Genomic DNA, 144,179 nt, shown 5'->3' with positions numbered 1-144,179 from the left:
ATGTGTACAGAGTTTATGACGTTAGACTCGTGACCTTAGTCTGTCCCTATGTTGTGAGGCTGAGATGAGTTCCCTACCAAACATTCAAGTGGACATTTCGTTCGCACCAATCTAACTGCTAATGGAATATGTTCATCTGAAATGTATACCTACAGTTCTAGTACAAAATTTTGTGACACTAATGATTCTTATTAACTCTAGAAAATAACTTAAAAACTAGTTGAGTCCAGTGTCCACCTTGGGCTACGTTGTAGTATTACGGTAATCACTGCTGTTCTAAGTGAAACATGAAATGTAGCGTTCGTGTTACACATATATTTCAATGTGTTGTTGTATGTACCTCAAAAGCCAAGAGTAGATTACACTCTAGCGGGACTCTTACGCGCTAAGCTTAATTGGGAGCAAACGGTTCAGTGGGATTTTGAAAATGAAATAGTTTAACGTCCTATGACTTATGCTCCTTAAATTAAGGGAGACGGATAATTAAATCAAATGAGTAATAATGAAAGAATCGGAGGAATGGGAATGTAGGAGAAAACGGGAGTATACACCGAGAAATCCCACGGACACCATGTTATTCACCACAAACTTATTTGGCCGGGAATCGAACCAGCCCCCCCGCGCATCAGAGGTAAGCGCTCCACCATTAAGTTAATGTGCCCCCTACAGTCGGATTTTATTATTATACATATCTGTATGTAATTATTTTCGTTTAATGTTGGGGCCCCTTTTGCGGATCCTTGTTTAGCTGTACCTTCTGCACTATGGACAACAGAAAATTCACTATGGAAAATGTGACTGGTGCCCTCTTCTGTTGATGCCCTAAATACGCGTTTATTTTTCTTTATGGTTAATCCACCTCAGCATACATGGTGTTGAATATAGATTCCATGTCTTTCTCCCTTGTCTCGCTCTATAGTGGCTAACGCCCCGAAATTACTAAACGTCTAGTGGATCTAAAGAAAACCTCTATAATTTATGTCTCCCATATTGAATACGTGCATATTAATAAGTATTTCAAAAACTAAAAAAAAAAAAAAAAAAAAAAAAAAAAACACAACAAGAAAATTTCATCCCTTTATATCCGGCAGTTCAAACGAAATGCATTACAACCTGATGTCCTCATCTTCTCTGTTTTCATGGACAAGTAGGCATGCGCAAACTTTTTTTGTGCCTGGTCTCGGATTAGATTTCTCACCCTTAATCAGAGGTTCCCGTCTCAAATAGCACCGATGCTGAAAAGAGATGTTAAAACTTTTTTTATTTTTTTTAAGGAAAAACTATTTGTGCCAACCTTCCTAAGTCTATCAATCAATTTTACATGACGTTCCACTAAACAAACGCCCGGAAGTATAATAATTAGGGGTTATTGTTAAACATCATTAGGGGCGCTTCACCTTTAGTTTCCAGTAACATCATGAGAAATAATACGCCTCCACGAAAATGCGTAATGAGTGAATCCATTATCATTTGGGTTATGTTTAGTTGTAGGGGGCCAAAATAAGTATATAATAAAGAAACAAGATTTACAGGAGAAATGAATTGATGTTACTTAAAGATAATTGATTCCTCTGTAATTTAAGAGAATGAAATAAAAATACACTGTATGGAAGTTGAATATGCGAAAGACTATAGGGACTATTGTTAGTTACCAGAAGTGTACGTAAGGATGTATGAATACAGTGATGCTAGTACTGGCTAAAGCTAACCTAACCTAACCCGAAGACAACCTGAAATAAGCGTAATTTTGACATAAAAGGCTTGCCTCTCAAGATAAACATATGCCCATCATTTATTGAACTTCTGTTCAAGAGCCTTCAGGACTGCAGTTTCTGATATCCTTTCTCGCCGCACTCAGTCAAAGGGGTTTCCGAAAAATAATCCCTCAGTTAGTAGTGTTTCGCATTTCTAAATATACACTGTCATCTTGAAATTCGAGAGAAAATGAAACTTCCAGGTTTACGTCTCACACCTATGTCCTGGGCTATAATTATGGAAGTGAGCAATTGGGAAATAAAAGGTGGAATGAGAATGTGGGAGGTAACGGGAGAATCCCGAGAAAACTATGGACACGATGTTGTCCATCACAAAATCACATGGCCTGAGATTGAACAAGGGATCCCCTCGTATTAGAGGTGATCGTTTTACCACTAATCCCTCCCCCCCCTGCGCCTTTGGGCTCTTGATAATCATACGACGCATTAAGCAACCATTATTTCTCTTAATCGTAACAGAATTGTACGTACTCAGTAACCATAATCATGCATGAAGTGGATGTCTGTAGAAGATTCGTATAGGTACTTAATATTATGGTTGGCTGGTTTAAACCAAGGATTAAACCAGCTGTAAAAATAAATAAATAAATAATAAACGTTCAAACCAAACAAAAAAAAAATCGAAAAATGCTTTAAAGTTAAGATAAAGGGACAAATTTTGCCGATAGATGTCACAACAGTCTTCGTATCTCTCATGTATTTTTCACCTTTCACGAAAATTTACAATTTCTCTTACAATTTTCACCCAAGAGACTTTACATTTTTAGAGAAGGAACTTCATAACCTATTGAAGGGAACAATACGTGCCGATTTTTTATTTAGAATTTTCTTCATTGTTGAAACAGTTCCATTGTTAAAGGTTTGGATATCAATTTCAACAATCAAGCCATTTCAACAATGAAGAAAATTCTAAATAAAAAATCGACACGGATTATTGCCTTCGATAGATATGAAGTTCCTTTTCTAAAACCTTGAAGTCTGTAGGTTTAAATTTGTAAGAGAAATCGTGAATTTTTGTGAATGGTAAAAAATACATGGGAGAGATACGAAGACTATAGTGCCATCTATCGGAAAAACTTGTCCCTTTAAACCAACCTTAAATCGTGTGAACTGCGTGGTAACGCTTCCACATATCAAACCATCTGCATTAGTTTTATCTCCTTTCCACCTTTTAATCAAAGCGTCCCATGTTCAATTCTCGGTTGAACCACAATCTTTCTTTCAAGTTTAAACCAAGTAGCAGTTCGAATGTCAATTTAAGCGAAAGTCTTCTTTATAACCTCGGTATTACAGAAGAATGTTAAGACTAAACATACGAAACGAAACCAAATCGTATATTTCTGCTTGCCTGAATGTCTGTTGTTTTATAAAGAAGCCAAGGTTGCTTACACATATTGATAGAAATTGGCAAAATTTATCGACTGCCTACGTAGCTTCCAACATTAGCTTGGATCGGACTTTCAGTTTTAATTTTATTGAATAATATCTACATACTAAGTCTGTCATTTAATACTTCCGTTTTAGCGTACTGATTATGATACGTTGACCGTAAAAAATTACATTGAAAACAATAACGGGATTTTCCCGGTGGCTAAGGCGGGAGTTTCGCGATTTAAGAAACTTAAAGATCGGACCACCCAACTTTATACTGAAACGGGACAGTTCTGATTTCCGATTAGGCGAATATACTATTAGTGTTCGAGTGAAGTGGGTGGAACTTCCATTCTGCCGTTCCAAGTCCAAAAGGAGGGCAGTTTCTCTCGGATGTAAGCAGAGAAGCGGTTTGGATTCTGCTTTAAGCTTATTGATCCCTTCCAGCATAACACCACCATTATTTCTGTCCATATGTAACATAAATACATAGAGCAAATTATTTAAATAAAAAAACCTAATTTAACCCCCCCCCCCCCCAAAAAAAAAAGAAACATGGTTTTCGCCAACCCTGCCTAATATGCTCAACGGTTGTCACGAAACTAACGCACGTACTTTGTCTGCGCTGGTCCCGTTTTGCCGTGGAGTACTTATTTTGGTAAGAATGCATTTTGAGCAGAACAAGTGATTTCGTTACAGGATATGGCATTGTTCACATAAGGTAAGGTAGGGTAGGGTCGGGTTAGCTTCGAGTTAGGGAAGTTTGGACACATTTTGTTAAAAAAAAAAAAAAGTAATTCCTCGCATTACTATTTATTGTGAATCCGTTCTTACGAATGTTCTCCTCAAAATGCACTCTCGCCCTTATTTCATCCAAAAATATGCCTCATTTAAGTCTGGCTCTAAACTTAAGATCCAGAGACGAACTTCACGAAAACAAATCAAACCCTAGGGCATCTAACACTGACAAATTCTAACAACACTAGAACTGTATTTCTCAAATATAAGAATGGTAGAGTCAGTTTATTATCACAAACGTAAGTGTAAATAACACCTAGTTCAAACGAAGTGCGAAGGTTCTAGATTACTGGTCCCCCTGTATTTTTCATAAATAGAAGTATTTGCTTACCTGATACATACTCCTTTTTCCGGGTTCACTCGAGCAGACGGCTCTACCAAAAACAAAATTTATAGGTAAAACACGATGTCAAACACTTTTCGTAAAAGAAGTACTGTGCGAATATAAGTAATTTCTGTCATTAGATATATTGAAATACAATTTGAATGGGAGTGAACGTATTCTAAGTGTAACTATTTACTGAAGCGGAAGAATACAAGAATGCGAAAAAAGTGGAAATAAACGGTGGGAATGTTCTGTTCGTGTTAGCAATGGACATTTGCTATGGATATAATTCAAACATACGATTTTATTAGAAAGAATTGTGTGATAAAGAGCGTCATATTATAAAGTTTTTGCAGCGTCATCGTATGTTGAAACGTAAAATCAACTATCCGAAGTGTGGAAAAGAAGTAAAAATACAAAACAGACGAATTTCTCCTCGCAGAGGGCTATTTGTACCCGGGAAACCAGTGAAGCCATTTTGAAAGTAAGAGTTATTTCGATTATTTAAGTATTTTTGAAGGTGAAAAATATTGCGGATATCTTATGTATTTTACACTATCCTTGTTTATGCGTATGCCTCCCGTCGCTGACGCGCCTGCTCCCTGCGGACGCACCCCCTCGCTACGCTCCTGCCCTGGCTCGGTTAGATAGCATTCGTGCTTTTAGTGGCCACCTAGCACAAGCTGGTTCGTGGTTTATGCAATAGCTTCTCATTTAGTACATACTCTGCAAGAAGAAATCGGAAAATGCAATAACTGTGTGAAAATTTGGTAGAGCCGTCTGCTCGAGTAATGCCCTTTTTCCTTATGCTTGCGATGATGATGTTTCTTTAGTTCCTGTGAACACTATTTATTATAAATTATATTAACCGTTTTGACAAGTCATTACGTTTTTCAAATAAGAATATGTTAGCTTTTGGGTTAGAGGGGTTTGCGCCATACGTGTGTAGAAATGTTTATTGCTGTCAGGGGGTTAGGGGGGGCTTCCTGCTTTGAAGAAGTATTTACCTTTTTGTAAAATAACAATATTTTAGGTTTTTTGAAATAGTCGGTTTCCTGCTATATAGTTGTATACAAAATTGTGTTGTTGTCGTTGGGAGGGGGGGTAGGGACATGCGGGTTAGTGGTAAAGATGACCCGGAAGATCCGAAAACGTGTATTATTTTCTTCTGGTCAACAAATAATACAGTTTTTCGACTCTTCTGGGTCATCTATATCAGCAACCCGCATTCAGGGAAGGGGGACCAGTAATTTAGAATCTTGCCTAACGAAGTTGGGTTCTAAAGATGATACATAGAGTAGGGCACAAAATTTCAATGTCAGACGCACTCGCCAATCAAAAAAAAAAAAAAAGAAAGAAAGAAAAAACGTACAAATGAGGAAAACCACTTCGATTGAGGGTGGGAAAAGGATCCCACCCGTTACAACATTATGAAGACTTCGAATTCCGTGTTGTCTCTCACTCAGCGACAATTATTTTCGTGCGAAACAGACATTGTGCAGCCCTGTGTGTTTAGGCAGAAACCATTCCTACTGAACATTGAATGTTCAGCTCTAAATTTCTAATCGCCAATGGCGACCTGGCGACCGCAAATTTTGAGCCCTGACAGGGAATGATACAAAACTACGATAACTCATAGAAGATTGAATAGTGTATATTGTGAAATCTTATATAAACATAACTAGCCTATCTTATTCAACTCGAAGATTTTTCGTACGCAATCTGCGTACGATCCGCAAATAATCGTTAACCTATAATCTTCATTTGACAGGTCGATACCTTGGTTTGATACCTGTACTACTAGCGCTTTCAACTTCTCCATAAATTAAAAGAAATACATAAACAAGACATCAGATTATCAGACGAATTATAACTCGTGACTGACAACAGCTTATATAATATTGCCATAACAGAATCAAAGTATCAACAACCAATACATGCAGTTCAAATAAACGAAAGCAGTCACTGTAATTCATACTAACCACAATTTACTTTCAATTTTCTATCATAGAATATCACAAAGCAATTTGGCTAATTAATTCATTCTAATAAATTTCAATAACAACATGCCAGCCCATAATTTGAATTTTTCACATTTTGCAGACGAAATATAATTCTCAGCTGACCATGACGTGCTCACCTACTGACATCTGTTGTTAAAATTTAAGTGAACAAATGAAGGTCAAAATCATAGTTGCAAACTCAGAGAAATAACGTGGTTTAGTTTGAAATATATTTTTTAAATTATAGTTTCTCATTTTATATTTTTGCAACTTAAGAAATTAATTATAAAAATTAAATATAATAATATAATTTTCTTAGTACAAATTAAATTTAAACTAGTTAAATGCCATTTTGTAGAAACAGACTTCAATACATTTGAATTAAATATAGGGAGAACAAGGTTTTGAAAATCAGTTGGGGTTCTCTATTTCACAGAGCACAACCGGGGTTATCCTGAGCCTTAATGGGGCTTTCGGGCCGTGTCCCAGGAATATGTCCGTTCTGAAAATACAGTTTCATATATTTTAGAATGAAAATGGAAATATTATTTAAAGAGAGTATGTCGTCGTAAGCAGCAAGCTTCTAGAATTCTAACTCCTGTCTTAGAATTCGACACATCATTTTGAACGTTAATCTTTGAATGTACAAATTTTATAAGGAAAGAAAGCAAATGAAGTTAGTTAAGTAGGACAAAATTTGGTGTATTTTTATATAATTAATGTATACTAACTGAATGGCCTATAGAACCCGGAGGTTCAATGCCGCGCTCACAAAAGCTCTTCATTGACTTCTGTTCTTAGCTTACTTTGTATACTTATTTCTGCTAGATTCATCAAACCTCTACCTGGGGGTCTTCCTAATGGTCTGTTTCCGATTGTATTTCCAGTTAAAACTTTGAAAGCGTTTTGGCTACATCACTTGCCCACCTGAGCCACCTAAACTTGATGACCCTAACATCTTTAATAAACGATATAATTGAATCGATTTCTGTTAAAAGGGCGTATGTAACATTTAGTATTTCCATTTTATTTATTTATTTATTTATTTTTAAACAAAACAGTAGAGGCAACGATTTGTGTTAAAATGAAGTGTATTCCTTGAAATGTGTTGAAAATATAGGCAATGAAATCTGCGTTTTCTATTAAAAGGGCGTAATTCCACAAATATGCCGTTTTAACTGAAAATCAGACAAGCAGGAGTATAGAAATGAAGAGAGTTACACAAGGAAACATGTCCTAAAATTCTTGCCTGGTCGCGATTCCAGCGACCTTCCATATGATGGGGGCTTTGACATCATCAAACGAACTCTTAGGAAACGTAAACGCCTTTAGACTGTGCATGAATTGATGGAGTCGATTATTCACAGTAGCAGGTCTGATAACTTCACTGTTGTTCAATTCAGTGGTGAAGATATTTTAGATTTCTGGTCATGGTGGCCACAATATTGTAAGAAAAAAAATCTAGTTTCTCTGGAGACAAAAAACAAACAGGAGAGGATAAATAAAATAACTTTTGGGATCAGCAGCCATCACCACTTTATCTATTCTGCGAACAATCCATGTGCATGAACAGATTTTTCCAAGTGTTAATGGATTAATGAAATATTCTTTCACCATGTCATGTGACACTACGAAAAAATGTATTACTATACTTCCTAAGACTAAAATGAACGATCATGAGATGTCCCTTTAAAGATGAACGAGATCAGACTTGGAAAAGTGCATGGATTAAATACTGGATGAACATAAAATTTTATGTGGCTCAATTAAGCCATCCTGCTGTCCAATCAGTGGCATTAGGGAGAGTGACTCATATAAAAAAACACATTATGTTATATGGTGTTGGCACTTTCAGAATACTGCATTGTCTGTTCTTCCTAAAATATTGTATTCTGCTTATTCACTAATACTACATCTTTCTGAAAAGCACAGTTCTAAGTGTAATGATAATATTAATTTATAATATACTAGCATATATTACCCGCTTCGCTGGCTTGAAATGAAAATTTAAATGCACAACTCCGTATCTCATGTGTTTAGTACCCGTGAAATATGCTGTTTTCGTTTCTAATGGCATCGATTTAAACGGCATCGGAAAGATCATTGATCATCTCGGCAACGCCGAAAACCATGGATTCGACAGTAATATTGGTCATTTTCGATCATTTTATTATCTTCCCCTCTCCCAATTTTTGGGGCTGAAATTGGTTTTAAACGGGATCGGAAGTGTCACCGGTCATCTCGGCGAGCCCGAAAACTATAGATTCGACCCAAATATGGGATATTTTTGATCACTTTTATGTATTTCCCTTTCCTCCACCCCCAAGATGCGGGGTTGAATTTGGATTTAAACAGCAGCATCAGAAATGTCACTTTTCATCTCGGCGACCCCAAGAACTATAGATTCAACACTAATATCGGTTATTTTCGACCATATATATATGTACGGGTATATATATACAATATGTATATTCCCCTCCCCCAAGTGGCGGGGTTGATTTTGGATTTAAACCGGATCGGAAATGTCACTGTTCACCTGAATGATCCAGGAAACTACTGATTAGACACTAATATTGGTCATTTTTGATTATTATTATATATAGCTCCCCTCCTTCCTCCATACTGCGGCACACCGCATCAGAATTGTCACTGTTAATCTCAGCTACTCCTAAAACTGTGTATTCGACACTAATATTACTCATTTTCGATCATTTTTAAATGTTTATCCCCCTCCCCTTCGTTGTACCCTCCCCCTCCCCAACTATTAGAACTTGGATTGAAACATGATCAGAAATATCACTGTTTCTCTCTTCGACCCCGAAAACTATGGATTCAACACTATTATCGGTCATTTCTGATCATTTTTTAAAATGTCTCTCCCCCTCCCCCTCCCCTAGGTTGCATCGTCAAAATCAATAGCCTAAAATAATCCCTGCCCCTAAACTCATGTAGGTTGAAAATTTGTTTGAGATCGGTCAGGTGGTTCAAGACTGATGAATCACAAAGGCAGTCATTTTAAGTTTATTTTTTTAAACATATTTCTCTACCCTTCCCCTCCCCTAGGTTGGCTCGTCAAAGTGAAACGGCAAAAAAACACCCAAGGCCCGACCCTCATATATGTTGAAAATTTGATCGAGATTGGTTGGGTGTTCCAAAGCTATTAGGTTTTATTAGTTTTTTTATTTATACGTCCCTGCCCCTCCCCCTCCCCTAGGATCTACCGTTAAAGTGATATTACAAAAATGTTTCCAGATCCGAACCCCATGTATCTTGAAAATTTGATTGAGATCGGTCGGATAGTTCAAGAGTTATTTAGTTACAAAAATAGTCCCTTTCAGTCTTATATAAATTGATTTTTATATATCTCCCCTTCTTTCTCCTCCCCGAAGTTGATCAAATTTTCAACATAGATGAGGTTCAGGATTGGGATCGTTTTTATGATTTAAATTTGGCGGAGCAAGATCGGTCGAGTGGTTCAGGAGTTATTAAGTTTTATTAATATTTGATACCCCCTCCTCCTCCCCAACCCCTCAGTTCTACAATCAAAGTGAATAGCCTAAAACCAGCCCAGCCTCGAACCACATCCATGTTACAAATTTGATCGATATCTCTCGGGCGGTTCAGGAGATTTACAGTCACAAACATAGTGATTTTCAATTATATATATGACTAGCAGCGTTCACCCCGCTTCGCTGGGGTCACCCCGGAACGCAATAAACTTTGTTACTTAGATAACTTTTACTTTTTCGCTTTCAAGTGATATGATAAAAACCATAGAAGATTGCAGTAAATGTTAACATTATATCGCCTGTCATTTATGTTAACCCGCCGAGTGACACGGTCATGTGGGTTGCATATAAATACGGTTAGATTTAGCTATGATGAGCTAACAAAGGATTTCTACGTTATGGACACTTGAATGGTCAATTATCTCAAGACACTGGTAATTGAAAATTAAAGTGATATGATAAAAACCATCTAGGGTCCAAATCTTAATAACCCCCCAAAAATGAAAGAAATTGGTTCAGCCGTATTAGCGTGATGAGCTAACAAAGGATTTGTACGTTCTCTTTTATATATATAGATATATAGATTAATGTGCCCTGTTGGTTGGTCTATGAGCTGTACTGGAATCTGAACATATGCTCAGGAATTTGGGGAATAAAGCTTAAAGAAAACTCACTTGGCTTAAAAATAATAATAATAAAAAAAATCCTACATTAAAATAATATTTTCTTATACAATGCTAGTTACTTGGATTCCCAATTATGTCTCGTTCCAAAACAAGAAGTAAAAACACTTAAATTTATAATTGCCTGCTTTGGCGTTAGACCAGCTGAAGATCAGTCTCTGCTTTGTCGCCATAGTTACCCTGAGAATATTACACCTTTCATACTGGCACAATATTAAGGTTTGCAGTAATTTTATTTAGCATGTAGGTGGTCAAGGTATATTCCAGCATTAACCTCAGCAAATCACGATATCGGTAAACATGTAACTCAAAGTACTTTACAAGTCGGAGTAAAGCAGACAATGACGATAAGTGTTAATTCAGAATTTATCATGACAGATTAAATATTTTTAAAAATATATGTTTGGGAGACAAAATGATTGCTTTCAAATTATTATTATTATTAATTACTATTATTGCTTTCAAATTATTATTATTATAATTAATTACTATTATTAGTACCTCTGTCTTTCATTAATATACTGTCAATGTAAGTGTCTAAAATTTTAGATATATTTAAGAAAAACCCTGGTTTCACATTTTATGTCATAACGTTTTCTGTTGAAAGAGCGTATGTGTCCAAACTTTTATGTTTTTTGTAGATTAAGCAATAATTCCCAGTTACATCCTATATAGATTATAAACAATTTGTAACCATGTACTTTACACATATTTTTCTTTTTTTTTCATCAACCAAACCTACTCGTGAGGAAACAGTTTTTTTTCTTTGTCATTTCTCGAAAATTTTGTTTATTGCACATACGCCTTTTTAACAGGAAGCGATTCAATTATTTAAGTCCTCATTGTGAAGTTTCCTCCCTTCCCTATTCCCGTTCCTCTTTGGTCCAAGTATTCGTCTCACAAGTAAACCTTACGTTTGGGTGAATCGAGTTGCTGACTGAGACACATATGAGAAAGTAGTACTAAATGTGATCAGTATTTCAGTGAAGTTGTAGGTGCGAAGCTCCAGGGGTTTAGGAGATACAGGTACCAGAACATCAAGTGGAAGTACAGAATAGTCTTCATACGGTTGGAGGTAAAAGCTCTGTAAGACATCTTTTAACGACAAAAGGTGAATAACAAATATATGGGTACATATTAGGACTAGGGGGAAGTCATATAGTAAGGGTATACCTGACGGCGGCCATCTTGAAATCCGCCATTTTGAATTAAGGTTAAGTTTTTAAAATAGGAATAGGGTCATGTGATACATGATTTAAGGTGCAAATTTAATCAGAAGAACAATGGTGGCGTTAATTTTGATTTACGCGCAATTGGTAAAAAATTACAGGGAAATTAAATATTGTTGCAGCATATGTATTAGTCCTTTACCCCACCTTGTAAATTTTGTGTTAATGATAATAATTAAATAAAAAACACGTGGATAAATATTAGGTTTATGGTAAGAGTTGCCTTGATGGCGGCCATGTTAAAATCCGCCATTTTGAATCAGACAAAAATTTTAAACAAAACGCATAACATTGACACCTTATTAATAGCAAATTTTACCATAACTCCAACGGTATAACCATTTTTGCTTTATCATTAACCAGCACAAAATTAAATGGATCGCTCCTTACGACTCCTGCTTTGACGGAATTAACGACAAATGTATCAAGTGTAACTCGATTGCCTTTGTCAGGTGTGTTCACTGTGAGCAGAGCATTTGTGCAAGTCATGCACTCTTTTCTGAACTACATATTGATTGTACTAATTGAGGACTTTTCTGGAAGAAAGACCCAAGTTCAATTATGACTCAATTCCACTTTGGTCATTTTTCCTTAAATTAGTAACTTGTTTATGCGATAACAAATGCTGGTTATACCGTTGGATTTATGGTAAAATTTGCTATTAATAAGGCGTCAATGTTATGCGTTTTTTTAAAAACTTTTGTCTGATTCAAAATGGCGGATTTTAACATGGCCGCCATCAAGGCAACTCTTACCATAAACCTAATATTTATCCACGTGTTTTTTATTTAATTATTATCATTAACACAAAATTTACAAGGTGGGGTAAAGGACTAATACATATGCTGCAACAATATTTAATTTCCCTGTAATTTTTTACCAATTGCGCGTAAATCAAAATTAACGCCACCATTGTTCTTCTGATTAAATTTGCGCCTTAAATCATGTATCACATGACCCTATTCCTATTTTAAAAACTTAACCTTAATTCAAAATGGCGGATTTAAAGATGGCCGCCGTCAGGTATACCCTTACTATATGACTTCCCCCTAGTCCTAATATGTACCCATATATTTGTTATTCACCTTTTGTCGTTAAAAGAGGTTTTACAGAGCTTTTACCTCCAACTGTATGAAGACTATTCTGTACTTCCACTTGATGTTCTGGTACTTGTATCTCCTAAACCCCTGGAGCTTCGCACCTACAACTTCACTGAAATACTGATCACATTTAGTACTACTTTCTCATATGTGTCTCAGTCAGCAACTCGATTCACCCAAACGTAAGGTTTACTTGTCAGAATTTTATTCTCAAATTCTTTCAGTTTGCGTTCTTCACTCAGAGGTAAGCGATCATGTTTCGCAACCATACAGCACAACAGGAATGAATATCGTTTTATATGTTTTACACTTAAGGATGATTTAAAGGGACAAGTTTTGCCTATAGATGACACTACAGTCTTCGTATCTTTCGCATGCATTTTTTTACCTTTCACGAAAATTTACAATTTCTCTTACAAATTTCAACCTAGAGACTTCAAATTTTTAGAAAAGGAACTTCATAACCTATTAAAGGGAACAATCCGTGACGATTTTTTATTTAGAATTTTCTTCATTGTTGAAATGGCTTGATTGTTGAAATGGATACCTAAACCTTTAACAATACAACTGTTTCAACTGTGAAAAAAAATTCTAAATAAAAAATCGGCACGGATTGTTCCCTTTAATAGGTTATGAAGTTCCTTCTCTAAAAATTTGAAGTCTCTAGGTTGACATTTGTAAGAGAAATTGTAGATTTTCGTGAAAGGTAAAAAATACATGGGAGAGATACGAAGACTGTAGCGACATCTATCGGCAAAACTTGTCCCTTTACACTAACCTTAAGTTCCTCAACAGAATTGCGACGACAAAAGATATCTGAACTGAATAATAACACGAATTTCCTGCTTTCAGTCGACATTTGATAATATATAGAATGCAGCAAATTGAAATGAAAGGATCGTCTTTAATTCAAAAATTAAATCGTTTTATCTCCCTTTCTGTGTTATGAAAAAGTGGGTCCTACTATCATTTGCGAAATATTAGATTTTTCTTTCTTTTCTCTTTCCTTATTTTCCTCCTCTGTGTTGTGTGTGGCTTCTGAAGATTCCCCCAAAAAGTCTGACGGAACATTTCCGGGAATCGACACTATATATATAAATTGATATTAATTGATTGATTAGAGTATAGCTTCCCTTTCAGCAGCGAGGCAGTATGAGACGTGAGAGTAATGCTTAACTTGAGGGCAGTGTTGAATTCAGACATTTTCACCCGGGGGGGGGGGGAATGTGAACTCCTCGGAGGGGTCTATTTTTGCAAGAAAGCAGCATATTTAACAATTCCATTCACATGCACATCTTACCTAATATTGAGACTAATTGCCGATAAATATCCAATGTGAGATTATATTAAAAAAAAAACAATCGTTTAATTTTATCTAAAACAATAAATAAAGACTGGCAAAAATATTTTAGACTAAACTTTAACTGCTATTTACAGTAGCTATTTTTGTTATTATTTCCTATATTCAGTAGTTACTGTTTGTTACTAATGTAGAAGTTTTTTAAAAAATATTTAAATTAACTTTATTTTTTGTCCTAAAACAAACATACATTGGAATATCTTAACAAAAAGTTATCATTCTTTCTCACACTTCTGATTCTAAATCAAGCATATTAGCTTTGGTTTCTTCACTGCATACATACCAATAGTTAGGTTACGAAATCTTTAGTAGGGTTAGTGCCGTATCGTGGAAAATCAGAGCTTGGGGCGAGAGTATACGACGGCACCCCTCTACATATGAGTGAGGTCGACAGACCAGCCCCGAAAGGTGAGAAAATTTTAAAAAGTAAACCCTGCTTTTCCTTGATTTTGAGCACTTTTTATTACTTTTTCCTTTCATTTTATATATGTGCACATGTGTTTCATTCCTCTCTTTTTCCTTTTCTTTTTCCCTCCCGAATCTTGCGCCCCTTACTTCGGTGCCCGGGGCCGTCGCCTTGCTTGCCCCTCCTTCGTCACCTTCAATAGCAATCTTTCACTTATATACTACTATTATATTGATAAATTCTACATAAATCTGTAACTCAGGAGGGATAACTGTTCCTCCCTGACCCCTCTAAATGACGCCCTCGCAATCTCACCATTTAACTGACTTATTTTTGTTAAAGAAAGGTGTGTTTACTTTAACCATCGTAAAACACATTTACGTCTGTTACTTCGATGCTAGAAATGGGATTTAGGCGCTCTATTTCAAATAATACAAGAACTACATTTTCAAGAACTGAAGTCTGCTGACATCAGAGATATATGGAATGATCGAAAGATCTTCCCTATCTTTCCTTTCCTATCTCAATCTGTGCTAGTGCTACCTACTAATATGTAATATAGGGTGAGAGTGTTGTACCTACTAAAATACAAACCTTTCTTCAACAGTTGACAATTTCATGTTCTGCCAAACTGGGTCATAGCGTTAAGAAATACAAGTTTTATTGACTATTTGGTATTCTATCTTAGATGTTACATGTTTAATATTTATATAGAATGGATCTGCGTCATTTATATGTATATTGAGAGATCGGATTTCGTCTGCACGTGCACGGAAAGAAAAGCAAATAATCGGGTGGAGTAATTTCTACATTTTGTGACTGAAATTTTGGAAGTTTCTCCGGGATTGGTTGCTGTACAACAACCTTGAATCTGAATGTCAGCGTTCAGATTGTATTGCGCGGCAGTTGTCTGATCCATCAATAGTGTATTTAGATACATGAAAATACAGCGACTGGAACACAATTCGAAATTGCTGCTTACCACGAGTCTTCTTTCCTTTCCAAACGCAAGTTTATTATTATTATTATTATTATTATTATTATTATTATTATTATTATTATTATTATTATTATTATTATTATTATTATTATTATTATTATTATTATTATTATTATTTTAAATAGTCTAATCGAATGCATGCCACAGTAGAACTCTAGGAATTACACGCATAAAAATTAAATACGTTCATATCGTTACTACTCAAAATAACACAACGAATATTTATCGAACCTTGTATATGTTTCTTTACAATTTCCGAAATCTCAAACGGGAAAATATTGTATTTCAGTCATTAAAAAGATATTTCATTTAATTAATTACTTACAAGTAAATAATTTCATTTCAGTGAATTTTGAACTCACGAGAGAGAAAAACAGTGAAATATTTAGTTTAATGTCCTGTTGTAACCGGACAATACAGTAGACTCTCAATTATCCGGCTCGCGACTACCCGACCTAGTCTTCTTTTATCGTAATTAAATGAGGAGGGCAAGGTGTTATATTGGAAACATTGGCAAAGGTATTGGAATCGGGCGTCTACTACTACCCTCCTACGTTTCGTGTGCAAAATACAAGTTGTGACAGGAAAAGAGCAGCGTTTTACTTGTTCATTGTTTCGTCAGTGTGTAGTGGACCTCAGTACAGTACGTTTGCCGTTGTTCCTGATTATAACTGTATAGTACGTAACAGTACTGTATTCGTAAATTATTCTTGGGGTATGTTTAATGTTCATAGAGAAACGAGTTCACAGAACTTCGGCCTCTCCGGCTTTTTGTTATCTGGCCTGCCCTTCCGCCTCATTAGGCCGATACTCGGAGTCTGCTGTATAGGCTTTAGTTTCTTGTATTTTTATTTCAAATTGAATACGGTTGTCAAGAAGATGCAGAAACAAAAGAAAGATCTGTGCGCATAATTAGAAATCACTGCAAAATGTTAACAAGTACTTCAACAGAATTAGAATTACAAACTTCAACAATGCTTTACATATCTCCGGAATGGTTTGAGATATCGAATTGCTGTAGATGTCAAAATGATTTGTTTGTCAATTGCAAACCATACAACTAACTAGAAATGATACTTATCTAAGCATGTTTTCGAAATAAAACCTTTCGAAAAAAAATTTTCAAATTCTTATAACTTCGCTCCTGTTCAGGCAAAACAAGTCATACCATGACCATAATATCCAACGCTAGTATCCACCATAATACTTTCGACGTGTATTATAATGTCCATTCTCCGTTGTGTTCTATGGGTGATAGAGGCTTCCAAACTTTGGATGTTGGTGATACTATAACATCCTTAGTTCGCAATACTGAATAATAAATCTGGCATTTTAAGTTTTCGTTTGAGATGTTGATATAATCTGACGTAGTGCCATTTGAAAAAAAACATAACTTTATATTGGGTTGGAAACACTGTTTATTGGGTGCTTCTGTTTAATACGTGCAAAGATGTCCCCCTCCTTATAGTTGCTTCGTGAAAAGTTTCGCTTTTCTCCCTCTTTTAGTTTTTCCGTTATCAAGGTTGGACATTAAAAATGATGCACTCTGTCAAGGGCGCCCATGTTGTGGTTTCCAAGGGGGGCAAGTACAAGCGACGTTTCAAATAAAGTTTCAAATTTTGCTGTAATTAATGTAAAAATTCTTTTGGGTTTTCAATATTCCCAAGTACAATTTTCTTTTAGGGGGCGATTGCCCCACCTTGCCCCCACTGATGGGCGCCCTTGCACTCTGTATATCATAAGAGCATAGCAAATTAAAGGTATTAGAAAAGGGATTCAAATAACCACTCGCCCCGGGCGAGTGGTTCATTGGTGCGGGCGAGTATTTAATATCATATCGAAGGTAAGTAAATGGTTTATATTGTGGGATGTGGGCTAGTAACGTTATTCTTGGGCGAGTAAAATTTTGTTGCTTATCCCTTTGGGGATAGCATGGTACAATCTGTACCATACGGGGTGTTTCATGGTACATTGCGTACAACGACTCACCAAAGGTAGTCATCAACCTGGTTCGGCTAATAATATAAGTAGATCTTGAGTGGTAGTATTTGTTTACATATTAAAATATCTTCCGTGATTACGTTTACTAGTATTCTCACCTTTTATATTGAAATTACAAAACGATGATACGTTTTAAACAATTTTATTCGTTGATTCTCTTTGAACGAATATGTACATAGACTGTATTGCAATCGTACATGTTTGTTAGGTAACTATCAACAACTACATAGCAACTAATTATATTATAATGTATGTTTCTTACATATTTTGAAAACATTCTTCTTTTGTTATTTTTAAATTAACATTATATTTGGTATATTGCTTGAGTATGAGCACTTTCTGCCCAAGGTACAGGTAATTATCAAACGATACAAAGTATCTCGTTGTATAAAAATGTCGCCCGACGATGCGACTGAATATAAAAGTTACAAGCGAGCTTGGCTTTTATATTTAAGAACCACTGGTCCGTTTACAATAATGATGTTACATTACTTATGTCCTTTACATTTTGATCGCCCCTCGTATATATATATCTTCATTAAGCTTCATATACATAAATACATTTATAATAAATCTTTTATTCCATTATCATTTATCTTTTATTACACAAACGTCGTCGCTTAATAATATAATTACTGAAGGGTGCGCAGTCAAAATCGTAAGAGGCAAATTACTTTTTTAAAAACATAAGTCACAATGATTAGCAGTTTCAATCATTATTAAAACGGTTATGTTATGGAAATAATATTTGATCTCTCCAGGGCGCATTATATAATAACTACGTTAGATGATGTTTTAAAATATACATTGTATCCATAAGGCATCAGAATATAGAAGGATCTTATTCAGGTAATATATAAAGTAGCGCATAAAGACAGTCGTCGGATAAATAGCTTAATAGAATGAACCTTATTCTTAACATAATCTTTGACAACAAATTCTCAACACGAATCCATATAATATAAATAACCTTTGCTTTTAATCAATTATAAATCGAATTATAATTCTTCACATTAACAAGAGAAAATTAAAATCATTTGAAAATTATCATTGGTTAATGAGAATTAAAGAAAATTAAATTAAGTAAAAATCAAAAATTAAACGTAACTTACGTTTAGACGAACAAAAGGAAGAAAATAAATCTATTTTTACACAAACAGAAAACACTCTTTTATTTTTTTCTTTTAGTCTCCCTCATTCTTATTAATTTGAGCAAGAAAGTCAGGCGCAACTAATCTTTTCACTAGACGCATCAATTTGGTAGCCAAGGAATTCTATAGCTGCTATGGGTTTGACATTATCGCATAAATTTGAAGATAAATGTTCATGAGAATCAATAGCTGATATGAGTTTAACTCTTACTTCATCAACTGCAGTCAGTTTACATTCGTACTAGCATATGATTCTAATAAAGTACATTGTACTGCACTATCATGATTAGGTTCCGCAATATTTTGTACATGTATTGCGTCGTGATTCTGATTTTGATACGACATGCCATCTCTTGAATAACGATTATGTCTATACATAGAATTTGTAGCATTTCTAGAATTTCGCCATGTATTTCGATTGTTTTTGTGTCTACTTCGGTTGAATGATCTGACATAATTATTGTCACGATTGTTTAGGTTAGGTTGATTACCAACATAGCTTTGCCTATTTTGATCGTTCTGATTGCTTGAATTTATTCGGTTTAGGTTGTGTTCCGTATCGTTCACACTACGGATATTTAGATTCCGAACAGGTACAAAATGATCTGAATTATTTTTACTTTTGCCTATTCCTGCTTGTTGATTCAGAGCATGGTATTGAGTTTCATAACATTGAACAAGCATTAATAAATGGTTAAAACTCATACACTGGGTAGAAAACAGGATCTGTTGTAGTTTAAACGGTAGCAAATTTCGAATTGAGGCTATGATTCTAGATTCCGATTGTAATGGATTTACGACTTTTAATTCGTTGTATGTATTTACAACAAACTCGACAACAGATTTGTGCAAACGAGGATTGAAATGTTGGTTTCTAATCGTGGCATCTCTATTTGCAAGCAAAAAGTCATTTTCGTAATTTGCGATTAGCGCTGCTTTGAATTCCTCATACGTACTAACGTGATCTCGTACTGCTTTAAACCATAAAGAACATGGTGGGAGTAATAAATGAGGGATTAGTTTCATATATTGTGATCTATGTATACACATTATATTGCACTCGTCCTGAAATTTTTCTAGGAAAGAAGTAGCATTCTCATTACATTTACCACTGAACTTACTCATAGCACGTATTTCACTCATCTTTACGCTTAACTTTACCTTCCTTTTATCATTCCGTGTTCTTGTTGAGTGACAATTCCTACCTATGGCGTGATGTGTAGTTGCACCATCTCTTTTCCGCTCATCTGTACTCCTCGGATGAATTTCTTCCAAAATAATGTCCTCATCAGATACGGGTGAAGGCGAAGTCATCTCTTGTGAACAAGGGAATTCTACACGATCATTATCCATGCTGTTGTGGTATGTGTTGTCCTTGATCTGTAGTGTCCTGATTTTCTCTTGTAAGGTAGCTATCAACTGTGTATTCACACGTATCTGGTTGGAGTTATCCGTGACCTGAATCTTTTGTTGCTGTACAGAAGATTCTATTACTTCCAAATCCCTTTTTACACCACTGACTTCTTGGATTAGATGGTTTTGATTATCCTGGCAATCCTCAGATATTCTTTTTAACTTTTCATCAAACTGCGAGGTGATGTCATTCATTGCCTGAATAATAAATTGTTTCGTCTCTCCTGACTTCTGCTCCAATCGTCTGTTGGATTCCTCGGACTTCTGCTCCATCGTCTGCTTTAATTCTTCATATTGTCTGTTGGATTCCTCGGACTTCTGCTCCATCGTCTGCTTTAATTCTTCATATTGTCTGTTGGATTCCTCGGACTTCTGCTCCATCGTCTGCTTTAATTCCTGCTTCATGGCTTCCATATCGTCTTTTCGGCTTTGTTCTTGCCGCTGTAAGACTAATAAAATTCGGTCTTCTAATGTCATTCCTGGTGCTGCACTTCGTTCACCGTTATCACTGGTTCCTTTCTCCATTGTCTCACCGTTCATTTTTCTCGTGATTATTCTACCACTTCTAAGTCTTGTCTAGTTTGTAGTCATTAACCTTATTACAGAAGTAAATTCACCCTTACTTTACTTCGGGATATGAATTTACAAGAGTCCCGGGTGAGGTAAACCAAAATTTTTACAACGACTCACCAAAGGTTAAAACATGGGGGTACAGAGGGGCTAAACGTTGAAAAAGGGAAATTTTACCAGAAAATCCCTTTCAGGGTATTTTCCCACCTTAGATACATGATGGGGAAAAGTGAATGGTACCGCCTGAAAGGCAGTTCTATTTTGAAGAGAATGATAGACGAAACATGACCCTAGGGTAATTAGGTATGTCTCAGGGAATGTTTAAAAATTTCCCTCTGTATACGGGAATATGGGACATTGTCGGTATATATATATATATATATATATATATATATATATATATATGTATGTATGTATTTGGCGGGCTTACTTTTGCACCTGGAAATTTGGAATTGTGCATAAATATTCAGCCTACCGAGTAGTATTTACCAGATTTTTTCAGATCTCTGCGATAAAACAGGGGGTCCAGGGGGGCTTAAAGTTGAAAAAAGGATATTTTTACCCCAAAAATCCCGTTTTTCCTCATTTTCCCGCCTCAGATACATGATGGAGACTTGTGAGTCATACCGCCTGAAAGGTAGTTCTATTCTGATGAGAATGATGGGCAAAACATGACCCTAGGGTAATTAGGGATGTCTCAGGAAATTTTTTACCTGAGATCATGGTGTTTTACGGTAATTTGGGGCATGGTGGGTATTCCTGATAAAATTTCTCCCGCCCTTGGTATTCAGGATAGAAACTTGAAATTTGGCACACACATTCAGTATACCAAGTACTATTTATTAGATTTATTTCGATGGCGACGTTCACACCGGGCCGCTCCAGAGGGGCCCAAAGTGCGAGGAAAAAATTTCCCTCCGAAAGTTTCCCTTTGACATAATTTTTCCCGCTCCTGGTATACGGTATGAGCATGCAAGTGGTACCATTTGAAAGCCAGCTCTATTCTGAAGAGAATGAGGTATGAACCATGATCCTAGGATAAATAGTGACGATGCAGTAGCTGCTTGACTGAAAGTCTAAAAAATAGCTCAAAAACCCCGGATCCGGAGAGTGTTATTTGCATCCCTGTATTAGAAGTATCTAAAAAGACTTCTATTGTTATTCTAGTATTTCTACTTCAGGATACTTTAGTGATGATTAATAATAATAATAATATATTTTATTGCAGAAACATCTGAGAACATCAGATGTATTACAATCGTCAGAAATAAATAATTAAAAGTTAAAAATTGTGGGCTATAGCTATATGTAACATACCATAATGTAAACGAAGATCACTGTATAATAGACGAAAATATTTTAACTATCAATTTTGAGATCGAAAAATTCGTCAACAGTATATATATACAATTATTAATAAGTAATTTCTGAACTTGCTTTTTAAAGGCCAGAAATAGAAGTTCTCTTTACAATATAGAAAGAAAATTGTAAAATTTAACTGACATATAGTGAAAGGTCTTTTGTGTTTTACTATATTCACATCTAAATAATCTTAAACGGTTTCTGTTTCTAGTTATATATGTATGAGAATACCCTAATTCGTTGTAAATCTGATTGTTTTTCTTCATATAAAGCAAACATTGATAAATGAAAATTGCAGGAACTGTCATAATTCGTAATTTAACAAAGCTTGACCTACAATGTGCACGACTAGGGAGACCAAGCATCAATTTTGCACATAAACATTTTGTATTTTCAATAGGCTTTTGATGGAGGACTGATGACCCCAAAGTATCGTGCCATAACTTAAATGACCATGAATTTGCGCATAATAGTTTTAAGTACCTTTAAACTTACGTACAATCTTAATCTAAGTATTAAATAAACCCTTTACTAGCTCTAGATTCCACTTTAAGGATATGGTAAGGATATGGTCGTCCCGCTCCAACCCTCAAAAAGGAACGAAATAGTTTTTAAGTTCTGCATTAAAATTTTTATCATTGTAGATAACCACCAAGTCTTTGATCTTGTCAGAGTTAATACAAAACAAGATGCAAGTACACCAGTCTTTAATAATATGTGAGGTGATATTTACTATAGACTCAACTGAGTCTTTTTGTCGTGAGCTGACACGGATATTGAGATCATCAACAAATAAATAACTACTAACGAAGGGTGAAGCGACATCGTAAGGAAGATCATTAATATAAATAATAAAAAGAATCGGACCAAGAATAGATCCCTGAGGCACTCCGTGTCTAACAAGCAACAGGTTAGACTCTTTTCCTTCATAAACAACTCTCTCCCATTTAAATACTAATGAAGTAGTAACACAGCTGCATTGTCAAAACCATTGAATTCTAGTTATTTTTTAACAAAATTAAATGAGATGCAGTATCAAATGCTTTTGATAGATCATATAGTTTTACAAGAACAAAGTTTTTACTGTCCAACCCAGTAATACAATTTACCAAAATTGAGACAGCAGCTTTAACAGTACCTAGTCCGAATCTATAGCCAAATTGATAATTACTAAATAAATTATTATGTTCTAAATAGTCAACAATGAGTACATTCAAAACTATCTCAAAAACTTTAGATATAACTGGCACCAATGATGTCGATCTGTAGTTATCAAGAGAAGACTTATTTCCTATTTTTTCATTATGGATCTACTTTCACCAATTTAAAGCATTCAGGAAAATAAGTCTAGTATACAAGAGTTTATAAGGTGAGTTAAAGATTCCTTTACGAAATTTACTTACTATATTTTAACATAATAGATTATAAATATCCTCACATCTACTACTACACATTTTAATAATCACTTTCTCAATATTTTTTACTTCAACTAGATAAAAATTTAACATAGTAGTAGGTTTGGACAATTTATTTAAATAAAAACCTGAAATATTATTATGAGGGTATGATGAAACTTCCCCCAGTATCTCTTCAATTTTGTTAACAAAGAAATTATTAAATTCAGAAACATTCAGCTGGTTATGAAAGTTGTTTATGTTATTGCATATAGGATAACTTTCTATTTTAACAATATTCTGCCTTGCTTTAGACTTATTACTAGAGTTGTTAATGGTATTATCATTAACCTTAATCCTAGTTTCTCTCACTAGTTTACAGTGGCGGCCGGTGGATTGTGGTATCGGGTGTTGCAGTATGAACGATCGGAGACAGATGATATAAAGTGGACTAATCTGCATAATTTTAGATGCAAGTGCTATGTGACATATGAAATTAAATAAAATTCTGTTTTTAAAAAATAAAAAATGCAGAACATTTTACCTGATTAATCAGCTTGGGACATTCATTTCCTTGCAAGTGTCAATTCTTTTTGATGTGGAAAAAAAAAAATTCGTCTTTTGCTGATGCCATAGGTACAGTTAATATTAATTTCAGAAGCTTTGTAGATTCACTAAATATTTTTTCTAGATTATTGCCAACGATTCATTCTAGCAAACTCAGTCCCTGACAGTGTTCCGAATTCCTCTTCAGCATTGACTGAAGAGAGTTCGTAGCAGATATTAGTGTTATAAAAAATGTACATTGAACACACTTTATTCACAGTTTATCTAGGGAAATTTAAAATAAATTGAGGAAATGTATCTAGTGCAAACAACATTACTGCCATAAGATACCTGTAAATTCAAACTGGATTTTTTTCGAATACTCTCTTGAATTGCCGTTTGCTTGTTTTGTCTAAGCCTTAATTGCAAGTTTTTCCTCAGTTGAAAGATTCCTTCATTTTTTTTATTTTGTAAGTTATTTACAGAATTAGAGCACACAAATACAATTAAATCCAATAATTAAAAACCAAAATAGCTGATACAAAAGACGTACTGGTATATATGAATTCCGAATGTCACATATTCATACATCAACACACACACACATGTGCGTAAAAGAAAAAAAAACTACATTCCCAATTATCCGTCTTAGTTGTTACGCAATGCACGATGAACACAATATACTTCCACATGATGCGAAACAATGCTTATCAATGTCATACGTTCTGGAAAGGAAACCTTCTAACCCGCCAGATGTAGTATCAGCATGTAACAGAAGCCAAAAATCAAAGAACATCAAAACAAACAGCACTGCCAGTTCTACACCCAAAACTGTTAACTGGGAGGGGTCCAAAGTATTTGAGGGAGGTCCAATACGTCTACGTAACACCGAACCTGTCTTATACTGCACCCGAAAAGACGATAAGTAATTCTTGATTCCTGTCATCTATATTTTTAGAAAAATGAAGGAACGATTATTTTTATAAGAAAAGAAGAGTTCATGATGAGGCGTAAAATAAAATATTTAGCCTACATCAATCGTTTCTCTGTTAAACAAGTACAGTTCGTTAGGAAAGTCTACAAATGTTAGTCGTTTCAAAATTTTTGGGAGGTCCGGAGCCGGTGGACCCCCGTCGTGCCTACGCCCCTTGACATTGCTAACTAGTCCCAAATTCAAAGTGGCGTTCCCCATCATACAGTATTATGTGGAAATTATCAAGAGTGGAAAATATATTATAAAAGAAATATGTATATACTAAAATACTATCCACAGGGGGGTGAGGATTCTACATACTGACTTATTAATATTCGATTCACAAATTACTGTAGAAGAAGCCTTCATTATCAATATAAGCTAAGAATTAACTTATAAATGCGGGTCTACTTTGATTTGTTTCCTTCTCTACTACATATTTTCTTTCTTATTTTGTAATTCTGCAATCATTGTTTTTAATTGTCATTATATTGATTTGCTTCAGTATGATCCCGTAATTTAAAAATATGAAAGCATAAAAACAAATTCCATTTGTTAATTGTTAGTGAAATAAAATTCAGAAATCATATTTAACGTGAAAAACCTTCTCGTTCACTGGAAACCGTGCTGTGTTGCAGAAGCACTGCAACGACCAGTCCCTTTAACTTCTGAGATAGGGGAAAGAAAACTAAATACATGGAAGTGCGTCGGGACCGTAATACGGCAAATTGTGGAGGCGTTAAAATATTAAATAATGCTTTTGATAAAGTGGATACTTTCAAATATTTAGGATCAATATTAACAGACGAAAATCATATTCACGAAGAAATTAAATGTCGACTAAAAGCAGGGAATTCGTGTTACTATTCGGTTCAAAATCTCTTGTCGTCGCGAATTCTGTCGAGGAATTTGAAGCGTAAAATATATAAAACGATAATCATGCCTGTTGTTCTGTATGGGTGTGAAACATGGTCGCTTACTCTGAGGGAAGAACATAGACTGAAAGTATTTGAGAACAGGATCCTGAGAAGAATATTCGGACCCAAGAGGAACAAGAATGGGGAATGGCGGAAGCTTCATAACGAGGAACTACATAGTTTATACGGTTTACCCAACATTGTTAGGGTCGTCAAGTCTAGGAGGCTTAGGTGGGCAGGTCATGTAGCTAGAATGGAAGAAAGTAGAAACGCTTTCAAAGTCTTGACTGGTAGACCCATAGGAAAACGACCATTAGGAAGACCCAGGCGCAGATGGGAGGACAATATTAAGATGGATCTCGCAGAGATTGGAATACAAAGTAGAAACTGGATGCAGTTAGCTAAGGATAGAAGTCAGTGGAGAGCTTTTGTGAACGCGGCACTGAACCTCCGGGTTCCATAGGCCATAGAATTAGTTAGTTAGTTAGTTAGATAGGGGAAAGAAGACTTAATATTTGCTCCAATTCCCGCGCTGAAGGAATCTGGTCGTTGTATGCTCGCTGCAACACAATATAAATTAGAGACTATGTGACGGATTATTTTTCGCTTTTTAAAACGGATTAACGGAACGGACAGTTAGAGAAGCAAAAAAATATGTTATTTAAAGTGTATATATGGGAGTATTAGAAAGTATTTTTTTCTGTTCTTTGCCACTATTGATAATAACATTTCTTTTCTTGAAATACTTTGGTCGTTGCGCAACGCTGCAACACTAACATTAGCCTCCACTGCTAGTTTATATAACTTTTCTTACTAATTTTATATAAATTCTTTATGACACTTGAGCCGGTACTACTGTAATAATCTTAATAAAATTCACATTTTGCTTTGAATCTATCAATTTCTTTACTATTAACTCTAGTAAGTTTCAGTTTAGCTCGCTTGCCAACAGAACAGGATTAATGAAGGGGCTTAGGGGGGATGTAGCCCCGGGTCTCAAGGTGGACAGTGACCTCTACTCTAATCAATACCTGGGGTCCCGCGTTCGATCCCAGCCCCCGCCAAGTGAACTTTGTGGTGGACAAACACCGTGTGCGTGGGTTTTCTCGGGGTTCTCCCGTTTCCTCCCACTTTCTTCATTCCACCATTTTCATTCATTACTCATCATCACCGTCTCCTTTAGCCTAACCGGCATAACCGTTGGACGTAAAACTCACAGATTTCATTTCATTGTTTCTAATCAAAATCTGGGGCCGCAGTGGCTCAGTGGTAAAGCGTTCACTTCTGGTCCCGGGTTCAAACCCTGCTCCCGCCAAGTGAACTTTGTGATGGACAAACACCGTGTGCGTGGGTTTTCTCGGGATTCTCCCACTTTCTTCATTCCACCATTTCATTCATTTCTCACAATCACCGTCTCCTTATCCTTAGGGATGCGCACGAGACAAGATTTGTGGCTGTCTCGTCTCGAAAATGTGCTGTAAAAGTGATGTCTCGACTCGAAAAATGTATATTATTCTATTGGAAGAGCCGTGTCTCGACTCGGATTTTGCCTGGAAAATCCTGTCTCGACTCGTCTCGTGCGCATCCCTATTTAGCCTAACCGGCATGCTGTGGGACGTTAAACTCAAAGATTTCATTTCATTTCTAATCAAAATCTCACCTGGCTATCTAAAAGGAATCATAAAGATACAATCATCATCATAAAATAAAATATAACCAAGAATATGAAACATACTTCCTTAACTTTCCTATTGTACTTCCCAGAAAAGTATTAGGCGAAGTCAGCAGGAGACACATTTTATCTCTAGCCCCGAGCCTCCAGATGGGATAATCCGGTCCTGCTTGTCAATAACATTCAGTAGTTGTCCTTGGGGAAGTCTCCCCGGATAATTTCTCTAATCGTATATAACGTGAATTACCAACATTTTCCACGTACTACTTTCACTCACGTGTTTTCCAAGTTCCTTGGAGAAAATACTCTGAAAGCACCACTGATATCAATCTCATCTTTCAGCCTTTCCATTCCACATAATGTTGCAAAAGAGCATCTTGATAATTTCAAAATTCTCAGTTGGCAAAACTGGCCGGAGATATCATGGGCGCATGAGAAAGTGATCGCAAGTGAGAGTGTGTTGTGTGAATGAATGGGTGTATTTACATCTTTTTCCCTGTAAAGTACTGAAGGAAACAATGCAGAGAACTACCCATCAAAAGATCTCTGTTATTGACAACAAAATGACTTGATCGTTAATGTTAAAATATGAAGTGGCGCTGAGTTGTGACCAAGTCTTGAACCTCTTTGAGGTGTAATTAGTGGGTGCTATGGCGTATGTGAATGTAGCAGAATGGAGTCCCGAACAAGTAGTAGAATGGATAAAAGGTTAATAAATTGTATGATATTTCATTATTTAAGGTTGGGAAATGATATTTGGTGTTAAGATTGTTGGTACATCCGCTTGGAAATATGCAGGCATTTCCTTCCTCTAAACGGGCCTTGGCCTACTGCCACATAGCTTAGAGCTGGGATGGTCGTCAAAACCTAATTAGTGTGCTAAATTGATTTAATTTTATATTCGAAGTAATTTGGAACCCACTTCATAAATATTTAACGTGATTAATCTTTATAGTTTGTGTCTTAAGATTTCAAAGTAGAATGCTGACACGGAAGAAAGCGGAAACGAAAACCGGTATGAAATCGTTCACAAATTTATCTGTTAATGTTGACAATAGTAGAAGAGAAAGAAGAAATATTATTAAGGTACCGGAAAGACGTTTGAATAAAAGAAATGGAAGATAAACAGATAATTAAAAATTCATACTCTTGTCCATCTACACAAAACTTCAAATTTAATGAAACACAGACCTTAGAAGAATAATAAATGTCATTGCAAAGTTCTAGTTTAGAAGCAATCTAGTTCCATGTGTGAAGAAGAGAGAGGTACCTGACCTGTCGTGACAAATAGAGTAGTTGACGTATCGAATGTGTACGTTTTAGCCATTAGAAATGACATTCCGCGCGATTACATTGAATCTTCCAAACCTTTTCGTATATGTATTACAAGACTACTACCGGTATGTTTACCTTCCTTTAAAAAAAAAAAAAAATGCATTCTTACTATACGGATCCACAGATTATAAAATGTACAGAAAAATTTGGGCAAGTAATTTGCCCATTTTATGTCGAGAACAGAACCCAACCAATCCCTGCGGGGCTTCTAACCTGTCACTACTACTACTAATACTATGGACCCGTATAATAAAACTGCACAAAATTTCAATGAATCTCCGCATTTTGTGGCTCCTCCAAGTGGCATCAGTAGTGTCTCAATTCGCGGGGGTAGACGAGATGCGTGGGCGAAATAAAACGGCTCATAAAGAGTTGCTTGAAAGTTTGATTTTTTTTTTTTTGTAGAATTTTGACTATGAAATTAATTAAAGTCCTACAAACGACAGGTTTATATTTTATTATATTTTTTACTTCTCAATTTGTACTAATACACAATAACACACTGAGCAAAGCTATGTTTGCTCAGTGTGTTATTGTGTATTAGTACAAAATGGGAACAAGGCCTAATAGAATAGTTCTCAATTTGATACGTAATCGTGAAACATGAAAGTACAAGAGTTACTAATGCACAATTCAAGAATTTGTAATACTTCCATTTATGCCCGGATTTCACAAAAGGCTTCATAGACTTTGTTCGCAGGTTTCCGTAAGAAATTTTCGCTCGACTGACACAAAATTTTCCCTTACCAATTTTCACTGCTTTGTTGAGTATTCGTTCGGTTTTTGCTCCAATTTTTTCTTACTCACTTTTTTATACAAAAAAAGAAAGAAAACTCAGCCAACTCAGGTGCAAATAATGCTACTTTGAACACACACACAAATTATTGCTATTGCATTGGTTTATTTCTGAAGAAAAAAAATAAAATAAAATAAAATAAATTACATTGGTCACTCAGTGCGAAAATTTCCCTGGATTTTCACGTTTTATCAAAAAAAAAGGTCAATGTTCCATTAAGGGGGTGCAGTATCTGTGACACCTATTCTTCTATTGATTTTCGTTTGATTACATAATAGAACGTTATATTAGGTTAGGTTAGGTCAAGTCAGGTTAGGTTAGGTTAGCTTAGCTTATGTCAGGTTAGGTTAGCTTAGCTTAAGAGGGTCCAGTGTAGTTTTGGACCCCCTTAACGGAACATGGACCAAAAAAAATTCCTTTTCCCCTTTTGTTACCTATAAAAATTCCCGAGGGAAATTCTCAAAGTAGGAACACTGTTCATAGAGCTAAGCCTAAAAGAACATTTCCATCTTTTATCCGTCCCATAAGTATTAGCGAATAAGTTTTAAGATATCTATTTTACTTCGGGACAGTTTTAACTGTTAAAGGATCACTGGTACTTCTTTTTCGATTTTCAAATAGGTCCTGCGATACAGCAGTAATGCCTAGACAAGTCTTAAGAAAGAGCATAAAGCTCAACACTCGTCTGTATTAGTTCATGATGATAAGTAAAACTTTCCATCTCTTTCCCCGTGGTTAGATTTATTCATCTATCGCCCATAGGCCCAAAAAGCCTCATGACTTTTGTTTTAAAATAGGCCCTACTAAAACTACTATTCATGTTTTCAAAATCCCAACGATATCAATGCAGTACTACTGGTATACCGTATTAATTAATTAAAAATGATTACATAAACAAATCTGGGGAGTTTAGTCGAACGGTAACGCACTACTGTATTTGAAAGTTACAAAGTGTACTGCATTCGGTTATATTTGGTTGGATTACATTAAGTTACGTTAGATTACATTACATTAGGCGTGGAATTTTACTATACGGATCCATAGTATAAGTAATAGTAGTAGTAGGAGGAAGAGAAGGAGGAATGAGTTAAAACGGTCACAGGGGTTGATTGGGTTCTATTCTCGACATGAAATGGACAAATTAAAGACTTGTCCAATTTTTTTCTGTACATTTTACAATCTATGGGTCCGTATACAAAGTGTGTATTGGTCACGAAAGTCATTGAAAAAGTTACGAATCAGAACATGGTCATGAAAGTCAAGAAATTTAGCTTTTGGGTCACGATCTTTTTAGAATCTGTCCAATTGAAAGCGTAGACTGAAAAATTTTGTTCTATAAAAGGTCAAAATTCACCACCAAACATGTCTATGGTCGGCTTGGGATGCTGCCAAATCGGGAGCAAAGCACGCTTCTATTGCATGCATGAAAATTCGGCCCAATCTGCACTCAAAGTCGGTCTTGAGGATTTTATTAAATTTTTATGATATAGGAAAGAAAAGTTCACGAAATTTCATTTTGGAATTTTTGTAGAGACCCTGGTATTGTAAAACAAGTGTACCTCGCCGTGAAATAGTCCATCCGCCTCCACATACAATGCCGCTTAGAACATCAAAAACAACCAACAAATACAATCATTTTCTTAACTTTTACTATTCCCCGCACCTGACTCACTCATTCTTCTTCACAAACTTAAATAAATTCTCCAGTTGACCCACTAAATTTCCTAAAATTGGTCCGGCGATGCAGCAGTTAACCCCTTCTCTAGATGATCTCCATGGAGTTACACATTTCTCCGATTTTTTTTTTCCCCTGTCGAAGGCCGTCATTGTAGAATATTCTAGTTTGATGGAAAACTATTATTCCTCCTCCATTATGGCATCGTCTGTTGTCATATTGTCAAGATCACGAGAACATAGCAGGCACGACAGTATTTAAAAACTGAATCTAGTGTACGTTTGTTTTAGCTTGGCACACTTTCCGCCAGTGCACTTGGTTGGCCTTTATAAAGTATTTTCTGTTAGCACTCATGTGAACGTTTTAATCCAATAGACGTCTTATTGGTTTTGTCGTGTAGGTGACGTTACTTGTCATCCAGCCCATCAAATGAGGTCATTGTTATTTGGCGGGTAGTTGAAGTGCTTAGTTTCCACACGCGAACAAGTGTGTTGTGACAAGTGATGTCGCGTTTTACTGTGTTTCCTAGCGTATTGTAACCGTCAACTTAACCATGGCGTGGCAACAATGCGTGTTTCAGACAGATCCATTCTTTAGGCGAGATACGTGCCAAGAAAGAAAGAAAGAAAGAAAAAAAAAGTACTCGAGCAACTTTCACTGACGCTGCTTAGGTAACATGAAATAAAATTAAATGAAATTTTTGAGTTTTACGTTCCACGTTATGCCGGTTAGGCTAAACGAGACGGTGATTATGAGAAATGGATGAAATGGTGGAATGAAGAAAGTGGGAGGAAACGGGAGAACCCCGAGAAAACCCACGCACACGGTGTTTGTCCACTTAGGTAACATGAGCAGGTGCATTGTTCGCAAGGAAGCGGATCCCTTGGCTGGAATTTAGGACGTGTCGGATGTACTGAGGTTTGCCTGTAAAGGGTGTTGAGGATTTATTTCGCCGTATTTGCATGATGTGTGTATTGACTAATGGGGGACCCCCGTAGTCTAGTGGTTAGAGCGTTGGATTCATGTCCGCGTTTTCGCGGGTTCGATTCCCGGCCGGTGCTTCCCCAACTTTCGGCGTCCACCCAGCGTCGTGAGGCAAACTGGGGAGTCACGTGAATAAAACACGTGACGGCTACTAGGTCTAGAAAGCTCCCGATACGCCGGTTCGTCGCTAGGCTGGACGTAGTTCCACCAATCGCTAACAGATGGCGTGGAGTGGCTCAGGCCCAGAAATTTGGGCTGTTACGCAAGTAGTTTAGTTAGTATATTGACTAATCTAACACGAAGAATGTAGGTTAAATGTTTTTTTTTTTTTTAATTTATTTTTCTTTTAAATCTCGGAAACGGGTTAAATGTTTTTCATAAAATTTGGTGCAAACCAGTTTTCGGGTATGAGAAAGCAATTTACGTGGGTTTCATCTTTGGGAAAATTCGTAAACAAGCTGCTCATATAATGTATATATGGCCTATATGTATTAATATATTGGAAGAATTTTTTTTTCTTTTAAATAATATCTTAAAAACGTGACTGGTATTATTATAGTATATGAAATCTCTGATTACGTTTGACAACAAGTAAAAGCCCATTAATTGTATAGGCTACTCGTAATGAAATCATGAAATGAAGAAAAAGGGAGAAGTAATTCACATAGAATATATAAAATAAAACGAATTCTTAAAAAAGAAAGAAAAAAACATATAGTTATCTGAATTTCGCGACCTGACACTCGTAGTACCATTAGTGAAGTTACTACGCTATAGCGTAAACGGGTTAACATTGTTGTTGAGGTAATTACATAATGATTATGTAATGGGTTCATGATAGTATCTTCGATTTACGACGGAGTTATATGTAAATCACATATAATGAATAATACTCAAATTTAATTTTAAAAAAACTAATTTAATTTCCAGTCTCATAGTATAGTTACGGGGAGTACAATTTATGAATTGTAGAAAACATGGAAAATGGTCAACTTAGGAGCCCACCATTCAGCTATGTAGACAGGTAGAGTTATAATTATTGTTGTGGTATGTACATAGGAATATAAATAAACTATATTTTATTATAGTTTGGTTTGCGCGTGCGTATCTTTTTGTACATAAATTAACAAATGGACGTCAGTTTATCTGAAAAGTCGAAGTTCGCGATTTTTTTTTTTCGAGCACTTCCGATTCGAGTTTTAAAACTCTGTTTTCACGGTTGGTAAGACCTAATTACACGTTTTCCGAAAAAAAATGTATCGCTTCTGCGTGCGTTTCGTCGAAAAAAATCGAGAAATTGTCGAATTTTCAAAAATCGCCATTTTTCGGCGCATTTTCTCGAAAACACCATGTTTTAAAATTCTGAAATTTTGTCAGATGGTTCAAATTTAATAAACTTATCAAACATCATTCTCGACCAATACTTCATGGATTAACTACAGCCTTTTGAAGTTAGTGAAGTTTCGTTATCTTTGATGTCACAGTTGGAAACACTGGAAACAATAATAGTGCAGCGATTTGATTATGTTTGTGGTTCACTTCATTAAATGTAGAACAAAAGTTTTTTTCCTGACTGACTGCTTTTTGTTATTTTGAACAGAAAGGCTTTCTGAAATAGTAAAATGAGCCTCCACTCACCTCCGTTTCCTTAAATCAAAGTAATCTGAGATGGAAATTACGAAGCACACAAATTTTAAGTTCACTTACTTAAAATGGTCTTCGGAAACAAAATTTCAGTGTTTTTTTTTTTTTTTTTCTTCTCACTGAAGCAATCATTTGCTTCCTTGGTGTCTTTGTCAACAGTATGTAACTGTGTAGATGCTCCAATAGGTGTTGGTGCACTCACAACTCGTAGCACATTGTCGATAGCCACAAAACACAATTTTCACTTCTCTTATACCCTTCTATAAGGCAGTCGCTGTCGACAATTTGAGAAACCTTACCATAATATGTGCATAGACATAAAATGCATTGTAATATATAGTTCTATTTTAAAGAATTTATGTGGATGCTTATAACTCTTTCAGAAATGTTCTGAACTCAAATTCGACGAAAAAATGGTATCTAACAAAGCTTTTTGTTATTACTTAATGAAATGAGAGGTTGATATCAAATAGTAAAAGATGTATATTAAAGGGGATTAACTATCTGCCTCTGGTTTATCGAGACGGAATACTGGTCACATGGTGAAAGACGTTAAGGTTTTACATAGTACAGAACAGTCGTCGAATCTTACTTTGTAACAATTGAAAATCCTGTATTAAAATAAAGTAAATAATGATTTAAAAAATGATGAAAATGCTATTTAGATGTTTTAGTAAGTACTGACACTGGAGGGTCCCACAAGTTGTCGCTGAAATCTAATTGCCATATAGCACATCTGATAGAGCATCTTGAAAAATAAAATGAGCTAAATTTAGGGTGTTATGGACCAGAAGAATAGGCACTACGGAGCTTCAAAATTTTAATAATAATAATTAGAGACCGGATGTTAGGCAAAATGCCTATTTTTTAATATTAAAGATAGGATCAAAAATAACGTTTTAAAGTTTATATGGCGGGTTATAGTTTCGATTTAAGCCAATTTTATTTTGCCTATTTTGCCTATTTCGACCTTTACTGCCTAAATAATTGCTTTAGTGCCTAATATTGCCTATTCTATGCATTTTCTTCAAAATAAGCCTTCATTGGGAAAATATATAATTTACGTAACATAATACACACATATTTACTTATATTATGTGTTTGTAAACACAAGCTCGTGGTACGTTACAATATATATATACAGGATGAACTTCAAAGATGTTCACATACTTCGGGAGGTGATTCGTGACATGAAAAGAAGATAAAAGTCCTCTTGAATTTCACGAATCATCATCTGAAGTATGTGCGCACCTTTATGTCCCGTCCAATTGTCAGGATTCAATTTCGATTCCAATTTGGCACGCCTGTCACTCGAACACGACGCAGAATTCGACAACATGCAACAGCACTTTTTGTCTTCTTTTCATGCCACGAATTACCTCCCGAAGTATGTGCACATCTTTCAGATTCACCCAGTACGTGCAATGCATAACATGCCTCGTTTTTGTACATACAGTAAAAGAAGATATTATTAACAAACAAGTATGTTTCTATATTCTTTGAACCTTATCTATGACTTGAATCTATTTTTTAATGGTATTGAGTATTTATCTTCATTATTTCGAGTTACATTTTAGTGCCTATTTTACTGCCTATTTTTTAAATTTTAAGTGCCTATTTGCCTGCCTATTTTCCAGGTTTTTAGTGCCTAAACATCCGGTCTCTAATAATAATAATAATAAAAAAAATCATGGAATTATGCACGTTTGAACTAAATATCTTGAAAACCATTAAAGCAATCAAAACAGAAGTTGCACAATATAATGAGAACAAAATACCCTATCGAAAACCATAAACAGTGTTGCCAACTCAGCATAAAATATTTTGTTTCAAATAGCACCACATACAAGTGTGCACAGATTTAAGACACACGATTATCACTAAACGTAACAGTGAAGTGTAGTGGTACAGTGTGGCACACTGTTGGAGCTACGTGTGCTGAAAATGTACAATGAAGTCTGATATGTGACAAGAGATTGCAATAAAGGAATCTGGGTCTCATACTATGAATTTAGTTCAAATGCATAACACCGATAGTATAACATAGCAAAATGTCAGCAGTGTCACAAAAGGTTCATGCATTTGAAAAACGAAATTGAGTGATGCCATTTTTATGCCCTGTGTCAGCTCCGAAGCTATATAGGGCAGGACCTATAGTGTAAAGGAGGATCCGAACCAGTATGACAAAGGAAGATAACAATGACTTGTAAGGTAGAAAGTTCAACAAAAACATGTCCGAGACGGGATTGGAACACGCATCCCTAATATGTCGGTTGTCTATCCTTCTAGACCATACGGCTATTCAGGCCGACTAAAAACGGAATAAGGTAGCAATAAAATAATTATATTAATTATACAAACATAATCGTAAGGTATGTAGGAAAGAAAGTAAAAGAATATGCCACTTAACACGAAAGACATAAACCAAGAAAGTACTCTTTCAAATATTGATAAGATAATTTGGAGAACCGGTTTACAGAATTAGAAAACACCTGTTTCTTTCCTCGCGTGTATCATTTCGTTTTCGCAAGGGTTGTCTGCTTATTCACCGAGGCTACGGAAGTGTAATGAAGATCCGCCACTTTTTCCTAATGTATTCCTCTGTTGCCACATATCAGACCTCCCCACTGTACATTTTCAGCATACGTAGCTCAAACAGTGTCCAACACTGTACCACTACACTTCACTGTTATGTGTAGTGATAATAGTGCGTTTTAAATCTGTGCACAGTTGTATATGGTGCTATTTGAAACAATATTTTTATGCTGAGTTGGCAACACTGCTTCACTTTTGGCAACACTGTTTGTGGTTTTCGATAGAGTATTTTGTTCTCATTATATTGTGCAACTTCTGTTTTGATTGCTTTAACGGTTTTCAAGATATTTAGTTTTCAGTTCGATTTCGCGCGTGGTACTGTGTAGTTGAGTGATCACATAATCGCGAGTGAAGTGCTGAGTGTTATTAATTGACGTGTTTCATTAATTTGTTCTACTTGTGACAGTGATTCATATAATTCATATTACGCATTATATGATATAGGGAAGTGTTAATCATGGCTGAACAATCGGGAGGAGACCCTCCTCCGGCACATTCCATGGTCACGGACCCTCCCACAGACACTACATTTGCTGATTCTGCAATCCCTATAGCGTCAGAGGTCACCGTTGAAACTATACCACCGGTGAATCTTTACCAAAACCATCACTTTCCTGATTTCGTAGTGCACGTGACATCCGATCCTTCTTCTAATACCAATCCAAATATTGGGCGTAAACACCCCTTAAGTCTTGGTAGATTACTATTTCACAATAAGGTTCCAGGAATAAAATCTTTTCAACCTACGGGAAGAATTCTAATTAAAGTGCTTTTTTATACCGGACAGCAAGCTAATAACTTTCTGACTAACCCGATTCTACGAGACAACGGATGGAAAGCATACATACCAACCTACGCCACACATTCCGTTGGCGTAATCACAGGTGTGGACACTGACATAACGGATGCCGAACTAAAAACAGATATAGAAAGTAGGGCAGAAATAACGCATATCCGCCGCATTCATCGCCGGCACGATAATGAGTTCGTCCCCACCACCACAGTGGTACTTACTTTTGCTTCTCAAAATCTGCCAGAGGAATGCTCGCTCTACTATTCGAAATTCCGAGTAGCAACGTATATTCCCTCAGTCAAACAGTGCTGGGGGGGATGTTTCCGCCTGGGACACCGTAAAGTTGGGTGCCGCTCCAAACAAACAATATGCGCTAAATGTGGAGATTCACATGATACTAACACTTGCATCAAGCCACTTAGCTGCATCAATTGTCGCGGACCGCATGCAGCCACTGAACGCACCTGCCCGGCCCGGAAACGACATGAGCGAATTAATCAACTCATGGTATTGGAAAAATTATCTTATAACGAAGCGCAAAAACGAGTGCCTCCTTTGCAGCGCTCATCTCCTAACCCTTCCTCGGGTATACCTACCTCTAATTTCTACTCCCCACTCCTTGCACTACCTCAGCAGCTCACGCCCGAGCACCCGCCAATTCCGTCCTCTTCCACGAAAGCTAACACCCTCTCTTACCACTATTCTCCGAAACCCCAACGACCTCCCTATCGTAAAGAAATAGAACTCCACGATGAACATCGCCACGTTCTTTCTCCAAAACGACGACGACCTACTGGACATGATTCTATCCAATCGGCTTCACAGAAACAATCGTTTATTCCAACCTCGACAAATTATTCTTCTTCAGAAGAACGTGCCTTAATAGGTTCTCCAGGATCCCCTCCGGTTAGACGGACTCGCACGTTCAGAGGAGATACCTTGTACACCGGCTCTTCGAAGCCAGTTTGGAACCAAGAAAGTGATACTAGTCATGCCAAGAAACAGGAACTATTACAGGAATTGCATCAGTTAACTCCCAAACTTCAGTCCGACACCCAGCCACTTAACGCATTAGATTTACAGGCGCTACTACTACGAATTATTCGCTTTCTGGAACATATCCAAGAATGACTCAGTTGCAGCAGTTAAGAATACTACAATGGAATCTCCAACAATTTCGTGGCAAGGAGGTGTTTTTATCGCAAATATGCCGCTTTTTTACTCCGGCTATCATACTGTTACAAGAAACCTGGACCCGCCTCGAAGACAACTTAAGAATTCCTGGATACCAAGTTTATCACCGTCCTCGGGATGACCACTACGGAGGGATCGCCTTGGGTATCCACACTTCCTTACCGGCTAGTGTTATCTCAACACTTCCACCAACTGGCTCAACAAAAATACAAGTGCTCGGAGTGCTGTGTGCTGGACTCACTTTTATCAACATCTACGCCCCACCAGACAGCCCTCCTACAACTCATTACTGGCAACAATTATTTACTTCAATCCAAGGTCACTGTGTGATTGGGGGTGATCCGAACTGTAAAAGTGTAAAATGGGGCAATCGTTACACCAACGTAGCTGCTCGGAACCTTCTCGCTGCAATGGACCATACAACTCACCTCATTGCAAATGATGGGACTGCTACTCGCCTCCCGAACCTCAATGGTTATCCCAGTGCGCCTGATATCACCATCCTCAGTTCTGCTCTGTATGCCAACCATAGTTGGAGTGTATATGGATATACAGGTGGCAGCGATCATTTCCCTATTATAACTACACTTGAAGGAGTTACTTTTCCGAGACCGCCCAAGGCTCACCTTTCGCCATATGCTCCAACCGTTTCTCGCATTCCTCAATCATACAATCGTACAACATACCAGAATGCGACCGACGAACTTTTCCGGTATTCTTCAGTACAAGTCACTCCTATCAACACCTCTTCTTTCATACATATTATAGAAGCAGCATCATCAGAAGCCTCCACATCTACTTCTCAAATTCCTGGCCAGACTCGAACCCAAACATCCCGTTCCCATTTTCCTTGGTGGAACAGACGTTGCCAACAACTCTTAAATGATAGTAAACAGAAGCAAAAGGCATTTTTTAAAGAAAAAAGTCAACAAACATATGTACTCTATCGCCAGTCCCAAGCGATGTATAAACGATACATCCAGCAATGTCGCAAACAACACTGGCAACAATTTTGTGCCACGCTCCACCCACAGGCTACTTCGTCTTCTATCTGGACGTTTATACGGAACCAAATTAGAGGATCTACTCCACGCGCAGTTCCTACTGACAGTCTACCGCCTTGGATTGATGAATTTCATCGCCTTCTCACGCCTCCAGAACCACTGAATGACAGACGAACTATACAACATCTTCTTGATCCGGCGTGTGATTCACCAATCTACAAGAATATCACCATCCAAGAATTGAATCTGGTGTTAACTGCTCGGCGATCCACAGCTCCTGGGAGAGATCAGATTAGATATCGACACTTGTACGATCTATCTCCATATGGTCGATCCGTACTTCTTCAAATCTACTCCCAGATATGGAGGACAGGACACATTCCATCTTCATGGAAAGATTTAGCGGTAGTCCCTATACTTAAACCACACAAACCTATCGGGTTGGCTCAGAGTTATCGTCCGATTACTCTTATTTCATGCGTCGTGAAAGTTTTTGAGAAGATCATCCTCTCTAAATTGAACTGGCACTTGGAATATTTTTCAGTCTTCCCACCCACATTAACTGGTTACCGGAAAGGCATATCATCTTTGGACTCGGTTGCTGCTCTTCTTCTTGATATCTGGAACACATTCCAACATCGACAGTATTTGATTGCTGTTAAACTGGATCTGGAACATGCATATGACTCCATCCTTCTCGATCGCCTCATCACTCACATGGCACAACTCCAACTTCCTACACCTTTTCTCCGATATACTCATAATTGGTTGGTACAACGTCGTATCTGCATCAAATACTTTAACAGATATTCTTCTTATCGTTCAACATCATTGGGTATTCCTCAAGGCTCTAGTCTCTGTCCCACTTTATTTAATATATACACACTCTCTCTCCATCAACGACTTAGAAAACTGGTTCGTATTCAACAATACTGTGATGATATGTTGTTATATGTCAAAACTTCCAATATAGTGGATGGGATACGCATTTTGCACGACGCTCTCCTAGAACTTCACTCCTGGACCTCTGAAAACGGCATGTCAGTCAACTGGGCGAAATCTTCTTGCACTCTCTTCACCCGGAAACGTTTTCAACCTCCCATCCACCTCACGGTAAATAACACTCCTTTACCAGTTACACCTACTTTACAATATCTTGGTTTTCATCTCGATTCTAAACTAAATTGGAAGCATCATCTCAAAACAATAGCACTTAAAGCCCAACCTTATTTTAAGTTGTTGTCTTGCATCAGCCACAAGGGGTGGGGAACAGATATATCCTCCCTGCAACAAGTCAGTACTCAATGTGTGGATGCAAAACTTCAATATGGCGGAGTATTACTCTCTCCACTACCCAAACGGATCAGCGAACATCACATCCGTCTTCAAGCCACAACACAGCGAATTATATTCCGACAACCAAAGACGGCACCTTCCTCAGCACTTTTAGAAGAAGCTGGAATCATTCCTTTCCCAGTGAAAACATATTTTGTGGCTAAAAAATTCCTCCTCCAACGCATATGCTGCACCTCATCCCTATTACTACCGAAATTACAATTCCTATACAATAGCAACCTTCATACCCGACTTCCATATTATAAACAGCTACCTTGGATTTATCGAGCATTCGTTAGTATTCATAACTGGCTCAATCAATTGCATCGAGGACCGAAATTACCATGTTATACTGCACAATATAATACTCTTCTACATTCTCCCACACTTGAGCAACCGGTGGTCTCTTTTAAACGTCTTCGCTCCACTCAGCCTCAGATAGTGCGCCATCTCTGGGAACACCACATTCAATCTCATCACTCCAATACCATTTTAATTTACACGGATGCTTCTAAACAGCATACCGAACATGGATCTGTGGTTGGAGCAGGAATTTATATACCAGCGCTTAATTACGCAGAGACTCACAGACTTCCACCGAATACATCCATCTATTTAGCAGAAAGCTGGGCAATTCGCACGGCATTGAAAGTCGCCCTACAACGACAACTACCTATCGTGGGGATTTGTAGTGATAGCCTTGGTGCGTTACAAGGAATATGTAGAACCCCATGGACATCCGCTAATACATGGTTACAAATCAATATTCGCCAACAGCTTCGAATATTACATAACAATCATCAAGTGGTTACTTTAATTCATACACCCTCACACTGCGACATTCCCGGGAACGAAGTTAGCGATATCCTGAGCAGATATGCAACACAACATGACACACCGATTGATCTCCGGCTTCCAGCATCTTCTTTCGCCGAGATGCTGCTCCAGAAACGACAAACCGAATGGCGAACATACCAACAACAACAACGATCAGGACCAGGGATTTATTATTGGCAACTAGAACAGATTCCCACCACGAAAAAATGGGAGGCCCCTCACAATTGGACAAGAAAACATCATTGTTTATATTCTCGCCTGCGTCTTAATACTGCTCAGACTCCCATCCAGCAATATAAACAACAGCAGCGCCCCTCACGTTTGTGTTATTGTGGCATAAATGAGGGTTCTATTGACCACCTGACCTTTCAGTGCTCTCTAACGCCTGGTTACCGTCCGATACTCAACACAGTCATTCATTCTGTTTATTTCACAAGCCCCGTAACAGTGTCTTTCTTACTAGCCAACAAAAACCACCTTGTTCTGTATCATCTGCTTCAATATTACATAGTGAACAACTACGACTTGTAATGGTGTCAAAGTGATCAACAGTGCAGTGCTCATGTTATTCATCGCAGTTTGTAATATATAGTTTCTTCGACATAGTTAGTGTTCCACATGAAGTGACTGTTTCTATTGTTTTTGTTTATTTTGTTCCCAAATTGATCCTGGACCATTCATCTCTACAAGTATAGATACCCATTTAACCGTCTGTATTGCTCAGCGGACGAGTTCCTGGAGCATCAAAACATTGAGAGAGAGAGAGAGAGATATTTAGTTTAAATGTGCATAATTCCATGATATAATTTTTGGATACTCAAATTTTGAAGCTCTGTAGCTCCTATCCTTCTGGTCCATAGCACCTTAAATTTTACTCATTTTCACTTCTCATGATGTTCTATCAGATGTACTATATGGCAATCAGATTTTAGCGACAACTTGTGGAACCCTTCCGTGTGAGCTTTTGTTATTAAAGGCTTGTGCTTTGTACATTTTTTTTAAAACCTTGGGTACAAGCCTCGTTGTGAATATGATTGTAAAATGGCGTGTGCAAGGGAGGTTCGAAGATTTAGTTTCCCTTTCTCTCTTCTTGAGCAAGATATGATGAAATAAACATTTACCATATTAAAATATGTATACAAACACGTGACCTAAAATTATATGAACTTTGTACTTGAGCCCCACCCCCGCCCCTGGACGAATTTCTGCGTACGCCACTGTGGTTATAAGTAGATGGACTTTAAAAAGAAATGTGAATGACATGTACACAAGATTGTCACGTACTAAAGTAGTATATTTTTAACGGGAGTAAAATATTGAAAAGTTTTTAAAATTTATATAAAAAGATTTACTGAATTTTGAAGGATCTAGTTCCACTGGCGCAAATCCTGGCGGGGATGAGGCGGACATGTCCCCTCCAAACTTGGAACTGGGGGACTGTCCCCTCCAATAATCCAATTTGAAATGTGTTTTTTGAGGAGAAGTGTGATGATTTGTGTCCGATTGCCACAAAGGAAAGTGAGATGAAATTGATGTCCCCCCAGAATAAAATGAAATGAAAATGAAATCTTTGTTTTACGTCCCACGGTTATGCCGGTTAGGCTAAAGATGATCGTGATGATGAGTAATGAATGAAATGGTGGAATGAAGAAAGTGGGAGGAAACGGGAGAACCCCGAGAAAACCCTTGCACACGGTGTTTGTCCACCACAAAGTTCATGTGGCGGGGGCTGGGATCAAACCCGGGACCCCAAACACCAGAGGTGAACGCTCTACCACTGAGCCGTCGCGGCCCCTCCCCCCAGAATAAGCCTCAAATCTGCCCACCTCTTAAAGTTGAGGAAAACTCTGCTCCCCCTGATCCTCCACCGCACTGTTTTTCTACTTTATAAATATTTTGAACATCGCTTTAAAAAAATATGGGAATGGTCTTACCCGTCTCCTCGCTGTAGTTTCACATATATATCCACACACGTGCAGACATAGTTATTGTGCTGAAACACGTAACGTAATTGTGCGTTACGTAATTGTGTGTTTTATATATATTATCACAGCCTTGCTCAGTGTGTTGTGTTTAGTTTTGAAAATTTAAATAAAAAGACTTATTCAGTGAATTCAGAAGATCTGAAGGATCTAGTTCCAAATATATAACTTTTTTTTTTTTTTTTTTTTTTTTTTTTAAAGCAGGAGTAAAATATTGAAAAGTTTCTAAAATTTCAATCAAGAGATCAACTGAATTCTGAAGGATGAAGTTCCACACAAATTACAATATTTTACTATTGGTTTTGAAAACTTATACGAAAATAAATAAATATAAATATTCAGATAATATAGAAAGATGATCTATCAAAGCTATGGCTGACCAAATAGTGCATATTCAACTGACCGATGTGTGGTGAGGCATTGACTTCAGCCTCATTATTCTTTTATTTATTTATTTATTTATTTATTTATTTTCTTTTAAAAGGGTTTTATAACAATTTGACGCATATGTTTCAACGATTAACTGTCATCATCTTCCTTAGGACATCACACTGCTTGTGAAACTACATGCTGTGATGAGTTTTCCCTTTGTAGAAATAGTACTAATGGATCTTGCATTACTGCCTTTAAAATTCGGTGTCCGGTAAAAGATGCCTGTGAATTATATCTGTATATACTCCTTGCTAATATCGCTTTACTTAATATGAAGAATCTGTATAGATATCCGACTGAATCGCCATTGTTGCCATTTAAACCTACATTGTATTTTGCATTGTAAGCAAGGTCGGAGCTGGGAATTGTCTGCTAGGAGGCAGACCTTGTGGTCGATCTCGGACCTGTGGAATACATTCCTAGACAGGTCTTGGTAGGTGGCCATCTTACAGGTGGCATTTTAATTTTTTGTCAAAAAGTTGGGGGGTTGAGGCGGTGCCCCTCATATTTCCGGCCATGATTGTAAGTGAATTCAAAATTTCTTGTTAGATTTAACGCAGTCCTGTAACTTATGTAAGTATACCCAGCATACTGGTATATTCAATTAAATTACTGGGGGAGCTCCTCCGTGGCTAAGCGGTTAGCGTACGCGCCTTTGGCGTGGGAGACCCGGGTTCGATTCCCGGCGGGAGCTCATGTGGTTCGGATTCCACGTTAATCAGTAGGTCCACGTCTCATATAGCCTCGCTGCTGAAAGGGACGCTAAACTAAAAATCAATCAATCTAAATTACTGGGACAAACCTGCACAAGTATACAAATTAATCATTTTGACGAAGTCGGTATTGCTTTCTACCTTACCGGTACTCAACTAATATTCCGTCAATGTAGACAAGATATTATATATTATATGTACTTCGCTCTTAAGAAGTCGACTTAACAAACTATAAATATTCGAACAGTAACTTTATTTTTTAATTGGTTGCTGGGTCTAAACTTTGTTTTAATGCATGAATATCGGGACACGTTAGTAATGTTGATTTCTGAATTTAATATCAGCTTTTACCTTTATTATGATAAATAAAAACATGGATCCTGTAAAATCACATTTACATTCTAAATACTTCATAGTTTTAGATATATATTAATGAAAGGTGGAAACAACCGAATTTTTATCACACACCAGATCCTCTATAGATGCGAATTCTAGTGTAGATGCGAACCGAGTAAAGTAGCTCAAGTGGTAGAGCGCTGGCTTCGTGTTCGGGAGGTCGTGGGTTTGATTCCCGTTGCCAACCATCCTGACTGAGGTTTTCCAGGGTTTCCCTCAGTCCTACCAGGCAAATGTTGGGATGGTACCTACTAAACAGGCCCTGGCCGATACCTTCCCAAATCCTTTCCATTGTTGTTGTTGTTAGATATCCAGTATAAAATGGCCTCTGATCTGTATCTGGTGATAGTTAAAATAAATAAAAAAAATTAAATAAATAAAAAAATCCAATAACACACAAAGAGTGAAAAAATTAATGACGACAAGAACTCGAACCCGGGATCTTCGGCTTACCGTGCCCTTAATTAATCACAACGTTACACGGTCCGCTTTCCAAAAGCAACTTTGAAGTGAGAGGGTGTATGGCTGTTCTGGGAAGCGGACTGGATAGTGTAGTGGTTAACGCATTGCCACTGTATGCCGAAGATACCATGTTCAAACCTCGGTCCAGTCATTCACTTTTTTACTCTTTGTTACTTCATAGTTTTGTTCACTCGTATTTTGTTAATTTTAGTTGAACTCATTGCATGAGTGCAAGGTTCCAAAACTAGCACTGACGTTCGAATTTCATTCTGAATTTTCTTATCGATTAATTTATCTAACACTAGAATTAACTAACACTATTCTGAAGCAACATATAAACGTCTTTATCCGTACGGGATAAAACACAAACCATGCGTAGTTCCCATTTATCTAAATATACAGAACATGTTTAAAATGTTTTGTGCTGTCGTGAGCACGTTGACGCACTTTTAAATCTTCGTGTCGAATTCTAACGATTCCAAATTCGATCTTTTGTTAGATCAAAATATAATATTTTTATTAGTATAGGATTCTTTTATGTTAATAGCAGGGTTGGCAAAAACCATGGTTTTTATTGAAAAAAAAACAGTTTTTTTTTGGTTTAAACCCTTTTTTTTTTGTTTGTTTAAACCAGATTTTTTGGTTTAAATAATTTACTCTATGTATTTATATTAGATATGGACAGAAAGTAGTTTGTTTCGCCTTGGCGTTATTATGCAACAACAAGGTTATGCTGGAAGAGGTCACACAAGCTTAAAGCGGAATCCAAATCGCTTCTCGGTTTCATCCAAGAAAAATTGTCCATTTCGACACGAAACCGGGGCTAATTGGTCACAAATGCGGTTACTGACTCACTCACTAAAGACTCCTGATAAAAATACGTTGTACTGATCTTTACATAGGCCTAGTTGTTAATATAATTGTCAAGAGTCATTTCAGAAGGACAAAAAAATTAACAGTTACACAAGTAAAAACATTATACAATTATATATAAATCGGGAAACTTCTGCCTTATCCATTAGGAAAATCCTGTTATTACTTTAAATGTATTTGTATATAAAATTTTAAAGTCAACGTATCATAATCACTACGCTAAAACTGAGGTATTAAATTGCAAATTTGGTATGTAGATATCATTCAATAAAATTAAAACAAAGTCAAATCCAAGCTGATGTTGGAAGCTACGTAGGCAGTTGATAAATTTTGCCAATTTCTATCAATATATTTAAGCAACCTTGGCTTCTTTATAAAACAACAGGCATTCAGGCAGGTAGAAATATATAATTTGGTTTCGTTTCGTATGTTTAGCCTTAGCATCCTTATGAAATACAAAGGCTATCACGGAGAAGGCTTTCGCTTAAAGGGACACCTCGAATCGCTACTTGGTTTACACTTGAAAGATGGGTTGTGGTTCGACCGAGAATTGAACACGGGGCTCCATGATTAAAAGGTGAAAAGTAGATAAACGTAATGCAGATGGTTTCATATGTGGAGACGTCACTATGAAGTATACACTATTTAAAGCATTTTTCGTTCTTTTTTTGTTTGGTTTAAACCACCTTGGTTTAAACCAGCCAACCTTGGTTAAAAGTAATAGATGCATTGTGGTTCTGAAATTTTGGACATTCAATTGTTATCATTTTACAAGCATCTTTACATGTATTCTTTTTTCTTCTAATAGGCTTGGATAATGTCCTTTTGCCTTATATCCATTCGTTCTTGAACAATGAAGTGGATGGCAAACAACTTTTAAATTTAAGACCTGACGACTTGGACCATTTGGGGGTTAATAAGCTTGGACACCAGGAACTTATTTTGGAAGCAGTTGACCATCTTCGAAATTTTGTAAGTAGTTTATTATTATTATTATTATTATTATTATTATTATTATTATTATTATTATTATTATTATTATTATTATTATTATTATTTGAATGTCTTTTACAGTCGGTGTCTTATTAATACAAATATCAGGTCATCAAAAGTATTGAACCTTTTATCCACGAAATGGTGTTAGTGTACCTAATCTCAGGCTGAGTCGCAGCGAGTCAGGCTAAACGTCATTTGACAGTTGCCAGTTGAAGCTAGTGGGTGTGCAATGTTTATCGACAAAATAGGGTATTAAAAGCAAGAACCAAAAGGTAATTTAGTCGCTTTCCTTCGAGAAATTTTGAAGTCGAAGATGCTCCTTGAAGTAGGCGATCAATCACAGCAAAAGTGAATGATATTCTGGCAAAAGTCAAGCAACACCGTTATGTAAGTAGTTAGACATAGCCAGTGACCTAAACACCATCATCAAACAGTCTTAAACCATTTGGAGAAAGCTGGCTACAAAAAGAATCTCGTCTTTTGGAAAGCATATGATCTGGCTCAAAAACATTTACTCAACTGAATTTCTGTCCATGAATCTCTACTGAAATGTAACGAACTCAAGCCATTTCTGAAGCAGTTGATCACGACCGATGAAAAGTGGATAGCCTACGACAACAATGAACGAGAAACGTCGTGGTCGAAGCGAGAAGCTCCGCAGTCTATGGCAAATCCACATTGACGTCCAGGAAGATTATACTGTGCGTTTGCTTGGAGTGAAAGGATGTCGTGCATCGCGAGCATTTGCCCTCCGAGCAGCACGCTAGATTCAGACCAGTACTGTTGATAATTTGCGCGAGTGCACACAGCAATTCAAAGAAACGACTGAAACTGGTCAATAAAAATGGTGTTGTATACCGTCTGACAACACCAGGCCACATATAGCTTTAACCACCTCTCAGAATTTGAGAGAATTTGGCTAAGAGGTTGTAATACACTCTTCATATAGCCCCGACCTGGCACCGTCAGGCTGTCATTGTTTTGGTCTCTGCAGAATATTCAGAATGGTGTTAGGTCAGTTTCAGTAGTTTCAGAGAAGCCCTGTAAAAACCACGTGTCGAAACCCCACGGAAGTTGTATAGCAACGGAATTATATTGTTGACTGGAAAATGGCAGCCGATCGTTGAACAAAATGGTTCATATGTAGTTTCATAATGTTAAACTAAAAGTATTATCAGTTTTGACTTCCAGAGGCTCAGTGCTTTTGAGACAATCTAATGTACAGTATAGCAATGTATTTCAATGCATGTTTAGCAAGCATTTATTTACTTTACATTCAAGCGACCACAGTATTGTACATTTGTACGTGCAGTATAGAGCATATCAATATATATCTATGCGAATAACAAAGATACTTTATATACATCTTATTACTAGTATACCATATATCGTCTTTTAGTGAGTTTATGTAAAACATGACCAGATGATTTGGTACCACCAAATTATAAGTATACACAGTTAGCTTACATACTAATGATACATATTCTTACTTCCATATCTACTTGCTGTACTATTTACTGTTGTCAACTTATTATGGTAACTTTATAGTTGCTTAGATTTTCATGTAATTGTAACCTTAAAAGTTTCTTTTGTATGTTCAAAGTATTCAGAGAAAATAATAATAATGAAAAACAGTGTTTGGATAGGTATCGTGTTAGTCTTTCTTTGAAAATTTTACTATGTGTAGTGAGAGCAAAATCCCCTTTCTTTCTAGTATTGTACGTATGTACATCACTATTTTGCACGTAAGGGTCGGTTGGAGATATTTATTTATAAATTGCTATTCGTAATATGAAAGTCAAAGTAGTGGAAGAATTTTTAGTTCTCTACATATTTTTCCACATGAAGCTTTTGAAGGCATTGACGTTTCTAACTAGTTGTACATTGTAGAAGTAAGTGATATTTTAAGGTAGTTCGAGATACTTGCTAATTATGGAAGGAAACGCGCGGCTTGTTTCGTGAGAATCAATTTTTTATGTATTTATTTATTTTTATTTTTACGGACGTTACTCTTGAGAACTTCTATAAAGCTTAAATTAGCCCTTATTTGCGAATTTGCCCAAGCAATAAGACATCATTGGATAAGAAAGGTCTGAATTCACTCCTTTTCTCCTGATTGATTACAATATCTTGGGGTGGGTCTTCTCGGTGGGAACCCTCAAAGAAAGAACAAATTACCCATGAAAATCTGATTATCTTTTAGTAAAAGTATTTTGAACATTTTTATCTTTTTCTTTCTTTTATTTTTTAATATGGGGTAAATTCAATATCTTGATTAATTTTAATACAGAGCAAAATACTCCATTGCAATTCATCAAACCTTTTAAAGAATACACACGTCATCGTCGTAAAGATCTGATACTTTTCAAAAGGAAGATTACCTTTAAACTATTTGTTTTGTTTTTAAGGTAAGATGAATTTACATTCTTGTCTTGAGTTTCAGCCCCGTGCAATAGAATTATTTAGCGCAGGTTGGCCAAACGTTTTGATTCAGTGATCTACCTCCTATCCATATGCAGTTGCCAAGTATCTCTTTTGCAAAGTCCAATAATTCTTTTCCAAATTGCCTTTCTTTGTCAGAGCGACACAAACATTGCACAACAAACACACTAATTTATCCTTTGACATAACAAAGGAGAAATAGTGTTTCCATTCTCTATCGAAATAGTATGTTATCGTCCTTTATGCGAAATCATTTTACCTAAATTGAAATTCATTTTAGAAATAGTTTGATAAGTATTTAAGTTTTCTTTTCAGATAATATCACTGTTTCTAAAAAGTTTTGCGATCTACCTCGGTACTCAACGGCGATGGATCAGACGATCGCGAGCGATCGTTTGGCAGCTCTGGTGTAGGGAGCCTATAGGTTTGGCTGTAGAAACAATGTGCAAAGTACCTAATGTCTAAATACTTAAGTGAAGCGTAACTTTCAATGACAGTTCCCGCAATAATTTAGACATTGTTAGAGTTGCAGCTTATTTTCACCAAACTACCCAAAGAGTATTCCAATATTCTTCGTCATTTTTACACTCTGTCATTATTGGTTTAAAAGTTATATTGGTTATACATTGGTGAATATTTCGTATTGCGATATTCAGCATTAGATTGTTAACTGTGTGTATAATATATTTGTGAGATACACAGTTTACAATGTTGGTAATCATTTTCACGATTTCAACTTCTAAATCGTACTATCCAAGAATCAGTAGCTGTGCATATCAAAATATTTGAGAAAATTGTATGCTTTCAAGTTAATGATTATTAAGCTATTTCTTTATATTGTGTATATACGTAAAATAGCTAATAATGAATTTTGAGTTTTAATTTTTATTGTTATTTGCAGCACTATGAGCTAGATCGGGAGAACGTGCAGCTGTTGGCCCTTCGTTTATCATGCCAAGCACGGAGTTTATACAATGAGCTACGCCATGCAAGCACTGCTGAACCAGTATCCACACAAGCGCTGTCCGATGTCGCCAATATCATAAAAGCAGTGAAGCCATTAGTATGCTGGTTGGACAGGTATTATTACTATTATTATTATTATTGTTTAAAAGTATTTACCTCCAAAGTAACCTGAATTATGAACTAGGACCGTTTCGGCAAAAAGCTGTTGTCTTCCTCAGCACACATCCTTGGATAATACTAGCTTGTTTGCCAAACTACATATCATTGTTTATCTTCTTCGGAATAACATAACTCCTTTACTTTCAGTTTTAAAAAAAGGCACTAACCGATATCGTGATTAGTTGACTAATAATATTTAAAGAAAAGAAAACATTCCTTTTAAGTCTTACTTGCATCACCGATGCTTTATTTTACTTCATTAATAAACGAATTGGTTAAAGAAAATCTACAAAGTTGCACTTGTATCCAGAGAACCTTGCTATTTTCTGACTTACATATTTGAAATATATGCCCTAACTTCAAAGTTTACAATGCTGAAGTTGAAAAATCTACAAAATTTGTCTTGAAATATTTTACGTAATCATTTTTTAAAATCTGTGTCACATTTTTTTTATATGTGTCTTCAACTCGCTATTTTTTAACTAAAACTTGTTAAAAGATTGCTTGACTTCTGTTTCTTAAATTACGTGCCGAAACGTGCAGAGTTGATAATTTTGGGTGCTTATGGAGCAAGTGCCTTTTCTTTTTTTATATGGATATTGAATATGCATCCTATTAAAGCAGGTAGCAGTTATTATTATAATTTTCTTTGCAGTCTAATGTACATTTTGAGCACCAAGTCTACGTGAGGTGAGGTCATGTATTATAGCATGAGATTCGAATACATGAACTCCCACCGAGAAAATCCAATCCAGGTCTTGTACACCTAAAACGACAACCATTTTAGTCTCGAGGAATTCCTAAAAGACCATCGTTGCTAAATCTGTAACGTTCGCGTATCCGGCGTGGGAGACCCGAGTTCAATTTCCGGTGGAAGCTTATGTAGTTACGTCTCCTATACCTTTAGTAGTCCAAGGAGACGTTAAAACAAAGCATGTCGAAGGAATCCTATTACCTAACTGTTATTATTATTGATACTAATTGTTATACCTGAGCCTTCTGCCCGATGTACACTATAAGTTAATATCGTGCTTAATTAAGAGCCCAATTTAAAACAGAGAAAAGTAAATACATGGAAATTCACCTTGACCGTAATACTGCAAATTATGGATACATTAAAATATCACATAAATCTTCGACAAAGTGGATACTTTGAAATATCTAGGATCAACATTAACAGCCCGAAACCGTATTGATGAAGAAATTAAATGTCGACTAAAAACAAGGAATTTGTCTTACTATTTGGTCCAAACTCCATTGTCTACGTGAATTTTGTCGAATAATTTGAAGCTTAAAATATATAAAACGATAATTATGTCTGTTGTAGTGTATGATTGCGAAACATAGTCGCTTACTTTGAGGGAAGATCGCAGACTGAAAGTATTTAAAAATAAAAGCCTGAAGCTAATATTCGAATCCAAGAGGGACAGGAATGGGGTATTGGCGGAAACTTCATGACAAGGAACTGTATAATTTATACCGTTTACCTAACACTGTTAGGGTTGTTAAGTTGAGAAGATTCAGATGGGCAGGTCGTCTAGCCAGAATAGAAGAAAATAGAAACGTTTTCAGAATTCTAGCTGGAAATCCAGTAAGAAAAAAAAGACCGTTAGGAAGGCCTAGGCGTAGATGGGAGGACAATATTAAGATGGATCTTGTAGAAATACGAATATAAAGTAGAAACTAGATCCAGTTGGCTAAGGACAAAGGTTAATGGAGAGATTTGTAAATGCAGTATTGGACCATCAAGTTCCATAGGCCATAGAGTTAGCTAATTTTTACATTTAATAAAATTTGGAGTTAACTAATTTTTACATTTAATAAAATTTGGAATTAGCTTTTTTTACATTTAATATAATTTGTTTATTTATTTTTTAAGTTTGCCCATCAACTAACATCCGATTACAGAAATAGTAATGTCAAATCTAACCATGTCTTATGACCCATGTCCTATTTTCAAATAATTAAATTGAAACAATATAGTTTTTAAGTTGCAATTAAATCAGCAAATTGCGTGCTCGGTAGCGACATCTATTAGCGTCAAACATGCAAGCGATAGCGCAGATACTGACATCTTACGTGATTGTTTATCATTAGAAATTAGCGTGACGCACTGAGACTTGGTGTTATAAGTAAAATACAAAGAGAGACATTTAAATAAGTTATTAATAACTATTAATATATATATATATATATATATATTATTAAATTATTAATAAATCTCGGTAGACAGTAAAAAGGATCACACACTAGACGTTTCAGTTCGTCCGGTAGATGTCACGGGCTTGGGGATATTTGCTGCCATCTAACGACGAGATGAGTAACTTCTACTATCTTTGTTTCAATAGTAGAAAATAGGATGTGGGTAGTTATCGTGAAAGTCACCGTTACCCGTTAAAGTGTTAACGGATTGATTCCATTATCGAACTTGGCCGAGATAATCGTTCCTACGATATATATATATTGCAGAAAACAGAATTCAAAAATTTGCTTGCGTTCAGGAGTTATAGTGTGGAGTAACGGACCGTAGTAAATCAGCATTACCTGTGAAGATGGTAACGGATGGACGCCATTAATGAACTCGACCGAGACATGACAATCGCTTTAGTTATCTTATTACAAAAAACAATGCAAAAAATCCTTGTTTTGTTTAAGTTATCGTCAGGGACGTAGTGTCCATTAAGGCTATAAGGCTTAGCCTATCCATTTATTTATACATCAGCCTGAAATGTTGCTTTTGGATATTGATACAATGAATTTTATCAAAAAGGATTTATTTTATAATACGCTGTTTAAACATCAAGCGAGTTGAAGCGGAGCCTTTGCAAGAACGCATTGAAGGCTATCGACGACTAGCCTTCCGCTTCTCTCATGGAATTAGGAGAATGGGGCGGTGACAATCACTTTCCTGCCACCCTCAGCAGACGAAAACTATTTAAGCTATACACAAATTCAACATGATGCAACGAAAGTGGGCGAATGTTGACGAAAGGTTAGCCTTTCGGGAGTTTGGGGAAACAAAAGCGACAGGACGTGGTCTTGTAAGAAACTATAGAACAGAGACTATAAAAAATTTAGAAGCTCGCATTCAGTAACAAGTTTTGACCAAAAAAAAAAATAAATAAATAAATAAAATAAATAAATAGAGAGAGAGAGAGAGAATAAAAACGTTATGTTGTTATGAATAGTATTAATATATCAGGAACCTTATTGCGTACTGGTTTGCGTTATCACAGCGTAAAATTTACATTTTAGTTTTTGATAATTGACATAGCAGTTATAATTGCTTGTTGTATTTTTTGCGTTGTGTTGCGTTGCTATCCGCAAGTTTTTCGAAGATCGTTACTGAAGGAGACCTCAGATGATGTATATATATGTATTTTTTTTCATACTTTCAATCTAAAAATAGCTTTTTCTGTAAAAATCATTAATTGACTGTAAGCTACTGCTCCACTGTTTTCCATTATTATGCTGATATGTGCTGTTGTGGGTGAAGTGCTTAAGTTTGTCTATGATATGGGGAAGTTACACTTAAAGATCGTCCTATAGCTGTCCGTTTTTATTTGTTTCTTTGAAACAGTAATACAGTGTCTGTGTGATATGCGAATATCGCATATGTAAGGAAACCGTATGTGTAACGGAAATATGAAGCAGAACCACTCTTATACTTTTTCTTGCATTGTATGAAAAAATATTGCATGAATTAGCATTTTTCTATCAAGCATTACAGCGTAGTTAGAACACTTATTGTTTATATGTTTGTGTGTTAGCAATTTAATATCCTAGTTCGAGACCGAGGCTATATGAGGCATGGACCTACCGAGCTCGATGTAATCTGAATCACAAAGTTTATCGAGGGTCCCCATTGGGTGTCCATGGAGAATTAAATCGAATTCTTCCACAACAATGAAAGGAACGTTAATTAGTTTGCCTCGATTAAGCCTTATTATTATTATTTTAAATAGTCTAATCGAATGCATGCCAGTTCCATTCTTTTCTCGTTAATTTTGTTATTTATTTATTTATTACTGACATTGAGTTGTTGCTCCCTAGATATTTAAATTGCCTTTTGCACAATTATGTTTATATATGTATATATAAAATTTATTAATTTCATTTTTTACAGGAAGCCATAAAGGGGAATTTTCTCAAATCTGAATTCAATACTGGTGTGTTTATTATGGAGAGATCAGGGTAACCTATCATTTGAAGCATAAAAAAATATAATTAACATCACAGTTTTAAGAGTTAGGAATTGTTTAATTATAAATATTGCAAATTATCTATTATTGCCTTGTCAATCGATAGCGTAGATAATTGAAATGTAATGATGTATTAATTACTTTCGATAGACCTCCATTCGCGGACCATGTTGAATACCAGGAGAGGAAATCGAAGCTATTGAAGCTTAGTTTAGAATTGGCGACGTGTGCCCAGAGGGACCGATTCGCCGAGAGGCCGGTGGAGGAAATAAGAAACAATAGCAGAGAATTAGCTGAACTGGCTGATGGAATTATTCAGGATGTTGATGATCCCCTTATTTTACAACCTGCGTCGTTGGATCTTGCTACCATTAAGAAGAAGGCAGGGGATGATTTGGTAAGTTATTCAGGTATTTAATTGTACAGGGTATTACAATTGAAATTTCAGTTTGTTAAGCACATTCTAGTTATTTCCCTCCTCTTTTCTCCAATAATTTGACCCTATTTTGCACGAAGAATCCAAGTCATATAAATACAATTCAGGTTTAGGGGTTCATATTTTTTTGCCAAGTTAACCCATTAAGACAGGCTTACGGAAAATTTTCGTATGTTTATAAAAGGGCAAAATGCAGATTTAAGGAAATGTTTCGTATGTTTATAAAAGGGCAAAATGCAGGTTTAAGGAAATGTTTCGTTTCACATCCCTCCGTGCCGTTTCCATCCTATTAACTCAAATGTTAGTATGGGGGCCGCGGTGGCTCAGTGGTAGAGCGTTCACCTCTGGTGCTTGGGGTCCCGGGTTCGATCCCAGCCCCCGCCAAGTGAACTTTGTGGTGGACAAACACCGTGTGCGTGGGTTTTCTCGGAGTTCTCCCGTTTCCTCCCACTTTCTTCATTCCACCATTTCATTCATCACTCATCATCACCGTCTCCTTTAGCCTAACCGGCATAATCGTGGGACGTAAAACTCAAAGATTTAATTTCATTTTCAAATGTTAGTATGTCGAATTGTTCATCACTATGTGCTTCAATTGTTCATTAGTAGATGGAATGACTGTGAGGGACTCGTATTAGTCTTAAATGATTATTAAATATACGAGGATGATTCAGATAGTAATGCCTCCAAGGTGATATCTTTATTTGTATTTGACAGATAGCGCCGATACAGGCATCAGTGGGAAGCTTGCAATGTTAGCTACAAATGGTGACGTCATAGTCCCCATTACGGGCAACACATTTGAGTCAATGCGAAACAAGGTTTTTCATACAATCGGCGAAGAATTGTGGTGACTGCTGGCTACACTATTGCCGAATTGCTGCTTCAACTTTCGCGTCACAACTGTAGCGTTGACCCCTTAGGTAACCTTGTTTGGGGAAGAGTCAAAAGTCGCAGAGCGAAAAATCCAGAATGTAGGCAGGATGAGGCAGAATGTCAGCAACCCTTTGCCAGTAGATGGGACAACTTTGAGTTTTTTGGCGAAAGAAAGAACGTGTGGCAGTACTTCATCGACTGACGCTTCGTTTCCGGGTCGTAATAATGTATCCACGAAACGTCGCTGGCGATGAATGTTCTTGAGCGCACAACCTTCCGCAGCCAGAAATTCAATGACAGCCCGCTGTTTCAACCGGACGTCACCATGGATGCCATAGATTGCTCCATTACTTTACAACAAGAAGAGATAGAAAAGTGAAACAAGTGGCATTCTATAGTTTAAACACAAGTTCATTAATGATAAACAGTTCAGAATGTATGCAGTGAGCTTGGCAGTGAGGAGTGTTTTGACCAAGTAGTGAGCTTGGAGGCATTACTTTCTGAACATCCTTTTAATATCCAGAGTGCCAGTTTTTCTCTAAAATAACTTTTTAAAAACTGCCTAAACGCATTCTCAATTTTAGAAAACGTATGTTCCAGTGGGTTAAGTCGCATAATATGTTGTTTTCGTTAAAGAAACAAGTATGTAGACATCCATTTATTTAGTAGTAGAAGTACCTGTTCTTCGGACGGGAAGACTAATGTTTATACAAAATTTTTGAAAGTAAAGAAATGTGTGAAATATATAAGGACGAAAAACGGCTTCGGTGTTGCCCCTATCGACTGACATTTCCGTTGTTCGTATTAGAAGAATAAGTTCATGAAAAAGAGTTTAAAGATCTGACAGGTATATGAACCTTCGACAAAAGAAAAATAGTTGAGTTTCCTACCTCCTGACATTATGATTCAAGAAGAATAAGGTTGAGGCAAAAGAAATCAGATCTGACTGGTATGCAACCAGGAACATAGGAGAAACGGGTGGGTTGCCTACCTCACTGACAATATGGTTCAAGAAGAATAAGGTTAATACAAAACAATTCTAAGATCTGACGGGTATTCAACGTTGAACACAGTAAAACCCGTTGGGTTACCTACCTCACATAAGTATGATTCACTGTATATATACATACTATGTATTATGACAGCTTCCAATCCCCCTTTGAGCTGAAAATAAATAAAAACAGCTTCGTATGCGCTTAGATCTGGCAAAAGTCTATCTGTATACAAAATGTGGGGGCTCGAGGTGACTCCTTGCTGTGCGAAAATCTGATGACATACCGATACAGGCAGATCACCGAAACTTTCCAGTACAGTAGACTCCCGAGTATCCGGCTCGCGACTATTCGGCCTAGTTTTCGTTTATCGTAATTAAATTAGGAAGTCAAAGCGTTGCATTGGCAACATTGCTAAGGCATTGGAAGCGGGGGTCTGCTATAATCCTCCTACGTGTCGTGTGGAAGATACAAGTTGTGACAGGAAAAGAGCATCGTTCTGCTCCTTGTTCATTGTTTCATCGGTGTGTAACGGACCTCAATACAGTACGCTTGCCGCTGTTCCTGATTATAACTGTACAGTATGTACAGTACTGTATTCGTAAATTATTCTTGGGGTATGCTTAATGTTCGTAAAGAATGAGTTCATAGAACTCCGGCCTTTTTCTTATCCAGCCTGCCTTTCCGCCACGCTAGGCCTGGTACTCGTGAATCTACTATATATATTATTCGTGTTTACTTTTAATTGTAATTGACCAAGTTGAAATCAGTTTTTTCCGCCTTGAAAATGTGTTCATGTTATGAAGTGTTATATTCATATCATGCGTTTGAATTTCGGTTAATATATTTTGTTACATAAATATGTAAAATATTAATACTATTTTTTTTCTGTTACTAAAATATCTAAAATTAAGATTGATATCAATTGTAGAACATTAATACTACTTTTCTGTTACTAAAAGCCTGTAGTATTCTATTGTAAAATTTCCTATAACCGGAATCTCCGCTATTTTGTTCTATGTATTGTTTTCCTGTTTTTCAGGGATTTTACTTGATGCCTTCGTTTCATGGTATACACCAAATCACTGAAATAAAACTCCAAAGTCCTGCACATCAATGTGGGAAGATCGAGGAAGGAGACGGAATAGTGCAAGTTAATTATCAAACTGTAGTAAGTATTTTTTTTTTTTTTTTTTTTTAAATAGAAAACGTTATTTTTGAAAATTAGTGTTCTCTAAACTTTAAGGATGTTACTGTGATATTAAATGCAAAATAATTAAGTATTTCTTTATCGTTATAATTAAAAGTTTGTCTTGTCATTAGTATTGACAGAGAGAGATTATTTTATAATACTGGAACACATTTGTAACTTTTGTTGGTTTGAAGATAACAAGTATATGTTCTAAGCCAGTCATTTTCAGTTGTAATCTCTGTAATGTTGTAGTTTGTTTCTTCTTCTTCTTCTTCATTTTATGATGATGATGATGATAATGATTACTACTTCTTCAGTTTGAACTTTTGATCCAATCGAAGATCCACGAATGGTGTCCGAAAACTCGAAAAGATCGTGGAAGAATTGGGCAGCGAACCCGTAACGAACTCAGTATATTTTCTTGCATAGCGTTCTGCTTTAAACCAACTTATAACTAATACTCTCAAGTTATTTTTGCTGCGTCAATAAGTTTTTGAAAACACCTTGCTTCAATACTGTCACTGCTTGTTATTGGATTAAAAATGCCTTTCATGCGGTAACAATCACATATAATTCTATAGAGGTAGAAATTGATGTGAATAAATGGAAAACAGTAGATTGATGGAAGAAAAAACTGAACGATTATAGTGCTTAACTTTTACATCTTGTAAAAGCAGGACTAAAGAAAATGATACATGTTAAATAAGATGACAGTAAGATGAATAGATTTCGACTTCAAGTAGTTACACTGGATATAGACAACAGTGACTACAAAATAGGAAGATTATAATAAGTTTAACGTGTAAAGTATAAGTTTTCTCATTATTTAAAGTGCTTGTTATTTGTGCAGTCCATACAAGTAACCGAAAATTTGTTGATCATTTGTCATTGTGTTTCTTGTACTGGGTTCGATTTATTCAAATTAATTTCTGCTATATAGAATTGTATGAATTTAGTATGACATGGATTGTTAATAGAATCACAAAACACTGGCTTCAGTTGAGACAAACCTTTTCTTATAATCTTTGCAATATCAATTTATGGCGAGTGTATATCAGTTCATAGTGGAAGAAGCAGATAAGCTGATATTATCTTCGACTACCTTTCCATTCATGAAAGCTACAGGACAGTCCAAAAGTGTGGAAACTCCCAAACAAAAAGCAGGATTTTAAAAGAAGTGCAAAAACAACACTGTAGGTTATAGTATAGATGACAGTAGATTTTTTTTTTTTTTTTTTTTTTTTTTAAAGGAAGAATTGGCGTACCTTAATGCCAAGTACACTTCACGTGTCCTTAACGATTCTCAACACATTTTCTGGAATATTTCATTATGTTTCTCTTAATTCACTTCAACATGTTAGAATTCAGAGTTGCAGCGGTTATTCTTTCCAGAAGATGATCATGAATTTTCACAGGGTACATATCAGCTTTCAAATTTGCTATTATGGAAAAGTTCACAGAATTTAAGTCAGGAGACCATAGTGCTCATTTCACAGGCAACCCTTCCTTCTTATTTCATTTCAGCATGTGGGTAACATGTCATCTAATCAGTGGTTATATGATTCAAGTACAATGATGTGATCACCGGTAGTTTCAGTTGGCTAATGTGAAATAGCCAACCGAAGGCTGATGACACATGCGCAAAGTCAGAATCGGAGGCAGATGTAAATTAAGGAAAGTATTGTTCACATTTTGTGTGGCACTTTCAAGATTTACCATATGAAATTACACAATGAGGATTGGAGGCCCTATTCTAGCATTCAGCTACTTTGTATGTTGTTGTTAAAATTATAACAGTTACCTCATATCATTAATTATTTTCTTTCCAGGTTGGCTGGCAAGGTAAAAAAGTAATGCATTTGTTGACAGAGTCTCCAACAGAAATTTTTCTCACACTAAAGAAACATCCTCGCCATATCAGCGTTTATGGACAAATTTACATCAAGCCGTACCGCTTGCCAAGCAAAAAGCGAGCACCATACTTCCGATGGCATGGAAATCTTCCGTCTCCGAGACCTGAACTTTTGACATTACCAACTTTTGAACTTCCTCCGTCAAGGTAAATTTTATTTATTTATTTATTTATATATATATATATATATATATATATATATATATATATATATATATATATATATATATTCGCAAATAATTGCTTGTTGCTTCCCGTACGTAATACTATTCTTCACTTAGAGAGAGTTCTGCTCATTGAAACGGAATTTTTAAATTGTGAGTTTCACTGTATTCTGTGTTTAAAAGTTTTTTTTTTTTTTTTTTAATGTATGTACGAAAACAAAAATGTGATTATCTATTTCAACGTCGATCCATAAATTTTACTCATCAAGAACTACTATAACTTTTCAATACCGTATGTATTCATTCATTTATGCAATATATATCCTGTAGCGTTAGTAAATAATCAGAAAAGTTAGCCGACTTTGGCGAAGCTAAAAGGTGAATGATATTTTCAATGAAATTTTTGTATTCTCACGTTGCATGTACGTCAGGAAACATTCAATATGCTGAACGCTAAAAGCTATATTGTTAAAACTTAAAAATCAAATGGAACAGATGCTATCAAATACAAAGGCTTGCGAGAATATTCTAAAAATAAACACTTTATGGCTGTTTTATTACTACAACAAAAGAAAAAACAAACCGTTTATTAAAACATAATCACGAAATATTCCTTGAAAATGCTTGGGAAAATACCATGATTTTTACGTCCACAGCTGTTTTGATTCAAGTAACCAGGTTGTTTCCTATATTTTTGAATAAAGCTGAAAGAATCGCATATTTACGTCGATTCAACGACAAACGTAGTGTTACTACTCAATCTCCTTGTACAAAATACACCATCTGCTATTTTGTGGGTATTATCCAACGTACTTTTACCCGTTTTTGAATCAACATAGATACGTGCACAAGTTTCAGAAATAAGGCTCCTTTAACACTTGGTGAAACTAATTCTAACAAAGAGTGAAAAAGTGACTTACTGGACCGGATTCGAATCCTGGACCTCCGGCATACCATGCCGATGCGTTAGGTGGCCCCGCGTAGTGTAATCGCTAACGCTCTTGCCTACGGTGCGAGCGGTCCCGGGTTCGATTCTCGGTGGGGCACTCGGTCGAAAAAGTGTAAAACGCTTTTTCAGGCCAGCCACCCTGAATGAGGTTTTCCTGGGTTTTCCTCATTCACACCAGGCAAATGCCGGGGTGGTACCTAACTTATAGGTCCCAGGCCGCTTCCTTTCTTCCTTTTCTTTCCTCGGATAGTGTGCTCGCCGAGGGATGTCATCCCTCAAACGTTAAGGGCTAAATAAATGGCTTTAGATGCTGAAAGCCCATAAATCTAAATCCTAACCTAACCTAATCCCGATGCGTTAACCACTATGCTACCAGGTCCGCTTCCCTGAACAGCTACTCTTTTACTCTCGAGGTCTATGCTCTCATCTCTGACCACGTGGGTTATACCACAGACCCCTATTGTGATTGGAAAATCCTGTGTCAATATACCGAGGACATTTATGACGGTTGTGATTTCATATATACTAAGGAAAGGAGGAAACAAGCGTCATAAAGATCCTCGGTATATTGACACAGGATTGTTGTCCAATCATAGTAGGGGTCTATGGTATAACCCCCGTGCTCCGAGATCAGAACACCGACCTCGAGAGTGAGAGAGTGGGTGGCTATTTTTGGAAGTGGACGGGGTGGCGTAGTAGTTAACGAATCGGCACGGTATGCCAGAGGTCCTGGATTCGAGTCCCAGTCAAGTGAGTCACTTCTTCACTCTTTGCATTAGAATTCGCACTTATAGAGGATTTGGTGTGTAAATATATATATATAAAAAAAAAAAAAACGGTTGTTTCCTCGTTCCATTAGTATATAATTCGTAGGTCATAATTTCTAAACGAAACTGCAACGAATCCACGTTGATTAGAATTTTTTTTATTACGTATTATCGAGACGTATTACTCAGTGTGCGTCATTTTGTAGTAACCGCTCGGTATATAGATATATATAAAAAAAATCCATATAAGGCAGTGCTAATCTGGAAATATATTCTTCTAAGACTGAAAATATCTTCAAATGCTTATCTATATTTCAGGCAAAAATCTCGGGTGTCCTTCATCGGAATGGTTCAGAACTTCAATCATGTTAAAACTGATGATAAATCACATGTCCTAGTGTAGTACTTCAGTAGTAATAAAGTAATTATGAAAATTTATATCTATAGATAAATTTTATATATATTAATTATAAAATTTATAATTTACAATAATAGAAAATTCCTGTAGAGAGGTTTCTAACTGTTGCTCTAGGGTTAAACTCCATCTGAATTTATTGATCTAATAAGGAGAGTTTCTGATCCAAAATCTCTTGCCTTTATAAAGCTGCTTCGGTAATACCTTTCAACGTGAAAATGTTCGAAACACTAGAGTCAAAAAGGTTTTGAATAAATAAGCAAAATAATAATAAAGGATGAACAAAAATAATGCAGAAGAGCCCAAGTCTCGTATGAGGCCACTTTTATTTGATAAAGAATTTTAAAATATAACTGTATAAGTGAATATTTAACATTTTCACATTTCACATTTAATGTATAATGCATCTTCAGATAATTAGCAGAGCGCTTTATTCTTATCAGAACTGAACCAGTTGAAGTGGCTCAAGATGAAGTTCCTCTGGACGTTGTCAGTGACACTGATGATGATGCATTTCTTCCTGATGGTGAGGACGATGTTGCTGCGTCTCCGACGAGTATGCGCATTTATTCACCAAAGCCAAGAGTAACTGTACAACGACGAGCTACAGTTACTGGTGCTAGTCCAACATCTTCAAGACCACCTGTAGATTTCGAGCAGGTAAGTTTTCTATCAGAGACCCTGCAGCAAACTCTTTTTTTTTTTTTTTTTTCTTTTTTGTGAGAGAGAACAATTATATACTATTAAACCCTTTGTTATTAAAATACTTGTAATACTGAAGAGCATTTAATATTAAATCACTTAAGAGTCTTCATCCCGGCGAAATTAAAATACCGCTAATTTTACAGTAATTATGTGATATCTTCAAATAGATAAAAGATAATCGAAATGTGGAACAAGAGCGCCCTAGACAATATTATTTTACATGGGAAACCGTTATCACCACTCACTTATCTGCTTTCGATTTCCAGCCATTTTGAAAATCGGCATTTATTTTCGCGTTTCTAAACAGCTGAAAACGGAAAGCCACTAGGTGACTTGTGATAACGGTACCTCACGCAAAATAATATTGTCTAGGGCGCTCTTGTTCCATATTTCAGTTATCTTTTATCTATTTGAATATATCACATAATTACTGTAAAATTAGCGGTATTTTAATTTCGCCGGGATGAAGACTCTTAATGTAGTGCAAATATTGTGCAGAAAACACTTTTAAAGTTTGTGCTTATCAGTCTGCGGTTAGTTTTAATTCACCGAAAGGTTTCGGCACACTTAGATATAAAGAGGAGGGGAATGGTTTCTTATTCAGTAAACTTGTTAGGGTAAGTAATTAAGAAGTGCCTGGAATTTGGAAACAGGTAATTTGTAGGAGAAGCACTTCCTCTTCCGTTCTATTATTATTATTATTATTATTATTATTATTATTATTATTATTATTATTATTATTATTATTATTATTACGAGGGAGGATCAGAAACTAAGTTTACAAGGCTGATGTTTCTGGAGTTTCGTCTGTTACAGAGGAATGAGTGTCCGGTAATTGGTAATACATAGAGTTGGCAGTTGTGCAGAGTTTCAGCCACCCACCACCTATGGTGCTAGTTGTAGGTAAACATAAATGGCGACTCGTTTTGAAAACTGGTCTCTTGAAGAAATCTCTTGAACTGGCCTCAGTTATTCGATTTCTGTGGGAGAAACATGTAACCGTGGCTGAAATTCACCGGCAGCTGATAGAGGTTCACGGAGAGACGGTAACCTCTCGTCTGCATGTTGCAGAATAGTGTCAAAATTTTGTGGCTGGTAGAGAAAACTTCGACGAGGAGTGCAGTGGCTAACCCAGCACGGCATCAACAAATTTGAACACAGTTCGCGTGGAGGAGCTGATTCAGGACAAGGAGGATCACGTTACTGTTCCCGCACTTGAAGGAGCACCTAGGAGACCGTCACTTCGCTTCAGACGAGGAGGTGAAACGTCTCGTGACAACGTAACTGAACACGCAAGAACAGGACCAGGGTGTCTATCGGTCACGAATGTCACGAATTTTAATTTTTAACTGTACAATGTAAGTACAGATTGGAAAGTTTTGGTCTATAAAACGTCAAAATTCACCACCAAAAATGTCTATGGTCGGCTTAGACGCTACCAAATCGCAAGCAAAGTACGTTTCTATCGCATAGATGAAAATTTGGCCTAATTCGTACCCAAATTCGCTCTTGAAAATGTTAGGAAATTTTATGGTTTGGTAAAGAAAAGGTCACGAAAAAGTCACGAAATTTCATTTTGGAATTTTAGTTGACACCCTGAGGATTTTACCAGGGAATCTTCAAACTCATTCTACGATGCGACAAGTGCCTAAACCGATATGGAGACTATGTCGAAAAATAACCTAATGTATGTGCTATCTGTTGGCTGTATTGGTTATATGAAATAGTATATACACGCTTCACTACAGGCTTTTAACCTTACTTTCTGATCACTTCTGGTATTATTATTATTATTTTAAATGCTAGCATATCTCGGCTCCTGCACTTGTAATTTACGTTTACCGTTTCACCATTTGGATGCATACGTCAGTATGAATTTATTTTAGTTTATATAATTATTTTTGTTTTTCTTTCTTGTAAATGTAGCTTGCTATTTATTTTTAGCTTCTTCGAGAGATCAAGAAAGAACGGGAGATCCGTGGTCTACAGATGCCTGTGGGTGCTCTAGAGTCGAAGGATTCACCCAACGGTGAAGATTACCAACTACGGGAGAAATCAGCAAGCTTTGACATTCCAACACGTCCAACAACATGCCTTGGCAGTGGTGCTAGTATAGAGGCCAGAGGAGGTATCAACGTCGGGACAAGGAAGTGGTCATCCAAAGGCAGTGACAAAGACGACCATGAGGGCAAGAAAGAGAAGAAGAATGGAAACAAGGAGAAACTGCAGCACGTGAACGAAGAGTCGGACGAACATCATATGAATGGAAGTGAGAACAGGATTCAAGTAGCATCGTCCAGCCATGGAGGACAACTTGATAAGAGTAAAAGTTTCCCAACCTACGACCGCCTGGAGAAGGAGTGCGAGAGTAAAGATTCTGTGTTAAGAAGCAGTAATGAACATGCTTCTGTATCTTCCAATAAAGGTAATAACTTTCTCTTGTGATTCAAGCATGAACTGAAATGAAATTAAAAAGTTTTTGTCGTCACTCTTATATCCGGAAACAAAGGGGTGGATAAGAAATGCAATTGAATGATAATAGAACATCTAGTGGGGGCATGGTGGTTCAGTGGTAGAGCGCTCTCTTTTGGTGGGAGGGATCCCAGGTTCGTTCCCACTCTATAGGATCTTTATGGTGAACAACATTGTGTCCGTGGGTTTTGTCGGGGTTCTTCGAGAGGCAGCTGGTAAAATAGTAATATAGTAATATGAGGAAACTGAAGAACTCCGAGAAAACCAATGGCTATAATATTGTCTATGTCGTGGAGTCGAACCACGAACCTTCAGCATTAGAAGTGAGTACCTGTCGTCTATAAAAAGCATAAATTTAAAAGTTTATAATGTTAAGTTGTCTAGCGACTTTAGGAGTTATAATTAACATAAATGTAATGTGCAACTGTCTTATGGATTATGATATGTATCGTTAAGTGTACACACACAAAAATGAGGATAAGTTGATTTATTACACTTCTGTCAGTGTATTGACTTTTGTAAATTGGCTAGTTATCAGTTGAACTAACGGTGGCTAAGGTTATTATACTATTAAGGATTCTGCCTGTTGGAGGTCCTGAGCCTGTAGGAGAGGACTGTCCATCTCTTAGGTTCGGTCCCAAAATATTTCTCACACGTTTCTAAATCGTCGGCCTCCTCCTCTGATTCTCAACATTTTCTTTTATTTTTCAATTTATCCATCAGTTGTCCTCTTCTCTTCTTGCATCTTTCCTTCTATGGTGTTATGAAGAACAGAATTTCTTCGCAAGATTTGTCCAATCAAAAGTTGCCTTCCTTCGAAAGATGCTGGTTAAAGAGTCCTCACCTACCTGTTTTAAAACATCTCTGTCTACTTTAAGTTTTCCATCTTTCTGCAACTTCACATTTCGAAGGTTTCTAATTATTTCTTCTCTTGCTTATCTCCGAACCATACAGTCCAATGCTCCATATATAGCACTGACCAGCTTCTTCCTTGTCCAAGGGTGCACGGTGGCTCAGAGGTAGAGCGCTTAAATCTGGTGCGTGGGGTTCCTGGTTCGATCCCCTGCTAAATAAGTTTTGTGGTGGACAATATCGTGATCGTGGGTTTTCTGGGGGGGGGGGGAACAGGTGTCCTTCCACGTTCTCATTCCGCCAATCCTATCATCATTCACTTGCTTTTAACCATCATCTTCCTTAGCCTAAAGGGCATAATCGTGGTACGTTAAACTGAAACTTTCGTTTTTTTTCTTCCTTAATTCAATGTTACGCCTGCTAGTTGTTGAATTCCCCTTTGGCTATGGCAATTCTTGACCTGATCTCCTTAGTGTAGTAAGAGTCTCTTGTTAAAACATTTCTCATTCATTTATAATGATTGTCCTGTTTAAGCTCTCTCTGTTCTGCTCTGATCCGTAAGGATATTGGTTAATTTGAAATTTAACGTCGTGTTCATCTTCGAGGCTATATCAGACGTGGATCTGCAACTTAACGTGGCATCCGAACCACAGGAGCTCCCATCGCGAATTGAACCTGGGTCTCCTGCGCCAAAGGCACGTTAACCGTATAGCCATGAGAGAGTTCCATTAGAGTATGTTTCCACGGTGTATTCTCGTGGCTTTGGACTTTTCGATCTTGATTCCCACTCCATGTTGTTTCTTTGTGTCAACTATTCTATCCACGGTCTGTAGTCCTTCTTAGGTTCTAGCCATAACTGTGTCATCTGTGTGCCTCAACTTGTAATGGTACAGCCTCCCATCTTGAAATCTCCAACTTCCACTAACGCTTCCTTCATTAAGATTACAAAGTGGCCAAGTTTTACTGTCCTAGATTAGCAGAAAGTATTCCAAGAATTAAACTAGTAAGATGTTACTAATTAGTACATAGTTTGTGGAAAGACATTAAGTAAAGTGGAAGAAAAATAATGTAATTTTTTTTTTTTAAATATATTTCTTTCATTAATCTCATTTATTTATTTTCAGCTGGTGCTAGCAGCCAACATAATGAAGTAACGAGCCAACCAAAGATAGAAAATCCAAAAGGAACTGAAAATAGGACTCCACAAACAAATGAACCAATTAAGTTAGTTAATGAAGTGGAGAAACCCGCTTCAGCTGATCCAGTCATCACAAAACCAAATGTTTTGACTGAGAAGAAACCACAACAGGGACTCCCCAAGCAGAATTTTGCTTTCCCTCCAAAGATATTGGTGGAAAATTGTGAATCACTGAAGGATAATAACATGTCTACTACAGACTCGTCTCATGTACAAGAGTACACTCCTGTTGTAAGTGTTAGTGAACCACCGAAAACAGAAAAGAGCGGTTATAAATCTTTCGTTGCTCGATCTATGAGTCGCAATAAAGGGAATTCTTCCGTATCATCTAGTCCGAAGTTGCTGAAGAGAAAGAATCCACTTCTTGCAAGTAAGTTTTACGTTCAACAGAGTTAAAATATCCTGACATTACTAGTAGGTTACTTGTCACAATCATTATACTTACAGATTTCTGTAGTTCCGAGCTTTCGACTCTACGCGGGAATCTTGGTCACGGAGATTAGAAATAGGAAGAAAAAGAATAAAAACATGAAGGAATAAAATGGAACGGACTTATCAAGGGAAGAGGTGTTAGAAAACATGCTGTTAAGTACGCCGGTGATCCTCAAATGATAATGGTAAGGGGGCGCGGTAGCTCAGTGGTAGAGCGTTCACCTCTAGTGCTTGGGGTCCCTGGTTCGATCGTAGCTTGCGCCGTGTGGACCTTGTGGTGGACAAACACCGTGCTCGTGGGTTTACTCGGGGTTCTCCCGTTTTCTCCCACTTTCTTCATTCCACCATTTCACTAATCTCTCATCATCACCGTCTCCTTTAGCCCAACCTGCATAACCGTGGGACGTAAAACTTAAAGATTTCATTTCATTTCATTTCAAATGATAATGATACAATCTGAAGATGATCTGGAGATCACCGGCATACTTGACAACGTGTTTTCCAGCACAGTTTTTTTTTCCTTGCTAAGCCCATTTCCTTTTTATTCCTTGATGTTTTTATTCTTCTTCCTGTTTTTAGGGTCGGTGACCATGGCTCAGGGGAGAGTCGAGAGCTCGAAAATATAGAAAATATTCAGGAATGACAAAAATCTGTAAGTAGAAAGATAGTTATAATTCCTGAGAGTGGTGTTAGATTGTCAGTGCTTGTTACAAATTGAGATGCTTTCATGCCAGACAGTTATTAGGCAGTCACTTTTGTTATATATTCTATTTCACATCAGTGTATGAACTTTACCAAGTTTCTGTTTTCAGGTTTTGTAGTTGATAATTTCAAGTTTCTTTCCTTTTTTTGTTTTTTAACTATCGAGCAAGTACGGTGATCGTGAATAAAATCAAATCTTAGATTTCAACAGATTGACACGTTTCATGGCCCTACACACCCAAAAACAATGTTTCTATCTCCTTCCGTTTGTTAGTCCTTTCGTCCAAATGTATGTATATATACTCGTCTGGGAGCTATAACGTTCAATCAGGCACGTAGCTAATTTGGGGATCCGGACCCCCCCTTCCCTTTCGAGACCAGAAATGAAAAAAATTAAGGAAGGATAAAACAAAATGAAATGAGGAAAAGGAAGATCAGCGATAAAAATAGAAAAAATACAGGAAACTTTTGGTTACTCTTTTTTATGAGGAGGTTTGTATTATTTGAAATACATGGTGGTGAGGTGAGCGAGATATCCTGGAAGAGTCAGGGAGTTTGAAATTTCAAGAAAAGTTACTGAATTCTCAGAATTTCTGCTACTAGTCAGGGAGATTTCAAGCGTCCGAACGCATAGTGCCGTTGTGTAACAGCGTGGACATTTTTTATCATAATTTTTCATCATCGCATCCTTGCAGTATTAAACATGTTATTTCAAAAAACATTTTGTACTGCTCCTTTATTAACCTGTCATTTGGAACAGACAGTAGTTGACGGAATAATAATAATAATAATAAAAAAAAAAATGTGGAAAGGAAGTTTTGTCAACATTTGATTCAACACAGAAAGGAACGCAGATATTGTAAAAGATTTTACAAGACATTATTGAGTATGTACTTTTCATAATAGTTGAGGTCATAATGAAAGGAAAATTGATATATTTGAATGAACAGAGGAACAACTTAAATATTTTAAAATTTTTTTCAATACTTTTTTTATTCTTTCACTCGAGATTTCTTCATAGTTTGATATTAAAATACTTACCAACATATCCTCATTTTATTGTCCTAACAAACTAATATATGTTGATAGTAAAGTAGTTTAGATTGATCGAGCTCCTGGGCGTTCAGAATTTCATGTCACACTCCCCCACCCCCATCCCCGTTTCGAAATCCTGGCTAAAAGAACCAATATATGTTCCAGTAAAATTGTTTAGAATGGTCGAGCCCCTCGTGTGGTGACCACAGTATTTCATGTCACGGAGCCCCCTCCCCTTCACGAAATCCTGGCTACGTGCCTGGTTCAACGTATAGGGATTATATTTTAAATATCAAGTTTTCATAGGCTTCTCCATTTTACTTTTTTTTTCTCCTTCCCGAAAAATAAGAAAGAGAAAATTAAAAAGCGCTATTTTCTCAAGAACTACACTAATGATTTTGTATATTTTTTTATGAATAATAACTCTATAATACAGCATAAGTCATTTTTCTGGAACACAATGCACAACTGGTAGCGTACTCTTGTGGGTAGATTCTTTCGGACGATGTTTTCAAAAATGAATTCATTCGATTTTGTTCATACTTCAGTAATTCAGTAACAATAATACAGGGTGATTTTTTTTAAACTCACGGATTTCACCTGGGTCTAAATGAGACTATGTTTACTGGTTTAAATTCGTGCGGGGTAATATCTATGACGCCTGAAGAAAAACAGCAAATTTTCGACAGTGTACCTTACAATTAGAATGAAGTGCGGTGTGGTGTGGAGATTTGAGTTTTCTTCGTTAGATGGCAATCTCGCCAAGATCAATAAGAAACAGGATTGTGTTGTACTGTTCTGTGGTACTGTTCGATCCCAGCCCCCCGCCAAGTGAACTTTGTGGTGGACAAACACCGTGTGCGTGGGTTTTCTCGGGGTTCTCCCGTTTCCTCCCACTTTCTTCATTCCACCATTTCATTCATTACTCATCATCACCGTCTCCTTTAGCCTAACCGGCATAACCGTGGGACGTAAAACTAAAAAGATTTCATTTCATTTTGTTCTGTGGTACTGTGTGAGTATGATCAGAGCACAGTGAGAATAGTGTACTCTTTGGAACAACATGAGTTTATTGTTAAAAGTTCTGCTGGAGAACGGAATCTGTTGTTGCTATGCAAAGGGCATTCAGAAACAAATTTGCCTTACGTTCTGCCCCAGACAGGAACATAATGTGGTGGCTAATGAATAAATTGAAAGAAACAGGATCGCTTCTGAGTGAAACAAGGAAGCATCTTACCCTACAGGCGGCTGTTGTGGAACATGTCAGTTATCGATTCCTTAGGTCGCCCAAGAAATCTCTCCATCGTTTGTGGAAAGAAAAAGGCTATAGCTATTCAACACTTGATTTATGGGTATTACCACGAACACTTAATTTGTATTCTGCAATTTCACTTCAAAAATCCAAAACCTCAATCCAATTGTAAGGTACACTGGCGAAAATTTACTGTTTTTCTTGAATCGCGATCGACATTACCCCGGATGAATTCAAACCAGTAAACATAGTCCAGGCTTTCCAATGCTCCTATATTTCCTATTTTTCCTATATATTTGCATCTCTTCCTATAAACTCCTATATTTCCTATATTTTAACGAAACCTATATTTTCGTGGCATTGCTACTTCTACTTGTGAAAATAACATAAGGAAATAAGGTATGGGTGGTTGAAGGGCCTTTTGTCTCCACAGTAGGGTGGTTGCATGGAGGGACTTCTGTGTTTCGTCCTTTCCTACTTATTGTCTAAAGATAATTACACCAAACAATATACAGTTAGCGCAAAAAGTATTCATACACCTACAAAATGGAACAAAAAATAAACTATTTTCGTCATATTCATTAAAAAGTTCAATAGAGTATTGATTTTAAAGCCTTGTAAATAATTTATTTAGGTGTATCAATACTTTTTGCACTAATTGTAGGCAAATAATTGTAGAATATGTTACACATAGTTAAATTTTACCTTAAAAACGCCAGTGTAGAATATTTGCATTTTAGATTTAATGTACATTTCATTTAGATCTTGGAGACATGTACTTACAAATACTGATTTTCTGATGCAAGTCTTTTTACACTTTCCTTACGATCGTTGCTTAGTACTGGTGAGCTACATACGAAAATACTAAGAAACTTGTATAAAATTTTGCGACGAGATCATTACCCATTTAGTTACATTTAGAGTAGAATGTATGTTCATATAACAATTGGTGTAATTTCCATGTGTTTTTTTTTATTTGTACCTATTGGATAATTGAAGTGTTCATTTTTCACAGCTTTACGAAACCTCCTATATTTTTTCGTCGTGATTTCCTATATATTTTTTCATTAGCATTGGAAAACCTGATAGTCCCATAAATCTTCCATCCTTCCTTGATCATTTGCCACAAACCGAATGAAAATCGGACTTCAGTTAGAAATTCTAGATCCAAATGAAATCCGTGAGTTTTTTTTTAATCACCCTGTAGAATATGGCACAGATATTTTGTTCGTAGAAAAATCACCAAGGGGTAGTTTTTTTTTAGCATGATTTTCCGAGAAAAAAAAAGACTGGCGATTTTGCTCATACAGTACAACCCCTCAAATCCGAACTAATTGGGGCTGAAGCCTGTTCGGATTTCGGGGGGTTCGGATTACCCGGAAAATAATATTACGTACTTATTTCGTCACTGAATTGGCGGTAAAATAACGACTGAGGTTGTACACTCATGTCCAAAATGATTGTCGCATATCCAAAATGACTGTCTTCTTGTAAGAATATAATTAGATAATGATTTAGAATAAACATTAAGTCTAAAAATGTTAAAACCTTAAAAAAACTAAATTTGTGTGATTAAATCTATTTTTCTTTTTTTCATTTTCCAGCTGTAGTTATTTTTTTTTTCTCCTGAGAACGTGTTCGGATTTGCCGGGTTTTCGGATTTCCGGGGTTCGGATTTGAGGGGTTGTACTGTACTTCATAAATATGCACAGAATATGGCACAAGTAATTTTTTTATGGATATTGATAATTTATATCATCAATAAATGGTATCAAATATAACAAGCATTAAGTGATTTTTTTTTAAAACATGATAGAAGCCTTTTGAGTATTCTTACGTTGTGTCACATATCTGATATATAATTATGCATATTTGTGACATTAATATGTCATCCTAAGAATGACAGTGAATTCGTGATAAAATTGAAACCTTCCATCCTTAACACAGGGAGCTCCTTTGTGGCTAAGCGGTTAGCCTACGCACCTTCATCGTGGGATATCCGGGTTCGATTCCTGGTGGAAGCTCATGTGGTTCGGATTCAACGTTAATCAGTAGGTCCTGTCTCATATAGCCTCGCTGCTGAAAGAGAGGTTAAACTCAAAATCAACTCAAATAACTTTTTAACGCAGAGACGTTTATGATACTCCTATAACACAATAGTTAATCTAATTTTCCTTGTTCCCTTTCCATTTACAAATTCAAGATTGCGGTTAGAATGTGAATCAGAAGTTAGAATTTGGTGTGTACTACATTAGTAAAAATTTTTCATTTGGACAAGAGTCTTTAAAATAAAATGTTGTAGTGTGGTTTTTGCCTTGTCATGTATGTGTCATTCAGTAAGCTCTTCTTGCAGTACAGTTTGTATAGTTTGCTAGTAATAACTAATATACATTTTGCAATTCCCTTTGATGCTTTTAATGTCTTGTTTATAATTAAACTTTGATTAATCCACAGAGAGAAGGAAAGTGTCATGTAAAGAATTGGGTGCTGCAGACTGCCAGGGATGGTTATTGCGTCGGAACAGAGACAATATCTCAGGAGCCCATTGGTCCCGCATGTGGTTTGTTCTCAAGGGAACTATGTTCTATGGGTTCAAAAACAGAGAAGTGAGTATTGACTTCAAAATAATTCGGTAATTTTAAGGGGAGAATGCTTCTTAAAAGATGACTTCAGTATTTCACAAAGTATTCCACAAATTTGCAACGGTGTGACCCTGCGTAGGGTAGTTGCTATCGTTCTCGTCTTTGATGCGAGTGGTCCCGGGTTCGATTCCCGGTGGTGACACTCGGTCAAAAAGGTGTAAAACCTTTTTCAGGACAGCCATTCTGAGTAATATTTTCCTGGATTTTCCTAATTCACACCAGGCAAATAGCGGGATGGTACCTAACATACCAGTCCCAGACCACTTCCTTTTCCTCGGATAGTGCGATCGTCGAGGAACGTCATCTTTCATTCGTGACGGGCTAATATGTCCATAGAAAGCCCAGAAATCTTATTCCTTATCCTAATCCTAAATTTGCAACGGCATTCTTCATCTTATAAGCTAGTAGAAAGTAGTGCCAGAAAAAAAAGCAAGCTCATTTACTTGTTCATTGCTTTTTTTCATATATATATATATATATATATATATATATATATATATATATATATATATATATATATATATATATATATATATATATTAGTTCTTTGAGTACGATTCTGCCGGAGAGACTTAAGATACATTAATCTGTTTCCAATCATTTTAACTCTCAGATATTTAATTTTTATTGTTTTTTTTTCTTCTTGAAATTCCACTTTTTCATTCCACCTCTTCTTTAATTTTACTTGGATTGATTAGGAAGTACACCGGCTTTTTGGTAGAGTGCACGTGAGGCAAGAATTCTTGATTCGACTTTAATAGCGTTTGTTATGAACAGTTTTAGATTTTCAAAATATGCTATGCATAAGTATTGGAAGTGTTACAGAATGGCTGTGTCCGTCTGTCTGTCTGTCAGCAGTTATCAGAACAAAACCGGTAAGAGATACGTAGAAGCAGTTTTCTGGAACCTAATCAGCGTCCGAAAGAATAGGTTCGATCTTACCCGCAGTTTCTTGGAATCGAGATAGTCTCACAGGGATACCTACCACCTACACCCACGTCTCTCTACGAAAATAGGAAGTGGTACAAAAGTACTACTACTTCTGGCTTTAATATTCATCTTCGTATGAGTGGGGGGCACGGTGGCTCAGTGGAAGAGCGCTTACATCTCGTGCGTGGGGTCCCTGGTTCGATCCCGGGCCAAGTAAGTTTGTGGTGGACAACATCGTGTCCGTGGGTTTCCTCGTGATACTCCCGTTTCCTTCTACATCGACATTCCACCAATTCTTCCATCATCATTCATTTGCCTTGATCATTTGTCTCCCTTAGCTTAACAGGCATAATCGTGGGACGTTGAACTGAAAGAAAAGTTTTGATCTTCGTAGGTGCAAAAACGCTAAGATAGCAATAAACGGTTTATAGGAATTGATTCAGCGTTCAAAGAATGGGTTCCATCCCTTCAATTTAAACCGGAAGTAGTATAAATTAACAATTCTCCGGTCTCAACATTGATCGCCAAAAAGCTAAAAGGGAAAGATATAGCGAGAAGCGGTCTTTTGGAATCGATTCAGTGTTGATAGAATAGGATCCATCTCCTCCAATAACCTTGTATTCGAACCGGAAATGGTAGAAATCAACCGTTTCCGATTGCAACACTGATCACAATAGTGAAAAACGGTGATGGGAAGCGAGAAGATACAGCAAACGACTTTTAGAAATCGATTCAGCGTCCAAAGAATAGATTATATCTAGTTAATTTAAACCGGAAGTGGTAGAAATTAACCATTTCCGGTTTCAGCGTTGTTCACCATAGAGCTAAATCAGAAAGATATAGCGAGAAGCAGTCTTTTGGGATCGATTCAGTGTTGCAAGAATTGGTTCCATCTTCTCTGATAACCCTCTATACAAACGGAAACCACATTTATTAACCTAGGAAAGACCATCAAACGTGCATAAAAATAATTTACTTTTCTCTTCAGTAATTTTTGTAACAATTACCCATCAAATTTTCACTTCTGGAGCTGGCTACATTGATATGAGGTGACGTAGTTCAAAGCATTGGTATTTTTGCACTGTAATTAACATTTTTCATATAATGACTGTAATTAAAATTTCATGTATCGTGTAAATAGTTTAAAATTTTTGGAGCTCAAATGTAAAATTAAAAGTATCTTCAAATACAAGGAAGAAGACAGAGTGGCAAATATATAACAAAAATCTTGATATTTTCTCTACCTACTCTAGCCATAAATACTGTTACAAAAGTACCAGAGGCTGCAACACTTTGTTGTGAGTAGAAAGAACGAGCCTGGCGGTGGAAAGTGTGATCATACATTGAGAGTGCTGCTGTAGAAAGAGATACACGTAGCCCGTATAGCCACGATGGAATGGGATGAGTACGAAAATAAGGTAGCAGTGATTGCGCTACACAAAATTGGAAAAGCAGCGAGTGAAAATTTTTAACACTCTAAAAAAAGCTTAACACCAGTCGCATGTTGGTGTATCGCACCATCCAGCGGGTCCTTAACACTGGGTCTGTTTAAGATCGCCCGATAGCTGGCCGACCACGAAATGCAAGGACTCAAGAAGCTGTGAAAGCAGTGTGAGGAGAAATTCCGTAAGGAAGCAGACAGTAATGGCCCGTGAGATGAACATCTCCAAGCAAGCTATGTCCATGCTACTTAAGGACGATCTTGGTATTCGAGCCTACCGACTGTCAATGGGACAGTTTCTGACACTGCATTTGATGAAGCAAAGGAAGCGTAAAAGTAAACGCCTGCTTCAGCGGTACGCGCAAAATCAGCACAGACAGATTCTGTTCATTGATTAGAAGTTGTTCACTATCGAAGAGTGTTTCAGTCACCAAAATGATAAAGTGTATGCGTCATCAGTTCAGGAAGCCAGGGACAAAGCTCCGAAATCCAGACAGCCCATCATTCCGCGTCCGTCATAGTGTGGTGGGGAGTGAGCTATACTGCTACAACACGTCTTCATTTTTGTGAGAAAGGAGTGAAAATTAGTGCCCGGGTTTACCAAAACACTGTGCTGGAGCCGATAGTACCATGTGTGCTTCACATACAACATACATATTTAATTCCCTTTACTCTTATTGTTGATGTTGAGTTTTTTTCTTTGTAACAGTATTTATGGCTAGACTAGGTACAGAAGCCTACCCCGAAATGCAGCTTCAAATGTAAGAAAAGATAATATTGGGTTCGAATTCCAATAAAAAACATCCTTAATTTTCTATTCGATGTATGATTGCCTAAACAAAATGAAAACATTAACATGTTATAACATTGTAATTTGAATGATACTTCAGGTTTTCTGTAATAATGAATTGTTGAATATGGTTACTTATAGAACATAAATTAATCTTTTATTTTTAGGCATTAAAAGCTGACTGCTTCATAGCTTTACCTGGCTTTACAGTTTCCCATGCTACAGAGGTCAAATCCAGAAAATATGCTTTCAAAATCTATCATACAGGTAAGCTTTAAGTGTAAGGGTTTTGAAGTTACATTATAATTTGAAGATAGTATAAGAAAGAAATTATGTTCCATATAACGAGGTTGAATATAAATGTGAAACATATAATAATTAAGTTTTAAAAAAGGAGGGACAGAAAGGAGAAGGTCGATTAGGAAGTTAGATCACAGTTCAAGGAGGAGGAGGAGGAAGAAAGTTGAAAACAGTTCAAGGACATACTTACATTTTTTTGTTTTCTTTATTAAATGCAAGTTTAAACGTTTAAAAACAAATTATTTTTAAACCATTAGTTATTATTAGCAGATTGCCCGTTCTTCTCATGGGGAGAATACGTTTCATTTTGGACATACAGGGATTCTGACATGGACAAGGACATTTTGGACATTTTGGACATGGAGGCTGAACTTGGATTTAAATGGATTTGCAGTGTCACTGTTCGTCTCAGCGACCCCGAAAAATATGTAATCGACATTAATATAGGTGATTTTCGATTATTTTTATATGCCTTGCCCTCCCCCAAGTTGCGGGGCTGAATTTGGATCTAAACAGAATCGAAAGTGTCACTTTGCATCTCAGCGACCCCGAAAACTGTGGATTCGGCACTGATATCGGTCATTTTCGATCATTTTTAGATATCTCCCCTCTTCCGCTCTCCTAAATTATATCGTCGAACTGAAATGATAAGAAACATTCTAGGCCCGAACCTCGTGTATGTTGAAAATTTGATCGAGATCGGTGGGTCATTGAAGAGTTATTAAGTCACAAAGATAGTCACTTCCATTTTTAATTTTTTTTTATATATATGTCTTCTCCCTCCCCCTGCCCTGTGTTCCACCGTCAAAATGAAATGATAAAAAAAAAAAAAAAAATCAGGCGTGAATCTCATCTATGCTGAAAATGTTTTGGAGATCGGTCAGGTGTTTCAAGAGTTATTAAGTTTTATTTTATTTTAAATATATTTCCCCTTTCCCTCCCCCTCCCTTAAATCCTACTGTCAAAGTGAAATGATAAAAAAGCTTCCCTGGCCTGAACCTCATCTATGTTGAAAATTTGATCGAGATCGGTTGGGCGGTTCAAGAGTTTTGAAGTCACAAACGTAGTCACTTTCAATTTTATATATTAGATGGACAGATTTTTATTGACAAAACTAATTTTTGTCAATAAAAAATATGTTTATAAATGTTACTAATGGTCTCAAATTATTTGTTTTTAAATATTTAAACTTGTATTCAACAAGAAGACAAAAAAAAAGTAAATCGTTAGTTTTTTTTCCATGTGCGTGATCTACATTTATTTTTAAATTTTGTTTCAAAATTTCATGAACTTTGAAGGTAATGCGCGACCAGAAGATGTTTCTGCGGTTCTAATATATAAGAATTTGAGCTATTACATTCGGGAACAAACTCATTTAAAAACGTTAAAAATTATAGTAAAAATGTGCATTTTTCCATATTTCGGAAAACTTTAGAGCACATGCTCGACCGGAAGATATAAACCCATTTTTTTTCTTTTTTTTCTTTTTTTAACTCCTTTTTATTATTCCTAATTCGCAATTTTTCCGCGGTATAATGACTTAGGGGGAAAAATGCATTTTTAGGCCCACCCTAATGTATACTACGTGTGATTTTTTTTCTTCTAAAAGTTGCATTGAAAATCATTGATTATTAATTGAGTCCATCTTCGGATAAGTCTTCGACATCCATTTTTTGAATTTAACAGAAATATTGTGAATATTATAAAATTACTTTGATGAAGTACTAGGTATAGCAATTTAGCATACGAGATTCGGTTTTCTCCCACAACCTTTCATTATAAAAGTCTTGTAATATACAAATATAACATACAGTGTCACTCTAATTGTGGCCCAAATACCAGTATAAGGTTCTCTAAGCAGTTGGGGTAAAAAATAGTTGTTCCGAGGCGCAGGTAACCAAGAGAAGTATTTCACAGAGTTCTAGGCAAGCTAAGTGGAAGAGGTTTGGAATTCTCAGTGCTACAGGCAAGCAAAGAGAGTTTGGTATCCCGCAGAGCTCCAGGCAAACAAAGTGGGCAGGGAAACCATAGAGCTTCAGGCAAGCAAGGTGGTTGCGGTTAGTATCTCTCAGAACTCCAAACAAGCTAAGACAGGGGTTGAATTTCCACAGAGCTCCAGGTAAGCTAAGTGAGGAGGAAACCTCGGAGCTCCAGGCAAGCTAAGAGAGCAGGAATGGCCAGCTGAATCTGATGTCAATGGAGACCTTACACGATGTTTTATATCTTCTGCACAGGAGTGGCGCTAGTGTACTTCTTCTGTCACATGACCTGACGGTGACTGCTTGTTATCTGTTTGCTTGTAGTAGTTGTACTAACAGAGCATATGGTTTTATTTACAAATAAGAAGCATGTGTTGGTGTTTACACATACAGACCACGTGTCGGATATTACATTATTTTTGCTTAATGTAAATAAATTAGAAAGATAGTAGAAAATGTTACCATCTGTTAGTTATAAGTGTCACTATAGGCTCAAAACGTATTGACAATCAGTGACAAATAAATCCAACCACTACGAATCTATTAACATACACTTTTATCAAAGCGGAAGAGATTTTTTTTTTTTTTTTTTTGATAAAAGAGATTTTAAGCATATTGTGCAATAGAAAATTGTATTTACTTGATGCAGGAATCAATACATTGAAATAATAATTTATCTTCTTTCTATTTCTTTCTTCAGGAACTGTGTTTTACTTCGCTGCTGAATCAGAAGACGATCTATCGTCGTGGATGAATTCGTTATCTCAGTCCACCGTTGGCTTTGATTCTTTGAACTCAGAGATGGAAAATGCAGAAGGTACATAAATATTCAAATACCATGTAGATAGTATTTAAAAGTTAAAAAAAAAAAAAAAAAAAATGTGTAGCATGATTCTTAACGTGTCTGAGCGATAATTTCGTGAGCTAATGCCCTTCTAATATCTTGGGTCTGAATCGTCAAATGTGCTTGTGGTGGTTCTTTATTCTATCCATCAAAGTGGAAGAAACAATGTAGTTACTCAGTATAAATAATTAGAACATTTCAAAATAATTTGAACGATTTCAATTCATTATTACCAACTAGCAGAATACCCATTCTTCGCACGGGGAGAATACGTTTCATTTTGGACATAAAGAGCTGAATTTCAATTTACACTGCATCGGAAGTGTCACTGTTCGTCTCAGCGAACCCGAAAACTATGGATTCGACACTAATACCGGTCATTTTCGATCATTTTTACCCTATTTCCCTCCCCTCTCCTCCCTCCCTTAAGGTGCACCGTCAAAGTGAAATGATTAGAACCATCTCCGACCAGAATCTCATCTATGTTGAAAATTTGATTAAGATCGGTCAGGTGTTTCAAAAGTCACAAACGTAGTCACTTTCATTTTTTTTTTTGAAATATCTCCCCCTCCCCAGCCCCTAAATTGCACTATCATTGTGAAATGATAAAAGCTATCCCAGGCCCGAATCTCATCTATGTTCAAAATTTGATCGAGATCAGTCGGGTGGTTCAAGAGCCACAAGCACTTTCAGTTTTATATATAACGATTGTGTAAATTACGTAAATTTTACATATAAGTACTGTAACTGTCCAAGTTTTAGTGATAAAAATTGTAATACAGTAACTGACAAATGTTCAGTTCTCTTCCTTTATTACCCTGCAAACATCAGTTCGGTAATCCATTTCTTTCCAGACCCATTTCATTACATTTCAATCAACAATTTACATTGTAGCAGTAATACTATCTTTCCGCAGTAGCATGGTCATGTTAGGGTGGAGGTGGTTTGTACACAGTGTCTTTTGAGATGTTCCTACAGAAGAAAATCACGGGGGGCTAAGTCCGATGATCGTAATGACCAACGCGTTTGCTGTTGATTATTGTGAGCATCTCGTCCGTTCTAGTAGTGGGATAGTCTCTCATCAAGACAGTTCCTAACATTGCGACGAAAGTGGCAAGGGACTCATCCAGTTGATACATAAAATTTACATTGTAACGTTCAAGTTCTGGCATAAGCCATCTAGTAAGTATATGTAAAATGCTTTTTCGGTCACAGGTTCTTTGGGAAAGAAGCACGGACCATTCACTTTGGAAGATAAAATGGTGCAAAACACATTTGTTTTTGATAAATCATGCATAATTTCAAAGATTTTATGAGGATTCTGTCCTCCTGATACCAACATTTAGTTTGTTCGCTCTTTCTGTTACAGAACATAGTCTCATCACTGAAACATTTTGTTCAAAAAATTATTGTCTCTGCATAACTCTTGGAACAAGCTTTTTTTTTTTTTTTTTTTTTTTTTTTTTTTTTGTGTGTGTGTGTGTGTGTAAGATGTGTGATAATTAGATGTTAAATGTTGTAACATCTGCAAACACTAATACACTGCGCGCCAAAGTTGTTCAAGACATGTGAAGTTCTCGACTAGCTCTTGGTATAGACTTTCGAGAGCTGTTGAAAATAAGTTCGAACTCTGTTGACATCTGCCACAGACATAGAAGGCCTACCAGACGATTTTCCCTTTCAAATGCATTCTGTTGTCTTGAATTGTTGAGAATGGAGTTCCACTTTGAATATCACTTGCGAATAGAGTTTTTTGATGGTGGTTGTTTACGAATATTTGTTCGAAACTCACGTTGAACACTCACCTAACGTGACTGTAGGATGCAAAATGGTTTATTTGCATCACAGGGAATCATCTTAAAACTTATCACTCTTCCGCCTAGCGGAAGAATTTCGAACTACTGTGACCGTACCAAAGAAAATTCGAGAATGTGATCGAAAGTATTTTAATACAATTTTAGTGGTCGATAGAGTTTTAACGCTCGTGGAACGATTTCTTATCGTTCCAATAATTTTGAAACGTTGTTGGTGATCCATGAAGTCAACATAATTTGAGACGTAGGGCCGAAGAGCTGCCCAAGCACCGTCTAGCAATTTTATGCAGCGGAGGCAACCCGAGAGCTAATGCTGCATTTATCTAGGATGGAATGTGTACGCGCCCCGTTGTTCCACTCAACTATCTGGACGTTTTTCGATTAAACAGACGCTAGAGGAAGTGTAAATCTTGACATTTCACTGAAAAATTCCAACTTTGTTCAAGTTGGTGCTTGTCTAGTTGTTCGTCCGTACGCCTCATGCGTAATTTTAGTTATGAAAACATAAAACAAAGATGGAATAAAGTAGCAATCAAAAACACTTCGAAAAATACGCTGAAGAATGTTCAATATTTTAGCTGAAACCAACAGGAATTACGTGGTTCAGATAAAAGTTTCATGCCTACAGTACATAGAATGAGATCCTCATGAGTGTTTCATTCCGTCCCCAAAATGTTACCAACTATAAATATCCCGAACATGTGCAAGCGACTGAAATTCTGCACTAAAAGACGGTTTGACTTGTGGTTAATTTTGTATTTTTTTGGGTCTAGGTCAAAACCCCCCACACTCAAGAAATGTCAAAACGCCCACACGATCGGTCATAAGTCTCACACAAATGGACAAATCTCCCAAACGCACGAACGGTCAAAACTCCCACAGCCAAAACTATTACACTCAAGAAATGTCAAAACGCCCACACGATCGGTCATAACTCCCACACAAATGGACCAATCTCCCAAACGCACGAACGGTCAAAACCCCCACAGCCAAAACTCCCACACTCAAGAAATGTCAAAACACCCACACAATCGGTCATAGCTCCCACACAAGTGGACAAAACAGCCACACATAGCAACGGTCGTAATCCCCACATAAATGGACAAAATTCCCACACAAATGGTCAAAACTCCCACATGCAGAAATTATCACAACTGCCACACAAATGGACAAAACCCCCACACAATCGGACAAATCCCTCACACTCTGAAATGATCGTGATTTCACGTCTTTGTTGCGACTCTTTATGACGTTCACTTTAGTGTTTCTGTCATTAGAAAACAGTGCAAGAAGAATAGTTGCAACATCAGTTTAAGTGGAATAAAAAATAATAAAAAGTACAAGGGCAAGACATGCAACCAGGATCATTTCAGAGTGTGGGAGATTTGTCCGATTGTGTGGGGGTTTGTCCATTTGTGTGACACTTGTGACAGTTTCTGCATGTGAGAGTTTTGTTCATTTGTGTGTGGGTTTTGTCCATTTATGTGGGGATTGTGACCGTTGCTATGTGTGGGAGTTTTGTCCATTTGTGTGGGAGTTATGACCGTTGGAGGTTATGACCGATTACCAGTGTGGGGGTTTTGGCTGTGGGAGTTATGACCGTTCGTGCATTTGGGAGATTTGTCCGTTTGTGTGGAAGTTATGACCGATTGTGTGGGCGTTTTGACATTTCTTGAGTGTGGGAGTTTTGGCTGTGGGGGTTATGACCGTTTGTGTGGGCGTTTTGACATTTCTTGAGTGTGAGGGTTTGGGAGTTTTGACCTGTTCCCATTTTTTTCTTCTTTTTTCTAAACCTTTATAGGATGTACTAAGGCAGTAACTGAATATCAAGCTCTGTTCATGGCTGACTTTGTTCCACGAAAACCACCAGAAGGCCTGAAAGCAAAGTGACACCCGTAGCACTAAGGGGGATCTGTCGATTGGCGTGCCGAGAAAATCTCCCGACGCAACGTGATAGCCACAGATTCCATTTCGTACCGTCAGCTATGAACAAAACAATTCGCAAGCACCTCTGGTTGGCTCGTGTAAACCACTTGCTGCCGAGTCACATTGCCAAACGTAAGACTGGCGGGTTCAAATTGGAAAAAAAACTGTCACAATGAATGAATCATATGTCCATTTCACTGCTGGTGGTCACATTCGGGCAATCACATACCGTGACATTAAGGGGCGCAGCAACTTTGTTCGTAAGTGCAGGGAAAGTTTCCCTCGTGGCTTTATTGTTGTTACAGGATTCGGATATGAGGGTAACTTGCTGATACGCAAAGTAGACAAAAACGTGAAGGTGAATGTAAGATACTTCCAAGAATCCATTCTGACACCTATCTATCGGAGAGACATCCCACAATTATTTGGAATGGACGCGAACCAGGTAATGATCCATATGGACAAGGCTCCGAGTCATATCGCCAGAACATCACTACGTTTTTATTAGGAAATGACAGAGGAATTAGCGATTCGTGTCATTCTGTTTGAAGACTTCCTGTGAAAAGCCCAGATGCCAGTCCAATGGATTTTTGCGCATTTGGACTGTTGAAACACCGTCTTCAATATCGCCGCCCGTTCACCCTGGATGGTCTATGGAAAGTGTGCAGGAAGGAGTGTAACAGAATTTCCATGCTTCTCCTGCGCCGGAGCTTGCTGCAATGGAAACTGTGATGCCATGTGATAGTCCACAGTGCTGAGGGTCCAATAGAACATGGTCAGTGGTGGCGGCGGGGTATCTCTTAAGGTGAGTACTCGTCAGAATGGTCGGATATAAAGCGAACAACCTTCTAAGATAGAAAAAAAAAGAAAAAAAAGTGAGTTTGAAAACTTGAACTTGTATGGGCGCCATTTTGAGTGAACTCCTTGTATTTCCGTCCCCCCTTTCAAAGTTACTGACTTCAAGCCTATCTATTGAACCATATCTATACGAATTCTCAATAAGTATTATAAAATACATTAAAAATGTACGTTATACGTATATTATTGATATACTTTATTTTTTTCAGCAATTTGTTTTAGTGAAACAGACGATGAATCCAGTAATAACGAGAATGTTCCAAGTCCTGTTTTGAAAAGTGGAAATCCGTCAACGTGTAAACTCGCTGAGCTAAAGGGCAATGCTGGTGGCGCAATGATGAAACCGGACAGTTCTCATGCTGAACACAAAGGGTTTGTATTTTTTACATTCAAAGATAACTCTCTTCATTAGACTACATGGTTACCCAAATAAATAAATAAATAAAAAAGAACGTTTCAAGAAAGCTAACACAGACCTGGTTTTCCTATTATGAAAAGGTGGTGTGTTGCTGGTAGTGCGAGTTTGCATCTGTGATGGCATGTGTTTGAGACGCAATGCATGATGGGGATAAAATATCTCGTTAACACAGAATCATAACAGCAAAGGAGAAGTTTATTTCCTGTGATAGTTTTTTCATTAGGAAAGTAACTTTGTAGCCAACAAACGCTTTTTTCCATAGCATTAACATTCAGTTGAAATCTACGTACGAAAGTTTACGGTTACGTCGTATACACTTCAGGTGCCAAGATGGTCAAGATTTTTTTTTTTCGCAGAATTTAATAATGTAAGCGAAATCTTTCGAGATAGTGAAGATAAAGACTGGAAAAACATTTTGAAACTAATTCCTATGATTTCTTCCGTTTGACTGTTGTTGTTGTACTTGTTATAATGTTGACTAATATTTTTGTGACCTTGTTAAATGGATCTATATAGCATTTTGATTCGTAGTTGCTGTCTAATAATAACTGTTGGTTCATTGTTACCACAACTAACTTAAGAAACTTCATTTTTACCAAAAAATATCTACATGTCTTAAATAAATACATTCATATGAATATATCAAAATTAAAGGTACACATATGGTTTGGCGCAATGAAACACATGTCAAAAACACAGACTAAACTATATGTTAACCTATTTACTTGTGGAAGATATTGGATGTATATTTATTATTAGAAAAAGTTGCTTCTACCTTGCTTCTTGAGCTTTAAGGTCATAAACAACATACTGTTTTAGGACATTCTCTGAACCCTTTTTCAGTGCATCTTTTACTACAGCGTCCAATAAGACATGGTTATAAGTTTGTTCAGTCCATACTGTATGAAAATTATTTGGTTCAATATATACTAATGAAAGAAGGAAACGACCGATTTTTTACATACCATATCCTCCATAGGTGCGAATTGTATAATACACAAAGAGTGAAAAGTAACTGGACCGGGACTCGAACTTGGGACCTCTGGCATACCGTGTCGATGCGTTAAACCTATGCCACCCAGTCTGCTTCCCAGAACAGCTGCCCACTCTCGAGGTCGGTGCTCTCAACTCGGACCAAGTGCACCGACAAACCTTTATCCATATACCGAGCATCTTTATGACGATTGTTTCCTACTTTCGTTAGTATATATTAATTCACAACCGTCATAAAGATCCTCGGTATATTGATACAGTATTGTCCAATCACAGCAGGGGGTCTGTGGTACAACCCACGTGGTCTGAGATGAAAGCACCAATCTCGAGAGTGAGAGCGTGGATGGCTGTTCTGGGAAGCGTATTGGGTGGGTAGTGGTTAATGCATCGGCACAATATGCCGGAGGTCCCGGGTTGGAGTCTCGGTCCAGTATGTCACTTTTCCCTCTTTATGTATTTGGTTAAAGGTGAAATCACTGTGTCACGTGGAAAGTAGTATGAAAGACATTTCTGGTTTATAACTACTTTTCATATGACCAAATGTTTTACATCTTGATCCAAAATAATTTTCACATAGTGCGAATTGAATCGACTTTCTTCTCTTTATATTAAGGCATTATATTGAAACGTAAGTTTTTACGAATAGACAGAAGCTAGAACCATGTTGTAGTGAGCAATATAGTAATAGAAAATAGATTGAGAAAGGGTCAAAAGGTGTTATGATTTTAAAGTTCGGAATGCAAGTTAGGAGGGTTTTTTTCAGATATATGTAAAACTTAAAACATACATGGATATATACATTAGTGTGTTGTAATATGGAGCAAGGCTTTTCAGTTCAGGCTAAACAAGCACTAGCACTAGATAAGTGAAGAAAATATTAGGCGTAATTTTTCTTCCTGAATTTTAAATTAAATAGACGTAAAAATTAAATAATTACAACGTTGTAATCGCTTGCTTCATAAAATAATAATGTAACAAATTATGTACTTATAATAAGGAAACTTACTGCCAGAGGCGGATCTGGCTCGGGGAGGGGCTCCCAGTTTTTTGAGTGACAAAAGTAATTGATATTTGTATATTTTTGAAAGTTCATAGTAAACTCATTCTACACCTATCATAGTCTGGGTTCTGGTTGGGTCCCCCAATTTGTACCTTCTAGATTCGCCTGTGCTTACTGTAAACTGAAAAATAAATTAAATAATCACCGTAGATTACTCCACTTTCGTACTCTATTAAATTTATTATTGTAGCTCGAGTAGCGTTTATTCGTACTCGATTGGATTTATTGTTTTAATAATGGTTCTTCCGTCCAATCAGCATTTAGAGTTTGCTTACAGAAATTCCTCGACCTTTCTAGTAACATGGGATAGGAAAAATTATTGGGGAAAACTGGATCTAATAACAGAAAATAACGTTATTAATTAAACAACTGTGCGTTATTAAAAGAAGTATATTGTTTTAATAGTTACAAAGTGAATAAGAAACTCAGAGATTCACTGCATAAGAAATCTATTCAGCAGTCAGACTGGAAAGATTTCATTCTGTATCATATGCGGGTATGGAATACATATTACTGCCACAAATTTAAAAAAAAAAAAAAAAAAAAACATTACACAACACGAAATAAGGTAAACTAGGCTTTCACATAAATCCTTTGTTTTGTATGCTTCTTAGTAAATTGATCTTCAACAACGTTTCATTTCGTTCCCTTGTCTGATGAAGCATATTGCGAAAGTGTAGGGTCTATTATTTTGTTTGTGACATAGTGTTTATACTATTTTCTGGTAAATAATACAATGTATTTGTATACAGGACGTACTGAAACAACACCAAAAAACTTTTGGAAATGAATACTAATACGAAAACATGAAAAACTATGTAGACCAAACAACCAAAAATTCGTCGAAACGACATACAAAGGGACATAACTCGGGAGCAAAACGTTGGATGAAGATCATATAAAAGAACATACTAGTTCTTTTGCGTCTAGATTCCATTTAATGTTGCATAGGATATAGAAATCGTGTGAATTTTTAATCTTGATCTATCATTTTTCGTTTGTAGATTACCGCATGAATTTTCTTGAGCACTTTTGAGGCTCTCTGTCACCGCCCCTGTTCTACAATCGTACTAGTGCATTAGTGAAATGTAGGCTCGAAAGAATTACTATGTTCTCCATATTCTTGTACCCGACTTTGATCCAACATTTTATTGTTGGGTTATGACCCTATATTTTTTCGTTCTGACTAATTTTCATGAGGCTATAACTCCGAAATGACTCATTTATGCATCCATATTAGTCTCTAATTTTTTTTCCCAAGGTTTTTGTGTGAGACTTCCGAAAATCTTGTGGTGGTGTTTCCGAATACCCTGCATATAAATGCAGCAGGCATGCCCAAGTTAGAAGAAAGAGTGGATCAATCACAGTGGACTTACATCGAGGGCCATACGAGACAGTGTATAATATTTTCAGGAGAATTGAATAGCCATTCAGTGGAGGAAGTCGTTCATAGTACTCTAATATCATAGGTACACAAAACTATTGTAACGATAATCTTATAAATATCTGCTTATTAAGAAAAGCAGAAAAAATCTATTCATTTACCATTTTAGTGGGAAAATTGACCCTTCATGTTGTGAACTAGCTCTCAGTGGTTTTAGGTACACTGAGTGTTCGAACACGGAGTATATTTTCAAGGTAGACATTAGTTGGCCAGGAAGAATTTTCATTTCAATCTAAAAGATTATGTAGTTAATACAGTTTCAATAATGGGTTAGGCGGGCCAGATAAAAGAATCCAGTAGCCGACGATTGCACATGGCTGCAATATAATGTACTTTACAAACCACTTAGCAGTACAAGAGTTAGTTACTTTATTTTGAACAATATATTTTAAACAATATTTTGTGAATAAAGATAAATCTTAAAAAAAAAAACTGGTATATACCACCGAACTCAAAAGAGATAGAATAATGGCTATTCAGGGAGAGGAATTGGGTAGCGTAATAGTTAACGCATCTGCCTGATAAGCTGGAGACTCCAGTTCGATTCTGATTCAGTCGTGGACATTTCATTCTTTTTACATCAGGTATAGGAATTAACGTTGGCGTGTCCTAAATCGATTGATGTTTCCTTTGCGCGTGACAATATTTCTCTTTCCTTTGGGTATCATGACGATTGTGTAACTCGAAAGCACAGTTTGGTTTGTCTTTATGAAACATATTGTTTCTTGTGCTAAACCATATATAAGTACCTTTAATATTACCTCTTCACTGCCTTGATATTTAAAAAGAAAAGTCTAGTATTAGAAAGATAATAAAATAATGTTGAAAGTGTAAACTTCCACCTTCTAATCCAAAAATAATTGTTTGTAAATTGAGATGTTGTTTATAGGAAAAAAATAGTTTTTAATTGTTACGGTGATTCATCAATTGAAGATAAGATTTAAAAAAAAAAAAAGTTTGTCGACATGTAGACGTAGTCGTAAAAGAATCTTCCTCAACCTCTTTCGTCATTTAGTCGAACTAAAAAGTAATTCCTTTAATATGAAATTTCTGGCAAATAAAATGCTGGAAAAATGAAAGTAATGCTTCGATATTGAACATAACCTCCATTTATATGTATATAATAAACAAATTTACACATTTCTTCAGAAAATGTTTCGTACCTAATATTTAGAGATGAAATAAACCCCTGTGAATATGGGTACGTGTTGTATATGAGAATGTAAGTACTTGTACTAAGTAAAGTAGTAAATTGATAGTGTTTCTGTAGATAACATTTTTATTCGTAGATGTTGTAAAAAGTTTTAAGTGAAATTATTAAAGAAATATCGAATGTCAATTGTTTCTTATAAATAACATTGTGATCAACTTTGATAATGAATGGAAAAAATTGAATTTAAAAGAAAATGATGCTTGGAAGAGAATTAAGACAGAGAATGATCAGTTTTAACATAGCTTTTTTTTATTATTATTTATTTATAACATTAAGAAAACGTTTTCTTTAATCATGTTACAATAGAGGCGCACACATGCAGTCTGGGAACGATTATATTTTATGACAAACATGATTCAATATTCAATTTCACTGTTCCGATTACAAGTGATTTGATTACGTGATGAATCACGTGAACAAAATCACAGTAATCGGAACAGTGAATTAGAACAGCTTAATGTGATAGACAAATTAACTATAACTATTCTGTCAAGCCTTGTTTCCATACTGACAAACTAAACACAACAACACACTGAACAATCTTATGTGATAATATATATAAAACACACAATCACGTAAGTGTTTCAACACAATAACTGTGTCTTCATCAGACTTTCACTCTTTCTTGGGTATCCAGGAGAATTACGAACTGCTAAATTTGCAAAATACCCACATAAGCCAGAATGTAAATTCATTTTTGGTACAGTTTAGGTGCAAAACAGAAGTAAACCGATTCACACCCAATCGTAACGTTAATATTGTAAGCAAGTGCTCCAAAAATCAATCCAGTGTCTATGTGAGAAGTTTATATTGTTATCCACCTTAATCATTACGATAAAATAAACAAACTTTTTCTAACAAGGACAGATCTATTATATAAGTTTTGCTATTTAAAAATACAAATTAAAGTAGAAATTCGAATTCACCATTCATTTTTATATATACACACAAATGTTTAAGCAGAAATCCGACTGCAAGTTTAGCTTATTCATTGTCAACATTATAAAAATCTATGATTTGAGTCTCCTATTTTACGAATAAATGTACTCTTAGTAACTTCAATCATATCAAGAATTATTGGATCTAACGATCCAATATATTTCAACCAAAACTTTTTTGTAGGCGTTATAACTGGAGAACTACATATAGTGTAGCCAAATCCAAACCATCACTTAACTCAGTATCGTGTGCTTATTCCGTAAAATTTTTTTACGAAAACTCGATTTAGGGTCCGTTCGAAAATTTTGTGGGCCTTGATCCAAAAACTAAATATTGGCCAAGATCGCAATCTTCTGATTTTTTTTTTTTTTAATCTTTCTTAAAATTCTTGTTTTCCGGTACTTCGATTTATTATTCTAAAGAGATCCACCACAAAAGCAATTCACTGGCGAACTTTAAGCAAACACGTTTAGTAATTGATCATTTATTTTATATGTTGCCGTAGAGACACCAAAAAAAGTTACTATTAAATATCATTATAAAGAACCAATCATTTTGCAGCATCAACACTGGTTGGGAGGAAACGAACTGATTAATGAATTGTAAAGAAACTTAAAAAATAACTACAGAGGTTGTTCAGTCTACATTTGGCCAATTTCGATTTACCTAAAAATTTAGAAAAATCCATGGCGCCTTGTCCGTAAGTGCTCGATGTGTTTCCCTTGGTTCCTAACAATAGCCGGACAGCGTAATTTCCACTGTAATAGGCTTCTCTGAAGAACTGGGAGGGGAATCTTGTCCAATTCCCTTTGCACTGCTTTCCAAAGGCCTTCCACAGTTGTCACACGCCGTTTTCCCAAAGCAATCCAAATCTACAATAGTCCATAGGACTTGCATCTGGAGATTTAACAGGTATCTCATTGAAAGGTAACACCTGTATACCACTTGCCTCCTCCATCTCCCTGTAGAATGCGAGGGACGATCGTGAGGTAAGTGATGAGGCCTTGTCCATGTGAATGCGCACCAGATTGGCGTCATTTTCGTACATTGTTGGAATTTCATGCTCGTAGATCGGCCGCATGATCTGCTCCTGAAAATACTGCGAATTTATTTTGCAGTTCTTCGCCACCCTACGAATCTTCAGTTTACCTCGGTAACAGTAGCCAGTAACGACCATGAACCCTTTTGGGAAGGATTCTTCACAGACACGGACCCACCTTCTGAAGTTCTTGGCGCCTTTCTCTCGGTACATGATGGCTCTCGGTTTGTCGCAGTCGGAAAGGTAAATCCATGCCTCATCGAGCGTTACGACGTACATCACCTTTGTTTAGCCAGATGCCGTTCGTACAGCTTCCGGGCGTTACACTTTCGTTCCTTTTCGTGGGCATCCGTGAGAAGATGGCCGCGAGCTTTCATGACTTTTTCCAGCTTGAGTTGATGGTGTAACGTCCGGCTTACAGTCCCCAAAGACACGTCAAGACGATTAGCCATACACCTTTGAGTTGGCGGATTTTCTGGCATTGCCATTTTGCGAAATTTCCTCTGCATGGTGGATGTGGCCTTGGTGCATTCCCGCTTCCTAGGCAACTTTGTTGGTGATCCAAATGGTGAAGCTTCGTTGCCCTTGTACTTTTTAATAACATTTTTTATTCCACTTAAACTGATGTTGCAACCATTCTTCTTGCACTGTTTTCTAATGACAGAAACACTAAAGTGTGCGTCATAAAGAGCCGCAACATAGCCTTCCCAAAACCGGCTTAGTTTGGGCGGCATTTTGGTCATAGAGCAGAAACCCAGACACTTGGAAACAAATTTAACACAACACTCACAACAATGATCCTGTTTTGTGCGTTATTGTCGTCCGCGCGGAAAAACAATTCCGTTCCCAGGAAGCCACTGCACAACACTGCAAGACGCCACGAGCCAGGTCGGGTGAGTCCATTCTGCCCGGGAGGGGGAAGGAACGAAATCGGCCAAACGTAGGCTGAACAACTTCTGTAGAACCGAAATTGTTTAAATCCAGAAAGAACTATAAATGAAACGAATAAAATCGTGTTTACTATAAATTATAATAGAGCCTCAAGTTGCTATCAGATCTACAGACGACTTTTTTAAAATCAAAATTACTTGATAAATTTTAAGAAACAATGTAAAATGTTGGATGAATGTTATAATATGAGAGATTTAGTGGTGAACAAACACCGTGTGCGTGCGTGGGTTTTTTCGGTTTATCCCGTTTCCTCCCACTTCATTCATTCCACCATTGCATTCATTTCTCATCATCACCCTCTCCTTTAGCCTAGCTAACATAACCGTGGAACGTAAAACTGAAAGATTTCATTTCATTTTTCGTACACCTTGTGAAGTTATGCAAATAACTGTGAGAGTATTGGTCCAGATACGTTGTGCAATATGGTCCCTAGGGGAGTGCATACATTTGGACGAACAGGCAGACAGAATTAAAAAAGTAAGAGGTGTAAAAGTGAAAATTAGTTGAAATCTCTATTTGATACTTTCTTTTTTTCTTATCGCTGCGCAAAAGAGAAATAAAACTGAACTCCATGTTAACATTTTTTGTTTCGATTCTCTACAAGTCATTGCTGGCTCTGAAGGTTGAGTGCGGGAAAGCTTTCCGCCTTTTGTATTTGGACAAGTTAACAGGAGTTAGGTTCGTAGTAAAGAAATAATAATATACAATGAGACAGACGTGGGTACAGGGTGTGAAGGTAACGTATCAAACCGAGTACGATATATGTATATATATATATATATATATATATTAAACACGCAATGAAAAACATCTTGTTCAGGCGCTACTTAATGTCCCAAGTTCTGCATCGCTGGCGTATCATTTACCATTACTGAAAAATTTTTCTTGTACCGTAGTTTTCTCTTAACTCTTTCGCCCTTGTTGTACGAATTTAATATTTTAATATTGTCTTCATTAATTCTTTTTTACTTCTATTTTTCTCCTTCCCCCCAATTTTTCTGTCATATCCCTCAGAACTATTTGAACCATGAATCTGTAACTACTTTCATATAATATCCTTCTTTACCCATCTTTTCCGTTAATATCACACTACTCTTGATTTTCTGTTTTTTCCTCTTTCTTCATAATGGACAAGTCACGTTATTTCGTCACTACCGCTCTCGATCTATGTTGGGGCCGCGGTGGCTCAGTGGTAGAGCGTTCACCTCTGGTGCTTGGGGTCCCGGGTTCGATCCCAGCCCCCGCCAAGTGAACTTTGTGGTGGACAAACACCGTGTGCGTGGGTTTTCTCGGGGTTCTCCCGTTTCCTCCCACTTTCTTCATTCCACCATTTCATTCATTACTCATCATCACCGCCTCCTTTAGCCTAACCGGCATAACCGTGGGACGTAAAACTCAAAGATTTCATTTCATTTCATTTCGATCTATGTTGAAGGATCCGTAAAATCACATTCCGAACTGCTAGGTGAAGAAAGCATAGGCCGGTGTGTATGTTTAATTTTATTTTCATGTAAATAGGTTTCTTTATCCTCCTTATCGTCGATTCATTTATTCTTTACGTTCCCTTCTTTTGAAACTTCAAACGTAAATTGTAATTCTGTCTTCCATCATAATACGAGAGGTGAACAGAAAGTAAGATTACAAAGCCTGCAGTGGAACGTGTATATATTATTTCATACAACCAATACAACCAACAGATAATATATACATTAGGCTATTTTTCTACATAGTGTCCATATCGGTTGAGGCACTTGTCGCATCGTGGGAAGAGTTTAAAGATTCCCTCCTGGTAAAAATCCTGTCCTTGCGTCTGTCACGAAGTGTTTCACCTCCTTGTCTGAAGCGAAGCGACAGCCTCCATAAGCGCTTCCGTAACGACATTCCCAATTTTGCCATCAGATGCCGTAACGTGATCCTCCTGTTTTCTTGAATTAGCTCTTCCACGTGAGCTGTGTTCAAATCTGTTGATGCTGTACTGGATCGGCCACTGCGCTCCTCGTCGGTGACGTTTTCTCTACCAGCTGCAAACTTTCGACACCATTTTGCGACATGCTGATGAGACATTATAGGCTCCTCGTAAACCTCTACCAGCTGCCGGAGAATTTCAGCTGCGGCTACATATTTTGCCCACAGAAATCAAATAATTGAGGACACTTCTTCGCAAGATCAGTTTTCCAAACGAGTCGCCATTTGTGTTTACCTGCAACTAGCGCTGTAGGTGACTGAAACTCTTCACAGCTACCAACTCCATGTATTACAATTAACTCTTACTTCCTTTATAACAGATGAAACACCAAAAATTCGATCTTGTAACCTTAGTTTCTGATCCTCCCTCGTACTTATAGTAAATTCTATATAAACAAAACCATAGTAAATTCTGTATGAAGCTCATGTCTTTAGAACCCACTCGAAACAAATTATGTTGGAAGTGCTGGCAGAAATACGTCATGTCTGATACGTTTGGTTTCTCATTCGCTTTGTCAGTACAATACTCCATAGAAAATATTTGATGACACTTTTCCAGATGTCTGTACTGAAAGTCCCACAGTATTAGTCGTATTTTCTTTGTAAAGTCTTTCATTGTCATTTTTGTTTTCAGTTTTTTTTTTTTTTTCAATCACACTGGTTCTACTACTAATAATTCTATGTAGATACGTACCGGAAGATAGTTACCTATTCTGGTTCTCTTGTCAAATTTTACCGTTCTCATGGTTATCTCAGTTTTTCAAACGCACTAATTTTGTTAAAAGACCCACATCATCTTTAAATAACTTCTTCGAACACTGTCGTTACTATGTAAATCTTTCTTTCTAGTTTTTCTTCTCTAGAAACGTGGAAAAACATTACTGAGGTTAAAAAAAAAAAAAAAGCACCTAGCGATAATCAAACTCAAAATAAAGGAAATTGTACCCATTAACAATTTCTATTTATTCGATTTGCAAAATGAAATGGGGAAAGTATTTCATTCACTTTTTCATAAGAAACTATGGATATTTCCGAATTGCTTATCTGGACATTTTTTGCTTTTCTGTTTTTAAAGTCCCGCTTATACGTTTATTAAATTACATTTACAGACTTACAAACTTAATTTTTAGCATAGAACGTTTCATGACCTTGTAACTGTGAAATGAAGCAGTTTCTTGTACTGTACTTTTTATTTAACGAATAACTCAATTTGTCCCTGAATTTTTTCTTATATCCTGTAGAAACTTAAAAGATATTTCGCTGTGTTCAACAAACTTCAGAAGTGATGTTTATTTTATCTATTTATTTATTACCTTCAGGCATTTTTGTTTTGCATCTCGTGGGAAATTGTGCAGAAAGCAATCATTTCCGTAAATATCAATATCACGATAATTAATATATGTGCTACTTTCAATCAAATCTTGACGGAGAAAATTACTTTAATTAAAATGTCACCACCACAATTTTTCTCATCTTCAGTTATATTCCAGTGACTAATGTAACCAGTGGGAGAAGAGTCTGTTGTTTGACCCATAAATGGCACGGTGGCTCAGTGATAGAGCGCTTACCTTTAGTGTATGGGGTCCCTGGTTCGATTACCGCCGGCCAAGTAAGCTTGTGGTGGTCAACATCGTGCCCGTGGATTTTCTCGGGGTACTCCCGTTTCCCTGCCACATCATTATTCCGTCAATTTTTCCATCATTCACTTGCCTTAATCATCCGTCTCCTGTAACGTAACGGACATAATTGTGGGACGTTAAACTGAAAGATTTCATTTTATTTCATTTTTGACCTATGAAAAATTAAATATGTTGTTCTAAAGAAACCCAGAGGTTCCGGTTGCAAGTGGTACAAACATCCATTAAGCACTTTATAACATTCCAAAGTGTAGGCTTTAAAGAATGTATTAACTCTTAAAAGATCGTCCTAAAGATTGAGATCCAAAATGCCACCTGAATCCATATTTGACTCCATCTTGAAAATTACTAAAATTATTATAACATGGATCACCAATAGTTCAATCACTTTGATATTAATGTTTCCATCGAAAATGACTAAGATGAATTTTATACATATATATATATATAGATATGTTAAGAAGTCTGCGTCCTTCTGTTAGTGTCTGCCAGATGGTGGCAACATGATTGATTGCTGAAATATTACCAGAACTATAATCAGAAGGATCGAATCGTAGGACACAAGTTTAATGCGTATATTAAACGTAAATTGTTTCATTTCTTTGTTACTTTCCATGTTTTATTGTCAAATTAAAGTTAAAACCAAAATCTAAAATTTACACCACAAATATTAATAATAATAATAATAAAAAAAAAAAGAACATATTGATATCACTGCAATAGCAAACACTTTAATACAGTGTGGTGATTGTCATTTAATGTATGTCGAATATTGGACCTGAAAGGAAAACCGAAAATATGAAAAGACTGTTAGGTCTGACAGTACATTACCAAAATGCTGGCTTCAAGGGTAGATGTGGCAAAGAACAAAATTTCGTGCGATCGTAAGGCGCAACGCGTGGCCTTGCGAAGGGTACAAGATGTGAATGACTAACGACTTTCAAGAGAAGAAAAGTGTTGCCAAAAATGCAGTAGTGTAATGAAATTAAGTATCTCACAAATGATATAGGCAGAAAATAGGTTCTTTGTAAGTTAAACTAAAATCCAAATTGGAGAAAGTTTCAATTTTCATACTATTAAAGTCCATAATGTTTATACACGATGTCTGTAAAGTCTTCCGTGGTCTGATTTAAGAGTATCATGGCTCTAAAAGGGCTAATCGTATTAGAATGAAGCGCCTGTAGTTTGAAAGGAAGAATATTCAAGTTCATACCTATATCGTCCGATTTCAAAGAGTAGTAATATCTGTTACAATAATTTAGTTACGTCAGTTTTTCGTTCACAGATGTACAGTTCTGGCCACCTACGGCCACACGGCACACACTAAGTCATTAATCGAACTGTTCCCATCGTTTGGACACTGACGGAAGTTGACTTACGGTTGGCAAGAGATTTCACTAGCATCTATCGCGCCTGCACACTATTAACATCTCCCACCAACTGAATGGAACTTGAACACTCCCTCTTTCGAACTGTAGGGTATTCATCCGTAACTCTTCCTCTTTCGAACTGTAGGCGGTGATTCATCCAAAACACTTCCTCTTTCGAACTGTAGGCGGCGATCCATCCAAAACATTTCCTCTTTCGAACTGTAGGCGGCGATTCGTCCAAAACACTTCCTCTTTCGAACTCTAGGCGGCGATTCATCCAAAATACTTCCTCTTTCGAACTGTAGGCGATTCATCCAAATCTGATTAGCCGTGTTCAAGCTATAACACTTTGAAATCGGACAAAGACTCTAGATACACCCTGTACTGAGTTAGTTAGTACCTCCTGATTGAGAAACAAAAAGATTGCCACTGCGCAACCGTAACGTCCCATGTAATAAAGCCATTAATGACAATCTTTGTGTTTTCGTAAAAATATTTCTTTTAATATTGTCGGTTCTAATATACCATTTTGACATTCATGTTATTAATAATGAACGTTTATTAACCTTGCACGGTTACCAGTTATTCGTGTTACTTATCTCCTTCCTTAATATTCACTTAAAATGCATCTTTTGTCAAAATACTCTATATATATTATATCTTTGTCTCTTTATGTAAACTTAATATAGTATTGCAGTATGTATTTCTTGTACACTAGAGTACCGTTTAACCGAATTTTCGGGTTAAACGAATAGCTATATATATTAATATTAATTATTTTAGACGTACGGGTTTAGTTTAGCAATGTCTAGTTCTAACATTAGTTTTGAAGGCATTATACGTTACCGATAACGTCCGTTCACGCTCAAAAGATATCAAATATGCGAGGCATGTTCTTTAAGTAAGTACCGTTGTGAAATTTGACTGCTGGAGCGCTGCGGTCGGCGTCTCGTGCATGCGCGCTGTGTACCTACTTCTGTTGACAAGCCATAGATGCCATTACGGAAACATTCCACCGTATTTACATTTGTTTGTGAGTAGTCAAAATGTCTCCGCCGATTAAGAATCCCGCCGACTGTGAAATACGCGCTGTGATTCGTTTTGTTAATGCTAAAGGCATGAAAGCGGCTCAAATTCATCGCCAGATTAGTGTAGTGTATGGAGAAAACAGTATGAACGATGGAATGGTACGGAAATTAGTTAGAGCTTTTAAAGCTGGCCACACGAATGTTCATAATGAGGAACGAATTGGGCAACCTTGGGTCATCATTGAAGGCTTGGTGCAGAAAGTTGACGAAAAAAATGAAAGAGAACAGACACTTTACGATTTCATCATTATCTGGTATCGGTCATAATGTTTTCTCCATACACTTGACCAATCTGACGATGAATTTCAGCCGCTTTCACGCCTTTAGCACTTACGAAACGACTGACAGCGCGTATTTCACAGTCGGCGGGATTCTGAATCGGCGGTGATATTTTGACTGCTCACAAACAAACGTAAACCTGGTCGAATGTTTCCGTAATGGCGTCTGTGGCTTGCCAACAGATGAAGGTACACAACGTGCATGCGCGGGATGCCGACCGCAGCGCTGCAGCGGCCGAGTTTCAAAACAATACTTACTTTTAAAACGGGCCTCGTACAATACTGGATACCAAAAAGCTTTTATTGCGGTTTAAGCGAATTTTCATTTAATCGAAGTACCACCGGTCCTATCAAATTCGGTTAAACGGGGACCCTAGCGGATTGTATATCGTTCGTTGGCAGAGGTGCCGAGTCATGTTTTGAATGAAATAAAGAGCAGCTGTTGTACTGTTTCTTTGTAACTGTTACAAACCTTGTTCTGTGTATATCTCAATGTAGTACGAATTAAAAATAACATTTCGTTTCTCCAAAATTCAACTTTATGAAAAATATAATTTTTTAATCACTGTAATTTTTATTTTTAAAAAGAATAGTAATAATAATAATAGACTGTACCACAACTAGAGGTTCTGTATTCTTTCAGAGTATCTTCCTTTTTTTCTTTCCCACTACCTGAAGAGCAGCTTTTGATGTTTTAAAAAATCCATATATTCTTTACTTCACGGAAATTTGTCCATATTTACCAACCTTGGATCGACAAAAATATCCAATTTATGAAAGAGCCAACTTCCAATATAATACTGGCAGATAGAGCTCTACGGATATGTGACCATATATATATACAGGGTATCTCAAAAGTCCTCTGACATAGTGTAACTCTGTTATTATCAGAGTTACAACAAAATTAAGAAGGAAAATCGTTTTCAATCTAAAGTGAAGGATTTTTTTTTAATCGGACGAGCCGTTTGGGCTGTACATTCTTTATGAGCCCAATGTTAACCCCTTGTACTGAAATGACGAGTCTAGCTCGTCATGGCCTCACAGTGCCAAATCGCACAATGACGAGCTACACTCGTCCTAAAATTTAAACTATTGTAGCACAACGTAGGGTTACTATATTGATCTTTTGAAAGTTATAAAATGATAAACCATCTATAATACACTTTTATAACTTATACTTCAATTATCAGAATTCAGAAAATAAATCGTAGTGAAAGGAGTTAAATGGAAATGCAACATTGCCATTTACCTAGACTCACAACATAAGTGAATGAAGTTACTATCTTTTACGCTAACGTATCAATGGCCAACCCCCATTTCAAACGTGTCCCCATTCACCATACTCCTACACGTTAGCATAAGAGACAGTTACTTCATTCACTTTAAGTTGTGGGCCTAGGTAAATGGCAATGTTGTATTTTCATTTAATATTGGGCACATAGTGTGTAAAGCCCAAGCGGCTCGTCCGATTTAATGAAAATCATTCACTTTAGATTAAAAATATCATATTTGGAGACGGTTTCCTGTCTTACATTTTGTTGTAACTCTGATAATAACAAAGTTACCCTATGTCAGGGGACTTCTGATACACCCTGTATATTACTAACTTAACAGACTCTAGTGTATTTTTATACAGTTCTAAATTGGCCACTCGTGTCTTGACAAAAATATCAAACTTACACAAAAAGACAAGTTATAAAGTAATATTAGCAGATAGTATGTGCAGATAATGTATCCAGGTGATTCTACGAGTATGTGATCAAATAGGCTTTACTGTCCTTTTTATATAGTTCCTCAGTCGACCACCTTTGTCTCGACAAAATTGTCCAACTTAATGGCGAACTTATGAAGTAATTTAACAGATAGTTATGTCGAGATGGTTCTGAGGATGCGGCCAAATTTAGCAAGTGACCAACATAGTTTACTCGATTCTCTATATAGTTAGACCTAACCGCATAAGATGACCAGCCTACAAATGACCAACCTTATAATATATATGAGGTGATCAAAAAATTTGGTGATTTTTTTTTTATTATTATTATAGCAGCTTCTGACGCTACAACCATTTGATGTAATTTGTCCAGTAGTCTCATCCGCTGAGACTGGTAGCGTCAAGTTGGAACACGTTCTGACTTGTCAGTCAGCGTCCAGAGCCTCTAGAGTGAGGTTTTGTTTACCGTGTCTGTCGCGCGTCATGGATTTCGCACAACGCACGAGCATTAAGTTCTATTTCAAGTTGCAAAAAAGTGCCAAAGGAACTCATGAATTATTGAAATTGATGTATGGCGAGAATTCTGTAACTCTGAAGACTGTTTACAAGTGGTGTGAGCGATTTAAAAGTGGAATTGAGTCTGTAGAATACTAGCAACGTTCTGGATGTCCATTAACTTCAAAAACAGAAGAAAACGTGCAAAAAGTGACAAAAATTGTTCGTTTAGACAGGCAGAATAACTATTCGAGACCTTACCGAAGAACTTAGGATCTCGTACGAGTCCGTACAAAACATTTTAGTAAAAAATTCATTTTCCACACCTCGCTTTTGGTCCGTGAGTTTTTGGCCGAAAAAAATATTCCTGTCTGTCCACACCACCGTACTCTTCGAATATAGCACCATGTGACTTCTGGCTTTTTCCAAAACTTAAAACTATGCTTAAAGGAGAACATTTTGACACCATTCCTGCATTGAGAGGAACACGATAGCAGCTGAACGCCCTTCCGAAAGAAGCCTTCCAAAAGTGCTGCTAGTCATGGATTCAACGTTAGAATAAGTGCATTGCTGGCCGAGGACATTACTTTAAAGGATATTAAATTAGATTCCATGTAAACTTATCACTTTGTTTCTAATAAAATTATTCACCGTATTTTTTGATCGCACCTCGTATACAAGGGTATGGTCAAATTACACAGAAGACCAACTTAAACAGGTTTTGATGAGTTAATGCTATAAAATGATCACTATCATCGCTGAATTCTGAGAATATAATGGCATTTAGTTATAGAATTAAATTTGTGTTAGTATCATCATAGAATTTGAGACCAGAGCCTCTCTCTCTCAAGCTTTCTGTTTAACAACTTCTAAAGGATGAGGTTCGTTTCTCATAGGCCATGTCCACAGCAGATAATCGAAGGAAACTTGTCTATGTTAATGTAGTACGTGAGTTATTACGAAAAACCATTTTACTTTGGGCAAAGGGCAAACAGAGGAGCAAAAATTGAATTTGGAATTAACATGATCGTCTATGGAAAAAAAAAATAGGCATTACTTTTTTTTTTATAAAACCGCAGTGTGGTTTTTATTATATAGGGTGTTTCAAAAGTCCCCTTACATAACGTAAACCGTTTCCAAATATGAGATTTTCGATCTATAGGTTTTTTTCTTCTTTTTAAATCGGACGAGCCGTGTGGGCTGTACACTCTTTATGCGTCCAATGTTAATTGAAAATGCAATGTTGCCATTTACGTGGGCCCATAACATAAGTGGACGAAGTTACTTATGAAGTTACTGTTTGAAATAGGGGCTGGGCATCGACACGTTAACGTAAAAGACAGCAAATTCATTTACTTCTGTTGTGGGTCCAGGTAAATAGCAACGTTGTATTTTCATTTAACATTGGACGCATAAAGAGTGTACAGCCCACACGGCTCGTCCGATTTTTTTTAAAAAATCCTTCACTTTAGATTGAAAATCTCATATTTAGAAACGGTTTCCCCTGCTGCATTTTGTTGTAACTCTGATAATAACAGAGTTGCCCTATGTCAGGGGACTTTTGAGACACCCTGTATATTTCATTTGCACTTAGTAAGACCTTTAAAGTGAGACCTTTTAAAAAACCCACACATTCTCTAATTCTGAATCATTCTCTAATTATTGTTTCGACTTGTCTTTGAACAAAATTCGAATATCCATCTCTTGAAGATGATTCAGTAATTGTGAATATTATTGCATATTACGAAATACACTGGTAAAATAGAGGATACGTGCTGCCATCTGTTGACTAGAGTTGAGCATTTATACTCGTCGGAGGAATAATTTGGCTTTCCTGTGTATGCCGTCTATCGTTTGGAGAGCTCTAAAGTAACAAAATAAATCAGAAATTGAGTTTTAGTTAAGAGGTTTCAGATGCAGATCCTGTTTTAACCAACGAAATTCTGATAATAGTATTAAGGCATAATACAAATTTAAATGTAAAAAAGTGTTATATGCTAATTGGAAAAGAAAGAAACAAAATATATATAATAATTTTTTTTTAACAGCATAAACAATTAAAGGAAAAATGAGCATGATAACTGTTCTTAGTGTCATTTGCTGCGCAATATTCGCTTTAACAACGTTTTTCTGCGATGAGCTGTTGTTTATGAACAGCAACAATGTTCCACTTTCATAGAGAAAATTTAATACTGATAAATGTTATTTTGTATCTTAAACCAGTAGTTCCCAACCGGGGTGTCACTAAATTTTAGAATTCAAAAATCGTGTAGTAATTAATTAACATCAATTTTGAGATGTACTGTACGAATCAACGCCTCCAGCAGTGGCAGTAATGCTCTGAACTACAGAGTTAGTAGTTCATAGGAACTTACAGTTTTACATTACTATAATTTATATTATTATTAATAAAAAGTCAAGCAAGTGTATCGCTGTCATGGGTGTTTAGTAAGGTGTGTCGTCAGTGAAAAAAGATTGAGAACCACTGTCTTAAACTGTAGCTGTAAGGATCCTTTAATCGCTAACTTTCTGTTTCCACATTTGATTGCGGCAATGACACGTTAATTCTTTGTGAGTATACGATGATGTGTTCTGGCTAGATACAAAAGTTCTTTGTGCACTTGTATTATCTGTCCACTGTCTGTTTTAAGAGTGTGGCTTCATTGTAACCTTTCTCTGTAATAGAATATTTGTGTGTGTCTAATATTTAATACTTTCGAATTTCACTATGTACTAGGAGAAATATTGAAGCTGACATGAACCGTAGGATTATGAGAAGTAATTACGCAACTGGGCAAAATATTAAAAACAATTAAGTTCTTTAAATTGTAAATAAATTTATCACGTTATATAAACGGTGTATATTTATGTAGAAAATTTAAGAGGACAGCCAGTTTGTTTCAACAACTAATTCACCAAAAGGAAATGATATAAATTTTACTATATACAGGATACAGGGTGATTCAAAGAAACGAGAAATTTTAAAAGTTGTGTTGGCAACAGTGGCCGCTTGGTAACACTGAATAACGTACGCCAGCCTGTCAACAATACCCTGCCATTTAGTTATCATGAATGCTTGGAGTGGTACGCAACGTGCTTTCGTGATCAAAGTGTTTTACAAAACAATGAGAGTGTGGAGGGGGCACGTAGAGAATTCCGCCGTCATTTTAATTTAGGACGCCACGATCGTGTTCCATCAGCACATGCAATGAAAACATGGATACGTAATTTCGAGCAAACTGGTTCGGCAATGAAAAAGATACCTCCAGGCTGTGCGCGAACCGTTCGTACACCAGACAATATCCAAGCTGTTCGAGATGCTGTCATAAGAAGTCCACATCAGTCAATTCGTCGTTACTCAACATCTTTACAATGGCATAGTTCAAGTATTCGAAGGTTATTAGTACACGACTTGCAATGCCACTCATACAAATTGCAGATCATCCAGAAACTGAAACTCAATGATCATGTTATGCAACGATAGTTTTTTAAATTAATGCTTCAAAAGATAGAAGAGCTCACCTTCAAGGCGTCATCAAAAAGAAAGAAAGAAAAAAAGTACTGTATGTATTCTAAAATGGCACTATTTTTACTATTAAATGAGAGAAATATTTTTTAAGAAAATATTTTCATGAATTTTTTTAATTTTCAAAATTTCCCGATTTTTTAAATCACCCTCTGTATGAGTATAATGTTTGAATGCAGGCATTACATAATATTTTAATTTAATCTGGCTCCCCTAGGAAGAAAATCTGTGGACACTCTTTTTGATCTGTTCAAACTAGTGAATATTTGTTCTTTTCAAATCAATACGCAGAGAAAAGAGAGTAAACGTTTTAGATAATTGACTGAGATATCATATTGCCCACTGTCTTTATTCTGAGTTCGTTCTTCGATTACTATTATTCCAAAAGAACAAATGGAAATAAATAAATTAAAATAAGTAGGAGAGTGAAAGAGAAATTAAATATTTAAACAAAATGACGGGCGTTTTGTAAGTAAACGTATTAATCGTTGTATTATACGAGGGTAATTCAGAAAGTAATGCCTCCAAGGTGATACTTTTATGTGTGTTTGGCAAATAGCACCGATACAGGTATCACTGGAGAGTTTGCAATGTTAGCCACAAATGGTGATATCATAGTCCCCATTACGGGCAACACACTTGAGTCAACGCTAAACAAGGTTTTTCATGCAATCGGCGAAGAATTGTGGTGGCTGCTAGCGATACCATTTCCGAACTGCGCTTTCACCTTCGTGTCACACTTGTAGCGTTGGCCCTTAAGGCGATCCTTAAGGTTAGATCCTTGATCTAGCCCGCAGTTGCTTTAGGGTGTCAGGTTAGACATCTGAATGCCCGCAGTCAGAAATTCATTGACAGCTCGCTGTTTCAACCGGACGTCACCACTGCATGCCGTGCATTATTCCATTATTCTGAAACGGAAAGTGAAACAAGTGACATTCTATTTCTTAAACATCAGTACATTAATGGTAAAATGTTCAGAATGTTTGCAGTACTATTGGCCACTAGTGGACTTGGAGGCATTATTTTCTGAATCATTCTCGTATGTATGGTTTTCGGTGCGTTTTATATTATTCTTGTAAATAGTTTAGAAATATTTGTTTTGATAGTTGTATCGTTGCATGCATATATAAAATCAAATGTGGTAGGTTAACTCTTTCCATTTCTATGTTAATTTATTGCCCTTGTTCATAATTAATTAAATCCTGAATATCTTTCAGAAACTTCTGATTCGCTGATTGTTGAGTTATATATATTTTTTTTTTTTAAAAAAAAGACTTTCTAAATAAAATATTTTGGTTGAATATTTTTCTAAAATACTGTATTTGGAAATCAAATTGTATGTATTAAAGTTATAACAGTCAAGGTTCAGACTTAAATTTGAGTATTCAGTTTGATTTTTTTTTTTAAATTTCAAACTCAATATCTCGATATTGTGTGGAAATATTGGTCGATTTCTGGACATTTTTTTTTTTTATTCTGTTCGGATTGAATTAAAAACTAGTGTTAAATTTCAGGAAAACTATAGGTTTGTAAAAGTACATTTTTGAAGCATATATTGTACCTAGATATTTAAGAGAAGAATGCCCGCTGTCATATTTCCATAAGGAGTACTTGGTGAAACAAGTTCAGTGATGTAGCCAGGTAGTGAGTTATAGGGACGATAAAGGAAGGTAATAGGTTACAATAACACTTTCCTTGACATATCCCAAAAGATGTTTAATAAATACAGACTACTACATTCTCTCTTAGATTTGGACAGGAGGAGGAGGAAACAGGGGCGTCATTTCAGACCTCTCTTGAGGGGGCAAGAGCACCGCCGGCTTATGATTTTAACGTTTTGTACTAGTATATAGTAGACAATCGATTAAAGTGTATGTGTTCCTCAAACTCTTGGGGGGGCAATTGCCCCCTCCTGCCCCCTCCTAAATGACGCCCCTGGGAGGAACTCGAGACCCTGACTATAGTCTTGCATAGGCTTACAAAAATCTCCAAAGTATATATATATATATATATATATATATATATATATATATATATATATATATATATATATATATGTATGTGTGTGTATATATATATATATATATATATATATATGATTTAATGATGTCCTTACAACATTTATAAAATTTAAAAGGTGGTTTATTTATAAATTGTTTGTATGTATTTGGAGTTATATCATGAAACGTGTACTTTATACCTCTGCATTAAAAAGCAGACAGTATAGTACGATTCCCGTTCTTATGCCCCTGCCAGGAGGAGTTTTGAGTTGGACTTTGTTAAATCGTTTCTCCGCTAACAAAGTTAGCCGTTTTGTTACTTGGGTCAAAGGTTGAGTGTGGCGTTTCTATGTTTAGCTGTAATCTCTCCTCCTTCTGTCGAAAAAAAAAAAAAAACATAAAAAAACTTAAATCATACATAATTTGGTGCCCTCATGTGGCCCCGAACCTCATAAATTGCTAACTGTACTCTTGTTTCGCTATTGTTTTTATCAGTTGGTTGCGGTCTTACACAAGCCATCTCCATGTAGTGATGAAAACTATGTTTTAGATTTTCTTTTTCTATTCCGTTGTATCGCCATAAAGTAGGAATTTGGCATAATGTTTGTCAAAGCAGGAATAGGCAATAATGACAATAGGGTATATACTATATATATATAAAATGATGGGAGTAACCTGTTTCATATTATACTATTTCCTCTATAGGACTGAAAGCATCGACTTTAAGAGTGATACGATCTATGCCTATTCAGGGAGCGGATTGAATGACATAGTGGGTAGCGCATCGGCACGGTAAGCGGGAGACCCGGGTTTAATTCTCGGTACAGTTGTACATTTTTCATACTTTGTATATTGTTGAATTTGCGTATAGAGGGACTGGTGTGATATCAAGTAGTTATTTCCTACATTTATCCTATACAAGCGTTGCTACAAATTAAAGGGGCGCCCTTTGATCATGAATTATATTTAATAATGAGGACGTATTTATAAGTTAGGCATATTGTTATTTATTATCTGGAGATGGTAGTCTAGATATCACAACGGCAATTTTACAGGTTTTCCGCATAGTGATCAATTTGGGTTCGCTTTAGGTCAATGCAAACTTGAAGACGTAATGTTTTCTTGTGTTCGTAATATCTACATCACAATAATGCTACTATTTCTTTTCCTGATTGTTAGATAGGTACTTGTATCCACCCATTAAGTGGAGTTATGATGACTAACATTTCCACTGATATGATTCGTGGTTTCGTAAGTCCACGTCTGTGTTTGTCCAAGTCGGGGTGGTTGTTCAACTTTTCAATCTGTTTTTCTACGAACTCCACTCTTGGAGAAGGAGCAAAAATGGTTATACCCTTGGAGTTATGGTAAAATTTGCTATTAATAAGGTATCACTGTTATGCGTTTCGTTTAAAACTTTTGTCTGATTCAAAATGGCGGATTTGAACATGGCGGCCATCAAGGCAACTCTTACCATAGACCTAATATTTATCCACCTGCTTTTTATTTAATTATTATCATTAACACAAAATTTACAAGGTGGGATAAAGGACTAATACATATGCTGCAATAATATTTAATTTCGCTGTAACAGTTTACCAATTGCGCGTAAATCAAAATTAACGTCACCATTGTTCTTCTGATTAAATTTGCGCCTTAAATCATGTATCACATGACCCTATTCCTATTTTAAAAACTTAACCATAATTCGAAATGGCGGATTTCAAGATGGCCGCCGTCAGGTATACCCTTACTATATGACTTCCCCCTGGTCCTAATATGTACCCATATATTTGTTATTAACCTTTTGTCGTTACAAGAGGTCTTACAGAGCTTTTACCTCCAACTGTATGAAGACTATTCTGTACTTCCATGTGATGTTCTGGTAGCTGTATCTCCTAAACCTCTGGAGCTTCGCACCTAAAACTTCACTGAAATACTGACCACATTTAGTACTACTTTCTCATATGTGTCTCAGTCAGCAACTCGATTCACCCAAACGTAAGGTTTACTTGTAAGAAGGAAGTTGAAAGTACTCTGAGAGCAGGTTGAGAAAAACTAAGAAGTGAATTGATAGAAGGTAAAAAGGTAGTTGAAAGGAACTGGGAAGAAAGTAAGAAGCAATCAGTATAGAAAGTAGAAGAACCGCAAGATATCAATGGACACAAAATGTTTACTACGAGCTAACATCGCTTAGAATCACAAGAAGGACTCTTCGAACTACAAATCAACGATTTTCCACTGAACCATTGTCTCTTTCATTTAAATACACTGATAATATTAGTGTAAATAAGTTTCAAAATCGAACTTAGAGCATTCAAATTTTATGATAAGTTTTTACTATTCTTCCACGTGGACTGGACATCTTATTGTTTGCTAATCATTTTCGAAGAGATAACATCTTAAAAATTTACGCAACAAGTAATGTTTAGTACTTAGTTTATAGATAGGTTTGAAAAATGTATATGTACCTGATACACAATGTTTGAAGAAAAACAGAAAAAAAAAGAGAAAGCACATTTAAACTTTTCAAAAAGTAGGAGACAGCTGTTCCTTTACTTTGAATATTTAATCTACGTGGTCGAAATCTGTGTGTACAATAAGAAGGTAAGAGTATTAAACTCATTAACACGATATAGATGTAATTTTTATTTTATACCCATATCATAAATTATGAGACATTCGTTTGATTTTTTTGTGCCAACTTGAAGGTTTCTTTTTATTGTTGCAACTATAGACTACAAGTATGGTCTGCTACAAGTTCTGTAAGTACAATGACGTGTTCCTAGATGGTGTGCGTGTGTTGTGCTGTGCATTATTATACGTATGTAGACTGGTAGCTAGTCGTGAGTTGAGAGTACAGGGTTCCCGCTAACCTGGAAATGTCAGTGAATTGAGTTTACTCGTAAAAAGTCCTGGAAAAGCCAGAGAATTTTAAGTACGGATATTTACCTTTTTTGTGCCTTACCTCCTTACTTTTTTTTACGTTGCCTATTTGATAGAGGATATTTGATAAAGTAAACTAATATGTTTTGTAAAACTTCTCTTCCTACACCTATACTATATACATGTATAGTCAGCGACAAAAATTCTTTCCGTTTGGTAAAATTTATTTTGGGAATAACTGTAGTATGGCTGGAACGTGTAGAAAATTACATTCCTTTTAATTTACTGAAAACTGTACTCAAATTGTCCTTCCATTCTGAAGTAATTTTACGAAACTAATTTCATCAAACCGAAAAAAACTTTTGTCGCCGACTGTACATGCATAGTAAATGAGAAACCTGATGATCAAGAAAAAAAAAATACTTTACATTGCATATTAAATCTGGAAATCTGGAAATCGTGATGTGAAAAACCTGGGAAAGTCAGGGAATTCGTGTTCACCAAATAAGTTGGGACCCTGAGAAAACACTGATTTAACTGGTAGGTCGGGCATGAAAAAACTCAAAAGCCCATTTTGAACTGGCTACTGGCCTATTTTGGCTTACTGTTAATTTTATTTGTTTGTGTCTTTTTGTTGTTGTTCATTTTTACAGTTGTTCAGTAGTCTTTTGTTGTCTAGTTTATAAAGCAAATTTCTGCATAAGCTGATAAAAATATGTTTTACTTGTGATGACTGTGAAGAAAATATATTACAGAAAAAGTATAAAACTCCATTTCGTCGTAATTTGATTCTCTGTGGATAAATGTTCGATCTTTTGAGGATATAAGAGCACTAAACAAATACAACTCGAGACCATTGCGGATGTGACGAATTAGTTCAAACCTGAAACTCCTGGTGGTACCTGTGTAGATTCATATCACATAATAAAATTTGTTTATTGCATCTTACGCGATGCACGAGAGTCGAAACGTTATTATAATGATAATGGGTATCGTATTTGAAGTGTCATTAATTTTCATAGACCGCTTCAGGATTTTGCAGTCCTATATGAAATAACCAGAAAACAAAGGCAAATGTAACGGTTTTTGTGTTTCAGTAATAGCACGGGAATATAGGGCAAGATAGCAATACAAATCATTCAGCACTTGCATTGAAGAAATGAGTGTACATATAAATATTTTGTTGTTTAGTAAAGATTTGAAATATTTCTACTCGGAAACATAAAAATGTTATATTTATTAGAATTGATTTCTTTAGAAGATAGGTATTTCGAAATAGAATAAAATAAGCTTTGTGATTTTATGTACAATTTAGTTTTTAAAGCGTGTTCGCCAATAAATGGAGCATAATGAAACAAAAAAAAATCGTTAAGTAAACCGAAAATTATTGCGTTAAAGGTATTATTACGTAGGTATTTCTGTTAGCTGAATGGTTAGTGGCGCAATGCTTGCGATCACAAGACTTTGTAGCATCAGATTTAAGTTTCGTCAAGGACATGGTTGTGTGTTTATATTATTTCAATATTCGTTTTATCATAATTCGTTTCCATCGTCTCTCTTATCCTATAGAGAACAACCATAAGATATAAAAGTCAAATAAACAGACACATTTTAAGCACTAAAGAAAAAGTCATGAATAAGCATCAAATTATAAAAAATAATAAAACAATGTATAGTAAATAACCAAACACAAGTAATTTTCAAATGTGACTTACTGAATAGTCGTTTTGAATAAGAATACAAAAGAGTTGTAGATGTTGATGCCAGAGAAACTACTTTGACATTCCTTATTCACTGGCTTAAATCTTCATTGATTGTGGGGAATAGGTAACCAATTTTGCAGGCGAATAGTTTAATCTGGCAGGAACATTGTTTTAAGGGGATACGGTATACACCAACCAGTTAGAAAGTATTAAGAAAGAACAGTGCCTATCTGTGATTATTACTCCTACAGGCATACTGAAATTACACTACCAGGTCACTATAAAACCATGAATGTAAAGTTTCATTTAATATTTTTTAAATATAAATAATTGATCTAAGCTGTTTCATCGACATTTTTTGTACTTTTTTGGTCTCTCTCTTTCTCTCCTCTTTTCTACTGCCTGCTTCCTTGCATGAACTTGTGTTAATTCAAAATGAAAACATTTCGTTTTCTGAGTTTGTTGTATGTATGTAATTTTGTCTTAAAATACATGACTTTTCTACTACGTAATTAGTTCTAATTCGTGTATTTTTTTTTTAAATTCTAGATATGACATCCAGAAGAAGTTTGGATCCCTGAAGAAGCTAAGAAGCTCCAAAAAACCAGATACTTCTCATGAAGAAGGAGCCAGTTTAGACCGAAAATATTTGCGCTTTTTAAGTGGTAGCAAGAATAATGTTCCGGTTCCAACGGCACAATATCGCAGTTATCGTAGAGTTGATTCGTGTCCAAAAGCACCAGGACCAAAGCCTATCCCACCGGAGTGTTTGCCCGATAAAGAAACTCTGTATGGCATGTCGAAACCCAGTGAAAATATTGAGAATCAGTTCGTAAGTTCCGGTTCACTAGACAGTGACAATAAGCATAATCAAGCACCGAAAATTAGAGAAAGGAATCGGAAGGTTCCCCAAAGAGCGTTACTAGCATCGAAGAACGTAGCTGAAGGCAATTTTGATGTTGTCAAGAGTAAATCTAAAACAATGCCAGTACAGGGGGATGGGATGAAAGTTGCTTATCCAGTTGACCATCTAGGGAGTGTGAAGAGTTTCTCTGATGGCAGCAGTGACACTTTATGTAGTGAAAAAATGAAATCTTTGAGTACATCACGTCTGGTCGTGAATAGGCGCGCCAGTATTGAAAGTGGATGTAGTGACCCTCCAAGTAGACGCGGTAGCTCAAGTGGCCTTCCTTCCCCAACAAACCTTCAACCGACTACAAAGCGTGGTCCTAACACAGCATCGAACATTTCGAACATCACAATGATCAGCACCCGCCGACCAGCTCCTGTTGTGCCCGCTCGTCCTGAATACAGAGGTGGCTCCCCAGAAAAATTTTGGATTAATTCTTTGCGAAGAGGTGAGGACAAGAAGCCCCAAAAGAACACTATCACTGAAGGATGTATTCGACTGAAAAATGCCGCACTGTACCAACCACCTTTGCAAAACAAATCCAAAGATGATTCCCGAATGAGGTTAGCTTTTGAAATGCATTTAGATCAGTCACAGCAAAACTTAGCCGAGGCCAAAAACGAAGCTGTCGTGAAAACCAAATTTCGCTTGTTTTCTCCGAAATTATCACGGAAACTCGGAATGTCCAAAAGTCCCGATTCAGTGCCTTCCAAACATAAAAAATGTGAGGCATTTGACGATAATAGAACTTTAGAGCCTCCAAAATCACCAAAGACCTTATTAGGATCACCAAGGCTTCATCGTGCCTTGTTCAGGGATAAGAAGAAGGATAACAGAAAATTATCATTGGGATCGTTAAGAGATGATGATATGGAACAACCAAATATTTCGGAAACAGAGCGATTTGATTGTGGTTCTGTTCTGTCTGATTCTCAATCTTCTGCTTCGTTAGTGTCCGAAAGATGCGTAAGACCGCCAGGAACGGCGGCTCCTATTCACGGTGATAGCAGTCCGGATTCCGTTAGGCAGTTGAAGGTAAGTGGAAACATTACATACTAAAACAACTTTTAAGTACGACTTTTACCGGTTTTTCGAAATTGTTTCCAAACGAAGGACTTGAACTTTCATTTGCATATGTTGTATTTCTTTATTTCGTTTGCTCCACAGCATCTACAGGGTGGGTGAGAATTAAGTCCCTATTGAAAATTGGTTGTTTCAAAAAAAGTTACAAGCAAAGGATTTTATACCTTACAATGGTAGAATTGTGCATTACTAAAATTCCACATAAGCACCACCGTTGTCTATCAGTTTTTGTAAACGATTGGGGACGTTTGCGACAGACTTCTGCAGATAATTCAGCGGTACATTTACAAGAATTTTGACTAATTTGTTCCTTCATTTCATCAAGAGTTTTTGGTTTTGGGTGATCTTTCTCCCTCTAACACCAAACACGGATGCGTCTGTCAAAGGATATTACTGAAAAAATCGGACCAGTCTTCATACCAAGCAAGCATCATCTTCCCATTTTCCAATCGATGATCACACTCTTCCAGTGATATTTCCAGACAGTAAAGTTTCCATGGTCAAAAATTCAACTCTTCCTTCAGAACAGTTTGGATTAAACTACTTCTGCGAGATGCCTTTGTGATTTCTGGGGACTTCGAGTGAACATTTCCTGAACCACTTGCACATTTTCCTTTCTCCTTGATGTTGAGGGGCGATTGCGTCTCCTAGTATCTGCTACAGAATCTGTGTCCATTAGCTTTAAATGACAATTTCTTATGGTCTTCGCATCTATCGAGGCACGAGATCCTTTCACACTTCGTCACGCCATGATCTGCCACTGATTACTTACAGTGACATAAATGAGATATCATTTAATAAATTCTACCATTGTAAGGAATAAAATACTTCTTGTTTCATAAAAGTTGGTTAAGTATTAAAAAAGTTATAAGTAATTTTCAGTAGGAAGTTAATTCCTGTGCATTCTATGGAAATTTTATTTTCGAATCTATTCGTGTTCCATCATCAAAGACAAACACATTTAAAAAAGAAAAAAAGTACAAGGAAGGAGGTACACTCATGTCCAAAATGATTGTCGCATATCTATAACTGTCTTTTTGTAAGAATATAATTTGATAATGATTTTGCAGGGTACTTTTAATACTGACATTATGTGTATAATCGGGAAATGTATATTTGTGATAAATTTTCATAGGAAAAGAATTATAAATACGAAAATCATAATGAGTAAAACAAAATGTTGTTAAATGGACAAGAAAATTTTATTTTCGTCTTATTGTTCTTATTTACTGCTCTTTTGACATGAAATTTGCCACATACATCTCTTTGTCGATTATACACATACTAACATTATAAGAAATACCGGGCGAATTCGTTATCAAATTATATTCCTACAACAACATATTTATAGACATGCGACCATAATTTTGGACATGAGTATACATGTATATCAAGGAATTTATTATGATAATACGTATATTTATTACGTGTGGGAGCAATTACCAACAATTCAGCAATTACATACCAAAAAAAAAAACACTGGAAAAGTGTTCATAGCACTCACTCTTATGTTTCATGAAGACAGATATCATAAATAATCAACTTTCAAAGCCTAATCGAGCTTCTTTAGGTAGTAGATAATTGTGATTTTCACTCATCTCAATATTTTTCCTTGAAGAAGCTCAGTCAGGCTTTGAAATATTGCACATGATTATTCATAATATATGTCTTCAGAGAACATGGAAGTAGGTATAGTAAATACACTATGTTGCCAAAAGTCACCGGATACCCGGTACTGTTGGTTCGAAAGGCACCACACGTATGATTAATAGGACGTCGGGCCTCCGTTTGCTTCAATTACAGTGTTTACTCTTCGAGGTAGGCTAGCCACTGAGTTCTAGTACACTGTTGGCGGAATTGTGCTCCAGTCCTCCTGTAGCACGGTAAACAGTGTATGTTTGGTTGTTGGTCGAGTGGATTTGGCACGCAACCGACGTTTCAATTCATCCCAAAGATATTCTATAGTGTTCAGGTTGGGGGTTTGCGCCTGCCAGGCAAGCACTTCCACCTGACTATTGTCAAGCCACGATTCAATGGCGCGTGCTGTGTGAATAGGAGCATTATTGTGTTAATACAGAAAAAGGTCTGTCCCAAACTTGTTTCCGTAGTGTCAGCAGCAATCTATTGTCTAAAATTTCTTCATTCTTACCAGAAGTCATCAACCTGTCAATTCAAACTAACGGGCCCAACCCAAACCAGAAGAAATAGCCCCAAACCTGATACCAGCATCAAATTTCACTGTTGACACAATACACTCTTGTAAATACCGTTCGCCAGGTCCATACACGCCCATCAGAGTGCCAGAGCATATATTATGAATCATGACTCCACATTACATTTTTTTCACAACTTCAAAGTCAAATTACGGTTTCTTTTGCACCATTGTAAACGCCTCCGCTCATTGGTACGTGTAATTAGGGGCTTCCTGGTGGCAGCACGACCATGAAAACCAAATGCTATCGCCTCTCGGTGGACAGTTCTGTCACTGACCTGTGTACCTGAGCTGAGACGGAAGTTCTCTCCAACCTCTGGCAAAGATGTCTTCTGATTATTTCGCACAATACGCTTCAGGATTCTCCGGTCTCGATCACTTAGTTTCTTGGGCCTACCGGAGCGAGACTTCGGTTCAGTAGCTCCATGGCGTTTCCACTTGATTATGACATCGCTAACTGTGCACTGGAGCACGTTTAACTGCTGAGAAATATCTCTGATTGTTTGTCCAAATTTATGGGCACCTCCATTCAGCCCTTTCCGAATAGATTAAACTCGTTCCTTTGACTCACCGTAAAAGACAGTACGCGTTTAATGCTCCAGCATTGCTGCCTTCACTTATAGCGTCGGTGAGGTGTACTGACGTCATTCTGGGATCGTTTACTTGATATGAAAGGGTATCCGGTAACTTTTGGCAACATGGTTTAAGTGTTCTGTACGTTGTTTAAGAAACTGCCTTATTAAAAATAATACAAAATTGACCGTTTTTCTTTTGCTTGTTTTTCATAAGTGAAAGGAGATAATGAAGTACAACTTACCGTAATCATAGATAATGTTATTCTACAACAGAAAATATGAACCTGAAAAATGTTCAGTGTTGCCATCCTAGAAATTACAGTGTTGCCAGAAAAACAACGACCCTAAAATCTAAGTTAAGGCAGTGAGCAGAGGAACGAACTCAACTGCATTTGGTTACGTATCATGTTGTTTTGGTTTCCTGTGAACTACTTTTGAAATAATAATTGTATCTAGTTTGTAGTAAACAAAATAGTTTTAACATACAGTTATTACAACTTAATAATAATGTTATTTAAAAAGTAGTTTACAAGAAACCAAAACAACATGATACGTAACCAAATGCAGTTGAGATTGTTCCTCTGGTCGCTGTCTTAACTTAGATTTTAAAGGCGTTGTTATTCTGGCAACACTGAAAATCCTTCAGGTTCATATTTTCTGTTGTAGAATAACATTATCTATGATTGTGGTAAGTTGCATTTCATTATCTTCTTTCACTTATGAATAAAAGAGCAAAAGAAAATGGTAAGTTGTGTATTATTTTTGGTAAGTCAGGCTCTTAAGTAATTATAAAGGAAAACTTTACTTTTTTTTTTCTTTCAGCGTGTAATATTTTTAGTTAATGAAATTATCATGTGAAACTTATATAAGAAAGAGTGCCCATGTTTATCAGCAAGGTGTTTTTCCTTAGAAGAATTAATTTAAGAGGAAGGTCACTAGATTGTAGATTAGAGTTTATATTAAAGTAGGATAAGATAAAATCTTAGCTCAGAACAGGTTTTCAAAAATCCAGTATAACTTAGTAAATTTTGAACATTATTGTGTGTCCAGTATCAAGACACACAGACAGGTAGGAATTATATTAAGGTACATGTTAAATAGATACACGAAAGAGAAGCAAATTATGTTAAAATGCTTATCAGTGAATGTTTTTCTTTGGTGATACATAGCGGTACTTAGTACAGCAGCTTTCCTTGAAGATTTTCTTTTTAATTACAATTTCTCTAGTTTTTTTTTTTTTTAATCTATATTCTGCGAATACCTGCATTAGCATTGTGTGCATTAATATCACAAATGAAAAGAGAAATGAAGATATGTCAGATTAAAAATGTGGAAATTGCTGTAGTAACGTATTCATAATAAGAACCGGCACTTTTTTTTTTTTTTCAGAAAAAAGACAGTACTATCAATTCACATAACATTTCCAGATTGCCATGATTTGACTGCATATTATTAACAACACAAATGAGTCCATTAACCGGAAGTATTCAAGCCATGGTAGTCTGGAGGTGTTTTAAAGTTTAACAACGTTCTTAGCTGTCCCATGTTTAATATATCTTAATGCAAAAATTAGGTGTATGTTTTCAACCTTTTTATTTTCGTTCTGGTGCCAGACATAAAGAAATGTTCAAAATATACTCACTGGTAGTTTTACCTGTTCTTTGGAAAGCAGTTGTAAGATTTTTGTCTTATATTTAGTTTCTGTTTTCAGTTGCTTTTAGCAAAACGAATCAAATTACATACATAAATCCCAAATTTATTTTTATAGTTTAATTCAAGTTGCGAAATCATAAGTTGATTGAAGGGATTGGGGAGCAGACGGGTGTAAAAAAAGAACTCTTGGAATGCAATACCAGAACAAAACTCATAAACAGTACAAACTATACCAGTATTCAACATGACCATTTCGCTTTTTGCCTCTATTTTGTTTTCAAATTGCCAGATCATGGTTAATTCTAGATGTGTTCTGTTTTCCCCACATCAAAATTCACCCCTTAATTACGAGGGTGATTCAGATAGTAATGCCTCCAAGGTGATACCTTTATTTATGTTTGACAGGTAGTACCGATACAAGTATCAGTGGAAAGCTTGCAATGTTCGCTACAAATAGTCTCCATAGTCTCCATTACGGGCAACATACTTGTGCCAATTCGAAACATTTTTTAAAGCCATCGGCGATGGCGAAGTGTGGTGGATGCTGGCGACACCATTACGGAACTGTTGCTTCCATCTCCGCGCTACCACTATAGCATTGACTCTTAAAGTGACCTTAAATTTAGGGAAGAGCCAAAAGTCGCAGGGCGCAAGATCCGGACTGTAGGCAGGATGAGGCAGAATGTCAACAACACTTCGCTAGCAGATGGGACAGCTTTAAACTTTTTTGGCGGAGGAGAGGACGTGTGGTGGTACTCCATCAGCTGACGCTTCGTTTCCAGATCGTAATGGCGTATCCACGACTGGTTGCCGGCGATGAATATTCCTGGGCGTACAACTTTCCGCAGTCAGAAACTCAATGACAGCTCGCTGTTTCAACCGGACATCACCACTGAATGTCATTGATTGCTCCATTACTTTGGAACGAAAAGAACTAGGAAGGTGGAACAAGTAACATTCTATAGCTTACACGTAAGCGCATTAATGTAAACAGGTCAGAATGCTTGCAGTACTGTTGGCCAAGTAGTGGGCATTACTTTCTGAATAACCTTCGTATATATTGATTATTGTTATTGATTTGCATACTTCCTAAATAGTGTCACTTTATTCATCTCCAGTAACTTTTTAGTGGGATAATTTGATTCCAAATATATATTAAGTGGAGAAATCACTTCCCATCCTCTGGGACTTTGCACACTGATTTAATATCCTTTTTATTAAAATATGTACTATAGTTACCAAATTTAATTTTCTACGTAGTAACTGGATATTTTTCAAGTTTTATTCACTGATTAAAATTGAATCTTCTTCGAACTGAGAAATTTCCAACATCTAAATTTTTAGACTAAACTAACTGGTTCTAGAATTTTTGTTTCTTTTCATACTGGAGAGATGCTGCTGCTTAACGATCACGTGTTTCTCGAAAATACACAGAAGGAAGCGGACTGAGTTATATTAATGATATAGCTATAGACAAAATTGTGATCAAAAGTGTGTACTTTTAATATTTTTGTCTGTTTAATACTCAAGATAACTATGCAAGTGGCACATTTTTCTAAGTACATAGTAAGCTGAAAAGAATGAAATGGTTCTACAGGGTGACGCATAATACACGCATGGGTTTGAATAATGCGTAACTTTTTTGTGTGGAAATTCATGCAATTATTCCTGTTCCTGACATGAAGTATGTTGTTGAAAAATGTGAAAAAACTAGGTGTTAAAATTTGTGTCCTTCAAATGACTGCCTTTCTCATCCTCAGAGAGAATAGCTCTTTTCAGTACATTATCCATAAAGTAGCAGAGAATTCCTGGCTGTAACTCACGATATTTTCTATTTTCTGATATTGCGCTCATGATTGAACGCCGTGGACGCTATACGCTTGCGCCAAGTGTGGATACAGCTTTTAGAGTTTTCCTTTGTCGATGTTTGCTTATCCCTCTATAGTAATTAGATACTTCATGAGGCATTCCAGGTAGTAAAGGCGAACTCAGCATCAGGTCAGTTTTTCCCTTATTATTTACCCAAAGTGATAATAATCATAACAATAATAATAATTAATTGGTAGAGAGACGTTTTGTTGAGTTTGCCGTTATGAAAGAAGTGTAAATTGCATTTCCCCAAAAGAAGCCTTCGATGAATTCGCCCTTACTACCCGAAATGCCTCATATTGACTATGTAGCAGACTACAACTCTTTATGAGTTGCCAAGCCAGGGAGTTGAGTTAGTTAAGTTTAGAGATGTATTATTATTATTATTTTGCTTACTCTGTGTAGGGTATTCTAAAAATGGCACCCACGGACAAGAGAACGCTAATATTCAGGTCAAAATGAAGTGAAAATGCTAAATAGTGATATACCCACCAGGGCCTCCTTCAGCCGCTATGGGGAATTGAAATTTCACAATGTGGCAACGTCGCAATTTAACCATTAGCATTGCTCCTCGAATTCATCAAGTAGTTACACCGATTGTTACGCTAATAAATTATGCTAGTGTCAATATCAACTTTAACTGTCATCTGGAAAGAATCGATGTAACTGTTCGATGGTTTGGTAGATCTTTTCTGAGGTTCTTTATCTACTACGTTGCTACATGGTGCAATTCGCGTCTCCAAACGAGGACCCGCAAGTATGCACTTATATTTTTCATTTTATCTTGACTTGCAGAATAATGCTCTGTGGTCCGAGGGCGCCAGTTTTTCGAACACCCGATATATGCCAAAATAACCTAACATTAGACAAATTGTGTGGAATTTCTTACAGGAGTAGTTACTGAAGATAAACAAAGGTATTGAATGATGAAAGCTTCCCATGTATCGTAATTTAAATATAAATCTAGGTATTAAGACGTGTTAAGTTATGAATGAAAACATCTGATATCCACTTGTGAAGAATGACCACTGATAATTTTAACTGCACACAAATTAAAACTGCATGATAGTTAGTAGTTGAATTTGCAGTTCAATGGCGTATTGTTGATATTTACAGCCAACAATGGGAGTGTCAATGATTGGAAAGCAGAGACGGTTTGCTCTTCCACCATTCTCATACAGTCCACCAGGAAGTCCATTGTATCGCTCCCCAGCATCTCCGGTGCAGCCAAGAAGCCCGCTTCTACTTCCTTCTTCTCCACCACCTTTCGCTGTAGACAATATTTACTCTCCTACCCCTACAAACCCATCACCTCTTGCTAGTAGCTGTGATTTCTCATTCCCAATGGATGATGGGATACCAGCACCCAGCGGTAATCCTCCACCTCCAGATTATCCTGGCTTAGAGTACCCTCCTGTCTTTGAACCCGGTACCTATTCCCTTGCCGAAGCATGTGCTTTAAGAGCTCGGCATCGAGCTAGTGCTATGCAGAATTCGTCATCGTCTTCTTCTGCTAATTCTATCACTAGTCCTAGTAGCAATAGTAGCTTCTCTAATCCTAGTCCCAATCCTTACGTTGTGACGTCGAGCATGTTATCTGAGCAGTATCACTCGTCTTGTACTAACAGCATGTCGTTCTTCCATAAGCAGAGCAGTGCATGGTCTAGCAATGCATGGGATAGAGTTCCTCACCAGTCCATAGGGACTTCCTCCTCTCCAAACCAAAGTTCACCTGAAGGAGCCTCATCACGAACATATCAAACTGCATCCACGCAGACCGACACCTCTGACTGTTAAATAGGTAAGTACATTTTGGTTGTGTGCAAATCCATGACTTAAAAGTACTAGAGAGAGAGAGAAAAAGAAGTTGAAGGTTATCATATACCTAAAAGTTAGGGAATTTCCTAAAGGAAAAGAAAAAAAGCATATGTAAAATGTATTGATAATCTTAAAGTAGATAGAAATGTAAATATAAGTTATCCGCGTGCTGAAAGTTCCATTACCAAAAATTGATCGTACATTTCAAGACGTTGCCTAGTCTTTCTCAAAGGAAAGGAAGGGAAAAACTTGGGAAAAGCTTTAAAGAAAAAGCATAGCACAACTTAAGAGTCTTCATCCCGGCGAAATTAAAATACCGCTAATTTTACAGTAATTATGTGATATATTCAAATAGATAAAAGATAATTGAAATATGGAGCAAGAGCGCCCTAGGCAATATTATTTTGCGTGAGGTACCGTTATCACAAGTCGCCTAGTGGCTTTCCGTTTTCAGCTGTTTAGAAACGCGAAAATAAATGCCGATTTTCAAAATGGCTCGAAATCGAAAGCAGATAAGTGAGTCGTGATAACGGTTTCTTATGTAAAATAATATTGTCTATGGCGCTGTTGTTCCACATTTCGATTATCTTTTATCTATTTGAAGATATTACATAATTACTGTAAAATTAGCGGTATTTTAATTTCGCCGGGCTGAAGGCTCTTAAGAATTTGTTCAATGATATTTACAGTCAGCCTACCTGGCGCCGACCGTGCCTATCTATGGAATGCGCCAGGTAATTTGAAACACCACCATTGTTGGTTTGAGGGGGGGACAATGGCTCAGTGGTAGAGCTCTCGTCTTTGGTGCAAGGGGTCCCTGCTCAATCCCAGACTGTGAGACTTTGTTTAAGATGACATCTTGTCCGTGAGTTTGCTTGAGGCTACTATTTCTTTCATAGTAATTCATTTTCACTAATCAGTCGTTTCCGTGCATATGAGTGGAACATAAAACTAGAAATTTAATTTTATTATTACTTTTAAATCTTATTAAAAATGTTCCTCGTTTTCTGCTCGTGTTTCCCACTAAAACTGCGATGTGGTGTCGTCTTACAAACTATACTGACAATACTTCCGTTCCATGAGTAAAATATATCACGTAGGTAAGTTACGGTGCCCTTGGGATGGAAGGATCTCAGGTTAAAGTGGCTATGGACATCTAAATTTCTTTATATTTACATTAGACATAAAATATTATATTTTCCTCCTCCAACATAGATGAATAGCGTTCTTGCTTTGCAATAGACACACCTCGGGTTTCAATCTAGTTTTCCGTCAGTTCCAGCAGGCAAATGTTAAATAGTACCTTTAAACACAAGCTCTGATCAACCGTCTTCTAAACTTCGTTTTAAATTTCATTGTCGGTTATTTCTATTGTAAAGTTGCTGCATAACTGGTATCTATGATTTCGTTAACAAATAAGTTAATAAATAAATAAATACTGATTCGAAATAATATAAAGGCAATTACGGGACTATTGGCTGATTATTTTGGGTTTTAACGGTACAAAATGTATTTCGTACACACCACTCCACCTAAGTGTAGTAAATATTTTATTTTGATTATTTGTTCTTGCCTGAATTATGGCATATGAACGTCACAGGTTAAAGCAAGGAAGTACCTTATACTTAGACATAGGATTTTTATGCAAATGCATGTTTTGTTTTGTTATATGCATCTCTGTTGAACTTGGTAAGGGTTTCTAACAACAATAATATAGCTCGAATTTGAAGTTTTATAGTGCATATAAGTGCATATTTCGAAGGTTAACGTATATATTAGTGCTTAAGAGCATATTCAGCATATTATAAGTTTTTATTTTAGATGTATGCTTATAGCATGGAATAAATCCAATTTTAGTTTATATTTTCAATGTATGTATATGTGTATGCAATAGAACGGACTTTTTGCATGGGAGGATGGAATAATACGTAGTTTGTGGAGGGTCAGTAATGTTAGCAACCGATCAGCAGAGCCGCTTTCAGTTGCCAAGATGTTAACAGAAATATAATAATGATAAAGATGTGGTAATATTATGATGACATCAATTCAGAAAGAAGAGACGCGAGGAATGCTGCTCAGTGAATGTTTAGCACTAGTTGATGAAGTTTGGCACGAGCTCCAGTCAGTTTCTGGCAAATTCGAGCACTCTGTGTGAAAGAAATTGACGGATTGTTATTGCCAGAAATTCCGAGTATAAAACAATTGAATCCATAGGAAACTACCTTCAAGAATAAATTTTAGCTTGTCACAAAATATAGATACTAAACGTGCTCGCCTTTATAAATATTGTCCAGTAACATCTGCTGATGCTAAGAGATCATTTTCTGGCTACAAATGTCAAACCGACGCCAATAAATGAAGAGAAGCATTTTGTGATATACTGTAAGGCATGAAAACGTGTAGAAAAGTGAGGCTCGTAGTATTTCGCTTAAAGTAAATGCACTCTAAAATATAAATGCGAAGAAAAACTAGGGATCGTGTGCTCATATCACTGTTTACTTTAATCTCATAATTTGTATGTGTTTTAGAAAGTTAGGAGTATATAAACTGTAACTATCATAAAAATAAATTCTAAAGAGAAGTCTGAGAAAGGTAAAGTACACTTTCAAAGTTATATTTCACCTAAAAACTTTGTCACACCTTTGCTGCATGTTTGGAATTGCCCTATTTTATTGCATTTTAAGTGCATATTTTAACACATTTAACAGTATACTTGCATGCATATTTAATGAATTTTAAGTGCATAAAAATCCGATGTCTACGTATAATATTGAGGAACACATGTGAAAGTACTAGTCCTTCGTTATCTCGTGAGTGAAGTTGCATCACTCACCTTGCCATTATAATTAACAGTCAAGTATCTCCGAAAATGATAACAAATGTGAGGGTTACAACATCTCTCATGTTTCCCGTATGATTTTGTTTATCTGTTGTAGCGCCGAGGCTATTTAAGACTGGGCAAACAGATTCTTACAACGAACTGAATGATAGAGCGTATGGGTAGCCTAAACGCTGCGGAAACATACATACAGGGACAACGCTCTAGGTGTTCGAATTCCGGGACAAAATTTGATATATATATATATATATATATATATATATATATATATATATATATATATATATATATCCCTGTGCTAAGTTTTACAAGTTCTGGGACGTTCGGATTCCGGAAGCAGTACTGTATTAATGGTGGATCTTTATTATGTGAGTATGTTTTCGTAGAAAGAAGAGCTTGACTTTAGTGAAATGTATTGTCATGAGAGTAGAGTAGTGTATTTTCATGAGAAAAATAAATTATTTTCGTTTAGAACATAAACAAATAAATGCCAATGCTAATAGTTTTAATAGATGTCTCTGTAATTTCAGAAAAAGCCGATCTAGACTAATAACCAATAATACACTTTGCTCAAGAATGTATGCAAGTGATGAATAGAGGAACGCAATCACCAAGTTCTCAAATGAAAACAATCATCTTGAAGAGATAATTAAAACACTTCTAATTACTTATAGTTCTATTATACTTGTTACACAGAGACTGTTTATTTACTTAAAATGACACTTAACAATCATGTAATCGTTTGTATTATAGAGCTCTCGATACAGCAAACATTTTCGAACGCTTGTGTGTGCACCTATGATAAGGGGGTATCTATGTTAACAAACATGCCTTGATATATATATGTTCTCAGGACGTAAACAAATGCTGCTACCAGTGCCGTGCCGTGGAAAATCAACGCCCGGGGCGAGAGAATACAACGACGTCCTCGTACATACGAGTGAGGTCGACAGACCAGCGCAAAATGTATGAAAATTTTCAAAAATAAATCATACTTCTCCTTGATTTTGAGCACTTTTAATTACTTTTTTCCTTCTATTTTATACGACAAAAGTGTATTGTTGTTATAACCACAGAATGTAGTGATAGACCCAACAGCCATTGAAAATTTCATCAATACACTTGCTTGTGTAGGGGCAGGTGGCTCAGTGGTAGAGCACTAACCTCTGGTGTGTTGAGTACCTGGTACCGCGCCCAAGTAAGTTTTTGGTGGGCAGCATCGTGTCCGTGGGTTTTCTCGGCGTTTTCCCATTTCCCACCACTTTCTCATTCCACCAATTCTTCCATCATCATTCACTTGCTTTAATCATAGTCTCCCTTAGCCTGAAAGGACATAGACGTGGGATGTTAAACTAAAGATTTCATTTCATTTTCGGTTGTTTGTGTGTACATTACCGTATATTCTAAGCGTGTAATTCGTATATCATTTGAAAATATTGTGTGTCGAGAGCTCTAGGTGTGTATATGTATGTGTGATTATTGTGCCTTATAAAGTAATAAATGTAGAGAGAAAGTACATACAGATGATACATTGTAAAGGAAATACATGTTTATATATATAAATTATATGCACTGTATAATTCATATTCGTGTTGTCAGTTACCATGTGTTTAAGAAATGTTAAATAGTTGTAAATATGGTTGAAGTCTGTCTCGTCGTAGTGACTTGTAGTCATTAATTTTTACAAAATAGATGTTATTCTATTAACATAGGTAGTAACACTACTTAGAACACTGTTTAATTATAAAATAATCAAAAATACTTGCCATTTTATGACCTCTACGTTTGCAATACTATTGTGCTTAGTGTTAAGGGAGGTACAATATTGGGTCTTCGTGTTTTATATAATTTACTGTAGAAAAATGTGTAATGTTCATATAATTTTATACGTATTTTTTTTTTTTTTTTTTTTGTATAATTATCGTAATGTTTCTGATGCATTATAAGAAATTACGTGACTCAAATTGCATCAGGACGCTACTAGAAAAATGTTTCTTTAGTAAAGGGACTCAGGTAAACACTAGAATTCACATTCATCCAAAAGAGCCTAATTCACTGTCATTAAGACACACTCTAGAAAAATTCTTCAATTCGATTAAGAAAGAATCTTTCATTCTGAGAGAGTTTGATGTGAATCTCATTAGTCAAGTGAATTTTCAGCAAACATTATAGTTAATAGCCAAAGCATTAACAACATTGTTAATATAGATGTATAACAGCGGATGTGGAATCATGGGAATGCCTGTTATTGTACTGTAGTGGTATACATGTAAGTGCCATGATCGGAATTTTCGTCATTGTACAGGGCTAACATAAATTATTCATTCGTTTTGAAAAAGCTATATTTTCAAAAGTATTACATGTACACACATGAAAAGAACCACAAACTCACCAAGTTTATACACCCTCTACAAATATTTAATATGTGCTCCTTTGGTGACACAACAAACATCCAGACGATACTTGAGCTCATTCCATGCATTTTATAGCGTAGTCCTGTCAATTGTCTGCACTGCAGCACTGATGCGTTCTTTGAGTTCGTCTAAAGATTCCGGTAGTGGGAATACGTAAACAAGGTCCTTAACGTACCCCCACAGGAAGAAATCGCAAGGCGTTAAATCAGGAAATCTGGGAGGCCAGGTGCTTTTCTCTATACACAAACAACCAGTGTCCTTGAATTGTCAATAACACTGCAAACTGCTTTGTTTACGTGGCGGTTCTTTTCCATACTCTTCTGAAAGCACGTTGCACAGCTATAACAGATGAACATCTGGCATATTCAAGCACAAAAACTTTTTTTTTTCTTGCTTTCCCTCCATTTTCGACAGGTTCTAACCTCGTACTGCTACACTGCCACACCCAATCGGAAAGATAATGGACTCATGCTGCCATACAATACAAACTTTGTAAGTTTGTGGTTCTTTTCCTTTATCTTTCATGTGTGTACGTGTAATACGTTTGAAAATATAGCCTTTTCACAACGAATGAATCATTTATGCTCACCCTGTATTGCAGTACATTAGGTTATACTTTCACATTGATCTGTAGTATATCGTTTACGAACTAAAAATACGTAATTCAGCTACATAATCTGTACTTGAAACTGACTTGAGATATCACAAGTTCCTCTATAAAATTCGTTCCACAAGTGTCGCAAGATCACTATCATGGATATTTAGTAGAAATTGTTTTTGCTAGACTCCATGGTTTTCGAGCTATATCACTTTGTAGTTAATATTATCGTATATTGTATCTATGAAACGACATACTTTGCAAAAAAGTGTGCACTAAGGTTGTTTTACTCATTTTTTGGAAGTATTCTATGTGGTAGTGCCATTTTTTTTATTTTTTATTTTTATTTTATTTTATTTTATTTTTTATTTTTTTTTTTTTTTAGAATACCCAGAGAAATGTATATAATTCCATTTGTGTGAAGAAATGGAGAACTAATTGTAATTATCCATAGTAGCGTCGTGATGTAAGTTAAGTTACGTAATCCATTTATGTTGTCTTTTTAACTAAATGTAATGGGTAATAAAACGTGGGACCGGAATGTTTATTTAACATTTGTAAGTAAAATGACTGCATGCATGCTTCCCAATAAAACTTTTTAACGTAATGACCATAAGGACGGTGATGTTCTTCTATATTGGTTAGAAAAAAAAGCATTATTAGTAGATTAATAAATATTTTCGTAAATTAAAATTCGCGTCTAAGGAAACTTTAAGACGGGGCATTTGTAGTTCTTCATATATGCTTTGAAGTTATTGGTTGGGTATTTTAAATATTAGTTTCGTATCTGAGATATTAATCTTGTGCATTGGTTCATATAGTATAAGGTTAAGTTGCAATAGTACTATCAGTATTGTTTCGTTGCCATAACAAACTGTACCAAAAGATGTTTATGGAATATTGTCATTATTTGTGTGATACATGGCACTAAAGTGACAATGGAGAGCTTGCCCTACAGAGTATAATTTCAGTAATTATTCTTATTTCATTCAATAAACAGTTGGAAAAAATTGACTCATTTTACAATAATTGAATGTTGCTTTTTTAAATAGTACTATTCTCAGATCCATCTTACTTCTAAACGGCAATAAACAAAACTATTAGTATTTTGCTATTCAAAAGATCTAGTCTCTGTTCCCCCTTAGTTCTAAACGGCAATAGACAAAACTGTTTGTGTTTTGCTTTTGAAAAGAAAAACTAGTGTCTGTTCCCTCTTACTTGTAAACGCCAATAAACAAAACTATTAGTATTCTTCCACTATCCAACTAGTCTCTGTTCCCTCTTACTTCTAAATGGTCATAAACAAAAATAAATGTATTCTTCCACTTTCAAAATCCTGATTGGCTGGTGATGCTTCACTCCCACACTTACAGAGGGAAGGGCAAATTATACTCGTCCTTTTGCCAAACCTGAACCACTAGGAAACATGCGACATCTGCCTTTTAAAGTGATCGTTTTCTTCTGTCCTGAAAAGGGAGAACCAGTATTATAACGATCAATATGTTTCTCATATGCAGAAGTCCACCCTTATTGCTTTAGCACAGAACATACCACAAACAAAGAATACACACAGACAAGAATGTTTGTGTATGCAGTGTGGAGATCCGTTGTGATTGTTCGCACGGCGAAAGAACCGATATTCGATTGAGTCGCAAGTACCGTTTTCGTATGTGACCTCAGCTATCACTATGTTTTTATCTGTTTTGCTTGTCTATAAGCAGTAAAGTCAGTACGGAATGATCAGATAGAAACTTAATCCTACTGCATATCTGCCTGTTGCTCATTTGTTTTTGCTGTTACAGCCATTAAGAACCTAAATAAAAGCAACCATGTATTTATTTCATTTCAGTTTTTCTTTCTTTCTTTATACTGCTGTATCTAGGTTTGGACATACAGTAGTTACCTGGTTATTTTGTTGTGTGCACACACCATGACTCCTTCACCACACGATAGTCGACGATTAATTCAAAATTTTCACACAACAGACGTCAGATCAGAAGATAAATCCATGGTCGAGAAATAAGAGGCGCTACTGTACCCACTGGTTATGTGAAATTTCAAATTTTCACTGAATTAATTGTGTATATTCCTTGTCTGTAGCACACGTGGATTGAGAAATCAGCCATTCTTCCAAGTTAAAAGCAGAACACAAACTCGTACACTTGAGACTTTATCTTCATCACATATGCTTACACGCAGATTTTATTACTTCATTAAGTACATTCAACTGCATAGAGCCATTCGCAGTAGTTTCTTAGTTTTATATGGTCCCGTTCTTAACTCAGCAGCAAATCAATTGACTTTAGGTACACGAAACTTAGTTTATAGTCATTTGGAAGTAAGATGGTAGTCAGTGTATTGTCAATGAAAAATCAGACTGCTTCTCTTTATCTATTATTATACAATAATAATATGTCTTTTCAAAATCATTTCGTGTCTTCCTTTTAGGAAAATATTTTTTTATTTGTTATATATAGCATTTTGAGCACCCACTGATATTATTAATATTGGCGTGTTTTAATAATGTTTTTCTGTCTTTTTTTTTTTTTTTTTTTGGTGCTATTAATAAAGGAACATTGAATTTCCAATACTTTTAGGGTCAAAGTTGTATATTTCGAATTGATCTGGAGTTTATACAAAAGCTTCTGATTGAGCGAACAGAAGCAATCTCTTCATTGTTTTCACTGATACATTTAACAAGTTGCTTGCCAAGAGTAGATTGTGTTTGCAAAGTTGTTAACTCACCTATTACATTTTTTCCCCTCAATGTATGTATTTGTCGTTATTAAGTGCTATAAACTGCAAAATTCAAAACTATTACTGCAATCATTGGTGGCTCATTTCAAGTTTCGGAAGTTATGACACATTTGTGGGTACCATGGACAAGGTGAGATCGAAAACTGAGTATTTCGGCTTGGTGCGTTTTTGGGTCACATGGCAGTAACCTAATTCAAGAGTAACATTTTTTTTATTTTTTTTAAGTTAAACATACTACTACACCATTTCTTATATCATTATTAGAATTAGGGTCGAAGTAATTAGAATTTGTGATTTTTAAAAATTGTTTGTGTATAATCTCATTTATTCAGCTCATAGAATTAGTATTTTTATTGTTTATATGGATTGTAGTGCAACGGTAGTAATGTATATTTTAAGTATATTAAAATTTGTTGTGTGTATAATTCGTAAAAATAAACAACTTAAAAATATTGTCACATTTTCTATAAAAAAAGTAGTGGTCTGTGCTGCAGTTCATTTTCTAATAAATCAGTTTGTTTTTGGAAAATATTGCCAGTAACTTTTGAGCTTGCTGAATGAAAGAACAAAGAATTAGTTTTCTTTGGAGACAGCAAAAATATTGCTTGATTTTAACCAAAATTATATGCAGTGCCGTGCCGTGGAAAATCAGCGCCCGGGGCGAGAGTATACGACGGTGCTCCCGTACATGAGTGAGGTCGACAGACCTCCCGCAAAGCGCCACCATAATTGGCGCGAAACGTAGGAAAATTTTCAAAAGTAAACCGTGCTTTTCCGTGATTTTGAGCACTTCTTATTACTTTTTTTCCTTCCATTTTACTATATATATGTGCACATGCATTTTCCTAACATAACATTATAGGACCACTTCCTAAAGCAGGAAGGTGATTTAAGTACATATTAGTAATATTCCAAGTAATTTTTCTCTCTTTTTTCTTTTCTTCTCCCTAATTTTGCGCACCTTTACTTCGGTGCCCGCTCGCTTCCCTACGGCACGGCAGTGATTACATGATTTTATAACATTTTTTCTTCTTAGTGAAATTTTAACTAGGATTTTAAATAATAAATAAGTACATTATAGCGTGATATTCTTTATACTTAGTAAGATATAGGACAACAACTATTATGGACGTAATTGAGGATTTTTTCTTTCAAGTTAGTGTATTTTTAATTTTTCTCTCTATGTATATTTGAACAAATATAACAGTGTATGTTGTATTTATATATATTGCTCAACGTATACTTCCTGATTGATTCGATTTTGTAGATATTGTATAATTAGTTCTATTTTTATAATATTGTTGATGGGAGCTACTGTGGCGCTTCTAGCAGGTCTAGGAGTTCTTCTGTTTTGTTTTAGTTGACTGCATTTCTGTTTTTAAAATGGAATAAAATTACAAAGAAAAATAAGGGTATGAAAATGTTAACTAATATTATATAAATTTCTTTGTGTGTCATTGCCTTTTGTTAATGGTTTGTCTCTGTACAGAGATGGCAGGAAAATTACATACGTATAGAACATCTTTCGTTGTTGTTTTAGCCATTATACAAGGGGTGTTCAATTGTATTCTTCTTTTTTCCAACTAAGCCATAGATTTAACGACAGAAGTAGCTATTTTAACTAGAGTACTTTAAGGTGATGTTCAGTTTTTTTCTTTCTATCGTTACTAGCTAAATATTCTGTCATCATTGACAGATATCTTACATAAACTATTCCACAATTCTAGCTAAATATTCCGTCATTACTGGCAGATCGTTTACCATAAACTATTCTACGATTGTAACTAAGTATTCTTACGTTATTGACAGATCGCGTACCATAAACTGTTCTACGATTCTGCAGTAATCTTTTCATGTTCGATTTCTGATGGGAATGCTTGTCTCGGATGAAAAACCGAGTAATGGTTCGGATTCTACTTTGAATAGTATGTCTGCTTCATGTACTCTTGGTGCTGGTAGCGTACTTAATTCCAATCAGCCACCCAACTAATCATTTCATGTTTTTTGTGCACGTGATCCCAGTAGGGAGGAATAATAGGTTCGGGCACAAACTTGCTTAATAAGTAGTTCTAATCCCAGTTTGGAAACAGCGAGTACTGTCTCATGTATCCTTGGAGCTGAAAAGGGAAGTTAGATCAACCAATCAGCCTAATTCTATCTTGTCTAGTTTTCGGGTATTACGTCGTGATGTAATTCTAAACCGACTTTCATTTCTCTGGTTCTGCAGAGTCTGTATTTAGTATTGTTAAAATTGTTCGAATAATGAATTAGGGCATTAGACTGTATGAATTAGGGCATCTTCTGGGTAACATGGATCCTGAAGATAATGGTGACAAGATCAGTGAAACAATCTTCCTTTCAGAGTTATATATACACTCAATGTAATACCCGAAAATAAGCGAGATATGTCAAATTCTTCTGGTGAAAGTTTAACTCAACGAATCACAATCTTCCTTTTGATATATGATTATATCTTTTGTATAACTAGAGACCGGATGTTTTGGCATTATAATCCTGGAAAATAGGCATTTAAAATTTAAAAAATAGGCACTCGAAGTAATGAAGATAAATACTCAATACAATTAAAAAATAAATTCAAGTCAGATAATGTTCAAAGAATATAGAAACATACCTGTTTGTTAATATCTTATTTTTTTGTATATATAAAAACGAAGCTTGACATGTATTCCATTTATATTTGGTAAATACATTCTATACAGCACTTTATCACTGCACATTACAGTCCAAAGTTTCACGGCATCTTATCACTACAAACAGCACTCACATTTCTCGGAAGCGGCAGGATTCTTTCTTGAAAAAATAAATTATATATCTTTCCAAATAGTCTTATTTCGAAGAAAATGCATAGAATAGGCAGCATTAGGCACTAAAGCAATTATTTAGGCAGGAAGAGGTGAAATAGGCAAAATAAAATTGACTTAAATTGAAACTATAACCCGCATGTAAACTTTTCATACCTTTAATAATAAAGAATATGCATTGTGCCTACGCATATAAACTGAATCAGTTTCTCTTCTGTTCAATTTACACCATATAGCGGAGTTGCAATTCAGGATTTCTGTGTGGGTGGTGACTAGTTCGATTGCCATCGTCAGAGGATAGCTTCAAGACATAGTACAAAGATGTGATAATGTAATTTCATGTCGGCTTTGACTTTCGGGATTGGAAGTACAGCGTAACTGGAAAGTGTTTTATCCGCGATAAAAAAAAAAAATACATTATGTATATTGGAGTGTGAAACTGAAGGAAACATTTGGTTCCCTCCATTAGTCTAGTGGCTAGCGCGCACGGGACCCCTGCTTTGATTCCCGGTGGGAGAGCCTTCAAATTTGAACTCATTGCGGAGGTTCGAATTCTACCTTGCACTAAAGGTCCATGTCTCGTATAGCCATGGTGTTGAAGAGAGATGCTAAACTTCAACAACCAACAACTGAAGGAAGCATTTGATCGCTGAAATGCTAAAGATAATTCGTGCGAAAATATACTGCTTCTTGCCTTTTCGCACCAGTTTAATATATTAGTTTTACAATATAACTTTCCTTCTATCTGCTAGTACTGCTTTATTTTTTGAATTAACTCGGAGAAAAAAGAAATCTGAATACGTGCAAACCTTTATCATTTAATTGGAAGCTAAAGAATACAATTGAACATTCGTCGTAACTTTTATGTGATGCATATGATGAAATTAAGAACACCAACTTTGTTACTAATAGTAATAGTTAAAACAAAAGGCTATGTAAATCATAGCTGTTATTTTTTTAAAGAAAATAATGTACGAGGGTTGGTCAAAAATTATCCGCATTTTTGGCATAACTTCTTACATTGTCATACTGACCTCTGTCCTCGTTTCTTTTATTGTTATGCTGTTCTAGTCATGCTGTAAAAGTTTGATCCTAATTTCTCCACTTGTCTTCCTTTTGTTGCAGGTAGGTAATGATCGGCTCCATTAGAAGTTTGCACCAAAGAGGAACAATGAGCAGTGATCCGGTTTTTGTGGTTGGAAGGTGTATTAGGGACCGCAATCGATCAAAGACTTTCGGCATAATACGGGAACAGTGTCTTGGCGCAACGGAGTGTCTAACAGAACCTGTCACGTGCACGCTCAAAGTTGTCATCATTTCTGGCCGTAGATGGTAGTCCGGCTTCTTCCTCGTGCGTAATAACACTTGTGCGATCATTTTTGAATTTTTCGTAAACATTCCGTTGCGGCAAGACACTGTTACCGTATTGTGCTGAAAGTCTTTGGTGGAATGCGGCCCCTGATACACCTTCCGACCACAAAAACTGTATCACTATGCTCGTTGTTCCTCTTTGGTGCAAATTTCAAATGAAGTGGCCATGATCTATCTGCAACAAAAGGAAGACAAAAGGAGGAATTAGGATCAAACTTTTACAGCATGACTATAACAGCATAACAATAAAATAAACGACAGAGGTCAGTACGAGCAACGTAAGAAGAGTTACGTCAAAATTACAGATAATTTTTGACTTATCCTCGTATAATTCTATCATCTTGCTTAACCCGTGAAAATATTCTGGGGGATACGATTAAAAAAAAAAAAAAAAAAAAAAAAAAAAAAAAAAAACAGACTTCAAAACACCAGCAGAAAATATTGTTAACAACCCATTAGAAAATGATAATGGTAGGAATACTAGCTTATATTTATATTATCTCTTAATACATTTATTTAGAGTAGAAGAAACAGTTAACAGGAATGTAATACATAATTTCGTAAAGTTACTGTTTAATTTGTTTATGAGATCCCAGTAAATATAAATTGGTGTTCTTAACAGTCGTATGTGTAAAAAATGTTACCAATTTTTATGCATATTCATTACTTAATATAATCTACATGTTTATGTGTCTTTCTATATAAAGAAATTGTTATACTCTTTATTTGCAGTAATGATGTCTGTCTATATTGTGTATATATAAAGTACGACTTGAATAAGATATACAATCATATTTCTTTTTCTAATCACACTTTTACTTGTAGATAGGCTATACAAAGAGCAATACAATACACAATTCCTTAATTAATATACGCATTAAAAGAGTTTGCACCACTAACATTTTTTTTTTATAAAAAGATGCAATATTGTTACATTGTCATTTATAGAATAACGAGAAAATTCTTAGCTCATATGTTCATATACTATTTCTGTAACAATTTCAAATTAGAAGATACCGTAATTCTGTTGTATTAATATTAAAGTCGACTAGAAAGGTGTTTATACGTTATTTTGGAGAAACCTGCAGAAAGAATGTTAACTTATTGTTGCATAGTTTAAATTTATATACGAGGGTCGGTAAATAACAAATGTAAAGTGTTGAATAGGATCCAAATACCGTGACGTTTGTTGTGTTGGAATAGTGGATTATTAACAGAGCTGTGTTTTAGATTTTAACCTATGGTGTACATCGGCCAGAGAGCTTGGGGGGGGGGGGGGCAACAACTGGTTATTTGTAAGCGTTTGACTGTGAACACACAGAAAAAGATCGAACCAAAAGGGTCATTCCGTAACGGTTTGCAACAACGCAAAATGTATGACTTAGTTTGCGATAATTGACATAGCAGTTATGACTGCTTTTTGCGTTGCTGTGCTGTACGCAGAATTTTGCGAAGACTGGCATAGGATGACTACCCCCCCCCCCCTCCAGGTCTATATATGCCTATAATAATCCACTATTGCCACGCCAACAAACGTTAAAGTACTAAGCTCTTATTGTCCACGTGTGTATATTTGATCGACCTTTGCGTCATTTTGTGGAGCAGTTGCTCAAATATGAAATTAAACTACCACGGGAAATTCTCATTTCAAAAGAGAGAGAGAGAAAGAAAGGGTAAATAGCGTTAGAACACTTTTTCCATATATTTTGTACACATGTGTATGTGTTAATTTGTTATACTAACGTAAATATTAACAGCAGCAGTACGGGACGTATTATACAATTTATTTCACTCTGCATTTGAAATGAATTTACTTTCCAAATTATTTTATTAAATGGAAAATACATATTTAAATATCACCAGTACGTATCTATTCGTGACTGTATGTAACACCAAGTAATGTAATGGCACTAACTAAATGAACATGTGCTTCATATGTTAATGAATCTTGTTACCAGTCGTAATTTTTTATGTCTCTGCGTACTTGATAATGTGAAATACCAATCCATACAATACTTCAGTTCAATTTTGATAATAAAAAGGTCACACTATCTCACAACGCAAATTAAAATCTTTTAAAATAATTATAAATATTTTCAAATAATTTTATTATTAATTTAAAAGTCAGCTGTGTAAGACAGAATTGTACGCAAGGTTAGTTTTGGCTGTTTTAAACCCTTTTGAGCAAGACATTTATACATTAAGGTATGTATACGAAACTCGAAATTACATAAACTTAAGAGCTTGTGCAATCAGCGACAAAAGTTGTTTCAATTGATGAAATTAGTTTCTTGAATAACTTGAAAATGGAAGGACAATTTGAGTACAATTTTCAGTAAATTAAAAAGAATGTGATTTTATGTACGTTCCAGCCTTGAAACTCGGTGAAGCGGTGTATATTCCACTATTATTCCCAAAATAAATTTTACCAAACGGAAAGAATTTTCGTCGCCGGCTGTACACTCCTGACGAGGTCAAAACTCTCATTGCTGTATTTACGGTGCTTTTATTTATTTGTTTATTTATATTACTTAAAATCCCGGTGAAAAAACAATTTAAAAAGTAGATTTCATATTTACCAAGAGAGCATAGATGGCCGGTTGTCATTCTGACTTCCCAATTTAGAAGTCCGAGAGTTCCGTTCGTTATTCTCCAATGAATTACCCTCACCACCATCAGACGAATCGTAGGATGGTATCTGGCCAACTTGTATCTCATTTTTCATTGTTAATATTTTTCCAGTGTAAATAAGCTCTCAGCTGAATCTAGGACTCTTCTCTGAAATAAATGAAGAAATAACTATGCTATCTTGAGGATGAAAATATACAAGGTGGAGCAGTTTTAGTTAACATACATAATTTTAGCATAACATGCAGGCTTTTATAGGTGTTCCAGTTTTATTTATTATTCACAACTTTTACTCTTTTGGCTTACAATATCTTACTTGCATTATTTGTGGAAAATAACGTCTTTCAAATGCGCGCGCCTTAAGTCAGATCATCTGAAAAATTGATGTGACAACGACAATGAGTTCTACAGGATTGTTTGCCTTCATTTCTTTATTTTTTTTTATTATTTTTTTTTGTGGGGGGACAGTGGCTCAGTGGTAGAGCGTTCACCTCTGGTGCATGGGGTCCTTGGTTCGATCCCAGCCCACGCTCGCGTTTCCTCCCACTTTCTTCCGCTATTTCATTCATTTCTTATCATCACCATCTTTAGCCTAGCTGGCATAACCGTGGGACGTACAACTTAAAGATTTCGTTTTTTAATTCTTTTAGTGAACACTGTCTTTCAGAAGGAAGAAGTCCTGGTCAGTTAAGTAATGTGAAATGGCAAAAATTATCTTATTATGTCCATTTTGATGCGTAAGTGTGCGCTGTGGCTTAATTCATATAGCAGTTGGTATTGATTTTGAAGGTCAGAAATTAAAAAAAAAAAAGAAAAAGAAAAGAAGCAGAAGCACTACGACAAACGCTTCCACTCACAGTTATTGGTTGGTCCACAATTTGTTTCAGTTAGGTTTATAGACCAGTAACTTCATCATTATTACATCACAATACAGGGCACAAAATTTCCGGTCGCCAGGTCGCCATTGGCGACTAGAAAGTTAGAGCTGGTGACCAAGTTCAGTTGGAATGGTTTTTGCCTGAACTTACAGAGCTGCGTAGGTTGTTTCACACGAAAATAATTGTCACTGAATGAAAGAAAACACGGAATGTGAAGTCTTCACAACGGACATGGAAAGTGAAGCCATGACAACGTTGTAATTCGCCCCTCCTTTTCCACCCTCAATCGAAATGGTTTGCTTCCTGGCGCGTTCAAAATTGATTACCCTGAATCTATTGAGTTGATTTTAGTTTATCGTCCCTTTCAGCAGCGAGGCTATATGAGACGTGGACCAACTGATTAACGTGGAATCCGAATCACATGAGCTCCCGCCGGGAATCGAACCCGGGTCTCCCACGCCAAAGGTGCGTACGCTAACCGCTTAGCCACGAGGGAGCTCTTCCCTGAATCTAATTGTCTGGTTTTCAAATTTTATACCCTGATGTAATCTCTTTCTTTGTAAAACCAAATGGTGTTAGGGAAAGACCTCTCATAATTTGTATGTGAAAGAAAACTGGCGACCATCATTTTTGGATTGGCGAGTGCGTCTAACTTTGAAATTTTGCGCTCTCCAATACTTCCAGATAACTATGTGGTATCCAGTACTAACTTGTTTGCATACCCCGTCATATCACTTGAGCTAGAAATAGAAATCATTGAACAAAACAATGGTTATTTTAAAATAATAACTGTGTAACAGTTTCGCCACAGTTATTATTTTAAAATAACCGTTGCTTGTTCAGGGATTTGTATTTTTAGTTCAAGTTATCTAAGATAGCAAAGCTTATGTGAACCGTTAGTTACCTGTCTTATGCTTCATCAGAAGGGGCTAAAAATTCAGGATAGACTTATGAGTATTTTTTTTTTTTTTTCACACAAAATATACACTACTGCATGGAACAGCGCTGCATGCCTTTTGAACTCGAAGAGCAGAACCTTGCTTTAGCTGTTGTTGGATAGTAGTGCCGATTGAAATATGCATTTAGATATTGATTTCGTTCCTTGCGAAATCCCTTGTGACCATCTCTGAACTGAAGTAAAGTTACTATTTTTTTTAAATAAGTCATATATATTTGGTATTTCACCCAGTTCTGTATTAAATCCAAAGTTAAATTATGTGTATGTATGTATATCATGTTTTTATATTTGCTAGTATTATTATTATTTTTTTCTACAATTAATCGACTATTTAAATATGTGAACGTTACCTCAGTGTTATGGACTTCTCTGGTATACGTATGTTATCTTTATTTCCTAGTGTTTATCTACAATGGTTAATAAATAAAGACTGCTGGAAGCTTACACATTGAAAAGTGTTTTATTTTGAATTAAGAATGTCTAGGGTTATGTAGTTCCTGTTTAGAAAATAGTAAACACAAGGTAGTTCGTTATTATCTATGAGTTTACTCACACTTGTTGACCGAGTATTGTACCGTAATAAGAGGTGTGAACTCGTACCAGTTACCAACTAGGATGAATATAATATATGGGATGAACATGTGAATGATTTGTTGAGGAAAGTAAGTGTGAGAGTCAACCTTATACGTAAGCTTAGTAAAATTATGTCTACGGAAACACTGAAAACAACTTATTTCGGCATGGTCCAGTCAATTCTATCGTACGGAATCATTTTCTGGAATAACACCTGCCATGCGATAAAAGTGTTTACAATGCTACGAATAATGCTATCAGTTTCGTATCATACACCAAGTAGACCACTGTTTCACAAACTGAAAATATTACTATTTCCGTGTATATATACATTCTCGAAATATCACTCATACATATGAATAAAAGAAACTTCCAACTGAATTCGGACCTACATCAATTTAACACTAGAACAACCAATCACATTCATATACAAGTTTCCGTCTAATAAAAACTCAAAATTCGTTACACCATATAGTAATAAAACCATATAATAAAATGCTAAATTGTGTCAAACAAATACCAAACTTGCAGTTTAAAAGACACCTCAAGTTGTTACATAAACATCTTTTCTATAGTTTAGAGCAGCGTTTCCTAACCTTTTTTAATTTGCGGCACACTTATAGAATTATTGTTATTATTATTATTATTTGTAAATATAAAATACCGTGGCATTTTTTTCTGTGATAACTGACATCCTTCTTACGGAGAACAAAGCTCGATCACTGGTATTTCCCCGTAATAAATCATTATGCTTATTCTTCATTGTAATTTAAAAATAGAAAACAATTGCAATAAGATATAGGACACAAGTTTTTAAAAATACACTTTCTTTCTCGAAAACTATCCAACCTTTCATTACGAAGGAAGATCACTAAATCACGAACGAACAAACAATCTTGTACTTTTAAAACACAAATGCAGGTAATTTGTATGCATGTTTGCTTCGCCGAAAGGATTGAATGATATTTTAAAATTTCAAGTTATGAAATAGTTTGCAACAATAAGAAGCAATAGTGGTCACAACAATAAAAAAAAAAAAAAAATACTTTTTTCTAATACAATGTGAAACTTAGTACGAAACACAGTATGAAAAGTAACACAATATGAAACTTAAAACGATAGATTCACAGTAGAGGTTCATAATAATGTGAAATACAAATATACTTTTTTCCCTATGTCTTGCAATTTGATTGCAATAGAATTAATATTGTTTCGATTTCTTCGCGGCACACCAACGACCCATTCGCGGCACACCGGTTGGGAAACGCTGGTTTAGAGGAATACCTTCAGTCTGATCTTTCTGTATAATATCAAGATTTGCTTGAAAGTCGAAATATATAAAACAAAGTACAATTAATATATATTTTTAAAATACACTTTTAGTTTAGTGCTATTGTTAGTATATATTTTGAGTGTATAATATATGTTCTATTAATTTTTGTATTGTACTCTTGACGAAGTCATGAACGTAGAGTTCTTAAGACGGAAAATGAATAAATAAATAAATAAATAAACGTGCATTCGTACAATGTACACTTAGGCTAATTAAATCTCTTGCGCGTATACTGTAGTTCACGATTTTTCGCATTTATTACATTGTCCGTCCGCCTGTAGGTAAAGTTGAAAGAATTAGTAATTGGAGATGATAGAAATCATTCCTTATTTGAAAATTTTCCCAAATAAAGTTATAAACAAACAAACAAACAAAACAAACAAACAAAAAGCTCGACTGAGTGATCTTGGCAATCGTGCTTTCGATGAACTTTTGGACTAGCGAAAGAAAAATCCACAAATTTCCAGTAAAGGAGCTGGTTGAAGGACAGAGGAGCGTAAAATGTTGAATCTGATGGATTAAACGTAGTGCCTAGATTGTCTGCCAAACATATTACCTTCTGTAATCAGTATTTTGTACACAAATATAGAAACATACAAAGACTATTCTCTTGAAACTCAAAACTGACGCGTTATGGCTGGAAAAGCTCAATGTATGGTATAAAGAGGAAAGCCTCGTACAGAACATACTCATTATACGACGTATTATAAAACCTCATAAGCGTTTACTTCCATACTTCGTTTCGTGAAGGACAAACACTGTGTGCGTGGATTTTCTCGTTTCCCCTACTTTCTTCATTTCACCATCTTTCATTATAGCATAGTCTCGGTGAATGACGTGGGACGTTAAACTAAAAAAAAAAAAAAAAAAAATACATTGTTATGCCCTGTTGGTTGAAGTAGAGAAATAATAAATAAAACTTAATTATGGTGGAAGAATGAATGCAATTAAGATAATGGGAGGAAATGGGAAAAATAGCGAGAAACATGGGATCATATTTCCACCACAAACTTGTAAAGGTTTTAATCGAATCGAAGACGTTTATCATCAAGAGATGAGTGTCTCATCACTGAGCCATCGTTCATTCCGTATGTATATTTCATGAATTAGTGCGTAACAGACGGTGTATTCAGAAATTTAAAAGTAGGGAGTACAGATTTTGGAATATATACACATGTGCATGTATGTGGGAGGTGTACTGCTAGTTTTAGCTTAGGACATCAAGTTCCGATATTCCGTACGTTTGATATTTCTACATAAACTAATATCTATAAAGTAAGTAGTACTCGATTTGTTAGTCCTTTTTTAATTTAGTGTGTAACAGACATTTCTAGTTCTGTTATATTGGGTTGCGGTGGCTCAGTTATAGAGCATTCATCTCTTGTGCATGAGATCCTTAGTTCGATCTCAGCTCGCACAGTGTCAAGTGTCATTTGTGGTGGACAAACACCGTGTGCGTAGATTTTTTGGAGGTTCTCTTTCCTCTCGCTTTCATCATTCAATTATTTTACTCATTCTCATCATCGCCGTCTTTTTTTTTTTTTTTTTTTTTTTTTTTTTTTTTTTTTTTTTTTTTTAGCCTGTGGACATAATCGTGGAACGTAAACCTGAAAGATTACATTTCATTTCAGTATTTCGGTCATCCTCTGAAAGGAAAAATATGTTGAATACACTATACAATGAATTGTAGATTTTCAATGTTATACAATTAAAGTTACACCCTGGAACCCCCCTCCCGTAACCACCGGAGCTACGGTAAATAAAATTACAATTATATAAGATAAAATTATAAAGTGTATGAAGAGCTTGACATCCATAGCATGCTCTCACTTCCACTGGAAAAGATATTTTTAAGAGAGTTAATGCTGTTCAAAGGAACAATATTCAATGAAAAAAAAATAGCATATAAACTAATTATTTGCTGAGCAAAACTATATATTTTCATTGAATTCAACACGTGTTACAGTTTCGCCAACTAACTATTTGGCTTCATCAGACACTATGTGATACAGGATAACTGTACAATCGTATATAAGGAGCAAGGAATGATCTACATAGAATGGTACCAAAAAAGTTGCTCGTCGGGAAACTATTGCCACGCCAAAAGTGATGTGGATCACTCGACCAAAATGAATTTTATCAATAATATGAAGAAAAGAATTATGCAAATAAGCAGTGAAAAAGACAAAGCAGAACAAAGTATACAAACATTCCATAAACAGCTAGAGAATAATGGATATGGTAGAAAACAGTTAAAGTACAGGAGATGGGAGAACAAAAGAGAAGAAAAAAAGACAAGATGGAGAACGAAGTGAAGGAGGAATAGGAGAAAGAAAAATGTGGTGGGGGATGGAAAGTTTGGGAGAAGAAACAGAAATTATTAAAAGAATGTTGAAGAAGATGGGAGGCATATCAACATACAGAAAAGGAAGCAAGAGACTACTGGAAGTAATAAGGGGGAAAAGAAGAGAGAAGAAGAGCAAGGGACATTGATGGAGAAAAAAGGAGTGATATACAAAATTCAGTGCAGCGAGTGTGATATGGTTTATATTGGAGAAACTGGAAAGAAACTTAGAGAAAAAAAGGTATGTATATACGATTGTACAGTTATCCTCTATCACATAGTGCCTGATGAAGCCAAAGAGCTAGTTGGCGAAACTGTAACACGTGTTGAATTTAATGAAAATATATAGTTTTGCTCAGCAAATAATTAGTTTATAAGCTATTTAATTATAACAAAGCAAAGCTTCTACTTATGGGGAAAAAAATGAAAATGTTCAAAGAAACAATATTCAATGGAAAAAAGCTGAAAATGCTCCTCAAAGGAACAATATTCAATGGAAAAATTTGAAAATGCTCCTCAAAGGAGCAATATTCAATGTAAAAATTTGAAAATGCTGCTCAAAGGAACAATATCCAATGGA

General features: G+C 36.2%; 2 protein-coding genes across 8 annotated transcripts in view; one reads left to right on the top strand and one right to left on the bottom strand.

The window, feature by feature from the left end:
* The window catches only part of LOC145686732 (m-AAA protease-interacting protein 1, mitochondrial-like), a 42,260-nt gene extending 35,841 nt beyond the window's left edge, over positions 1-6,419 (bottom strand). For 2 of the 3 annotated variants that reach the window (XM_081760349.1, XM_081760351.1), the window contains exon 1: positions 6,049-6,106. In XM_081760349.1, the coding sequence (XP_081616475.1) occupies positions 6,049-6,091 (43 nt within the window). In that variant the 5' untranslated portion in view covers positions 6,092-6,106. Of the gene's footprint in view, positions 1-6,048; positions 6,107-6,251 lie in introns of those variants that run through there. The other variant, XM_081760350.1, reaches the window with a different exon arrangement.
* Positions 6,420-27,928: 21,509 nt separating this feature from the next.
* Positions 27,929-139,804, top strand: cnk (connector enhancer of ksr). Of its 5 annotated transcripts, none has more exons than XM_081760343.1 (16): positions 27,929-28,266; positions 47,417-47,580; positions 50,948-51,126; positions 55,524-55,770; positions 58,720-58,848; positions 60,699-60,928; positions 63,520-63,736; positions 65,726-66,206; positions 68,230-68,673; positions 74,179-74,330; positions 77,695-77,794; positions 80,507-80,623; positions 85,458-85,620; positions 112,514-113,909; positions 121,383-122,067; positions 125,454-139,804. In XM_081760343.1, the coding sequence occupies exons 1-15, from the start codon at positions 28,209-28,211 to the stop codon at positions 122,061-122,063; spliced, it is 4,758 nt and encodes a 1,585-aa protein (XP_081616469.1). In that variant the 5' UTR covers positions 27,929-28,208; the 3' UTR covers positions 122,064-122,067; positions 125,454-139,804. The 5 variants fall into 5 exon arrangements, with proteins under 5 accessions (XP_081616469.1, XP_081616473.1, XP_081616472.1 ...); XM_081760347.1 differs by having other exon boundaries at positions 27,933-28,266; positions 121,917-122,067; XM_081760346.1 differs by having other exon boundaries at positions 27,933-28,266; positions 121,914-122,067.
* Positions 139,805-144,179: the final 4,375 nt, after the last annotated feature.

The sequence above is a fragment of the Thermobia domestica genome, chromosome 5 (assembly GCF_964235325.1).
Source record: "Thermobia domestica chromosome 5, izTheDome1.hap1.1, whole genome shotgun sequence".
Classification (NCBI taxonomy): domain Eukaryota; kingdom Metazoa; phylum Arthropoda; class Insecta; order Zygentoma; family Lepismatidae; genus Thermobia; species Thermobia domestica.
The sequence above is the reverse complement of the archived record's forward strand: the minus strand, read 5'-3'. Positions and strand labels throughout refer to the sequence as shown.

Coding starts and splice junctions, on each gene's coding strand:
- cnk (XM_081760343.1), top strand. CDS start 28,209: ATGGCGTATGTGAATGTAGCAGAATGGAGTCCCGAACAAGTAGTAGAA. Junction 74,331..77,694: donor ATGGGTTCAAAAACAGAGAA/GTGAGTATTGAC, acceptor TTTTATTTTTAG/GCATTAAAAGCTGACTGCTT. Junction 80,624..85,457: donor AGAGATGGAAAATGCAGAAG/GTACATAAATAT, acceptor TATTTTTTTCAG/CAATTTGTTTTAGTGAAACA.